This window comes from Cryptomeria japonica, chromosome 1 (genome assembly GCF_030272615.1).
Source record: "Cryptomeria japonica chromosome 1, Sugi_1.0, whole genome shotgun sequence".
NCBI classification, from domain to species: Eukaryota; Viridiplantae; Streptophyta; class Pinopsida; order Cupressales; family Cupressaceae; genus Cryptomeria; species Cryptomeria japonica.
In genome coordinates, this window is record NC_081405.1 from 479541078 (window position 1) to 479685256 (window position 144179).

Below are 144179 nucleotides of genomic sequence, written 5' to 3' on the forward strand. Positions count from 1 at the left end.
CATTGTCAAAGGACTATCAAGAATATTAGGAGAAAAGTGTTAAGTGATTTAATAGATCATTTTGATGATTTTAATGATAATGAAAAGGAGGAAGTTGAATAGGAAGTTATTCAATATCTATGTATTAATGATCGGTCGCCATCAAAAATTAGATTTGTGACACTAGATTCTTTATACAATTCTTTAGATAGAAAATGGCGCATTGCCATATAAAAGGAACAAGAAATAAGAGAAGAAATTTTTGCACAATATTTTCCTGATGTGTCAAATTCAGAGCTCTATGAAATTATGGATAAGTATAAAGGCCTCTTCTTCATGAGAAGAAGAAGACTCTTGTTACTAGAAGCCAAAGTCCTTGAAATGGTGAAAGATACACACTCACATGCCAAAGCTGCTCTAAGATTACACCAAGTGTCTGAAGCCAACAAGAAGGTTGGACAAGAACCGGAAACCAGAAAACTGGATGAGGTATATGACAGTGAAGGAGAATTGGTTACTAAATAGATGGACACAATTGATGTTGATGCTTTGGATGGTGAAAATGTCACTCCATATGCAATGAAGGAAAAGGTTGGTAAAGAGAGAGTGGACAAGGAAAAATAGGACAAAGAAAAGGTTGATAAAGTGCAAGTAGAGAAAGAGAAAAAGAATCAAGAGGAAGAGAAGAGGAAACAAGCAGAAGAGGAGAAAAAGAAATAGGAAGAGGAGAAGAGAAAAGAAGAAGAGAAGAGGAAACAAGCAAAAGAGGAGAAAAGGAAATAGGAAGAGGAGAAGAGAAAAGAAGAAGATAAGAGGAAACAGGTAGAAGAGGAGAAGAGGAAATAGGAAGAGGAGAAGAGAAAAGAAGAAGAGAAAAGGAAATAGGAAGAGGAGAAGAGGAAACAAGAAGAGGAGAAGAAGAAAAAGGAAGAGGAGAAGAGGAAACAGGAAGAGGAGAAGAAGAAAGAAGAAGAGAACCAGAAGGAAGAAGAAAGGAAGAAGGATGAAGAGAAGAAAAAGAAAGAAGTAGAGGAACAAAAGAAGGCAGAAGAGGAAAAGAAAAGAGCCAAAGTGAAGAAGGAAGTGACAAAGAGTACACATGTGGAGACAGCAAAGGAAACCGGTAGTCAAGCCAAACTGGCTGACATTACTAGTCCTTTTTACCTCCAATCTGCAAATGAATCAAAGCTACTCCAAAGCATTAAGCTTGCACAAGAATGACTAGAAGCATTAAGGAGGAAAAAGGAGAAAGATGTTATTCAAAATGCAATTGAAACTCTTACCAGTTTGATTCCTAGTACTAACCTCCCCAATACCGATTCCTCTTTGGCCCAACTAAAACTTCTATGTACAGTTGTGGAAGACTAGGTACAATTCCTGAAAGAGGTGGTTAAAGATAATGCACAGAAGAAGCATCAAAAGGTACTAAACACTGCCTTAGTGAAGAAATTGAATGAGCTCCGGTCCGAACTTCAGAAAGAACAAAAGGACATAAGAGATGCTATGGATGAGGGAAAACTATTGCTCCATAAGATATGCCAACCCCATCTATTTTGTGATGATGTGCTTGCACAGAAAGAAAAACTGCAATCTGATTTACAGGCATTTATAAGCACCTTTAAGATGCCCTATGATTCCTTCACTACATATGGACAAACTATTCACTAGTTTCAGCTCCAGTCCGCTAGAATTGAAGTAGAGCTTTGCAACTGGATGAGAGATTTGTAGGAACTTCAACTGGTTCTACTACCCAGACTACAAATACTTCAGAAATGTTATCTCAATCTAGATGCCTTAACGGTCACTCAAGATATGAGCATAATTGATGTCATGGAAGAACAGGTATCCCAGATGCAAATAGAAAGTGAGGTGGCTACCTCAATACTTGACTCATGGTATTTATCCATGAAGACCTTTATGCAAGATTTTAAATTGGTTTTTGATAAGTTTCACTCATTATTGTCATAAACATTTATTATATTAATGATAACTAGAAACGGGGGTTATTCTGCAATACTTTGTCATTGTTGGCAAAGGGGGAGTAGTATTTTGTATTTAAAATTTTGATGAATGTATACTTTCATGTTATCTCTTCAAGGGAGTAGTATACATTGTATTTTCTACAAAAGGGATAGCGTATATGCTTAGGGCAAGTAATTTTTATTATGGCATATTTATTTTTGTAAAACACTTAGATGTCAAAATTTTCCTGTGTTTCCATCAATGCCAAAGGGAGAGATTGTTGGCATTTTTCATGATGATATTTTCATTGTCATTGATGGACATCACTTTTTGTATGTATGAGTTATGCTCAACTGGTATTTGTTCCAACTAGTATTATGTATTATAGTCTTTAGACTATCTGTGTTTTGAAGAGAATGTTTACCAATCTCAAGTGGTATGAAGATCCAAAGTGGTATGAAGACCTCAAGCGGTTCAAGAATCCCAAAGTGGTATGAAGGAATAAAGTAGTTGTTATCATTTCTCACAGTCTTCATTTTGATAAACCGGTAATTGGTAAAATGTGTGAACTAGTAATAGGTTAAATGTGTGAACTGGTATTACTTTGTGATGAGTTACCAACCGGTATTTTTGTGATGAGTTATCATCCACTGACACTTTGGCGGTGATTTTGTGTCATGTTACCAAATGTGTCTAGATGCACTGAACCTAGGAACTTGCAATGTAATCTTATTGGACTGACATGAAATCAGATTCCTTTATAGGGATATCATGTCTAGGGTTCTAGTTATTGTTAGAGTTTTAGGTGGTTGATGAGGTTTTTGTATGTGTGATCATAGAAGAGAAGATTAGGTCTGTGTGAAGAAATAGAGTGTGGAGATACTAAAGACTAAATTAATGCTAAATGTGCATTAACAATGAGATATCAAGGATCTAACCAAGCATACTATGCTAGTATCTAGATCACTCACTTGTTGATTACTCAAATCTTTGACAAGTCTGAAACCCTTAAATGGGTAGGCCTGGAAAAGCCTTTGTAAATCCTCTTACAAGGTGGTTCACAACTATGGATCTAAAATCCTCTCACAAGGTAGTCTTTAATTGGACTTACCTCCTAACAAAGATTAAAATTCCTAACAGGATCTGTTCTGGTGAAGAACATTGTATGACCTTAACCGGTCTGGTTACTGTTCTGCAGATAGTTACTTGTGAGTTTCATCTCACCGTGGTTTTTCCCATTTGGGTTTCCATGTCAAAGCCTCTTGTGTTATGGTGATTGTGCTCCTATGGGTGAATTCCTTATTTTCTATTTGGTTTGCATTTGTTTTAACTGGTTTGTTAGTAAATTTGTTATACCGGTTTACTACTAAATTGTTTAAGTGTTTGAGTTTAGTATTTATTGGTATACTAATTCACCTCCCCCCCTCTTAGTATTCATCACATACATACTCTTCAAGGAATCAATACCAACACTCTCCATCTTGATTTGGTTGACAGTTAAGACCCTCCTTCTTAAAGCATCTACAACTTTGTTCTTGACCCCCTTCTTGTATTTGATGGTGAAGGTGAAGGCTTAGAGGTTCTCTACCCACTTCATGTGCCAGTGGTTTAGCTTCTCTTGGCTATTTATGAAACTAAGTGCCTAATTATTAGTAAAATCTATGAACTCCTTAGGAAATAAATAGTACCTCCACTTCTTCAAAGACTGTACTAGAGCATACATCTCCAAGTCATAGGATGAGTATCTCTTCTTGGCATCATTTAGCTTTTCATTGAAAAAAGAAATAGACCTTCCTTCCTGACTAAGCACTACCCCAATAGCCATGTGAATTGCATCACATTCCACTTGAAATATCTTGTTGAAGTATAGTAAGGCAAGGACTATTTGTTCTGCAACCTTCTTCTTCAATGTTTCAAATGAATCATCTGCCTCTTTGGTCCAACTGAACATGCACTTTTGTCCTCCCTTTATGGTGTCAAGAATGGGTATACAAACATGACTAAATTCTCTTATGAACTTCCTATAAAAAATTTCTAAACCATGGAAGCTATGGACACCATTCATAGTCTTAGGTGTTGGCCAAGATTGTGTAGCACTCACCTTCTCTTGGTCCATTTTCAGCTCACCTTGTGAGATTACAAAACCCAAGTAGATGATCTCCTCCTACATGAACAAACACTTATCCAAATTGATCATTAGTTTCTCTTCATATAACCTCTTGAAAACTAGATCTATGTGTTTGAGGTGTTCTTCCCTTGTGTGACTGAAGATCAAGATATCATCTAGGTATACTATGACAAATTTTCCTATGAATTCCACCAAGACTTCATTCGTCAACCTCATAAAGGTACTAGGGGCATTGGACAACCCAAATGGCATAAATTTCCACTCATACAACCCCTCATTAGTTTTAAAATTTGTTTTCCATTCATCCCCTGGCCTTATTCTAATCTAATGGTATCCACTTTTTAGATCCATTTTGGTGAAATACTTAGCACTCCCTAAGCAATCAAGTAAATCCTCTATCCTAGGGATTGGGAACCTATACCTTATAGTTATCTTGTTGATGGACCTTGAGTTTGTACAAAGCCTCCAAGTGCCTTCTTTCTTGGGTGCAAGGAAAACAAGTACTACACATGGGCTTAAGCTCTTTCCAGTCAGCTCTGATTCAAGCAACTGTTCAATCTGCCTTGCCATTTCTGCATTATGGTCTGGAGTGAGCTTGTAGGCTACTTTTTTTGGGAGAGTAGATCCAAGGATCAGATCTATACACTGACTAATGTCTATCAATGATGGTGGGGATCTTGGCATTCAATCAAAGATGATGCCTTGATGCTTATCAAAAAACTATCTAACTGCATGGTCCATGTGCTTCTGTCCTCCTTTCTCTTCTGTAAACTGCTCTTTCTTTGTCACCTTGGGGCTAGGCATGAGGGCATACCAAAATACACCCTTCTCTGTAATCTCCTTCATGAATTGTTTACCTTCTACCATTAGCACCTTGGCATCCTTCCCTTTTGATTCCATCTCTTCCTCTATTAGAAGTAAGAGTTCTACCACCTTACCATCCTTGGTGATTGAGTAGGTGTTTCTCAACCCAACATGATGAGCTTTCAAGTCATACTACTATGGTCTAGTAAACAAGAGATGGCATGCATCCATCTTGGCTATATCAAATAGCAATCTATCCTTGTATGATCCAATCTAGAACTCCACCCAAGCCTTCTCTTCTACCACTTCTTACTGACCTTGGGTGAGCCATGAAACCTTGTAGGGGTAAGGATGAGGTGGCCTTCTATGTTTAAGCATTTCTACCATTTCAAGTGATACAAAATTTTTCAGTGGATCTGGAGTCTATCAAGAGCTTGCATACCTTTCCTCATGCCTTGCAAGTGGTTTTGAAAAGAGATTTCCTTTGTGTAGGGTCCGTGTCAGGTGCCTTCATGGTAGTTACTACTCTCCTCATCATCAAAGCCTCTCCTCTTTCAGGATAGCCATAGCTATCAGGAGAATTAACACTTTGATAAATGTTTGCACTTGCCACACTTTGACAATCAGATTCCTGCACCAAATTGCTTCTCCTTTCTCCCATGGAGCTTGAAGCCTTCTCTGGACACCTATTGGCCATGTGCCCTTCTTGGTTGCATTTATAGAACCTAGGAGGTCCTCTACCTTGGGATCTTCTTGTTGAGGGTGATCTTCTACCCCTAAATCTCCCTCTTGGATTGTATCCCCCTCCTTGGTTGTAACTTCTCTCTCCTCTATTGCCTTCTTGGTTAGAGTCACCCTAGTATCCAAAACCATTTCCTCTACCTCTGAAAGGACCTCTTCCCCCTCTCTGTTGTCTCCCTTTACCTCTATCATTTTTTTCTTGCCATCTCTTCAACTTCTCCTACACCTTTAGTGCCAATTGAAAGCACTTTTGGACTATCTCCAGGGTGTGGTGATTCAAATCTTCTTGGATTGTAAATCTCAACCCATTGAGATATCTTTCCTCCTTCTCATCTTCACTACCTTTCACCTTGGTCCTCAGACACAACTTCATGAACTCCTCTATATAGGAACTCATGTCCATCTCCTTCTGCTTCAAATTTTGTCTCCTCCTATGCAATTGGATATTGTAGTCCATTGGGACATAGGCTTCTTTGACCAAAGCCATCATTTTCTTCCATGTAGCCACTCTTCTCTTTCCCTCTTTCACCCTCTCATATTAGATGAAACTCCACCAAGTTAGTGCAGCCCCTTTCATCTTGGATTGGGACATCTTCACCCTCTGGAGGTCTGGTATGTCTTCACTTTCAAAAAAAATTGTCCAAGGAGTCTATCCACTCCATCACTATATCAGGATCCATCTTGCCTAAAAACACTAGTAGATATATCTTAACATCCATTGTTCTTCTATCCATGGACTTGAGGACAATCATCAGGGACCTCTGGTCTGCAAGAACCTCTAGCTCTTCATGCCTAGGGATCTCCCCTTCATCCTCTTCTTCTCCAGAGTCTCGCTCTTCTCTCTCCACTCTGTCCTTCAATCGGTCAATCTCATTCCTCGAGGCCTGATTCTCAACCCTAACTACTCTACTCTCTACCATCTACTTCTTCACTAGGACATTTAACTCAACATTGGTCATTCTTGAAGGTGCCTCTTGGGATCCCTCTTCTTCTCACATCTTGACTTCTCCTTCTACCCAAAGAACACTCCTATGCTCGGATACCACTTGATACAAAGCCCTACCCACACACCTAAGGACAAGCCCAAACAAGGTTATACATCTAACCCCTCAAATCATCACAAGGGTCCTGCAAGGAAGGACTCCACACCTTGAATGAAAATACACACAATTCCATTAGGTTTGGGCCTACTCAAGATGAGTAAATGCCTCAATACCTACCCTACCCCATCCTATGACACGTTTCTCCTAAGGGCTTAAGAATTGGTTCATTTATGGCCATTAGAAACTATTCAAAGCATTGGTTTTGGGGTTAGACCCGAATTCCTTATACCTCCTTTAGAAACCTACCCCTGGGCTTGGAGCCCTATTCGGCAATAAAATGGATCTTAACTCCAAAATATTCCACACACCCATGCAAACAAATTACCATTTCAAACACACTTTTTGTAATTTTTATTGATCCCCAAAATGGTTTGACCAACTCTGTAATTACAAGGTTTGATCCCTTTAGAGGCCAAGAGACCTAATAGGGGCAATTAGGCCTATTTTCAAAAGCAACTACCAACCAATGAACACAAACTAGAAAACCAACTCTATGCACATGTGGGGGATGGTGAGTAACCTTTAATTCAAGGGTTGCACACTTGGAATCCACCACTATGAAATTTTATGATGATTGTCCTAAATCTTGTCCTAGGTAGTCACATAGAGATGCCTACCTAATTTTGCTCCTTTCTCCACACAACCAAGTTTTCCCTGCAACAAACCATGAAAAGTATAAGGTACAAAGGCTTATCCTACATCCCTCCAAAGAATGTTGGTATTTTTTATGTTTATGATGTGATTGTCATTGATGGACACACACTTGCATTGAGATCTTCTTTATATGTATGAGCTTAAGCTCAACCGGAATATGTTGCAACCAGTATGTTGTATTATAGTCGTTAGACTACTGGTGTTTTGTAGAATGTGTTTACCAGTATGAAGTGGCATGTTAACCCTAAGAAGTTCAAGGATCTCAAATAGTACAAAGGATCAAAGTAGCAGAACACATACTTCCCAGTCTTCATTTTGTCAAACCGACAACCGGCATTTTGTGTGAACCAGCAGTTTGTATGAACCGGTAATATTCTATGATGAGTTATGAACCAGAATTTTGTGATGAGTTACCATCCACCAATTGTTTGATGGTGCCGACAAATCAAGCAAAGAAAAAGATAAAGAATGAACCAACATCATTGGCACCAATAAATATTGACATCTCCTCCTACGAACCTTTGACACATTGTCAAAGAACTATCAAAAACATTAGGAGAAAAGTTTTGAATGATTTGATTGATTGTTTTGATGACTTTAATGATGATGAAAAGGAAGTGGTTGAAAAAGAAATAATTCAGTATTTATGTGTTAATGATCGGTCACCTTCAAAAATTAGATCTGAGACACCGGATTTTTTATATAAATCCTTAAACAATAAATGGCGCATTGCCATAGAGAAAGAATAGGAAATGAGAAAAAAAGTTTTTGCTGAACATTTTCTTGATGTATCAAATTCAGAACTATTCGAAGTGATGAACAAATACAAAGGCCTCTTCTTCATGAGAAGAAGAAGACTCCTATTACTTGAAGGGAAGGGTAAAGAAGTGCTCAAGAATACACACACCCTTGCTCTAGAAGCTTTGAAAATGCATCGAGTGGCTTAAGCCAATCGGAAGGCTGAGCAAGAACTGGTAATAACAAAACCAGATGAAGCTTTTGATGATGAAGGAAACCCGATTGTTAAACCTATCGACACTATTGATGTCAATTCTCTAGATGGAGAAGAATCTTCTTAGGTTACACCATCGGAAGTTACAGGATAGGAGAAGCAAGCAAAAAAGGAAGTAAAGCTAAATGAAATAGAGGATAAAAAGGAGAAAGTGAAGAAGCAAGTGGAGGAGAAGAAAGATGAAGAGGAGAAGAAGAAGAAAGATGAAGTGGAGAAGAAGAAGAAAGATGAAGAGGAGAAGAGGAAGATAAGGCAGAGGAGAAGATGAAGGAAGCAGAAAAGAAGAGAGCAGAGGAGGAAAAGGAAGAGGAAAAGAGAAAAGAAGTAGAGAAGAAGAAGGTAGAGGAGAACAAGGAAGCTAAAGTGGCAAAGAGCATGCAGAGGGAGACACCTAAGGCAACCGACAGTCAAGCCAAACTGGTTGACCTTACTAGTCCTATTGATCTCCAGTTCGCAAGCAAAATGGAGCTGCTATAGAGCATCAAGATTGCTCAAGAATGCCTTGAGGTGCTAAGGAAGAAGAAGGAGGAAGATGTGATCCAAGTTGTGGTGGACACTCTTATCGGTTTGTTACCCGGTATAAACCTCCCTAGTACCAACTCATCATTGGCACAACTAAAGCTCCCATGCACAATAGTAGATGATCAAATGCAGAGCTTAGAAGAGGTAGCAGAGGCAAATGCTAAGAAAGAGAATCAAAAGGCTCTAAATATTTCTCTAGTGAAGAAGTTATGGGCTCTAGAATGAACTCCAAAAATCACAAAAGGATATAAGGGATGCTCTGGATGAGGGGAACCTTCTACTCAGCAATATTTGCCAACCCCATTTGTTCTGTGATGATGTGCTTGCACAGAAGCAAAAGCTTCAATCTGACTTGCAATCCTACATGAGCACATTAAAGCCACCTTATGACTCCTTTACAGCCTATGGGAAAACTGTTCACCAGTTTCACATCTAGACAACAAAAATGGAGCATGAGATCAGCACCTTGTCTCAAGATTTGCAGGAGCTACAACTGGTTCTACTCCCACGTCTGCAAATTCTTCTAAAGTGCTATCTAAATCTGGATGCCTTAATAGTGACACAGGAGATGAGCACAATTGACACCATGGAAGAATAGGTCTCCTAGATGCAGATAGAGAAAGAAGTAGCCACCTCCCTACTTGAGTCCTGGTCTTTATCTATGAAGCAATTCTTGTAGGACTTTAAATCTGTTTTTGACAAGTTTTATTCCTTATTGTCATAAAATTTTATTATTTTAATACCAAATGGAAATAGGGGTTGTTTAGCTATACTTTGTCATTGTTGGCAAAGGGGGAGAAGTATTCTAAGAGGGAGAGGTATCTGGTATTTAAAATTTTGATGTATGCTTTGATATCTCTATGTGCAAAATAGTTATACATTGTATTGTTAAAGGGATTGTGTATATGCTTAGGGAGAGCAATTTTGCTAATGGCATGATTTTGTTGTAAAACACTTACATTACAAAATTTTATTTTCCTAAGTGTTGCCATCAATGCCAAAGGGGTAGATTGTTGGCATTTTTGATGTTTATGATGTGATTGTCATTGATGGATACACACTTGCATTGAGATCTTCTTTATATGTATGAGCCTAAATTCAACCAGAATACATTACAACCGGTATGTTGTATTATAGTCATTAGACTATTGGTGTTTTGCAGAATGTGTTTACCAGTCTGAAGCGGTATGAAGGATCAAAGCAGTAGAACACATACTTCCCAGTCTTCATTTTGTCAAACTGGCAACCAGCATTTTGCTTGAACCAACATTTTGTATGAACCGGTAATACTTTGTGATGAGTTACCATCCACCAATTGTTTGATGGTGCCGATACTTTAATGATGCTTTTTGTGTCGTGTTACCGGATATGTCTAGATGCATTGAACCTAGGAAATTGTAATGTAATCCTATTGGACTGACATGAAATCAGATTCCTTTATAAGGATATCATGTCTAGGGTTTTAGGTTGTTGATAATGTTGTTGTTGCAATAGTTGATATTGCAGCTAGGGTTTAAGGTGGTTGAGGAGTTAGAGAGAGAATGAATGTGTAGAAGACTGAAGTAATGCTCGAATGCATTAGGAACGAGCTATCAAGGATCTAACCAAGTAGTCTGTGCTATTAGCTAGATCAATCACTTGTTGATTACTCACATCTTCGACAAGTTTGTAGCCCTTAACCAGGTAGGCCCAAAAGCCTTTTGTAAATCCTCTAATAAGGTGGTTCACATTTGTGGATCTAATATCCTCTAGAAAGGTAGTCTTTAATCGGACTTATCTCCTAACAGAGATTGAGATTCCTAACAGGATCTGTTCTAGTAAAGAACATTGTAAGACCTTAATCGGTCTGGTTCCTATTCTACAGATAGTTACTTGTGAGTTCCATATCACCGTGGCTTTTCCCATTTGGGTTTCCATGTCAAAATCTCTTGTGTTATGGTGTTTGTGCTTCTGTGGGTGAGTGCATTATTAGTTATTTGGTTTGCATGTGTGTTAACCGGTTTGTCTACTAAACTGTTTTACTAGTTTACTGTTAGTCTTGCAACATTTTTAAGTGCAAAGATTTTTGGCATATTAATTCACCACCCCTCTTAGTATTCATCAAAGGAAGAGTCTTCTAATGGACTAGAATTCAAGATAAGGCCATGTTTGTCCAAAACCCTCTACAAACCCTCAATTTTTGGGTTGTAGTCAGAAGAATGGAGGGTTCTCACTACTCCAGAATAATTAGGACCTCAGACCACCACCAAAAAAAATCTATTTCATCCCTCTATCTACTCCATGGATGGTGTGACACCAATCAATCTGTATAGGCACGTGCAACTCCTGCAAACTCAGAATTTCAAGGAAAACTATAGTATTGAGTGTTTTATTGCTTCACAAACTCCAATTACAATAGCAGCAACCTTGGGAATCATGTCCACAAGGATTATGAAACTATCCAATGGTTTCCCACCAAATTTGGAGGTTGGAGTTGTTGAAAGGCTTCTCCCAACCTTATTTCAAAAAGTTGCACTTTTGCACTCAAAAGTTGCAATTTTGCAATTTTGCACAAAATGTTGTCATACTTGCTAAGGTTGGAATCCACATACATGGATCAACTAAACACTCACAAAACATGTCTAAAACCTATCAAACATAATACTAAACCATCTACTACCCCTATTGACCACATTGTCCCAATTGGCTTATCAAATTGCCTAATTGGTTACATGGGCTTACATGGTGGGGTTTATTACATACATGAAACACAAGACACACTAAGACACTCTAATAATCCTAGTCTTCATCCTTAGGGTCATGATTTGAGTGTTGATGAGGTGACCCTACACCAACATTTAACTTAGATTGATTTGCAATTTCATTCATAAATATTAGATCTTTCTTGTGGACTTTTGAATGCATAATGTCTCATTGATTTCAATATCTTTATTGAAAGTACTCTTTTCAACATGAAACTCTGCTCATTGAGGTCTCTTACTAAATACAAGCCAGTTATCCTATCAATTATGATATGTTTTGCATGCATTTTATGGGGAAATCTTATTAATAGCTATGGTTGGGTTGTTCATTATTTTGTGAAAATATATACAAGTAGATTGGGACATTATAGTTATAAATATCATAAATTGTGCTTGAGATCATTGTCCTAATTGTAATAGTCAACCACCATTGGCCCAAGCCCACAAAAACACCGTTGTGACACCAAGGTTTGTGCATACTAGTGTAAGGGCTATTTTTAGGACATTTCATTACCATTACATATCCACACCTAGGGTTTCCAAGCACAACTTGTTTGAGTAGGCAATATCACTGGTAAAATTGTGATTGTCACAATTGGTACCCTTAGGACAGTCATTAATATTTGGTCTATGGCACTATTTTATGGCTTCAAAATTATTCTATGGGGTGTGCAAGGGTCCCACACATCTCTTCCAACATTCCATCCGAGGAACTTCACTCTCACCTATCTTATATTCCACTTTCTCTATGTTGCTATCCCAGAGGTTTGATACATGAAGAATATCAGACCAATCAATCAAATCTAGCATGTGTCTGAAAGGTTTTTGAGAACTACAAGAAAGAGAAATGAAAATACACATTTACAAGAGCCTTTCCAACCAGCAGTGTGAGTTTTTAATGGTGAAAAGACCAAAAATACATTTTTCCCACTCATTGGAAACCCTAGTGAGTGTTTTGATAGTTTTTGGAAAAATAGTGATATCTTCTTCAAATTTCAATGGATCTCAATGATAAAAAAGACTAAATGAAGGTAGTTCACTTCTCTACCATATCCAATCAACTTCTAATGAAAATATGATGTATTTCACAATTAAAAATAATAAGAATCAGACTGAAACGTTTTTGTATGAACAAAAATCTCCAACTTCATTTAGTAAAACTTTCAAAATTCAACAAGACAAACTTGGGTGGAGTGAAAAATGCCTATTTATGCCCATCCAAGTTGGTTACAATCTCAAACCACCAAAAACCAACCTCCCAACAAAATTTTAAAAAGTTATCATGACAATAATGACAACTTTTTACAATTTTTACAATTTTTGCCCAATGGACCTCAAACTTTCCCAATTAGGTCCAAATACATCATAATAGCCTCAAATGGCCTTATTTACATGAAATAACACAAAAAAAAAAAAAAAAATCTCAAATTTTGACCGTTTTGGCCAAACCTAGGTCCCTAGGGTGCTCTTGCACCATCAAACCATGTGAATTAGCAAAAACAAATGTGTTTTGGAAGTTTTATTGAGAGAAGCTATAAATATTTTTACCTTTCAATAAAGAAAAAAATACCACAAATCTCATTATTGATGAGAAAGTGTTCAGTGATTCATAGAGTTCCCCCAAACCCTTCTGTTGTTCTCAAATTCTGATTTCCCTAATCCCCTCTGTAAGAAAATTCAAAGCCTCTCTTAAATATGGAGAGAAGAACAAGAAAGTAGAACTCTAGAATAACATATAACAAGGTTTCTACAAAACCTTCTACACTTTAAGTTGATCCTAAGCTTAGGTGGGTATACCTCTTGTGAATACTTTCACAATTTCAATATAAGATCCAAAGTAAACCAATGTTAGAAACCTATGAACCTCATCACCTCAATAATATTGAAAACTAAAGAGAAAACATGTATTCATTTTTATTCTTGACCCCAAGGAAGATAGAAGAACTCCATAAATGATATCAGTGCCTATTCCGGGCTACAAAGTCACCCAAACTAAACAAGAATTGCAAATCTGAGCATTCACATACATTTCATTGCTTCGGCTTTGTCAACCTAATATATGCCTGACATATATATAGGTCTTTTCTCTATTCTAAACCCAATCATCAAATTGAAGTGGAAAACAACTTATTTACTAACAAAAAGGTCTCACATATATTTAATTCCACTCCTTGAGAGAAAAACCTAAAACATGTCTATAAGATTGCCTTGCAAACCCTATTCAATCAAATAACCGTAGATTATTTAAAAGGAACCAGTAAATCAATAAATGCACACAAGAAGACAACGAAGATTTAGGCTCAAAAATCTTTGATCCGTATATTAATATTCATTTTTTGAAAATCTTACATAACTCAAGGTGATTTCTAAAAGAACCAGAAAACCATAGATATATTTTAGTAGAGTTTCTTTACAATTTCTTGTGATGATCTTTTCTAAAGTCCTGGTATCCATTTATAATGATATGAATACAAACAAGCTTCAGACTTCCTTAGGAAAATTTTCTTACAACCATGATTCCCGTTGAAAAGAAATTACAATCATTTCATTCCTAACGACTTTGAAGTTTGTTAGTCTGCTGCAATATCTTCTAACTATTCTTGAACCTCTACTTCTTCCACTACATACTTGTTTTTCCACTCTTGGAACACATCATCACCAAGCCAGGAGAAGTTAACAATTTTCTTCTTTAGTTTATACAACCTTTTTAGTGTGTTTCTTAGCTGCTTAACCTCTATCTCCAAAAAACCATAATGTGACTTCATTTTCTTAATTTCTTCAATTTATCTATTGGGACAAGTTATGTCCCAGCTAATCAAGCCATACTCTTTCATCTTTCAACTGACTTGAAATAACAAAACCACCATGAAATAATTCAAACTTATGGTTAGCATATTCTTTTTTGCACAAGTTGGCCTTTCTCTCTATACCAGCTCTTCCCTCTGCTAACCTAGTCATGGCTTTTACTAACTCATAGGTGCCTTTAATATTGGCATCATCCTCTTCCTCTTCATAAGATTAACACATAAGTTCCAAATCCACCTCTCTAGGCATCCACTTATTCAAAATTGGCTCCAGAGTAGCCTTGTCTTCTTTTAGATCAGACAACGTGTTCAAAATTCTTTTCATATAAATGTACACAATAGAAGCCCCTATTGTGTCAACAAACTTCAAGATGGTCTTAGTTGATTGAAAACTATAAGTCATAGGAGAAGGGGGAAATTCAATGATTGGACTGGTGGATGGAGGTTTTGCTAGAGAAGAGGAAATCATTAAACCAAAAGATTCACCTCTCTAGTATTGCCCTACTAATTGATTCTTGAATCTAGTAATGGTAGTATCCTTGTGGGCTATTTTCCCTTTGGCCTCATTATAAGCCTTTAGAATCATTTGTAGTTTTACCTAGAGATCAACTTTATCTTTGGCTTCCTTCTCAACTACTGCCACACTAAATTTTTTTGATTCCGAAACTGTGCTAGCAGCCTCTACTACCCCTATGTCCTACACTCCCTTCACCATCATACATCCAAGATAGTTGGACTCTGAGGTGTCCTTCCTCTTTTTGCTCCCATCCCTCCTTAGAGACCACATAATGAAAGTAGCATGGTCCTTGCTAAATGTCACTCCTTCCAAACGTTTTGTTTCTTTCCTTACTACTTCAAGCACTAAAGCATCTACTATATCCCACTCAGGAAGAATTAATACACCAGATTTTGCTACCATTTCTCTCCCCTGCTTAGGAGTAATGACTTTAAATTTTGTCATCATTTCTTGTTTTTTCTCTTCCTCCACTATAGATGTATCTTTGTGGGGATTTTCACTTTTCTTCTTCTCATATTTTGCTTTAAATTGTTCTATATTTTGCCTTGAACAAATTGCATGAAAGATCCTATTGTAATAAAAATATTATCAGCCATAAATTACTCACTAGCTTGTTTCATGACAGGGTCTAACTCTTTGCCTTTAAACTCCTCTGCAGTCAGGTTCATTTCAACATTTGGTGGTTCTTCAAGCATTCCCTCTTGTACTTTTTCATAAGTATAGGCAATCTCCCCAAAACTTCCTAGCTGCAACAATTGCTCAACCACTACATGTTCATCTCCCACATGGATTAGGGATTGGGATGGAGAGTATAAAGGCTCACCTATTTGCACCTATTTTCCCACCCTTTGCCTTTTAGGGGAATCTTGGATTTCAACTACATCTTCTATTTCTCTTTTCCCTTTTGAAGTAGAAGGCTCACCCCTTACTGGCACTAGCACACTGTACTTTGGCCTATTGAGCATCACATATTCACCTGGAGGGATGGCCTTAGCAAAGGCATGCTTGGCTAGAACCAACTTAGCCTTTTCATGATCATTTTTTAATATAAATTCCCTCTTCTCCTTTAAGGTTTGTGTTAGAATATTTAATCTTTACTTAGCTTAGGTTTATTTTTATTTAGTTTAGGATATTCCTTTGGAATTCCTACATGTAATTTGTCCTCTAGTACATGTGTGAGGACATGTCATTTCTTTTATTTTCCTTTATTAAGGAATATTAGATTTCCTCCATAAGAGGATGTGGACACATGGCACACACATTTTATGAATGGTGGCATTCATAGATTTGGGAGTTACTTTGTAACTCCTCTCCTCATCTCTATTTAAGAGATGTCTCCTCTCTCATTTCTTCTTAATGACAATATTGTAAAGAGCTTCTTGCTCTCTCTCTCTCTCTCTCATTTTTAGGCATTGCCTCATTCATAATATCACAAGGGGTTTTTCTTTGCTTTTCCCCTTTCAAAAGTTCTTGTGCCTCCTTCTTCACATTTGGGTATGCTCCAAGGTTTTTGCTTTTCTCTTGGTAACAATTACTTCATCATAAACTTTCTTGGATTAATTTTCCTTTCCTTGCTCTTTTATTTCCTTTCAGTTTGCATTAAATCTTCAAAATAAAGTATGAAGAATTTAGCCTTTTCCCCAAAGGGAGTAAAACTAGACAAAGGATCATAACCAGTATCAAATTGGTAGATAAAATCAAGAGCCCTTTTATATGCTATCCATTTTTCATTCCTCAATTCTTGTTCATCTAGATTGAATTCATTTCTGATCAAATCCTTAGGAAAATGGAACTGGTGTTCTCTTCCTTTGCATACGGATCTCTTCTTGAACATGCCATTAAAGAAATCTTCAGGGTTAGCAAATGTTGCCACTGTAGTCGACAACCTATAGGGCTGAAAGAAATCATCAAAATGTTTCCAACCACCCCCGGTGATTACAAATTGATGTGCAATAGTGACAGTTGGGAAAATTGTTACTTTCCCCCTATTTGTTAACTCTACATCTTGCAAACCTCTGATTTGCCTTAGGACCTCTGCAGTTCCTATCTTCAATGGGACTTGATAGGGGAGGAAATATGGAGTTCCTCTGAAACCATAAACTTTGAACAAAATAGAGAGAGGGTACAAATATATATCACCCCAGTTGTGAACAATCTTGATATGTTCAACAAATTCTTTAGGCCTAAGGAACTCTAAAAGAGCTTTGGGGATCCTAAGGTTTTGTGGGAATAAGAGGATCCTAAGCCTAGATGAAAAACATCTATCAAACTTCAAATAGCTCACATCCTCTCTATCCCAAGACAAAATTATGCTCCACAATTGAATAGGCATCTCGTCATCATCCTTTTCCTTAATCGGGTCCATTTCATTAGCAAAATAATCATCACCTTTGAATAAAAACATGTGCATAAGAAGAGAATACCATCCAAAAGGTCTGTCTACCTTAGCATTTTTTATCCCCATCAACCCTTCATGAATGGCATTAGTGAGATAAGGTGGAAAGTCAAAAGTTACTACCAAAGATGGGTTCAAAATTTGTGGTAACATGAGCATATAGTGGGTTGGCATGGTTGTTTCAACATCTTCTCCAAAAATTTGACATAGGGACCAATACATCCGTTTAGTCCTCAAAGTAAATAGATTTAGAGAGAATGGTTCCATGGTGCTAGGGCCTACAATAGTCAGTCCTATTTTGACAAAAAAATCGTTCAAAGGGTGACTCCTGAGGTGATCTCTCTGCACATTATAGATCTATGCAAGTGTTTCAGAAGTGATGGGTTCTAAATAATTTGACACCTCACTAAGTCTGAACACATTCCTAAACTCATCATCATTTATCTCAATTAAAGATCCCCCATTTACATTTCTAACACACCTAGCAACAAGATCATAGTTATTTGCAATCTGGGTTAACAGTTCCACATCCATGAAAACCCAAGGGACTATGAGATTTCCAACATCTAAATCCCATATACTATTCTTTGGAGCAGGAGAATTTCTCTGGCCAAATCCCACTTTGAAGAGTCCTAGACCTATATCCCTATATGTGAATCCCTTAACCAGTTCCCTTTGTCATACAAACCATCACCAATTCTTAGACGTGGAGCCTTGGGCACCAATTCTTTCATCTTAGTTGCGGCATTAGTAGGCATAGTTAATTGTTCTTAAAAATCATCACAAATGGCTCTCTCCTGATAATTCACCTTCCCTATGAAATCACTTCATGGTGCCATCTTTGAATTACAGTTATTTCAATTAAAACTTAAACAGACTTTTGAGAATTCAAGCACGCAGTGATACCAATTCAAACTATAACTATCAAGCAATATGCAAAAGCTTACTTGTTGCCTGAAGAAATTTGCTCTGTGCAGTGCTTCCTCTACAAGACTTTTTGAAATGATGCCAAGGTTTTAGCTGATGTGAAGCTTATTATAGCAACTGAGCATTGAATAGAAATATTAAGCCGCATGCTTTGGCAGTCAATTTGCAATTGAATTCAAAAAATGGCTCTAACAGACCACAAATAATTTTCTAAGTGTCTTGCTTTATAAAAACCTTGCATCTTTTCATTGTGAAATAATGTCGTCCATCGGATCTTGAAAAACATACATGTTCTTTACCTTACCTGTGTCATCCTACTTAGAAATGTGCCTTGCCTTCCTTTCGCTATTTCATGAAGTATAAATCTCATGCATCTTTTCCATGCAAAATAGCACTGACCGTTGTATCTTCTACCATCGGCTCAACCATTATTCTCCACGGTGACCATTAGTCTATTTAACTAACTACCTAAAACCATCATCGCTAATGGTTTTCACTATTTTGCAAAGGTTAATCAGCTCACATCTTCACCATGCGAAACAATGTGCATCATTGGTTCAATTTTGAGATGCGCAGCTTAGAACTCCTTTAACCTTCAAAGTGGAACCTCTATGTGGAATCCACTTGTCGTACCGATTTCCAACAAATAGCCCCCACATGTTGGCCATTCATTCGCTCAACAACTATGTGGTCCCCACATCTAAACCGCCACGTGTCTTATCTAGTAATGGATTTCATCAATATTGCTGCTTAATCAAATGGGCCCCTCATGATCCATTCAAAGCCACGTGTCCTACTGACAGATCACCTTTTGCCTTAGCCAGACATCTAGCTATATTGCCATCTCATTCACCGCGTAACTGCCAGCTCCTTTTTGCTACTTCATGAAAGGTAAACCTCACACATATCTACCATGCGAAATAGTACCAACTGTCAGATCATGAACAAGATGCATGATCCTTAACTCATTCTTTAGCTTACCTATTGGGCCCATCGATCTTTCACTACTTCACAAAGGATAAACCTCGCCCATCTTTTCATCGTGAAAAAATGCGGACCATTGGATCTATTGGAAGATATTTTTTCTTTAGCCTTCCTTACGACCACTTTACCTAGGCCCACCACCTTTTCGCCACTTTGCAAAAGGAAAATTTGACGCATCTTACCTTTGCGAGATTGCATGCACCGTTGGATCAATTAGAACTTGCACAATCTTTATGAAGCCTGACAAAGAAATAAAAGCTTAGGAAAAGGCGAAAAATTAAAACATTATTAAAGACTCGCCTAAGTCAAAACTAAAAGGGGGAACCTCTCCTCATGATGGACTGACCCGTCCACTTAAGTGGAAAAAGTAACAAGGAAATAGAACACAGGGATAGAAAAGGGTAAACTGCAAAAACCTTAAACCCTTAGACCAATAACCCTCAGAGGAAAAATGAAGTACTAAGCACAATTTTTTAGATTTTAGTGGATTAAAGAACAAAATCACCCAATAGTCAAAATAGTGATAATAGTGGCTCTGATTGGGGATGGTTGATTACAAGATCAACACATGAACATAGAAAACTTTGGAAAACAGACCAAAAGAAACAAGCCCAAATAAAAACCAACAAAAACAAACCTAAATATATACAAACTACAACCTATTGTGCATGGACTTAAGAGAAGTAATGCTTTAGGAATTTTCCATGCACTGGGAATTCCTGTACCTCACCATTCATTGTCTACAAGAAATATGAATCTTTTCCATTAAGATCACAAACAATACAAGGGCCCATCCATAATGACTCAAATTTTTTGTGCTTTCCTTTATCTTGTCCTCTTGCATTTCATTGAAGAACCAAGTCACCAATTTGAAACTTCCTCAATGTGGTTCTTTTGTCAAAGAGATACTTGGACTACAACTGAATCTTCAAATTTCTTTTATGAGCCAAAGTCCTCATTTCTTCCACTTCCACCATTTGAATCATTTTGTCTTCCAAAGGTTCTGACAGCTCCATCTCCTTATCTTGTAGGAACTTGTATATAGGAAGGAGGTTATTGACTAGCACCATAGATTGCGTTCCATAAAACAATTCAAATGGTGATACATCAATTTCTTTCTTAATAGTAATCATATTTGCCCATAGGGCCAATTTTATTTTCTGATCCCAAGACCTTTTGTTCTCCTCAAGGATTTTCTTGATAATATTCAAAAGGCTTTTATTGCTAGATTCTGCTTGTCCATTACCTTATGGATGGTATGGTGAAGAATAAGACATGATTATTCCATGACTAGTACAAAATTCAGTGAACTCCTCTGATCTAAAACTCATAGTGTTATCCATTATCAGTTTCACAGGAACACCAAATCTTGTTATAATATTATCCATCAGAAATTCAATGACAACTTTACTAGTGGCTCTTTTAGTAGGTATAGCCTCAATTCACTCAGTGAAGTAATCAATGGCCACTATGATCCATCTATGACCTCTTCTTGACTTCTCAACTATTTCCCCAATAAAATCAATGCCCCACTGGACAATAGGGGATTCCACTATAACTAGGTTAAGCGGCAAAGCTCCTTCATATTTTAACTTGGAAGAAATTTTTTGGCATGGGTCACACCTCTAGACATACTCATGGGCATCTTTTAACAAAGTAGGCTAATAGTATCTAGCCCAGACTATCTTGTGAGTTGTGGTCTTGGTAGAGTAGTGGCCTCCACATACTCCATTATGCATTTCAGTTAGCATCCTTCTAGCTTGGGATTTATCTAAGTACATCATAAATGCCCCATCTCTATTTCACCAATATAGATCACCCTAAATAAGGAGATACTTTTGAGACTTTAGTTTCAATGTCCTTCTCTAGTTTGGAGTCATTCCCTCTGAGTATGTTGCATCCCTTAAAAAATGTACTATCTCTGAGTACTAGGGTTGTGTCTCAATACTTGTGACCAAGATATTCTCAATTTCAACATTCTTAACTTCAACATCAAGAAGATTTGATTCAGCCATTAGCTTAGCAAGACCTAACCCTCTTACCAATTTAGTGATCTTAATCTCTAGATCAAACTCTTGAATTCTGGTTATCCATCTGCACCTTTTTCCAGTGACCTCAGATTGAGATAAGATGTTCTTGACAGCTGCATGTGGGACATAAACAACTACTTGTGCATTCACAAGATATGGCCTAAATGATTTTATAAATTTAACCAAAGCATATGCTTTCTTCTCCATGATTTCATATTTTAGCTTTGCAACTTGTAGAGATTTACTATAAAAAGAAATAGGGTGTTCATATCCTTCAACATCTTTTTGAAGAAGGAATGCAGCCACTGTATGAAAAGAAGCAAAATAAAACAATGAAAAGGGCTTATTGTAATAAGGGGAATTCAACACTGGTGCCTCCTGAATAGCCTTTTTAATTTCACCAAAATCCTTTACAGCTTCTTCATCCCAATAAAACTTTGTATCTTTCTTAAGCAACCTAACAATAGGCTTGACTATTTCAGCAAAGTTGGCAATGAACCTTTTAACAAAATTCACCTTGCCCAAGAAAGATTGAATGCCTTTGACATTCTTTGGCTCAAGTACATTTTTTATGGCTTCAATCCTTTCAGGGTCTATTCTAACCCCTTCCTTGGAGACAATATGCCCAAGCAACATCCCTTCAGTGACTGCAAAATGACACTTTTTTGGATTTAAAGAAACACCAAACTCTAGAGCTTTGTTGAAAACTTTTTCCAGGTGCCCGCAGTGGTCATCTACCCTTTTGGAGAAATATGTTAAATCATCCTGGTATACAACCATGATAATGTTGATAAATTCCTTTAAAGCTACATCCATTGCTCTCTGAAAAGTAGCTCTAGCATTTTTTAAACCAAAAGGCATCCTTACATATACATACATCCCCCAAGGGGTGGTAAAAGTAGTCTTGAATTGTTCAAACTTTTTCACTAACACCTGATTATATCTTGAGAACCCATCCATCATGGACAATAGGTCACAGCTAGTTACTCATTGCAACATTGCCTCCATATTGGGGGAAGAATAGTTGTCTTTCAAAAAGGCAACATTCAAATTCCTGAAATCAACACAGAGCCTTATGTCCCTATTCTTCTTTCTAACTGGGACTAAATTAGACACCCATGATGAATGTCTTATAGGCTTAATGATACCCCCTTCCCTCAGCTTGGTTAACTCTTGTTGCATTTTGATTTCCAAAAGGGGGTTGATAGGTCTTTTCTTCTATCAAAAAGGCTTAGCATTTGGAAGCAAAGGGACATCATGCTGAAATAGATCTTGTCTATACGCCTTCAGGTCTTCATAAGACCAAGAAAAAACATGTTTATACTTGCTTAATAAATTAATAAGGTTAGCTTTAATGTGAGGAGACAAGTTCTTCCCAATATATACCAACTTAGGGGATGATTTTGTCCCTAAGTTCACTTCCTCCAATTTGTCTAACTTGGTGGTTGACTATTTGTAATACCCACCCTAGCAACTTTTCTTGGCATGGACATTATTTGTTATATTTGGTGATGTTGGATTCTATATTTCCTTGTTAGAGTAGATGATGAGACATATTTAGTTATATTTGCACCTTTATGGTTCAGTATGTTATTTGATGCATTAGTGAGTTAGGGGTTTCATTGGTTTATGTACATGATCTCATTATGATAATCTTTTCATATGGCTGCTATATTTTATATTTATTATCTCGAGCTAACAATGCTAACCCAACCATGCTTGGAATATATTACTATATGAGATATCTATAGGATGAGGGGAGGTAGTCATAGTTACTCTACGAAGACCCACACAATGTCGCACTCCCCCTCCTTGTTTATCATTTGTATATGGATATATATTTCGGTGATGTAGGATTGTAGGTACTAGGCATTGACTCCACCTGGTTACATAGGTCTGAGCGTGCCTCTAAATCCTTGAATGTTGTTGTTGTGGAGATAACACCAAGGTTCCCACAAGTAAACCTATTGGACATAGGTCTCCTATTTAGGAAGATCACCCTATCTTGAGGGTTGGGCAATGTCATGTTTATGATGGGTATTGGGTTGAGTATTTTGATTGGTTCGAATTTAAATTGTTCGTATTTTTTTTATTATTTCTTTGATAGGATACCTACACATTAAATGATTTAAGTGGTTTATTTTATGTTGCATTAAAAAGATGAAACAAAAGTAATATAGATTTATTATGTTATATTGTATGTATGTGTAAAATAAGATTTGTTTTTATTAATTCTATATATAAAAAAAAAGGATAAAATAAAAAGATTGAGGTTTAAAATAATGTTATATTAGTCAATGATTTTTGAACCTATGACTTCTCTTGTATGAGTCTTGATAGTTACCGTTGAGCTATATGTGTTATTTGAGATTTTTGTTAACTATCTAGTATTTAGTATGCTTATTTACGTGGGGTATCTATTAAATTTTAAATAAACTATTATAGTTAGTGTTAATAAATAATACCAACCATAGAGGTTGGAACGGTTGCTTCCCGTAAAACAACCTCTCCAACTATACAAGTTGGTATTATTTATTGAAGTTTGTATTTTTGGAGAAGGGGGTTGGTATTTTCCGGGAAGGTAATCAGAAGGAATTTGAAGGTTTAGGAGTAGAAAGAGAGATTTACACAGGAAGAGGTTGGATTTTTGCTTGTTCTCTCTCAAAATATTTTCTCCACAGGAACCAAGGTAGGCCTCATTCCAGGAAGAATCCATGTGGCTTGCTTGTGCTATGCTTGCATAATTTAAATAAATATTAGATGAAAATTTAAATTTAAAAATCTGAGTGTTATTCTTGAAATACTTTCTTCTGCTTCTTTCTTTGTTTGTGTAAGGGATATGCTTGGCTGGGAAATTCAAACTGGAGAAAATGAGTGTCATGTTGGGAGTAATAACTCTTGTATTTGTTATTAGTTTTATTTTTATAATTTTTAATTGTCCCAGTTTTGTTAGTTCTGATTCTGTTATTCATAACTTTCACTACGGATATTATTTGTCAAATCTCTTCGATGAAAATGTAGAAATCTAGGTGTACTAAAACATATTCAAAATTTAGGAAAATCCAATGGTTAGTTTGAAAGTTATGTTTCGTGTCCTGAGACTAATTTTCTCTCAATCAAAACTAAAAAAAATATTCATTGTTTGTGTCACTAGGGCATCAAATATCTTCCTCAAACTAAAACTGAATGATTATAAAATAAATGGATATGAAATAAAAATCCAAATATTATAATAATCCATCATCTTTTAATGATTTAAAATTAATTTATGAACATACTCTTTTACTCAACTCTATCAAAGAGGGTTTTAAATGGTTTTAAGAAAATTTATTTAAACTTTTATTATAATCTTTGGTTGAGGCTAAAATTAAATATAAATCATTATACTATTTTCTCAAATATATATTTCAGTCTTCACTCAAATCATTTATCAAGATAAATATCTATTAAACAACAAGAAACATGGTTCAATTTTAATAGGTTTTTGAGTTGTTCTTTGGGTTGATTTTCCTTCTTAGGGGTTTGGGTGCTTTCTATAGTAGGTACCTCTATTTTAAAGACTCTAATTCATGTATGTGAGGTGTTCATGATAAAAATAAAATAAAATGTTTTATATATGTTATGTATTGGCCACCTCCTTCTCATGCTTGATTGTGGCTTAGGGATATGGGTCAAACTCATCCTTATGGTTTGGAGTACATGGGAGAGTACTTGAACTTATATGCTTATTGTGTGAGATGAATTATTATTATTTTTATTTGATAAATGTTTTGAGTAGGGTAACTAGATACCCTAGGTGGGTGGCTCACTATAGGTTGCCAGGACCCAAAGTGGTTTCTAGGAGATCCTATGAGTGGGTTTAATTCAAGTGATAACCTTTTTAAAAATGAACTTGGGTTGGGTTGGGATATAACACACTAATACAAGATAAATGATTATTTTAGTCCATATAGGCCTGTTGGAGTACTATGACCATTGTTATAGGCTGGGTGGATCCCAACATTAAGGCTGTATGATGACACCCACCTAGTAGGTGTTCTGGTTCTCTCTCTCTCTCTTGTGATGTTATTTGATGTTGTTATGTGATATGTGGTTCTTGTTTATTGTTTTGGGGAAACATGTCTCATGGCCTTAGTATTGCCCTAGTACTTGCGTGGACCTTGGTTTTATCTCCTAGCATGGGGGAGTGGACCTTTGTGGTTCCACGTGGTTTGGTGGTAAATATTTTTCAAGGTTTGTTCGTGATCTCTTTTGATGATGCTTCTTGATCCTTGATTGAAGATGTTGAAGACCTTTCTTTTGAGCTAGTACATTCAAATATTGTAAATATTATTTGTAAGCCATGAATGGCCTTATAATAAACATGTAATTTAATGAAAAGCATTGTAAAAGGGAGGGTAGTTTATAGGAACTATGATAAGGGATTATTACTTTGTATTTGAAACAATGTTTTTAAAAGTTATGTTAGCCTTCCTAATATATCCCTTTATGATTTTATTGTGTTTTTATGAAAATTGAGTAGAAGGCATTAATAGAAATTGCAATTGCATTATTATATATGTTGTTATCAAATGAAAAGTATTAATTGTATGGATGTTGTAAATAATAATCAAGGGGAAAATGATGCAAAGGATAGTATTCATTCTATAGTGGGAATGGGATTATGGGAAATGGGATTGTTATGTACTTTTACTTTGGTCTCAAGTGAAATGATAAAAGCTTTGTAGCATATTCAATAGATAGTAAAGTTAATGTGTTGTGAATTATTATGTCATGCTCATAATTAAGAAATCATTGTATGTTTATTTTATGTACATTATGTTATGTGTTAAGCGGTTATATCTTTCAATTATGCTGATGAACATTAAAGGGAAATTGTAAGGGCATTAAGTATGTTTACTTTCTAGAGGTGGTAGATGTATGTTATATTAAAAAATAATATTGTAGCATATTTTGGAACTTTTGTTCTTGTCCTACCGGGTTCCTTGGCGGGGCATGACACTATTGATGAAAATGACTGTCACTATGACTGAACATACCTTCCAATTCTACTAATCCTTTGGGGATTTTGTTGGCTTCTAACTGGACCGTGTCATTTCCAAACACTATTTCTCTATCATCCACCACTTCTACTAATGCATTGCAATCAATTTTCTATCCATCATAGTCATCAATGCATTGCAATCAATTTTCTATCCATCGTAGTCATCAATGCATTGCAATCAATTTTCTGTCCATCATAGTCATCAATGCATTGTATGAATCTAAGAATATCTTCATCATCTGCAAACACTTGCCAATTATATATATATTATCAGGTATAGCAGCCCTAGCTTTTATCTCAACTATAGATACACTGGTTAATGTTACATCATCATTTTTTAATGCAACATTATCTAAGAAATCAGCCATGATGTTCTTTGATCTTTCTATCCAGTTAATAGGAAATGCACAAAAATGCTCAATCACATCCCAAACAACATGTTTATATCTTTTCAAATGATCATTTTTGGATGCATACTTAGACCTTACCTGAGAAACAACTAACTCTGAATCCCCCAATACTCTTAACAACTGAATTCCATGCCTTTTAGCAACTTCAAGCCCCAATAACAAGGCTTCATATTCAGCAGTGTTATTTGTACACTGGAAAGCTAACATAAAAGAGTATTTGAAAGTCATACCTAATGGGGACACAAAAAGAACTCTTGCTCCAGACCCTTCCTTAGAGAAATATCCATCAAAGTACATATACCATAAACCTTGTTGCTAAGATTCCAATTCACCAATAATAGGATCAATATTTTTCAACTGAGGTAGAATTGGTTGTACTCTAAAATTATCAAGATCCACATCAATCATACAATTCAGCATATTAGGGTCTATCTTCTCAATTACCCTAGGAGCATGTTGTTCTCTATACAACTTAACATAGCTTCCATTTACTAGGATTGTAGCATATGAAAGATCTAACTGAACATTTCCCCCCACTGCTGCAACCCATTGTCTGGATAATAGCATGCCATAATGAGGTTTTGTATCAGTTACTATGACATCCATCTTATATGTTGCTTCAGGAAATGTTGCTATCTGTACCTCCACATCCTTCATTGTACCTATCATAGGTACTTCTCTATTATCCATAGCATAGCACTTCCCATTAACAATACTTACTGATAATCCCAACTCCTTCATGACACCATATGGCATCACATTTGTAGCAGCACCAAAGTCTATCATATAGTTCTTAATTAATCTATTATTCACTAACAAAGTTACATAGAAAGGATTAACCTATGAAGGTTCTTGTGTAATAGTTGTTTTGACATATACTTTTGGGGTTTGCAGCTCATGATCCTTTTCATCCTTCATCGTACCTGTAGGCAAAGTTGCACTATTATTTGATATATTAGAAAATAAAGAGAGAGTAGCTTCTCTATATTCCTTTATTTTCAAGAGTTCTACCAATGGGAATATAACCTTCTTTTGGGTCAAAGCCTGAGTCATATCAAAAGTAGAACTATTAATTGTCTCAATATTAATTTTTGGCCTTTTCTACTTTAGGCCGACTTGCCCTTTTAGTTGTAGCAGTCCCTTGTAAATCACTAGTAGTATTATTATCTACACTCTTGGCTACATCTTTGGATCGGTCACTTTTTGCATGACCATCTTGAGGTAGGGTGCTATTACTTGCTTTCTTTTTCTAAGTTACTTCTTTCATAAACAAGGAGCCAAGTTCACCCTGATCTCCATCCCTTTTACTACTTCTCAGATTGTAGCTATGCTTGGCTTTGGCTATGGCAGCCTTGGTAAGATATTTTACCTCTTCATCACTGGTTCTTCTGAGATGAAGTTCTTCATCTTCAATGGTTACCATATTTAAAGTGGGATGCCAATCAAGTTTCAGCTACCCTTGACAACATTTATTATAATTTAGCACATCACACTCACTAGATTCACTTTGTGAAGACTCATTATCACTTTCAACAATAGTGTCAAACATGTTGATATCAAGCTCACCCTCCTTTCTCATGGATTCTTCAAGAGATTGAGCTACAACACACTGATGAGGAGAATGTGGGCCATCATAGGCCATGCACTAAGGAGTATTTTCCATATTATGTAAATTTCATCCTTTCAAAGGATTTGGGGTGTCCTGGTTCTTAGTGTTCTTTAACTTATTGTTCTGAGGTTTTCCATCCTTCCAAGTAGTGTTGTACAACATATCATGTAATCTGTGAGGCCTATCTTGCCAATTATAATGAGGTTTACCATTCTTACTTACCTTAGTAGAAAGATCTTTCATAGAAGTCATTAACTTTTCTATTTTGTCTTCCTCCTTGGCAATATTATTAGGCTATTGTTTTGATTCTTGCCACATCCTTCCATCGGTCCTTCTTCCCACCTTTCTAGATGCTTTCCTATTACTTTCCAAATTGATGGAAATTCTAAAAGCATCTCTTAGACTATGTGGGCTTTTATCCCTCAGAATGTAAGCCATTTTAGAATCAAAAGCATTATAATAAGTATTCAAACATATATTATCATCTAGTCTCATCACTTGGTAAATCCTATGCATTGCTTTCTAAAATCTTGCATTGAAATCTTTGACAATTTCATTATCAAACTTCCTAATGTTATTGAACTCATTGAGCATAAAGCTCACATTTGTTTTATCACCATATTTCTCTTGGAAGCAATTCTTAAAGTCCTCCCAAGAACCAATGCTATTTACAGGCAGACCTTTGTACCAATCCCTTGCATCATCCACCAAGGACTGTACAAATAATTTCATGATGACATCTTCATCTACAATCTTATAGTCATTTATCAGGTCACCAAAATATTTTAGGTGCTCTTCTGTACTTATAGCATTATTGCCAGCAAATTTGTGAAACCTATCCCTTAATTTGGTAGGAACATGGTTAGGATACCCTAGGATTCTCTCAAAGAAAAGTTGTATGTATAACTCCAAATTAATGGCTCTTCTTTGAAACTAGTTACCAGTAGGGTTATTACCCATATTCATTCTCATATTAGGACCATGAGTTGGAGTAACCTGGTTACTTTGATTGGTAATAGGGACTTGACTAACTAGAACAGTACTCATAGGCAAGGTTGACTAAATTTTAACTAGAGGGAATGAGGCATGCTAAGGTAAAAGCTTATTTGGGTCTATTGAAGGAAAGATTATGGGAGGAGCCTTTAGATAGTTAATTTTTCTTTTAACCTCTTGATTCACTACTTCTAATTCAACTTTATCCAATTCCCTTTGCAAATATTCCTTCTCTTTCCTCATCCTTTCTATCTCTCTTTCATGTGTAGACAACTGATGAGAGATTTCTGTTGTATTCTTAGACCCAGACCCATTTTCCATGCACTTCTATTTTCCTTTGTCAACATTATTTCTAGCAGGTTGTGGGTCACTAAGGACCTACCTACTAGGTTGCACAAAAAATTTGTGTGCAGGGTTGATCATGGCAGTTAGATTTTCTCTGATGACTGGACCTTCATCCTCACTCTTAGTTTTCTCTTCGATGAAAAATTCAAGATCAAAAATTTGTCTTAAAAGCCTATCTCTCTTAATCAATTTAGCTTTAACTTCCTTTTCTTTATTTGCTTCCTTTTGTGCTCTTAGGGAGATCAATTGATGAACTCTTCTATTAAGAGCCTCAATTTCTTGGGACACCTTATCTTCATCAGGGAACATCTCTTGAGAATCCGATAAATTGACTTGATCGATATCAATCAAACTAATATTTCCATCTACAGTTCTTGGTATAGAATCCATCTTAACATTAGAACTATTCCTATCCTTCCTAGACATGAAAGATCCTCTGATTCAAAACTTGGACATCCTTATTATTACCAAACAAACCAGAATGGAACTTAATCAATTTAGCTTTAACTTCCTTTTCTTTATTTGCTTCCTTTTGTGCTCTTAGGGAGATCAAGTGATGAACACTTCTATTGAGAGCCTCAATTTATTGGGATACTTTATCTTTATCAGGGAAAATCTCTTGAGAATCTGATAAATTGACTTGATCGATATCAATCAAACTAATATTTCCATAAGTTGATGCAGAGTGCACACAACAAGAAGTGTCAAATAGGCTCATAGTCTTTCAGACTCAAAAGGTGACTATTCCAACATAGTCTACCTTACCCACACTTGGTAAGGAAGTGTAAGACCACCCCCACACAACCTTAAGACCTATCCAAGGCCAAACCCAATCCCTTAAGGGTTACTCAACTTTGACACAAAAGTAGCTTCAGGGACTCAATCCCTTAATGAGACTCAATTAGGAAAAATGACTCAAATCTACTCTTTGATGTAAAACAGTAGTAGGGACACCTTCTATGACCCTAACCAACCAAGAAACAACCACTAAGTGGCTGCCCCAAACCTTACTATGCCAACTTTACCTTTTGGGCTTACTCGGCTACTAGGTCTATCAGCAAGGAACTGATCAATACAAGACAAAATTTACAAAGGAAATGGTACTATTTTTGTTGATTTGGAACCTCCAACATATGGTTAAACATTCCCCAAGAGGACAAAGCCTCATCTTACTCCTGCACTATCAAACTCTCACTTGGTTCACAGGCCTAATTGGCCAATTCAGGCTTGGAACACTAGAAAGCACTTGATGATGGGTTCATAAGGCTTGGATAGAGTCTTGGGAAGTTTTTTCAACTTGTTTTCATGCCTCTCAATAGCTTTCACCAGCCCCTTGATCCTTCTACTGATCGGCACAGTTCAAACATCAAAGTGCAGGCTAAATACATGAAGATATTTAACCTATGGCTTGCACAAACACCAAGCAATCTTCTTGACTAGGTCCTGAGTGTTTAGGATGTTATAGTACACCATCATACCTTGCAAATTACAAAGGGACTTGAATTAACATGCCTAGAATTGCAAGATATGTGCCATTTAGCAGTAAAACTCCAAAGCCCTAGGGTTTGCAATAGTTTAGAGAAAAAGTTTGATAACTTCCTCAATTCAACACCAAAATCTATCAAACTAGAAGAAAATGAAAGGTATTTCACATGTTCACATGACCATGGGCCTTTTTTAGACTTTCAAATCCATATAGAACAGTACAGTTATGAGTTTTCTCATAAAACTAGGTTTTTTATAAAAATTTTGTGCAATTTTACATCTCAATCACTTCGAACCCTTTGGAAGTTGAATTCAAAGCCTAAATAGGCTTCCCCTAATAGGATCAACTGAACCAAGGTGTTTGGGAATTTTTGGAGCCTTTGTTTAATGAAATTTCAAAAGTTGCACAAAACTGTCAAAAGTTGTCAACTCCATTTTTGACAGTTTTTAATTTTTTTTCCATTTTCAACATTTATGACCCCTAATCATTCCAAAATGGTTATAACATGACCATATAGACTAAAACACATCAAAATAAACCTCCTAATGCCAAAAATAATCACTACAAGAAAAAATGACTACTAGACCTAATAGGATCCAAGTGGACTAAGGCAACTCCAGGTTTATAGAATGACCTAAGAGTCCCTTGACCACACAAAAAAAATCACCAAGACATGGATGGTCATCACACATCCTTATTACAAGAAAAACACCACAAAGACAAGCCAAGGTGCCCTGTACCATGCTCCACAGGTTCAAAAGAACTCAAGTCCCTTGAGTTGGAATGCTCTCAAGCTGAAACCCTGCCTTTTCAATGGCCTCCTTAGTCATCCATGTGGCTTCCTCTAGGGGTTGGTGTTTCCATTTGACCAAGTATTCATAGTACACCTTCCTCCTTTTTTTTTTAGTCACCCTCTTGTCAAGGATACTTTCAATCTCAAGAGTGGATGGCTGTGATATCTGCTTGAGTGATTCATCATGTTGCAACCTTTGCTCACCTGCAACAAAAACATCATCTATAGATCCTTTATAAGGATAAAGGTCAGCAACATTAAAGATAGGTGATAAAACAATAGATGAAGGTAGATCAACTTGATATGCATTATTCCCACACTTTTTGAGGATCTTACAAGGACCAAGCTTTTTCATCATCAACTTGGTGTACTTCTCCTTGGGCAATCTTTCCTTTTTCAGATGTACCATCACCAAATCACCCACTTTGAATTGCAAATCTCTTCTTTTCTTATCTATTATTTCCTTATACTTTTATGTGGTATGGTGCAGCCGGTTCCTTACTTGATCATGCACATCCTTCATTACCTCTACAAAATCTTCAGCCAAAGCACTCTTCTTCTCCAAATGACTAACATCTCTGAGTTCCATTATCCCTCTAGGGTGTACACCATAAACAACCTGAAAAGGTGTCATACCTGTACTCCTGTTAATGGAATCATTGTAAGAAAATTTAGCTTGTGCCAAGATAGAATCCCAATTTGAAGCATATTCTTGTGTTAGGAATCTCAAGAGGTTTCCAAGTGACCTATTGATAACCTTAGCCTATCGATCTAATTGAGGGTGATATGCTGAAGATAAGGCAACATTGCTGCCAAGCTTTTTCCATAAGGTCCTCCAAAAGTGACCTATAAACTTAGGATACCTATCTGATATGATTGACATAGGTAATCCATGAAGTCTAACTACCTCTTTAAAGAATAAACCTACAACATGTGAAGCATCATGAGTGGTTTTGCAAGGAATAAAGTGAGCCATCTTGGAAAATCTGTCCACAACCACATACACACTATCATAACTAGATTTGGTTCTTGGAAGACCAAGCACAAAGTCCATACTTACTGAATCCCATGGCTTTGAAGGGATAGGTAATGATGTATATAATCCTGCATTAGATGTTTGGCCCTTGGCCCTCTAACAAATAAAACAAGTCTCAACAAACTTTCTTACATTAGTCTGAAGTTTTGGCCAATAATAAAATCTTCTTACCAACTCCAATGTTTTATCTATCCCAAAGTGACCTACTAGACTCCCACAATACTTTTCCTTGATTATATTCTCCCTTATTGATCCTTTAGGTATACAAAGCAAACTACCTTTGAACAAAAATCCATCTTGTATCAGAAACTCAGAAAAATCAGTATGATACCTTGTTGTCCTATCCATGCATACCTTATAGATTTCCATGAAATCATCACCAGTAGCATACATGTCCTTTATTGTGTGTATACCTACACTTTCCAATTGAACTCCTTGGATGGTTAAACTCATCCTTCTTAAAGCATTAGAAACTTTATTAGCAACACCTTTCTTATGTTTTATGGTAAAAGTATAAGATTGCAAGAATTCCATCCATATAACATGTCTATGATGAAGTTTCTCCTACCTATTTAGAAAACTCAAATTATTATTGTTTGTGAACACAATAAATTCCTTAGGGAGTAGGTAGTGCCTCCATTTTCTCAAGGTTTGGACCATAGCATAGAGTTCAAGGTCATAGATAGAGTACTTTTGTTTAGCCTCATTCAACTTTTCACTAAAGAAGGCTACTGGCCTATCTTCTTGGCTTAGGACTCCTCCAATAGCCCTATTGCTTGCATCACATTCTACCACAAAAACTTAATGAAAATCTAGAAGTACAAGGGTGGGAAGTGCTGCAATCTTCCTTTTCAACGTCTCAAATGACCTACTGGCTTCATTGGTCCATACAAACACACATTTCCTATCACCTTTTATGGTATCTATGAGTGCATCACAAATTCCACTAAAGTTTCTAATGAACTTTCTATAGAAACTACACAAGCCATGAAAACTTTTTACCTCAGTTGCATTGGTAGGTGCTAGCCAACTCAGGATGGCTTCAACTTTAGATGGATCCATTTTCAGATTTCCTTTTGAGATGACAAATCCTAGGAAAACCAACTCTTCTTGCATGAATGAACACTTCTCAAGGTTGATTTTTAGTTCCTCCTCATGGAGTATCTTAAGGACCATGTCCATGTGTTTGAGGTGCTCTTCCTTGCTACTGCTAAACACAAAAATATCATCCATATAGACTACAACAAACTTGTTAATGAAAGGTGCTAGGACTTCATTCATCAAGCGCATAAAAGTGCTAGGAGCATTAGATAGACCAAAAGGCATTACAACCCACTCAAACAAACCTTCATTGGTCTTGAAAGTTGTTTTCCATTCATCTCCCTGTCTGATCCTTATCTGATGGTATCTGCTTTTGAGGTCAATCCTTGAGTAGTACCTAGCTCCTCCTAAACAATCCATGAGATCTTCCAATCTAGGCATAGGAAAATAGTATTTGATGGTTATCTTGTTGATTCTCTAGAGTCAACACATAACCTCCAAGTTCCTTCTTTCTTAGGTGCAAGGACTATTGGTATAGCATAGGGACTAACACTTTTCCTTATGAAACCCTTCTCCAACAATTCTTGAATCTACCTTGCTATTTCTGCATTTTGTTCAGGGGTGAGTTTGTAAGTAGCATTATTAGGCAAAGTGGCTCCTAGGATCAGATCTATACAATGACTGATCATCCTTTCAGGGGGTAAGGTATCATTGGTACCTTCTGCAATAATTCCTTTATACTGATCCAACAGATCAACAATCTCCTTGGAGCCTACATTCTTCAACAAATTCTGATTTTTCTCTTGCTTGGGTATGCTATCCTTAGGCTTCACCACAATAGCAAAACACATTGTCTGCTCCTCCTTTAGGCCTTTCATGAACTCCTTCTGTCCAACCAGTATCACACTGCCAGTCAAGTTCTTTTCCCGTCCATCAACAGGTAAAGAAGTCATTGTGAAATTTTCACCATTCTTCTTAATGTGATACACATTCTTCTTACCATCATGTTGTGCACTCGTGTCATACTATCAAGGTCTCCCTAGAAGAATATGGCAGGCATCCATAGTCACTACTTCACACAAAACTTTGTCTTCATAACCATCGATTGAAAAACTGACCCAACATTGCTCATCAACTAGTGTTTGCTGCTCCTTATTCAACCATGATACTTTATAAGGGTTACGATGGGGTATTTTCTTGAATCCTAACTTCTCAATCATCTTAGTAGAAGCCAAGTTCTCAGTAGAACTAGAATCAACTATTACCTTGCATACTTTACCATTCACCAGACATTTGGCTCGGAACAAGGACTTTCTCTATTGTGGCTCCTTGTTGATTGATGCCAAAAGTGTTCTATTGAACATAATACATTCTCCATTTACTGGATCAGCAAGTCTTGATGAGGTGGTGTGATATGATGTGGTACTTTGATGGTCATCATCTTGGGCTAGCTGCACCCTTCTTTCTCCTTGCTGGCTTGAACTACTGCTTGCTTTCTCAGGACACCTAAATGACTGGTGACCTACTTGGTTACATGAGAAACATCTCCCAGTGAATACATTAGGGCCTCTACCTCCAAAGCTGCCCCTTCCATTGCCTCTTCCACCTCTAGGATTGCTTCTATAACTGGAATCTTTCTCAACCTCTTGTTGGCTGCTCTCACCTTGAGGTCTTGATGATGAACTTCTGCCTTGAAATTTGCCTCTGCCCCTAAAGTTCTGATTACCTCTGCCATCCCTGTTGCTTTGCTCACCTCTCTTTCTTTGTTTTTCTTCTATTTTCAATTCCATTTGATGACACCTATGGACTGATTTAGGGTTAAACAGGCTTAATTCATCTTGAATATTGTATTTCAATCTATTCAAGTACCTAGCCAACTTCTAATTTTCAGTTTCAGATATTTTAGTTTTCAAGGTAAGTTTGTGAAATTCCTCTATATAGGTATTGACATCCATATCTTTTTGTTTCAGGTTATGTAGCTTCTTGTGGATGGCAACTTCATAGTCTTTTGGTACAAATTGCTTCTTTATCTCAACCAACATCCTCTTCCACATGGTGATAGGTGCCTTGCTGTTCTCAACCCTCTCATTTTGCAGGAAGTTCCACCAACTCAATGCTAGACCCTTCATCTTTGATTTGTCTATCTTCACCTTTGAACTCTCAGGTGTATCATCACACTCAAACTAGTTTTCAAGGGCTTCCACCCAATCCATGCATTCTTCTAAATTCATCTATCCCATGAACATAGGGACATCTGGTTTTCTATCCTTTCTTCCTACTCTTTCAAGAGCCTCCAAGAAATGTCTTTGGTCTGCTGGTATGTTCAACCTCTAAAACCGAGATACAGGTATCTCTTCTTCTTCTTCCTCATACTCCTCTTCTTCCCTACTTCCTTCTTGTTTCTACTTGAGTCTCTCCAACTCCATCTCCATCTTCTTGCTCTTTGCAAGGTGCTCCTTGACCATTTTGGCTAACTCCTTATTGGTAACATTTTGAGGGAATTCATCCCCATCATTGCCTTCATTTTTTGATATCTTCCACCACCTAGGATCTTAGTAGTGCTCTGATACCACTTGATGCAGAGTGCACACAACAGGAAGTCTCAAATAGGCTCACAGTCTTTCAGACTCAAAAAGTGACTATTCCAACATAGTCTACCTTACCTACACTTGGTAAGGAAGTGTAAGACCACCCTCACACAACCTTAAGGCCTATCTAAGGCCAAACCCAATCCCTTAAGGGTTACTCAACTTTGACACAAAAGTAGCATCAGGGACTCAATCCCTTAATGAGACTCAATTAGCAAAAATGACTCAAATCTACTCTCTGATGTAAAATAGCAGTAGGGACACCTTCTATGACCCTAACCAACCAAGAAACAACCACTAAGTGGCTGCCCCAACCTTACTATGCCAACTTTACCTTTTGGGCTTACTCAGCTATTAAGTCTGTCAGCAAGGAACCGATCAATACAAGACAAAATTTACAAAGGGCATGGTACTATTTTTGTTGATTTGGAACCTCCAACATATGGTTAAACATTCTGCAAGAGGATAGCGCCTCACCTTACTCCTGCACTTTCAAACTCTCACTTGGTTCATAGGCCTAATTGGCCAATTCAGGCTTGGAACACCAACAAGCACTTGATGATGGGTTCATAAGGCTTGGATAGAGTCTTGGGAAGTTTTTTCAACTTTTTTTCTTTCCTCTCAATAGCTTTCACTAGCCCCTTAATCCTTCTACTGATTGGCACACTTCAAACATCAAAGTGCAGGCTAAATACATGAGGATATTTAGCCTATGGCTTGCACAAACACAAAGCAATCTTCTTCACCAGGTCTTGAGTGTTTAGGATGTTATATTACACCATCATACCTTGCAAATTCCAAAGGGACTTGAATTGACACCCCTAGAATTGCAAGATATGTGCCATTTAGTAGTAAAACCCCAAAGTCCTAGGGTTTGCAGTAGTTTAGAGAAAAAATTCGATAACTTCCTCAATTCAACACCAAAATCTATCAAACTAGAACCAAATGAAAGGTATTTCACATTTTCACATGACCATGGGCCTGTTTAAGACTTTCAAATCCATACAAAACTGTATAGTTACGAGTTTGCTCAGAAATCTTGTTTTTTTATCAGAATTTTGTGCAATTTTACATCTCAATCACTTCCAACCCTTTGGAATTCAAATTCAAAGCCTAAATTGGCTTCCCCTAATAGGCTCAACCAATCCAAGGTGGTTGGGAACCATTGGAGCCTTTGTTTAGCTAAATTTCAAAAGTTGCACCAAACTGTCAAAAGTTGTCAACTACATTTTTGATAGTTGTTGCATTTTTTTTTTCAATTTCAACATTTATGACCCCTAACCATTCCAAAATGGTTCTAACATGACCATATGGACTAAAAAACATCAAAATCAACCTCCTAATGCCAAAACTAATCACTACAAGAAAAAAATGACTACTAGACCTAATAGGATCCAAGTGGACTAAGGCCACTCTAGGTTTATAGAATGACCTAAGAGTTCTTTGACTACACAAAAAGGATCACCAAGACATGGATGGTCATCACACATCCTTATTACAAGCAAAACATGAAAAATAAAACAAAATACCACAAAGACAAGTCAAGGTGCCCTGCACCAAGGTGCCTTGCACCATACTAGGTTGCACAACAAATTTGTGTGCAGGGTTGATCATGGCAGTTAGATTTTCTCTGATGACTGGACCTTCATCCTCACTCTTAGTTTTCTCTTCCATGAAAAATTCAAGATCAACAATTTGTCTTAAAACCCTATCTCTCTTAATCAATTTAGCTTTAGCTTCCTTTTCTTTATTTGCTTCCTTTTGTGCTCTTAGGGAGATCAAGTGATGAACTCTTCTATTGAGAGCCTCAATTTCTTGGGATACCTTATCTTCAATAGGGAACATCTCTTGAGAATCCGATAAATTGACTTGATCTATATCAGTCAAACTAATATTTCCATCTATATTTCTTGGTACAAAATCCATCTTAACATTATAACTATTCCTATCCTTCCTAGATAAACTAACATGAGAGATCCTCTGATTCAAAACTTGGACATCCTTATTATTACCAAGCAAACCAGAATGGAAACCAAAAATGTCTTGCTCAGATTCATGAGAAGAAGAATTTAAATTTGCATATATGGGTCTATCAGATGACTTACCCATATGAATGCTTTTTTGTATCCAAGCATCACTAGATGGATCTTGTGCAACTAGTCTTTTTTGGCCTCTTCATGCCTGCTCAAGTAATCCTTCTTGCAACATCTCTTGAGGATTTTTCCTAATGAATGATTAGTTGTTCTTTCCTCTCTACATTATACTTGTTTTCCTTAAAATAAATTATGCTTATTCAAGAGAACTGGTTACTTTATGCTAGAGTTGCCACCCAAAACTATGGGAAAATAAGAAAACAAGCTTGACAAATCACTTGCAGAAGACTATAGAACAAGAAAATATTCGGAGAGAGAAATAACAAAGATCAGAGATAAAATGGCCTTTTATAGGGACAAAACATACACAAATTAAAACAAAATTTTGGGCAATATAAGTACTAGATCCGCAATACAGATTCATACTATGACTATTCCCCAGCAGAGTCGCCACTTTTGTTGTTCTCAAATTCTGATTTCCCAAATCCCCTCTATAAGAAAATTCAAAGTCTTTGTTGCATATGGAGAGAAGAAAAAGAAAATAGAACTCTAGAATAACATATAACAAGGTTTCTACAAAACCTTCTACACTTTAAGTTGATCATAAGCTTTGGTGGGTATACCTCTTGTGAATACTTTCACAATTTCAATATAAGATCCACAGTAAACTAGTGTTAGAAACTTGTGAACATCATCACCTCAATAATACTGAAAACTAAAGAGAAAACATGTATTCATTTTCAGTCTTGACCCCAAGGAAGATAGAAGAACTCCATAAATGATACCAGTGCCTCTTCCAGGCTACAGAGTCACCCAAACTAAACAAGAATTCCAAATATGACCATACACATACATTTCATTGCTTCAGCTTTATCAACATAATATATGCTTGACATAAATATAGGTCATTTCTTTATTCTAAACTCAGTCATAAAATTCAAGCAGAAAACAACTGATTTACTAACAGAAAGGTCTCACATATATTTAACTCCCCTCCTTGAGAGAAAAACCTAAAACATGTTTGTAAGATTGCCTAGTAAACCCTATTCAATCAAATAACCTTGGATTATTTAAAAGGAACCATTAAATCAATAAATGCACACAAGAAGACAATGCAGATTTAGGTGTAGAAAGCTTTCATCTGTATATTAATATCATTTTTTGAAAATCTTACATAACTCAAGGTGATTTCTGAAAGAACCAGAAAAACGTAGATATATTTCAGCACAGTTTCTTTACAATTTCTTGTGATGATCTTTTCTAAAGTCCTGGTATCCATTTATAATGATATGGATACAAACAAGCTTCAGACTTCCTTAGGAAAAGTTTGTTACAACCATGATTCCCGCTGAAAGGAAATTACAATCATTTCATTCCTAACAACTTTGAAGTTTGTTATTTTGTTGTCGCATCTTCTAACTATTCTTGAACCTCTGCTTCTTGTATTGCATACTTGTTTTTCCACTCTTGGAACATGTCATCACTAGGCCAGGAGAAGTTAACAATTTTCTTCTTTAGTTTATTCAACCTTTTCCATGTGTTTCTTAATTTCTTAACCTTTGTCTCCAAAAAACCATAATGTGACTTCATTTTCTCATTTTCTTCAATTGTCCAAATAAATAAAGATGTGTCATTTGAATTGATGACTTCATTTATCCATTGGGACAAGTTGTGTCCTAGCTCATCAAGCCATACTTTTTCATCTTTCAACTGACTTGAACTAACAAAACCCCCAGGAAATAGTTCAAACTTATGGTTAGCATATTTTTTTCTACACAAGTTGGCCTTTCTCTCTATACCAACTCTTCCCTCTGCTAACCTGGTCATGCCTTTTACTAACTCACAGGTGGATTTAATATTGGCATCAACCTCTGCCCCTTCATAAGATGAACACATAAGTTCCAAATCCACCTCTCTAGGCATCCACTTATTCAAAATTGGATCCAGAGTAGCCTTGTCTTCTTTTAGATTAGTCAACATGTTCAAAATTCTTTTCATATAAATTTATACAATAGAAGCCCCTATTGTGTCAGCAAACTTCAAGATTGTACCTCTGACTTTTTGCTCATACTTTCTTGCAAACAAGGCCTGAGCCTGCTTCAACTTTTCCATTTCATATTGTATGGTCTCAGTTGATTGAAAACCAAAAGTCATAGGAGAAGGGGGAGATTCAATGATTGGACTGGTGGATGGAGGTTTCGCTAGAGAAGAGGCAATCATTAAAGCAGAATATTCACCTCTCTAGTATTGCCCTGCTAATTAATTATTGAATCTAGAAATGGTAGTATCCTTGTGGGCTATTTCCCCTTTGGCCTCATTATAAGCCTTTAGAATCATTTCTATTTTTACCTAGAGATCAACTTTTTCTTTGGCTTCCTTCTCGGCTACTGCCACATTGAATTTTGCTGATTCTAAAACTATGCTAGCAGCCTCTACTACCCCTGTGCCCTGCACTCTCTTCACAATCATACCTCCAAGATAGTTGGACTATGAGGTGTCCTTCCATTTTCTTCTCTCATCCCTCCTTAGAGACCACATAACTAAAGCAGCATAGTCCTTGCTAAATGTCACTCCTTCCAAAGGTTTTTTTTCTTTCCTTACTGCTTCAAGCACTAAAGCATCTGCTATATCCCACTCAGGAAGAATTAATACACCAGCTTTTGCTACCATTTCTCTCCCCTTCTCAGGAGTAACGACTTTAAATTTTGTCATCATTTCTTCTTTTACTTCTTCCTCCACTATAGATGTATCTTTGTGGGGATGTTCACTTTTCTTCTTCTCACATTTTGCTTCTAATTATTCTATATTTTATCTCCAAACAAATTGCATGAAAGATCTCATTGTAACAAAATTATTATCAGCTAGAAATTCCTCACTGGCCTGTTTGATGACAGGGTCTAACTCTTTGCCTTTAAACTCCTCTGCAGTCAAGTTCATTTCAACATTTTATGGTTCTTCAGGTATTCCCTCTTGTACTTCTTCATAAGAATAGGCAATCTCACCAAGACTTCCTAGCTGCAACAATTGCTTAGCCATTGCATGTTCATCTCCCACATGGATTGGGGATTGGGATGGAGAGTATAAAGCATCACCTTTTTGCACCTCTTTTCCCACCCTTTGCATTTTAGAGGAATCTTGGATTTCAACTACATCTATTTCTCTTTTCCCTTTTGAAGTAGAAGGCTCACCCCTTTTTGGCACTAGAACATTGTACTTTGGCCTCTTGTGCATCACATATTCACTTGGAGGGATGGACTTAGCAAAGTCAGGCTTGGATAGAGCCAACTTAGCCTTTTCAGGATCATTTTTTAATAATAATTCCCTATTCTCCTTTAAGGTCTGCATTAAATCTTCAAAATAAAGTATCAAGAATTTAGCCTTTTCCTCAGAGGGAGTAATATGAGACAAAGGATCATAACTAGTATCAAATTGATGGATAAAATCAAGAGCCCTTTTATATGCTATCCATTTTTCATTTCCTCAATTCCTATTCATCTAGATTGAATTCATTTCTAATCAAATCCTCAGGAAAATAGAATTGGTGTGGTCTACCTTTGCATATGGCTCTCTTCTTGAACATGTCATTAAAGAAATCTTTAGGGTCAGCAAACCTTGCCACTACAGTAGACAACCTATAGGGCTGAAAGAAATCATCAAAATGTTTCCAACCACCCCTAGTGATTACAAATTGATGTGCAATAGTGATAGTTGGGAAAATTGTTCCTTTCTCCCTATTTGTTAACTCCGCTTCTTGCAAACCTCCAATTTGCCTCGGGACCTCTGTAATTCCTATCTTCAATGGTACTTGATAACGGAGCCAATATGGAGTTCCTCTAAAACCATAAACTCTGAACATAGTAGAGATAAGGTACAAATATATATCACCCCAGTTGTGAACAATCTTGATATCTTCAACAAATTCTTTAGGCCTAAGGAACTCTAAAAGAGCTTTGGGGATCCTAGGGTTTTGTGGGCACAAGAGGATCCCAAGCCTAGATGCAAGACATCTATCAAACTTCAAATAAATCGCGTCCTCTCTAGCCCAAGATAAAGTTGTGCTCCACAATTGAACAAGCATCTCCTCATCATCCTTTTCCTTAATCAGGTCCATTTCATTAGAAAAATTATCAGGACCTTTGAATAAAAACATGTGCATAAGAAGAGAATACCATCCAAAACGTCTATCTACCTTAGCATTTTTTATCCCCATCAACCCTTCATGAATGGCATCAGTGCGATATGGTGCAAAGTCAAAAGTTACTGCTAGAGATGGGTTCAAAATCTGTGCTAACATGAGCATATAGTGGATTGGCATGGTTGTTTCAGCATCTTCCCCAAAAATCTAACGTAGGGACCAATACATCCCTTTAGCCCTCAAAGTAAATAGATTTAGAGAGAAGAGTTTGATGGTGCTAGGGCCTACAACATTCAGTCATCCTATTTTGACAAAAAATTCCTTCAAAGGGCCACTCCTAAGGTGATATCTCTGCACATTATAGACCTATGCAAGTGTTTCAAAATTGATGGGCTCTATATAATTTGACACCTCACTGAGTCTGAACACTTTCCTAAACTCATAATCATTTATCTCAACTAAAGATCCCCCATTTACATTTCTAACACACCTGGCAATAGGATCATAGTTATTTGCAATCTGGGTTAACAGGTCCACATCCATGAAAACCCCAGTGACTATGAGCTTTCCAACATCTAAATCCCATATACTATTCATTGGAGCAAGGGAATTTCTCTAGCCAAATCCCACTTAGAAGAGTCCCAGACTTGATATCCCTATTTGTGAATCCCTTAACCAGTTCCCTTTGTCATACAAACCGTCACCAATTCTCAAACAGGGAACCTTGGGAACCAATTCTTTCATCTTAGTTGCGACATTAGTAGACATAGTTAATTGTTATAAAAAATTGTCACAAATGGCTCTCTCTTGATAATTCACCTTCCTTGTGAAATCTCTTTGTGGTGACATCTTTGAATTATAGTTATTTCAATTAAAACTTACATAGACTTCTAAGAATTCAAGCACCCAGTGATACCAATTCAAACTGTAACTGTCAAGCAATATGCAGAAACTTACTTGTTACCTAAAAAAATTCACTCTGTGCACCAGTTCCTTTGCAAGACTTTTTGAAATGATGCCAAGGTTTTAGCTAATGTGAAACTTATTACAACAATTGAGCATTGAATAGAAACATTAAGCCACATGCTTCGGTAGTCAATTCACAATTAAATTAAAAAATGGATCCAATGGACCACAAAGAATTTTCTAAGTTTCTTGCCTTTTCGCTGTTTCACGCAAGATAAAAACCTCGCATCTTTTCATTGTGAAAAATCGCCGTCCATCGGATCCTAAAAAACATGCATGTACTTTACCTTACCTGGGTCATCCTTCTTAGAAATGGGCCCTGCCTTCCTTTCGCTATTTCGTGAAGCATAAATCTCATGCATCATTTCCATGTGAAACAATGATGACCGTTGGATCTTCTACCATTTGCTCAACCGCTAGTCTACTTAACTAACCACATGAAATTGTCACCACTAATTTTTTTTGCTATTTCGCAAAGGTTAATCACCTCACATCTTCACCATGTGAAACAACGCACATTGTTGGATCAATTTTGAGATGTGCATCTTTTAACTCCTTTAACCTTCAAAGTGGGCCCTCTACGCGGAATCCACTTGCCCTACTGATTTTCTGCAAATAGCCCCCACATGTTGGCCATTCATTTTCTCAAGAACTCTATCAGTCTCCACATATGAATCACCATGTGTCTTATCTAGCCGTGGATTTCATCAATATTGTCACTTAATCAAACGGGCCCCTCGCGATCTATTCAGAGCCACATGTTCTACTAACAGATCACCTTTTGCCTTAGCCAAACATCTAGCTGTATTGTCACATCATCCACCATGTAACCACCAGCTCCTTTTCACTACTTTACGAAAGGTAAACCTCACACATCTCTACCATGTGAAATAGCACCTATTGTCAGATCATGAACAAGATGCACGATCTTTAACTCATTCTTTAGCTTACCTGTCAGGCCCACCAATCTTTCGCTACTTCATGAAGGATAAACCTCACCCAACTTTTCATCACAAAGCAATGTGAACCATTAGATCTATCGGAAGATATTTGTCCTTTAGCCTTCCATGCAACTACTTTACTTGGGCCCGTTACCTTTTTGCCACTTTGCGAAAGGTAAATTTCACGCATCTTCCCTTTGCAAAACAATGAGCAACGTTGGATCAATTAGAACTTGCATAATCTTTACGAAGCCTGACAAAGAAATAAAAACTTAGGAGAAGGCAAAAAATTAAAACATTATTAAAGACCCACCTAAGTCAAAACTAAAAGGAGGAACCTCTCCTCACGATGGACCAACCCTTCCACTAAGTGGAAAAAGTAACAAGGAAATAGAACATAGGAATTTCAAGATAGAAAAGGGTAATTGCAAAAACCTTAAACCCTTAGACCAATGACCCTCAAAGGAAAAATGAAGTACTAAGCACAATTTTATAGATTTTAGCGGATTAAAGAACAAAATCACCCAATAGTCAAAATAGTGAGAACACCTTTAACAAATAAATTTAACAATCTCCCCATTGGCCTATCCTCAAGTGAAAAACATAGTAGACAAGTTGAGAAACCATTCTATACTATGAAAATCAAAATGCATACCTTTTGCATTGGTGAGATGTGAAATTGGGCTTGTAAAATGTTTTACAAAACCATCCCATGTTTTCACCTTTATTTATTTTATGAATTGGAGCTTGGTCTAGGAGGTTAGACAAGTTGTTTTGTAGGTTGTAGCAGTAATAAAGTGCTAGAGGAATTTAGAGAGAAGTATTCTTGTAACCCATTTGAAGGAATAGCACAAGCATTGTGCTCTTTGGTGTGGTTTTTTTTCTCACAAGGGTTTCACCATGCCAATCACATTTTCTTGAAAGATTCTAAAGCCTTTTTAACAAACCCATCCTATGCTTATCTTGCAATCATAATGTTTTATGACATGATAATAGCTATGAGTTTTAATGGATGCTTTCATTAAAGGAGTTGTTGCATATCATTCCTCAATTGTGTAAACTACTTTATGTAAAACTAGATTGGACTTATATCTTAAGATTGAAATCTATACTTAATTATTATTATAATGACATCAAGCAAACAATAAGGTAAAGAAAAATCAAAACCAAGCAAAACCTTAGACAAAAGACCTTTGGTGATCAGAAGTGAAGGTCTTTTGTCTAAGGTTTTTCTTGGCTTCTAGTTTTTTTTACCTTATTGTTTTCTTGATGTCATTATAATGATAATTAAGTTTAGACTTTAGACTTAAGATATAAATCCAGTGGAGTTTTACATAAAGTAGTTTACACAATTGAGGAAGGATATGCAACAACTCCTTGGGAAAACTTCATCACTTTTGTCTAAACATTGATAGAAATCCCTTTCAAGGGTTCCTTAGGGACCAATTCATTCTACATAGATTTATTTTATGTAGAAACCCTATAATTGGCAAGCGATCATGCTTGTCACATGATCCTTGTACTCATGCTAGCATGCTCACCAGTATATATAAATTTAGATAAACTAATAGAGATAACAAATAGAAATTGAAGATAGATGAGAGACATGATAGACAAAGAAAATAACTTTCAAGACATTATTGTAAGTCTATAAGTATGATAGTAGATCTTTATAAATTTAACGTTCTTCCACTATTTTGTTAATTGTTATTTAATTTTAGTCTACCTGTAGTATTGTTGGTGTGTAGATATGTCCCACTCTAATACTTGATCAAGCACAAGCATCTTGTGATTATGAGAACTAACTATAAGATCTTCAATAGGTTCTTTGCATTCACTTTTCTAGGGAGAAGCAAAATAAACAAATATGCTTAAGAAGATATAGAAATTAACTTAATATAAGGAAATGGCCAAAAGGTCATTCACTGGATAACAATAATCAACAAATCCATAACATAAGAGTTCACAAATTAAAAATTCAAAAGTGTTTCAATTCACAATGGTAATGGTTTCATATCCCATCCTTTATGGGTACACTTGGACACACCTATTGGCCACTAGAATTTGATTACCCTTTCAAGGCTTGATCCAACATTACAAGACAATATAAACATCATGGTAAACTAGTCTTGGGATTGTAACATCATAACAAGTGAAAATTAGTGGATCTCAACAATCCCACACATACTATCATTGATGGTTACTAGTCCTTTGCAATTAGGACTGTCAACGTTGATGGCCAAAGACCAAATCAACACATCTATGCCTTTAAAAAAAAACCCTTGAAACTAACTTGCAGAACCTACACAAGAACTAGGACCAGTCTCTTGGACTTCCAACCTCCCAAACCCTCTAACAAGACTTTGTTTTGCAGCAATGACACTAGTAATTTCAATTTGTCACAATCTGTCCTTCTAGGACAATCAATAGTGCTTGTGTTCTTCCTTTACAACATGATCTCTAGCCTTTTTGATCGGATGCACAGGACCCCCACACATCTCTCTATCACCAAACACAAGGTGAATTAATCTCTATTCATTTAACATGGTGTATATTCAATCTTGTTATCCTTAAATGTTTGATACATGGAGATATCAAACCCTCAATCCTTCACCACAAATACAATGTGAGCAAGAGAGAGTGAGCTTAGCATAGAAATTCTTCAAGAGAAGAAACCCCTTCAAAAAGAGAGATAAAACCCAACCCATAAATAATGGAGAAAAAACCACCCAAGTAGAGAGAAATGAAGGGCTAAGTATACCTTAAACTTATTGTAAAGTGTTTTATGAAGGTGTTGACATCTATTTGGAATTTAGGAGGTGTTGGATATGAACAATTGGTCTATGAATAAGCTCTTGATTCTAGTGAATGTGAACCTCTATGTGACTGGTGCTATGAATTTTTTATTGTACTAGAGTTTTTATAGAATATGATAAATGGTCATTCGAGCTAGATACCAAAATTAGGGAGAATATGTTGAAAGCAAATGGATTTTTCATGTAAGATAGAGTTGTACCATTCCCATTAGGTTGATAACCTAAAATGAAAACTTGATGGGGGGAAATGTTGAAAGCATGCAAGGGAGTTAAAGGCTACAAGCTTAACAAAAACATCCAAAGTAGGTTTCAAGTAGATAAAGTCATTGCAAACCAAATGTGACTCATACAACTAACATATGAAGAGAACAAAGAAGAACAAGAACATCTAACTTAGATAAAGTAGATAAAGTCATTTCATCTCCTTGATTGGGTTTCTCTTCTTCCATTGGTGATGTCCCTTCTTTTTCCAGAAAATTGGCTTTAAAGGCTCTTGTATTTGGGTTAGCTAATTCCCTATCAGCACCAGAGTTGCTCCCTTTGATCCGATTTTTAGTAGGTTTACCAGTACTTAGTGGTTCATACAATCCTCTTAGGAGTTGGACCATCTCAACCATGGTGTGCCTCATATTAGCTTGAAACTAGTGCCCCTCATATTAGCTTGAAACCTATGCCCCCTATTGGTAGCTGATGGGGATAGAATACCATTTGTTGTACATATCAATTAGGTGTGCTTTACTTCTAGATAAGGAGAACCAGTCATAGTACAAAATAATCAATTTTTTTTTTTTAACAAAATAAATTGTCATTGGAATTCCAACGGGAACTAAACTTTGCACTGATGGACGAACCATCAAACCAACAACATTCTCATCAATGCAAAGTTTTTGGTATCCATCAAACATCTAACACCAACTAAAGAAACATCTGATGAGGATGTTGTATGTCCAATGACACTTCCTTGTCAGACGGTAGTCGATGCATAGTAGTGGGGGCACGTCAACATTCTAACATCCATTCGATGACATTTTTGGCCAGAGGAGTGATCATGGCTGCCATAGGAAGAGTTCACAGTGTCATCAGAATGTTGACCTTCAATGGCATCATCGAGAAGTCTGACGATGAGTTTTTGATAGCTTCATTTGTTGGTAATCTGACAAAAAGTGGTCGGAATTCCAATGATAGGCTGTCAGAAATTAGCCCCAAATGTACTAGTGTTATCATGCCTTATGTCGACTTACAAAGATAATTACAATATTAAATTACATGTCTTCTAGATAACATAAATGCATGAATATCAAAAACAATTATCGATGTTAGATTCAATAAATGTCGACCTACAATATAGATAACCATATTCTAAACCATGTCGGCATGCATTTCTGATAACCAAAGAAATCCTTTTGTCCTACCAGTGCTGGTGCCGGTGTAGTGTTTGTGAAGTTCCTGTCGGTACACAACTGAACCAAAACTTGAAGCAAAAACAAAATACCATGTTGCCATCAATGACAACATAGTGATACCAGCCAATTGAGTGTCAAATGCCAACGGTCTCCCCCTTTGGCATTGATGGAAAGACTCATGTGAAAAATGCTCAAGGTTTCATTTGTCGGTTTCATCCTACCTTCTCCCCCTAAGTTGAATATTTATTAAAGCAAAATACTCCATACTCCAATATCTCCATATCTCCTCCTAATGTATACAACTCCTTCTATTCTTTTTCACATCTATATCACTCCCCCTTTGACATCAATGGAACCAAAAGTTCTAATAAGAATGTCAAATATCCAAAATAAACTGTACAATGAATATCCCAAAAATATCTTACTAGAGCTTAACAAATTTCAAAATTTTTGGATAAGTCTTCTCCAATAGCTCAAGATAAGTATCCCAACCAGTTTTGAAAGTATCAGAAATAGATACAAGTCCATTTAATATATGTGCAAATGAATATTTCTCATTTACCTCTGTCGGTGTGGGCTTTCCAACCATATCCATACATTCTTTTTTATGTACACTGAGTGAATCCAACCGGGGACTCACCAAGCTTCTCAGACTTCTGACTCTTCTTATAATTTTGTCTCTTTCCTTCTCAAGAACAAAAATTTGGGTTTCCAAAATCAAAATTTGACCATCAATGGATGTAGTCAATGAAGTCAATCCATCAAAAGAATTAGCTATATTTGCAATTTTCTCCTGAAATTCTTTTATTTCTTCTCCACATTAACTGTAAGTATATCTATGTTACAACATACCCTATAAATATTTGTACAATTCTTCAAAGAATTATCTATCAGTTTTAGCTTTTCATCAATATTCTTCTTCTCATATTCAATCACTTAATCAAACATAGCTCTTTTAGCCTGAGTGAATCTCTCCAGTGCTTGTCGGTTTGAAATCTACTGTAAGGATTGAAAATCCTTTGAAATATGATCAGTAATTGTCTTAAGCTTGTCGGATTGGCTTGCTTCATAGTCAATCTTGTGCTCCGAGACTATTCTGTGTAAAATAGTGATTGACTAATCAATAATCCCTTTATTTGTAGATCCTTCCTTCATTAGGTTCTATGCTGCCATCATCATGAGTTTAGTAGGAGTCGTCTCAGTTATGTTTTTCTTTACAACTTGTGAGGTGTAAATTGACAACAATGATGGACCAACTACTAGTTCTCTTTTGGAATCCCCTTTCTTCCCCTCTGATTATTTATCCTTTATAGCTTCCTCACTTGCATCGCTAGCTTTGCCACTTGGCGCAGTCTCTGTAACTGTTGGGTCCTCTATAGGAACTATAACCTCAACTTGTACATTTGTATCTAGAGGAATGTTATCCTCAATATTACTATGCTATATATCATTAAATTTTTCACTCTTTGTATTAGCTGGTATCTCAACATTTGTCTATACATTTGTATCTATTAGGGGCTTGATTTCCACTATCTTAATGTTTTTCAAAACTGAGGGTGAAGTACCCATAATCCCCTTTCCTTTTCCTTCAATGGGGGGGAGGTTTCTGTAGTGTCTGTCTTTGATTCTGCTAAAGTAAAGAAACCTTTGTTCTCTCCAAAGAACTTAACCCATGCCTTTTGAGTCTCCTTTATTATTTCATTTACCCTTCCTATCATCAGATTGGTTATTCTATGTTTTCTATTAAAGACTTTTCTATATGCCACCTCAAGTGTCCTTTCCATTTCCTATGGTGCAATAGTAACACAAACACATAACATCTCTTGAATTATAATATGCTTGTCTTCTTGCATAACTGACAACCTTCTAGCATCTAACATATTATATAATTCTGCTAGTATTTGGTTTTCAATTTCTATTAAGGCTTTCTTATAAATATGCAAATATAATAATAATGCCTCCTCTACCTCTCTTTGTTCATCATCCTCTAAGTGTTCATAATAAAACTATACATTCTTTAACATGTCATCCTTAGTGATTTCATCTACTAACTCTGCACAAGTTTTTGGTGGAATGATAGTCACATTACTAGATTGAATTGCCAGATCTATGTCACTCTTCTTCTTCCTCTTTGCAGTACTGGATGTAGATGAAGGTGTTGCCTTTGGTGCTTTCTTTTGTGTCGGTATTTTGAATGTAACCTTCCTAACCAGTTTATTTTTAGCCTCTACCTTTTTTTCCTCTTTTTTCTTCCTTACAACCCTCTTGAATGCCAAGGGTGTGTCATCCTCAGATTCAGACTCTATTATAACTGGCCCAATGTGTACATCTAGATTATTCCTCTTCCTGCCTTTCTCCAGGACAACATCAATTAATGCTTTAATGTCCTATGAGACCTTCTCAACAAATTTGCTAGCCTTTCCTTCCTACTTCTCTCTCTTCTTATGGTTTAGCTCTGTTTCAACCTCTTGTGAGTTTTGTTTTGCAGTACCATAAGGCTTCTCTACCTCATCAATAGGTGCATCAATCAAAATTTTTGGATAAGCCTCAAGGATTTGTGCATCTACTTCATAGCCCATTTCCTCAATCTAAATAATTTGGGGCTTACCTACTTCCATAAGTGTTTCATCCTTCTTCACTATGAAGCATAAGCCAGTTGAATAGTTTTCAACAATATGCTTAGGAACCCTTTCCCTAGACTTCATAGATTTTTGGAATGCTTTGAAATATCCCCATACCTTATCATCTCTCTGACTGCATAAAGTAGCAATTGACTATTTCAATTGTATCCCTATCGGGATATCAAATGCCCATTGCCTCTTCCCAAAACTAGGTGTGTCATTCATGAAAAATAACATTAAGTAGACAATTAAGTTGCCATACCAGAAATTTCCTTTCTTTTCTCCCTTAATAATTCCTAGGTTTTTTAATAACTCATCTAACATCCAACCGCATAGATCCAATTTCACATTCTCTCTCATCATTTTGTATGCAACAAAAATGCAAGAACTGGAAACAAAGTTCAGATGGTTTGACTGAGTTACCTAATATCCAATGATCATGCTACCGAATCTAATGTCTATGTCGGTAATAGTTCTTATTCTCATAGATCTTCTATTAGATATCGCATCGATGATCCTATTCACGTAATCATTAGAAATCTTCTTATCTAGATGTTGCCCAACTAATGGTAAACTAGTGATTGCGCTGATGACTTCCTTGGTGATCTTGTAAGGTGATCTTCAAATTATGGTTTGTCTAGAATGTCGGTAAACCCTAAGTCATCAATGTTCTTGTATGCCGGTTTGATCTTTCCAGATTCTCCCATCAGCTCACTCATGTGCATGCCCTTTATTTTAGATTTTCCCAAGTCCTCAATGTGACAATGTATGTCTGCCCTAGCATTATCAACATAGGCAACTCCCTCTAGAACATGGGAAAATGCTCCAATCAAATCTTCCAGGGTAGCCACATGCAAATACCACTTGAAAATTGGCCTAGGGTAGTCCTTGAACTCTACTACAGTCACATTTGTAATAAAGATAGGAATAGATGATGATCCTGCTTCCATGTTTAAAGATAAATACCTGTTGATCACGTTTGGTGAAAACCCCTAACAAATTCTTCAAATTGTTGGTGAAATCATTAAAGAAGAAATCTGATTGCTTTGAAATGCCTTTGATCACTCTTAGTCTCTCTTAATCACTTTGAAATCAGTCTAAATGCAAGGTGATCAATAATGAAGTGAATTCAACCTTTTAACCTTCAAGAAAAACCCTAATCTTTCATTGACATAAATGACTGCCAGTGAAAGATACCCGATCTCGAACAAAACATATCCATGCCGCATAAGAATCTCCAATGTCTAAAACATCTTCTAGAACCTCTTCCCAGGGCATATGCAGCATCTTCATGAATTTTTCCTACCCCTAAGGCATCTGCCTCAGTTACCGGATGAGCTACCTATTGGTGCAGGAGCAACCTCCTTTGTCGAATAAGTAACTGGTGCATTTCCATCTGATGATTGTTCTTCAGTCTTTCTAACCCATCTCTGAGTGTGATCTTTCTGGATTTCACTCACCTTCTCTTTCCCTTTCTCATTTGATCCTCTATTACCAACTGGTGGATTTCTTCTTCTACAAAATTTAGCAATATGTCCAACCTCATTACATCCATAACATGTAACATTGTTTCTTTGATTTACTTTGCCAAAAATGGTGAAATTGCTTGATCTGCACTGATTATCCATGTGTCCAAACTTTCCACATGCATAGCATTTAACATTCATTCTGTAATATTTTGTCTTATAACCATACTTCTTGCATTTAGAACATTTACTAGGAGCAGAATCAGGGTTCTAATTTGCCCTTTTTCTAGATTGCCTAGCCATGTGACCAAATTTATTGCAAATAAAATATCTACCATTAAATTTATAAGCATTAAATTTCCTTACCGATGCCTAATGGTTTTGATCTTCATTAGCAGTATCGAAACTCTATCCTTGCTCAAATCCAAGTCCACTGGAATCTTCTGCCTTTGTCTCTTCACCAACTCATCTAGTTGTGCTGAGCTAATCTTGAATTTCTCTTTATACTCACTTGCAGTAGTTAGATCTTCTCTCAAAATTATATTTGTCTCTCAAGATCTTGTTCATTACTCTAGGATTGTACTAAATCAGTTCTTAGCATATCATTCTCATGAACCAACCTACCACATTCTTCATATTTGTTCTTTAGGGATACAACATGATTTTTTTCCTTTTTCTTTTAGTCCTCAATCTCTTTAGGAATTCTCATAGTTATAACTTGCATTTCATTTCTCATAACCATGTTCTCCTGACTCAATTTATGACATTGTTCCTTAAGTGTATCTTTCTCTTCATCATCCCGACTTTGCAAAAGTTCCTTCCTCCTAGCTTGAAAAAATGATAGCCTCTCTTGTAGGACAAGAATGAATTCCTTATCAGAATTCGATTCATCTTGTAGCTTTAAGTTCTTCATCCTTTCAACATCATAATCTTCAAGTGCCATGTCAATTTATTTCTCTAAAGCCATGTCCATGGGTTTTAGATTCAAGATCTTCCTCAAGCTGTTAAACTTCCTCTGAGGCACAAGGCTCTGATACCAATTGTTGGAATTTAATAACACTAAGAGGGGGGGGGAGGTGAATCAGTGTTATACCAAATGAGATAATTGTAGCCTTATTAAAACATGCATATACCAACCGGTATACTGGTAGATACAGAATTGAAAGAAGTAAAGCAACCAATAAGCCAATCACATAAATAAGAATCATAACACACAAAATTATACATGGAAAACCTCATAGAGGAAAAACCATAGTGGGATTCATGACCCACAATATCAATCCACTGGCCATATGAAGAGATATTAAAAAATATAAGGGACCTACACTTGCATGAAGGCTTATAGCCTAGAGCACACTTCACAATCATAAATGGAGCCTCATTGACTACATATAAACCCAGGCTACAATCCAAAGAATTATTGAACTACTAAGATAACATCTTCTATGCCAAAATATAATTCTGGTTTAAGCTTTGTCTATTCCGATCTGAAACCCTAAACCCTTTACCAGAATAACCCTTACACAAATATCATCACATACATAATTGTAGACACCTAAAAATAGTCAACACTTGCGAAGTCATACTTTAACATTTGCGCATTGCCTCATTTTAGGTTTCTGCATCACATTAACATTTCTCCTATGATTCGTACTTGGTTTTTCTCATTTACGAACATCGAGTCATTCTTCTACATTCTTCATTTATCTCGCTCTCGAATTTGGTCTTGTCGACAACACTATCCAGTCATGATTTTAATTGATCTTATCCTATTGCATCAATGTGCGTGCTTATTTGTCATCATTTTGGACATCGTCAATCCTAATTAGGGTTTTTTCCTCCTGTCAATCTTGCGATCGATTTGTCATTGATCATTGTCCTCTTATCAATCTTGTCGATTTATCATCAATCCTTCAATCTTGTCCTCTTAACTATCGATTTGTCATTGGTCGTTGTCATGTTCGATCTTGTCATTTTGCGATTGATTTGTCATCGATCATGTTCATTTTTCAATCTTGTTGTCTTGCAATCTATTTTGTCATAGATCCTTGTCCTCTTGTCAATCTTGTCATTTTGCGATTGATTTGTCATCGATCGTTGTCTGTCTCAATTATGTCAATTTGGATCAATTTGTCATTGTTCCTCGTCAATTGGCATATTTATCAATCAAATCATTTAATCAAAATCATGATCGAATCAATTATCTTCAATCAAGACCTAATTGTCATTCTCGCATTGCTAATTCATCTTCTAGGGTTTCATGATTTAATCATTTAACCTTGTGTGTCATTTCTTCCTCTAGGATTAATAAATTATTTATTTATCCTAAGTCTTCTTGTCACAATTAAATATTCATTTAATTGGCTAATTATTCCTCTTTGTGAATTAATTAATAAATGAAAGATTATTAATTAATTTACCTAATTCCTAATTTCATCATTTATTAATTCCTAATTTTCCTAATTCCTCCTATTTTCTAGTTTTTCTAATTTCTTAATTTTCTAATTTCAATTTCCTCCTATTTCTCTCCTAAATTCATGGGAATGACATAGAAATTTGTCATAATTTGTCATAATTGACAATTAATCAATTCTTGACATAGAAATTTGTCATAAATTGTCATAAATTCTTGACATAGAATTTGTCATAAATTGTCATAAACCCTTGCATAGCAATTTGTCATAGACATGTCATAATTTTGCTATTCTTGATTTGAATTTCCATTCGAATCACTATCATTCTAATCTTGTCATCTCCCCAATTCTTCTATAAATTGGATGAATTTCTTCAATCAAATCCCTTAATTAATAATCCTTAATCAAACTATCGAATTTATGCTTCTAGTACTCTTGATCAAAAATCCCGTCTGCTTGCTTTCAATTGTGTGTGAACTTGTAGGTGAGATCCAAAACTATTTGGAGAGGAAAGAAGAACAATGGAGCCGCATGAAGGATCATTCAAATCTTACCTATGGTTTGCATAATCTTTGCTTTTGAATGCTTTTGTTTCATGTCTCTATTGAGTGTGTCTTAGGATACATCATTGCAATGAATGCATTTGTGATTAAGCTATTACATTTATATGTTTTTGTGATGATTTCCTATTTCCTATGCTACATTAATTGGTGAACCCGACGTGAAAAACTAACCTTCTAACCTCTTTATGGTGTTTTGAGTGCTCTCAAGTTGATTTGCAGGCCAAAAAAAACCAAAAACAGGGTCGTGCAGGGTTTTCTGGAGACTTCTGTGCCTGTGTCCTGCATCCTGCGCCTGTGTTGAGCATTTTGTGCCTGTGTAGAAGATATTCTGTGCTTGTGTCTTGCATTTTGTGCCTGTGTCATGGGTTCTGTGCTTGTGTAAAGTCCAGAATAGAGGTAAAAAAATCCAGTGTTTACTTGAAATTTGTTGTGTTTTTGCATTCTGTTTTTTGTGCTTTGGATTTTGGTACTAATTATCTGTGCAAAATCTTGGCATACGCATGGCAAAGACAATAAATAAAACTACTAACATGCTTTGTGCAGATTTGAAAGTCAAAGAATAAGCGTATCAAACTTCTAACTTGGGTTTTTTGCAGGTTGCCTTGGAGAAACAACCAAACTTTGTGTTTGTGATTTTTAATTAGGCACCTAGTAATTTCTAAATAGGTTGCAATGAATATTTGTTTTCTTTGATTGTTGAGTATGACATTGGAGTAGGAGAGTATGCTCTCATCCTTCTTAGGGTGATCAGAAATCCAGGTCTTCGATACCATGCTTGTGTTGTTGATTGTGTGTCTCCTTTAGAGGGCCTGCCTTCCTGACCACTTTGCTTTTGCAAACAAGTGATAATCGTGAGAAGGGAACAACCCAAAGTGAGTATGGCTAGAATTCCTTGGCATTCTAACTCACTATAAAAAAATACCTGATGAGCGAAAGCTTTGAAGGAAGTATTACGTGGGAATTGCAGTTACTTGGGAAGTGATGACCCTTGGACTCTTTCTCATATCAACATCTAAGTAGGGCCTCTTTGTCTAAATCGTGCTTGTGCGACTACATTTGTTTGGTATCTTGATGGGCTTAATGTCTCAATCACTCTTGCATGACATCAAGGAGTAATGCTTAACAAAAATCCTTACTAAACACCTTGTTTTTAGAGGCCAAAAACCCTTCTAGTTGCTTGAGAAGGACAAATTCGGATACTTGGAAGAGATACTAAGTTCGCCATGGGGAGATTTCCATGGGGACTGATGCTTGGCTGCCCTGAGAAGTGAGTGCCGTGGAGGGGAGCCCGTGGGGTCAAGCATCTATGTATTCTCCTTGAATCCCATAATTAGTCTACCTCTCAAGTACCTAATGTCCTTGCCTACCATAAGAAATGTGGGAATGAGCATGATTGTATTGAGTCTAAGTTGCAATATCTTGTATTCTTTGCTTGTCAAAAGTTGAATTGCATCTCATTTCAAAGAAGCAAAACAAATTGATCCAACATAAGATTAAACACAAGAGACATTCATCCAACAAAAGTTTATCAAGATTCAGAATTCATCTTCAAACATGGTTGTCAAATATTGTTCAAAATCTTGTCTCAACATTTATGTCACTTACATTTAAGTTCATCCTAGGTTGCATTTTGCAAAAGTCATTGTCAAGTACCAAGGTTAGGTTTCACCTAAGTCATATTCCTTTGCATATCAATAAGAGTCATCCATTTGCATATGTCCTCTTGCATCAAAGTCATATCATTGTCATTCATTCATATTTGCATACCCTAGGTCTCTTCATTAAGCTTAGGTCATTATCATATCATATTAGGTCATTTGCATAGTAATTGTCCCCTTTGCATATAATGCCAAAATTAGGTTTTTTTTCATACTTGAGTAATCCAAATCTTTGATAAACCCTAAGTCATTGTTAGGAAGTCTAAACCTTATCAAACTTTTGTCTTTTTGTCATCAATATCATTTGGTCAAACCTAGCTTAGTATCAAAGCATATCAGGGGAGACATTGTCATTTTGTCCTTTTGTCACTTGGTCCTTTTGTCCTTTGAGGTCTAGACATCATTTCAATTTCCTAAGGGTCTCATTCTTAGAATTGCATTCAAAAGTTTGTCAAAATCTCAAAAAACAACCAAAAACATAGGTTGCATTCTTGCCATAGATTGCATTCTCATCTATTTTAGTTTGCATTTAGTTGCATATCATATACTATCCTTGAAAAATTCCAAAAAATATTGCATTGCATAGTGACATGTCTATTGAAACAAGGTTCCAAGCACCAATGATGCAACAAAGTTTGACATATCAACCGACAATGCAATCACAATTCTATCCAACCCAACAACAAAGAAACATTGATCAAACTCTTTATGATGAAACAAGTCTCCAAGTACAAAAACTAGAGAAGAAACTAGCTCAAGAAGAGGAGATATTGGAACAAAGAGTGAAAAACATTGAGAAGAATAGATCACAAATGTCCAAAATGTTTCAAAAATTGCCAGGTCGAAATCCAAAGATTGAGCCAATTGATGTAAGATCTCTTCTTGAACAATCAGACATACCAGCTCTCCTCTCCCAAATAGAGATGATGAAACAATTTCAAGAAAGGAGACAACATCAATTTCAACATTATGTGCCTCCACAACAAGAACAAGAAGGTGTTTACTATCAATCCAATTTTCAACCAATACAACCAATGGCTCAACCAATTGTCCAACATATGCAACCAATACAACCAATGGTTCAGTTTCAACAATATGTCCAACCAACTATACAATGCCAACAAATGGTGCAACCAATGGTGGAATATCAATGTCAACAACAACAACCAAAAATTCAAAAACAAAGCTTGCAACATGCACCAAGCCAAATTTTGAACATGTCAAACCAATTTGATCAACATCTAGTTCAAAATCAAAACATGACATCAAACCAAAAACAAGTTCAAATTCTAGATCCAATCATGTCAAAACCTTGAAAGAAAGGTGGCTTTATTGCAATGCTCTTAAGGAAACTACCAAGTGAGTTCTTTGAGGAAGATCACAATAATAATATTCTATCTAGCAATGCCTCATCCCCCTGCAAGCAAATTGACTCTCCAGTGGCATCTATCCCTGCACCTTTAGAAGTTTCACAAGAACCTTCCATATTGTCCTCATCAAACAATACACCCAAGGATGCAATTACCCAAGGGCTATCCATAATTGATTGCCATGATAATCCAATTCATGATGCACATCCTTGTCATGTTTCAGAAATACAAAACCCAATGCCACCATGCACTTTATTGCCATTACCTGTTTTAGAGGACCCCATTCGAAGTCCCTCTTCCTCATGTTCAAGCATTGATTTTTTGCCAAAATCCATCATAAATGTTCAAAGTGCATTTCCTTCATCCCAAAACATTGAGCCCTTGTCAGAATCTGCCATGCATATCAAAAGTCCAACCTCATGTCAAGAGGATAATTTAGAGCATGAAGAAACGCATGTTAAAACAAATCAAGATCAAGATCCTGAAACCTTCTCATCCCATCCAATTGTTGACCAAGATCCCATTTCCCCAGACACTCATGATGATTCCCCTATTCTTGTCCATCATATCCAAAGTCCTATTGACACTCCATTCCTTGAGCGAGATCATGATATCCCAGTCCATCCAATCCCAAATGATCCCCTTCCATTTCATGAACATAATGTCCTTTCAAATCCCATTGACATTCCACTTCCTAAGAAAGATCAAGATATCCCTTCCATCCTTTCTGATGATCCCATTAAAATTCAAGAGCAAAGCAACTTTAAAGAGGATTCCAATGATCTTCCTCCTTGTCAAGATCAAACTATTACTTTAAATCCTCCACAAGATCTGCTTGTTCTTTCATCTCCTTGTCATAATGCTCCATATACACTCCAAGATTGCATTTCTTTTGATGATCCCATTATTTCTCCCATTCCATCTCTTGAAGAGCCTGTCATTGAACCATGTCCACTCCACAATCCTATTCCCCCTCATGATCCTAGTCCCACTCATGATTCTAACGTGTCAGTGCAAGATGTTCATGAACCCTCGACATGCATAATGGGTTTTTCCACTTTGGTCCAATCCGATCCATTTCAAGATCTCATTATTTCTCTCATATCATATCCACCTCATAATGGACTCACGTCTTCTTCCCAAAGAAAAGAGTATCCTACAAGTCAATATATTCATAAAGGCAAAGGAGTAGATCTCCATAAGCAAGAATCCCTTCATATCAAAGAAGATCTTTAGGGTCTTGCCTACACAACTCACTCTCAAGATGTTGGTATCCCTCCGTCAAAATCCAAACATATCCCTTCCCCATCATACTTTCCATCCATCTTAGGTCCTTATATCCCTTCATCCTCTATGCAAGGTCAGAAAAGGCACACATCCTTGAGTAAATTTCATCAATCCAAAAGAAGTCCATTTCATTCCTATCCATCCATACATTCCTTTCCCCCTCCAAGTAATTTGGATGCCAAATATAAAAGTCATAAGTCTAAAAATCCACATGTATTCAAGGATCAACATGTCCAATATAATCGACATGTCAAAACAAAGAAAAATATGATCTATAAAGAAAAAGAAATATCGAAAAAGCCACAAAGGCCCATTGAGAAAAATAAAAAAAAGTCAGAATCTATATGGGTTCCTAAATCCCTTGTGCAAGCAATGCACTCCAAGGAACCACAAAAGCATGAAAAATCAAAAACCATGTGGATCCCTAAGCGGCTCCTTGAAGCACAAAAGCCTAAAGAAACATCAAAATTGGCATCCAAAATTGCTATTCCTCCATCCAAACCTTCCAAGTCTGCTCCTCCATCACCTTCTTCATCCATTTTGGGCCCTTATGTCCCAAAATCCCAAGCTATTCCTCCATCCAAATCTCAATATCCAAAATACGTCTTTCCTCCATCAGTCCATCACCCCTCAAGGTGTGTGCCAATGTCAATCTTGCCAACATTTCCATCCACTGAAGCACAATTCTTCCAATACCCTATCCATTATCCAATGCATATGTTTCATCCTTCGATCCCTTTGATCCAATCCTATGCATAAATCCTTGCCTTAGTTACATGTTATTTTCCATGTCCTTATCCTACCAACGTCGCATACTTTTAAAAGGTCATGGTCCATTTTTTTTTCAAGGCTACTATTTAAAAAAAAAAAAAAAAGACACTTGAGTCCTTCTTCCATCCCCTATCATGTGTCCATCTTCTATTGAAAAAGCTCAAAAAAAAAAGTCAAAATCAAAAAAAAAAAATTGAAAAAAAAAAAACGACAAAAAAGACAAAAGAAAAAAGTAAAGCAAAAATAATCCGTCCACTGGTGAAAACCTGGCAAACAGGCGCCTTGGGAAAGTACCGTGATGAAAACCTCGCAAACAGGCGTCATGCGTAATTTATGAACTTCTTGCACAATCACACTTGGGGGCAGTTTTCCTCCTTCATATCCTATTGCCCTTCCTTGTCCTATCATCCCTCATGTTCATTTTCCCTTTCCACATTTGATCTTGATAAGGCTGACGATCTTCATGAGCATCATGCATCTTGTTTGCAGCTTTAAGTCCATCATAGCTTTTGGTCATTTACCCATTTGCTTATTACATCCTTTCATCCATAATCCCTATCTTATTGAAACTTTCTGTCACTATCCCTTAGCCTATCTCGACTTTCAGTCCATGTCCCTTATCCATTCTTGGTCTTGCTTATCCTATCCATATCTTATCACTATCCATACACTCTTTTTCATTCCTTGATCTTGATCTGACATAAGGACGCGAAATGCAAAACATGGTTTCAAAAACCTCTTGACATGTCCCTCATGCCATGTCACTGCTTTACATTGTCATATCTAGTCTCTTGTCCCATCACGCCATAACCCTTGAAAATTGCATCCGCATTGTCTCCATGATAAAAGGCCTTTGTCTCTCCTCTATCCACCAACATTTTGGCAATCCTATTTATTCACCTATCATATTCCTTTGCTTGCTAGACACTAGGGGCAAAAATCATAAAAAATCTTCCAAAAACATTTAAAAATGTCCTGAAAAAATCTACTAAAAATTTTAAAATGTCCTGAAAAAATCTCCTAAAAATACAAAAATGTCCTGAAAAAATCTCCTAAAAAAATGAAAAAATCTAAAAAAATCATATAATGTCCTGAAAAAACTCCCTAAAAAATTGAAAAAAGTCCTGAAAAAAAGTATCTAAAAACTAAAAAAATGAAAATCCCTAAAAATCATAAAAAGTCCTGAAAAAATGAACAAAAACATTTCAAAACATTAAAATCCAAAAACACGCATTTCGCAATAAAGGATCTCTTTTTGTGCATAGACAAATCACCGAGCATCCATCCAACGACACTCGCAATTAAACACTCGTGCTTTAATGAAATCACGCTTAAACAGATGAGCTTTTTATTCAAACCAGACATTCAAACTGATCCGAGTTGTCATATCAATCAACCTCAAAATCATTCGTCCTTGGCACATTATCATGGGTCTTATACAAGGTGTGGTATACTCAAAACCAGACTGTGTCCTATCTTAGACGGGGTACCGCATTCCCTGAAACCAGATAGCATGATCATCCTATCCGCACTATCAACTTTTGACAACAAAGATCAAGATGTTTGTTTGATTTGTTGGAATTTGTGCATCTTATCTTTTTACTGATTTATCTTTGGCTTTGGTCATGTTCCTATGTTGCTCGATGATGTCACTAAGTGATTTAGAGTGACCGGGATGGATCATGGTCCTTTTCTTTTTGATTGTGATTGTTTGTCTGTGATGTGTCTGTCTTTTGCAAAAAGGGTTGCATTTCAGCTCTGGCCTTCAATGCCATGATGCTACGCATCCATTTTGCTACATAAAAATAAAGGTTCTCACCTACAAAGTGCATTACTGAAAGCAAGTTTTTCTTCATCTCTAACTGTCCTTTGTCTCATTTTCTTCTTACTAACATTTCTTTCATCAATTCGGATTGTCAGTTCGGTCTAGTGCTCCGATTTCCAAACATACATGTTGCACCCTGCATCCATTTGGTTAGTACATTTGCATCACATCAAGCCTCTTATCCATTTCATATTATAAATGCACCAAAAACGCATAAGCAAAAAAATATATGCATCCATACATATTCCACAATGGTGCATAAAATAGTGCATAAGCCATCCATACATGGAAAATAACATTAGTCATAACATATTGCATCTCATCATATCGATGCATATCATATCATATATCATCATAATATCGGAGTACAAAATCGGACTGTCTGTCCTAAGTATGGCCCGCAGGCTGACTACAAAATGTCACACTACATAATGTCCACTGTCTGTCTAAGGAGCACGTGCCTCTATCATTGGGTGCTCCCTCGGTCCTCCTCATCCTTGCATGGTCTTGCGGATGATGTCCCTCCTGGTCCTGGCTGTGGTGCTCTCATTGGTCCACTCACCCCCATGCTGCTCAATGACCTCCGAGAGTGTGCCCTGCTCTCTGTCCTCGATCGTGCCCGACATGAAGGTGCTCTCTGCTCTAGTGGAACTGCACTCTCATATAGTGACCTCCAATGGCGTATCTCCTCTCCAGTCTCTACCAGCATCTATCCTAGCTCCCGTACGCTGGCATCCCGAATCGACCCAATATACTCAGTGACTCTCTATTCCTCTCGCTGTGCCTAAGCAATCGATGCATCTTGAGCTGCTGTGAGTCTGGCTATCTCTGCTTTGAACTGATCCTGCTCTCTCTCTAAAGTCTCAATGTGATCTTGCTGACTCGCTATGGTAGCCCTGAATATCTCCATCTCCTCTGTCCTAGCTGTCTCTAGCTCTATGGGTATGTCCTGTAATGCCTCCTGCTCCCCATCCTCATCTCTATCCTCATCATCCCCACCTCCATCATCCTCATCCCCATCCTCATCCTCCTTGTCCTCATCATCTCCCTCCTCCTCTCCTATGAGTGGGAAGTCCTCCTGTCACCTTGGTACTAGAATATCCAGATCTGTCAATGGCACTAGCTGTCATCGTGCAAACCATCTCTCATACTCATCTATCATCTCAGCGTCTACCACATCTGCTCTCCAATCCCACTGTCTCTGCTGTAGCTGTGAGAAGTCCGCATATGCTGTGTGTGGCTGAATCATACTCCCCCACTGACTCGTCTCTTTGTGAGATCGGGCAAAGTGTGCAGTCCTCCTAGGTACATCCTACCTCTCTCCAAACTATCGTCTGACTCTTGCAGGTACAACTCAATCACTCTCTGGTGATTCACTGGTCGCCCAATCAAGTACCTCTCCTGTCTACAATATGGTAACTCCTCACTATCATCTGACCATCCCGGACAATCACGATATGGCCTCCATATGAACTCTCTCAATCTGTCTAGCTCATGTCGCCAATATAGTATGTATCCAAAAGGACCCTGTTTTAGTGCTCCCCCATAGCAATACACATATGGTCGATGTGCTACTACCCGTCTATCTGTGATTGGTTGACATATGGCTATGTGCTCAAATGCCCATACCTGTAGCAGTGTGACTCCACAGCTCAAAGTCTGAACTCCCTGATATGCTATCTGATGCAACTGAAAATAGAGCATAGCCAGTACACATGGTCCCCATGCGTACACTGTCCCCTCTATCACCATCCACTCTAGCACTCTTCGCCATCCAATAGGGAATCCATGTCCTCATCTGTCTCCTGCTAGTAGACATGCTATCACCACGGCTATCACCACGTATCATCGATCATACTCTGATGCCATAGTCTCCCAGCCAATCTCCCTCTCGACAATATCCAGCTCATCAGCGTCGCACTCAAACAATCTGCACAATGTGTCTCTCCCTATCACTAGGTCATACTCTATCATCTCTCCATGAATCAGAATGTAGAGGATATGCCATACATCCTCTAGTGTCACCGTCGCCTCTCCAGTCGCCAGATGGAAGGAGGAAGTCTCTGAATGCCATCACTCTGCCAATGCGGTAAGCAGTCCTGTGTTTGCTCTAATTTTGGGCATGAATGTGACATAGTATTTCCCAAGTCCTGCTAAGGTATCTCTCTCTGTGCTCCTGAGTCTATGTCGTAGCATAAAGCAATCTGGTCGGTTTTCCCATGTGATCAACGGATACTGTCGACTCTGCATCACAATTGGGGCAAATTTTGTCAGTTTTAGGGTTTGCTCCTATGGGTTGCATTTCTTCATTTTCATGTCTAATCAGGGTGTTTTTCATCTCATTTGACCTATCCTATCCTTGTCCCCCCTTTCCAAAGCATTTGCATGCCATTTTGACCAAAATTAGGGTTTCCAATGCACACTTGCACCTGTGTCCAGGAACCTACGCCTGTGTAAGGTAACCTGTGCCTGTGTCTCCCTACACAAGCGCAGAAGACCCTACACAAGTGCAGGATTTGCCCTACACAAGCGCATAAGTCCTTTTCTGCATCCCCTGTGGGCCCCGCAATGTCCCGCAAGCAATCAAAATTCATGAAATTGAAAACATGGGTATTTGAGATCCATACCGCTGCTCCTATGTCGTCTGGTCGTATGAATGTGCATATGCATTCCCTGAGGTGATCCGCCATTGGAATGTTCGCCATCTATCTGCAAGTGTCCTTGTCCAGAGCAACAAATTCTCTTCCTTGGCTAGTGCAAATGAGCACTTTTTCAGTCTCTTGGCCTCATTTATAGATCTTTGTTAGTCCATAGATGGACGTGCATCCTCTCCATCTTATGTTGGTCACGGTCTTTTGCATCTTCAATCTCTTGTCCTTCATACATCCGGTATCTGATTGTCCATCCATTCGAACCTATCATCTTCTGTCATTCTTATCGATCAATTGGCCTCTTTTCTAGATCTTTTCGGCCAATTCCTCGAGGGGGCATGCATATGTCATTGTCATTGTCTGGGAAATTTTCATTACTGTTCTTTGAAACAACGCTTAAAATCGCATTGTCTCAAAGAGGGGCAAAAAGTAGACACCTAAAAATGGTCAACGCTTGCGGAGTCATACTTTAACATTTACGCATTGCCTCATTTTAGGTTTTTGCATCGCATTAACATTTCTCCTATGATTCGTACTTGGTTTTTATCATTTGCGAACATTGAGTCATTCTTCTACATTCTTCATTTATCTCGCTCTCGAATTTGGTCTTGTCGACAACACTATCCAGTCATGATTTTAATTGATCTTATCCTATTGCATCAATGTGTGTGCTTATTTGTCATCATTTTGGACATCGTCAATCCTAATTAGGGTTTTTTCCTCCTGTCAATCTTGCGATCGATTTGTCATTGATCATTGTCCTCTTATCAATCTTGTCGATTTATCATCAATCCTTCAATCTTGTCCTCTTAACGATTGATTTGTCATTGGTCATTGTCATGATCGATCTTGTCATTTTGCGATCGATTTGTCATCGATCATGTTCATTTTTCAATCTTGTTGTCTTGCAATCTATTTTGTCATAGATCCTTGTCCTCTTGTCAATCTTGTCATTTTGCGATTGATTTGTCATCGATTGTTGTCTGTCTCAATTATGTCAATTTGGATCAATTTGTCATTGTTCCTCGTCAATTGGCATATTTATCAATCAAATCATTTAATCAAAATCATGATTGAATCAATTATCTTCAATCAAGACCTAATTGTCATTCTCGCATTGCTAATTCATCTTCTAGGGTTTCATGATTTAATCATTTAACCTTGTGTGTCATTTCTTCCTCTAGGATTAATAAATTATTTATTTATCCTAAGTCTTCTTGTCACAATTAAATATTCATTAATTGGCTAATTATTCCTCTTTGTGAATTAATTAATAAATGAAAGATTATTAATTAATTTACCTAATTCCTAATTTCATCATTTATTAATTCCTAATTTTCCTAATTCCTCCTATTTTCTAGTTTTTCTAATTTCTTAATTTTCTAATTTCAATTTCCTCCTATTTCTCTCCTAAATTCATGGGAATGACATAGAAATTTGTCATAATTTGTCATAATTGACAATTAATCAATTCTTGACATAGAAATTTGTCATAAATTGTCATAAATTCTTGACATAGAATTCATCATAAATTGTCATAAACCCTTGCATAGCAATTTGTCATAGACATGTCATAATTTTGCTATTCTTGATTTGAATTTCCATTCAAATCACTATCATGCTAATCTTGTCATCTCCCCAATTCTTCTATAAATTGGATGAATTTCTTCAATCAAATCCCTTAATTAATAATCCTTAATCAGACTATCGAATTTATGCTTCTAGTACTCTTGATCAAAAATCCCGTCTGATTGCTTTCAATTGTGTGTGAACTTGTAGGTGAGATCCAAAACTATTTGGAGAGGAAAGAAGAACAATGGAGCCGCATGAAGGAGCATTCAAATCTTGCCTATGGTTTGCATAATCTTTTCTTTTGAATGCTTTTGTTTCATGTCTCTATTGAGTGTGTGTTAGGATAGATCATTGCAATGAATGCATTTGTGATTAAGCTATTACGTTTATATGTTTTTGTGATGATTTCCTATTTCCTATGCTACATTAATCTCTCTAATATATTTCACATTATATCACATTCACATATCCATCATTATCTTATATTAAAAATGATCTAATCCAACTTACCTATATATCCTATATAACTTATCATGCCTTATGTCAGCTTACAAAGATAATTTTAACATTAAATTACATGTCGGCTAGATAACATAAATGCATAAATATAAAAAACAATTGTCGATGTCATATCCAAGAGATATTGGCCTCCAATACCAATAACCATATTCTAAACCATGTTGGTCTGTATTGCCTATAACCAAAGAAATACTTTTGTCCTATCGGTGCTAGTGCCAGTGTAGTGTCTGTGAAGTGCCTGGCGATACACAACTAAACCAAAACATGAAGCCAGAATAAAATACCATGTTTCCATCAATGACAACATAGTGAAACCAACCAATTGAGTGTTAATTTCCAACATTCTTTAGATTCTTTCTTATGTCTAATTTTTCTATTTTCTCCTCATATTGAAGGGTTCCAACCCTGAGTTTTGCTATGGTAGACATATGTATTGCAAAGGATATTGTAAAGGGTTTTAGTTAGGCTCAGATATCTCAAAGTTGATCCTAGTTGTGAAGTTCTCTTTGTTTTGAAATTTTCTTAATAGCTTTATTTTATCAAATGTTTGTCTCCAGCTAAGAATGTAGACTTCTTTGAATGAAATAATCAAGTATTATTGTCATTATTCAAGCACATTTTATACTCTGATTTGTGTTTTCTAATTGCCTTCTATTCAAGGAATGGAGTAAATGATTTCATGGATGCAATGGGATTTTGTATGTTTTCAGATGGATCATTAAGTATGATTGTTTGATATTGTTTTAGTAGTCTTGATATTACAAGTTAATAGCATTCAAAAGACTTTCAAGTCATGATAGGATTAACCACACTAGTAATATTTTATGTGACTTTGTTGCCCTGTCTTTGGCACTAGTCAATGCTTTGCAAGTTCTGGTTCAGTTGGTTCTATATCTTATCAAAACCTTTTCATTCCTGCTTATATTTTTATTTAAGGAGTAGAGTTAGTTTAGTCATGTTCTTAGTACTTTAAGGAGTAAATGGGATTATTCTCAAGTAATGGTGCAATATCAAGAACCCATTATCATGCATCTAAGAAACATCAACCTTTCTTAAATAGGTTTGATGGTTAGTTTGTATAAGTTTATCATTTTTAGACCCGCAATAGGAACACCATCCCGAGTCTAGTGGAGCTTGAAGCCTAGAAGGCTGGTATAGCCTTGTTCAGTTACATTTTCTTGTCTTTAGTTTGTAGATAGAATTGATTTTATGTCCTAGATTACTAATCCCATAGTCTGGAGTTGTGTATCTCCTTAGGACTAAAGGTAGCAAGAAAAAATTGCTAACATGCACTTCCTAATGAGAACTAAGATGCATAGATTTGCATCAGTCAAGTGAACTTCACAAAGATATTTTGTGATCCAGATTGATGAGTGAGGATGCTACTCAGGGGGACTAGTCAATGTTGATGTTTAGTATTTCAGATGTACAAATTTATGAAGCTAATTCAAAAGGGGAGAGAATCCTGATTCTTGAGCCTTTGTCATTAATGTCAAAGGGGCAGAGAAGTGCATATGAAAAACCCTGAAGCATTTTGAGACTTTTGATTTGAGTTTTTTGTCAAAGGGGGAGTTCTTCCTTGTGATTTTGAGGAAGATTGTCATGAGTTGATTTATTTCTTTACATTGATTGTTTTTCACATTCATATGTTGCCATCAATTCCAAAGGGGGAGATTGTTGAGAAGTTTGCTGGAATAGTGTATTGTCATTGAGGTCAACATATTCTTTTTTCTATTCTAGTATTGTAGTTAGGTTGGATGAGTTGGTTTAGCCTATGTGTTGCAGATGAGATCATGTAGTTTAATGGGTTTTGAGAGACTTATCTCTAGTTGATTCGGCAAAAGTTTCAGATGTCTACATATTGATTTGATTGAGTTATGAGGTATGGTATTGAGAATGTCATTCAATTGTTCATGTTATTCAATATTATATTTTGTACTTCGTATTGCTCCGGAATTGTAATATCTTTAGTTGCAGATGTGTGGGATGTATTTTGGATACTGATGTGTGTCCTCGGTTCGATTGGTTCATGATTTGGAAATCCACAAGAGAAGCTTTCAGGTTGATAGTCAGTTATGTTGGTATTCTTGAGCTTCGGTAGAGAGATGATGATGATTCTAGTAATTTGAGTTGTTGTGGTTGTTCTGGTGCAATTCACATTTCTTGTGAATGTTTCTACATCATTTTCTATATGTATTGATAGTCCGTATTGATTATTGTGTGTGTTATTGAAGACTTTTCTTGTTTGGTGATGTTCTTTATGTTATACAACATTCATGATGTTGTAGCATGTTGCAGATGATTGAGGCATAATTGTTGGAGGTGTTGTGTGTTTGTGATGGTTGTTTTGGTCTAGACTATGTCTTAGCCAACATTATTTCGGTCTACATGTATTCTTGTAGCATATGTAATTATAATTTTTTTATATGTAGCATGTGTTGAGCAAATCACTATTTCATAGGTTGATGACTTGTATAAATAAATACAATAATAATTAAGTGGTATCGTGCTATACATAAATATTGTATCAATCATTCAGTAGCAAGGAAGTTGTGTGAAGTTATGTGAAGAAGTGTGTTGTAGAGAAGATTTTATAGTGAGCTTAATTGGAACTATACTTAGGCATGTGGAGATGCTATTTCATCAGTTTATGATTCTCCAGATGTAATCCAATTTATTTTGTAAGTTAGCAAGACTCCCTGTAAGGCAATGAGCCTTCCCTAAGGGTTGTAGCCCTTCTGGGTTTCTTGTTTGAGCAGTGAGCTCTAGGCAGTGTGTCTGAATGCATGTGCATTCCCCATTGTAATATTTTATTTACACCTAACAGGGTATTATCTCATTGTGGGTAGGTTCCCATTGTGGTTTTTCCCTTAACTCAGTTTTACACATAAAAAATATTGGTGTTATGTGTGTTATTGATATGGTGTTGTTTCATTCTTTAAACTATTTCAATGTGTTGATGTCTTGGGAGTGATCCCTGAAGAATTTTTTGATGAGAGGAGATATCACTAATGTAGATAGAGTTGTTATTGCATCTTCCAGGCTATCAAACCTTTTGTTTATACCCAAGTATAGAATATACAAAGGCTTACTAACTACTTTAGTTGAGAGGTGGCATAGCGACCACAACACTTTCCACTTGCCTACTAGAGAGATGACTATTACCCCTGAGGATGTGTATAGGATTCTTTGCATCCCCTTGACTGGAGAGTTGGTTCAGTATGATCATCTTGAAATGGGAGTGATAGATTCTTTGAGGATAATATTTTGAAGATGAGGAGATTGAGGGGCCCAATATTATTTTGGAGTACATGGTGGACTTTTACTAGCCTTTTCCATCTATCTTGGCTAGTTTGGTACAAGGATTCTTATGTCTAGATTGGAGATCTCATGGATTGGTAGTGGGATAGGGTTGGATTCTGGAGAGCATGGTGAAACAGGGTACCCATTATGCATGGGGGGTCTATTTGTTGGCACACCTTTATCATGATTTGCATTAGGTGGTGTATGACAGGGAAACTAGTCTATTAGGAGGAGTTGCATTATTACAGATATGGGCCTAGGAGCATATAGCAATGACACATCTAGTTGCAATTCGATCACGAGCAACCAGACAAGTTTGTATTCATGCATATAGTGGTGTGGTTTCCCAACCAATTCTAGGGAAAGTAGAGTATTAGAGATAAGCTTTGGATGATCTGGACAAGATGACATGGAGACCTTATCTGGATTGTGAGGTCTGGTAGGAGGATGTTATAGAGGTACCATATCTTTTTCATTCATGGTATCTGATTAGTCGAACACCCTATATTGTTGAGAGATTCATTTTGACACATGTGTGGAGGCAATATAGGAAAACCTAGGGTATGCCTTAGGGTTCTACCTTGTATGCCCAAACAAAAAAAGGATAGAGAAGATTGGGGGGCTTCCTTGTCTTTTGAGGCAACTAGAATAGAATTTCATGTACTTCTTTATTCAGCTTCGGATATGAGACTTGATATCTCAGATGGGGGCATGACACCACAATATTCTTAGTATCTAGCAAATAATTTGTTTCCTATATTGATAGGTCTTGGAGAGCCTATACCTCAATTAAAGGAGGTTGATGATGAGAGTGGACCTCGATGGAGAATACAGAGACAAAGATCGGGAGATGGAGGTTATCAAGCCAGGGGAGAGGTGGTGAAGTTTGGATGGGTAGAGGAGATGTTGGGAGAGTGGAGGCAGGAAGAGGGAGGGGAGATGGGGGTGTTGGTAGTGGTGAGGAGGCTTAGGAAGAGGCTGAGGAGAAGTCATTGTTTCAGAGGAGGTGGTTAGCTATGCCTCCAACATCGGTTCTTCTACAGGATGTTCTAGTATAGGTTGCATAGGATCCATAGTCATCTCAACAACATGTAGTTTAGATTATAATGTCACCTCATCAACAGTAGGCACATATAGCTATATTGTAGAGCATAGTTCAGTGGTTGCAGAGACAGGTGGGGAATTTACAAGGATAGGTCACTCAACTACTAGCTAAAAGAGATTGAATGATTTAGCACAATGGACATGTTGAGGCCCTTGTTGATAAATTAGAGAAGACCACTGTTGGGGTCATAATAGGGGATTGTATTAGAGAGATCTTGTACTCAACCAAGGAGGCTAAGTATTACCAAAAGTTATATGAGGATATCATTCTAGTTGGTCAATGTGCTCCTAGCTACGTAGTGGTTTCAGGGAATAGATCTAGATGGAGCCTATCTCATACAAAGAGCAAGTGTGTTACTATTGCAAGGTGTGTGCCCTTGGTCTCCTTATGTTGTGTAGTGCAACAATCAGGTTTTGTGACATGGCTTAACCACCTCATGTGGATTCTATAAGTCTAGCGGTTGTATCAGGCATTAGCAGGTCAATCTTTTGGGGCAACAGAAACCACACTTGTAACAAGTAGGAAGAGAGTTTGGTCACAACTTCAAACCCCTCACTTGCACTAGGGGTATTTTTGTAAGGTGTGGACCCTTGGTCTCCTTGTGTTGTGCAACGTAAGGCTTAGGTTTTGTGACATGGCTTAATTGCCTCCCATGGATTCTAAAATTCTATTGGTTGTATCGAGCTTTAACAGGTCAATCTTTTGGTGCAATGGAAACCAAACCTATAATAGTTACCGGTCCATCTTATAGGGATCCAATATGAAGAGATGTAGATTTTGGTCCAGCTAGGGGAGTCGTAGGAGATTATTCTAGGCACATATTATCTAGATAATGAATACAAATTAACCACTAAGAGGTGGTGAATCGGTGGTAATCACAAAAATTTGAACTAACTGAATGATTAAAAAATTAGTCACAGAAGTCATGCAACTATTATAAACAATCAAATCTCTAACAATAAACATTGAGAAACTTATGGGAAGAGATGCTCAACACAATTGCACACACACATAGAATGTAAACTCATAACACCAAAGATACAAGGAAAACCCATGGTGGGGAAAAACATTGATGAGAAATATTGTTGGAGTCTACTACTCTAATCCAATCTTACAATAAAAAATAAATTACAACATTTATGGGCACCAACCCAAAGGACCACCAAGCCTTGAAGTTTATGGGCACCAACCCAAAGGAGCACCAACCCCTGATCTAAGCACCCATTCAGATGATTACAATGACTCAATAAACAATTTGATGCAATGAAAAACCTTGTTACAAATGAGTTTTGTAACACCTTATTGTTGCCCTGAAATGATAACTCACTCATCCTTTTATCTTTACCTTCTTGTCTTTGCAAATCCGTCTTCTTTTTCTACCCCCCTCTATGTGGCTAACCCATTGTGTTATCTGCCACAACTCACTTCTCTTTGGTCTCTGATCTTTTATCTCCACCCCTATTCTCTTCTCTTTGTCTTCTTCTTGTCTCTAAAAATAGGTCTTTGGTTTTTTCTCTAACCAATCATCCTTTTTTTGTCTCTCACAGTGTATATAACCCACTACATTATCTACCTTAACTCTGCACTATCTGGTTTTTCTAAAACTCTTTTGCACTGTTCTTTTGCGCTCTACAACTATCTTAATTGTATTTTAGCAACATTGTTGCCTACTATTTTTCTTCTAGTTCACCATCTCATTCTTTCAATTTAGCATCCACCTCATCACTTCTCTAGATTTGCACACCCACCTCTATCACGTCAAGACTGCACTCTTTCAGTCATCTTTGTACCTGCATGATTTCTTTCGAAGAATAGATATTCAAAAGTCATCTTTTCAAGCTCCTAACAAATTTGTCATGCAAGATGATTAGCTATCATCATTCAATGCACCATCTTCCATCCTTTGAATAATCTATGAGTTCAAATTACTATCTATAGTAATCTTCACCTAACTACCACCGTGATGTCTTGTCAACTGGAGGTTTTTTAGATCTTTTCATTTTGGTGATATCTTCTTTCTAAGATTCTCGTCCTAATGATCCTCTAAAGTCTAACACTAGTCCACAAAATATTCACCATTAATGCATTTTCCATCCTCCTACACTAATTGGATTGAAAAGTGCCTCCTTTAAATGCACTATCTATATAATCAATGACTTTGACATATCAACTTTCATATTTGACCACCTTGAAGCCACTTGTCTTCACTTTCGACAACGAAGTCATTGTGTTTGCCTCGATCAACCCATCCACATGGATAATACATCCATCCACATGCATTGGAGTCATTTAATTCTTCTCATTTGATGTCCAAAAAATTTGTTCAAACTTGGTCAATAGCCACATGGACTATCTTGTCTATCGACAGTCATCCGTGGCATCAAAAACTCCATATATGTCTTCAAGTCAACCTTATTCAACCATCTGTGTGGATAGTCCATCTATCGGGCCACATACATGGCTTTAAAAATATCCCAGATGGTTGAAAATTCAATTAGGGTTTTCAAAACCCTATTGCTATGTTGCTGATAGTTAAAAACCTTTTGGCCATCTTCTTCGTGAAATGGCAAAAAAACAATGTAGTCAATAACCTATGTATTATGTGCTTCCATGCCGACCTAAAAAAAACCCTTCATTGAATCTTTGGCAGTTAAGGCCCTTCGACGGTCTATTCTATGAAATGGCAAAAATCCATAAGCTTTTCTTAGTTTCCCTAGTGGTCATCCTTCTTGGGAGTTCACCATTGAGAAATGGTGTAAATCACCATCTAACCCTGACTACTACATAACATATTACCATCTTCACATTTTGCAGTTATGTTTTTTGTTTTTTCTATGTTGCAAACCACATGGTTTGCCCTTGAGGGAATCCCATTAAATGGTGATAACACTTCCTCATGGGTCCCACTACTTAACCTCTGTAGTCACTATGACATTTCTCAGTTTTTAGGGCAGTCAAAACTCTTTGATAGTCAACTCAATAAAATGGCAAATGTCCCCAACAATAGTCAATAACGCATGCATTATGCACATTTTTTAATTTCTTAGAGCTCTCAATCAAAGTTGAAAGTTCACCCACAAAAATGGTGAAAATCCATGAAACTCTCTGTGGACCCTAGCGACAACCCCAAAAAACTAGATGATCAATAACATGCATGTTATGCACTTTCACTTTTTCTCGGCTCCCTTGATTGGCACAAAGTGTTTCCCTGCAAAATAATAAAGAATCCAAAACCTTCATGTTATATGCCTTCCTTGTTTTGTGCCTATCTTAGTCAACATGAAGTGATGCCTAGTGAAATAGCGATGGCCATAACTTGGTGTGTTATGCACATATCCTTGTTGGACATTGGCTGATATGTTGTCATTCATGTCAGCATATAGGGAGATTGTTGATGAGGAGATTGTTGGAAATTTTTGTTCTTCTGTGTATCCCAATATTACAATTCGATGGAATGAGTTGGTTTAGCCTGTGTGTTGCAATTTAAAGGGTTTCTAGTATGTTGTCTATAGGTGGTTCATTCCGATTTGCAGAGGTTTGCATGATGTTTTGATCAAGTTATGAGATTTGGTATTAAGTATTTTATTTAGTTTGTGTTATTTGGTATTTTGGTTTATGCTTTGTATTGATCCGAAATTACTATATCTTTAGTTGTGGATGTGTGGGATGTGTTCTGGACATTAATGTGTGTCCTCGGTTTGATTAGTTCATGATTTAGGAATCCAAAAGAGAATCTTTGAGGTTGATAGTCAGTTATGTTGATGTTCTTTTACTCTAGTAATGAGATAATGATGATTCTAGTGATCCGAGTTGTTACAGTTGTTGTGGTCCAATTAACATTGCTTGTGAATATCTCTAGATCGTATTCTATGCATATTGGTGGTCCTTATTGATTATTGTGCACATTATTGAATATTTTCTTTGTTTGGTGGCATTCTTCATGTTATGTGACATTCTTGGTGGTTGTACCATGTTGTGGATGATCAAGGCATAATTGTTGGAGGTGTTGTGTATTTGCAGTATTTATTTGGGTCTAGACTATGTCTTAGCCGACATTGTTTTGGTCTGCATGTATTGTTCTAGTGTGTGAGGTTATTATTTTATAATTTGTATTGAGGGTTTAGCCGACCTGTATTTCATGGGTTAAGGGTTTGTATAAATAGATGTAATAATCATGTAAGATGTATGTTTGTGAGTGTCTGCAATCTTTAAGACTGTGTATGATTGAGTTGTATGTGCGAACAAGTGATATGATCTTTTGGAAGTGTGAAGAAGAGAAGTGTTGTAGAGCAGACAATGTGCTTAATCAAAATTGTAATCAGGCATATGAAGAAGCTATCTTCATAGTTCATGTGATCTGGATTATAGTCTGAATGTCTTTGTAAGTCAAGGTTGTATCCTTTCTAGGTTTCTTATTTTGAGTAGTGAGCTCTAGGTAGTGTTCCTGAATGCATGTGCATTCCCTATTGTAATATTCACATTTATTCCTAACAGGGCAATATCTCACTATGGGCAGGTTCCCATCATGGTTTTTCCCTTCACTAGGTTTTTCATGTCAAAAATCCTAGTGTTATGTGTGTTATTGATGTGGTATTGTTTCATGCTTTACTTGTTGATTATCAAATCTATTTTATTGTTTAAGTTGTAGTAAGTTTTTGTGCTAACTGATTCACCCCCCCTCAGTTTGCTACATTGTTGCCAATAATTGGTATCAGAGTTAGATCTTTCAGAAGAATCTTGACTACTTGAGGATATCCATGATGGCAACCTTTTCTTTCAAGAAGGATAGTTTGAGATTTGAGGGAATGAATTACACTCTCTAGAAAAGTGGGATGCAATGTCATTTGAGATGGATTGGTGAAGAGTACTGCAAGATTACTAAGAATGTATATAATGTTCCTCAAAATGATCCTACTACTTTGGATGAGATAAAGAAATAAATATTCAATATTAGAGACAAGGAAGCATTATTGAGTGCCTTGTTAGATTCTAAGATGACTAATGTGATGGACTTAGAGACTACTCATGAGATCTGGGTAAAGTTGGAGACCTTGCATGAAGGTCATAGTCATGTGAAGATTGCTAAGTTGCAGAGCTTGAAGGGTAAATATGAGAACCTAAAGATGAGTGAATATGAGAACATTACTTCTTTTATGAAAAAAGTGAATGAGCTTGTATGTGGAACTAGATGTTCTAGTGGTGTTTTAGAGGAATCTGAGATTGTTTCTAAAGTGTTGAGATCCTTGCCTCCTTACAAACATATTGATGCTTCTATTGATGAGATTTGGATTGTGACAAATGTGACAAGAGACATGTTGATTTATAAACTTGCTACTTTTGAGCTGAGTGATTTTGGAGACTCTCTTCCTAAGACTGAATCTACATTCAAAGCTACTATTTCCAGGAAGTAGGGATATAATCTAGGAGAAATTTCTACAAGAGTATCTAGATATGAGAAAGACATGAAAGAGGTGGAAGATGAAGAAAGAGAGCTTGAGGAGATTGAAGCACTTATTGCTAGAATATTGCCTAAAGGTGTCGATAAGTATGAAGGGAAGTTACCTCTTAAATTATTTTCATGTAATAAGATAGGACATTTTGCATCAAGGTGTCCAGAAAGATAGAGAAATCATAAGAAGCCATTTAAGGTATATAAGCCTAAATATCAAAAGAAGTGTTATTATATTGTTGATGAAGGTGTGACAGATGATGAGTTGGATAAGGGCAATTTAGGAGATGAATTTGTGTTCATTTCTATCAAGTAAGATGATCCTGTAACTACAGATTCTACAAGCTACATTAAAGAGGAGAAAGCTTTAGCTGGAAAAGTTGAGGAGAAAGATGAATGGGTAATTGGCAGTGGTTTCTCTCATCATATGACAGGTGATAATAGTAAATTTGTAAACTTTGAAAGGTATGATGGTGGTATAGCAATATTTGGTGAGAATAAAGCTGGTGTAATCCATGGTAGAGGTTCTATATCTCTTGATAGTAAGAATAATTGATGATGTGTTGTATGTTGAAGGTTTAAAGAATAATATTTTGAGTTTTGATTAGATGGTTGATAAGGGATATAACTTGGAATTCAAGAATGGCAAATGTGAGATCTTGAATAACTCCAAAACTAAGATTACATCAGGTACAAAGACTAAATGTAATATCTTTTACTTTAATGTTGGTGGTAAAAGTTGTGTGATTTCTCATATTGATGAAAGTTGGTTATGACATAAAAGGATGTGTCATGTAAATTTTTATTGCTTGGTTAATATAAGTTCTACTCAAGCAGTGAGAGATCTATCAAAGTTAATAAAGCCTTCTAACTCACTATGTAAGGAATGTCAATTAGGGAAGCAAACAAGAGTTACTTATAAGAGAGAACAATATAATTCTAATGGATTGGTGGATCTTGTGCATACTGATCTGTGTAGTCCTTCTAGAATGAGAAGCTTGCAGGGTGATAGGTATTTCATGTTGTTGATTGATTATTATTCAAGAATGATGCAAGTTATCTTCTAAAGGGAGAAGTCTTAAGAATTGGAACAGTACAAGATTTTCATGGTTAGAGTTGGAACTAAGACTAGATTGAAGCTTAAGTGTCTGAGATCTGACAGAGGTGGAGAATTCACATCCGGTGAGTCTAATGCATATTGTAAAGAGAATGGAGTTAAGAGATAGTTATCTTCTCCTAAGATAGCACAACAAAATGGTGTTGTAGAGAGGAAGAATAGAATAGTTCAAGAAGTTTCTAGAACCATGATGATTGAAGGAAATGTTCCCCATGTATTTTGGAGAGAAGCTGTGAGTACTGCATTATACACTCTTAACCTAGTAAATGTCAAAGGTGATACTAGTAAGACTCCTTATGAGTTATGGTTTCGTCATGCTCCTACTATTAGATACTTCATAATATTGTGTAGTAAATGCTATATCAAAAGATATGAAGATCTTGGAAAGTTTTATGCTAGATGTGATGAAGGAATCTTTCTTGGTTACTCTACTAAAAGTAAGGCCTACTGATGTTTTATTAAAAAGATTGAGAAAGATGGTTGAAAGTGCTAATGAGAAGGTTGATGAAGGTAATGTGAGATAGATTAGATCTTATGGATAAGATTCTGATGATTAGAATGCCAGTTTAGATAAAGGAAAGCAAGTGCAAACCCAAAGTCAAGTTCAAATTGCTCCAAAAAAGCCTAAGAATAAGGTGCAGATGCTAATGCAGAAGAAAGAGTTCAAGAACCTGAAATTCAAGAAAAACCTAAAACTCCCAGGCATGTAAGGTTGCATCATTCAAAAAAATTTATTATTGGTGATAAGAATAAAGGTGTGATGACTAGGAGAAGACTTGCTGAAGAAATTTGTTTGATTTCTAAGATTGAACCTAAGAATGTTGATGAAGCATGAAAAGATGAAAATTGGATTAAATCTATGGAAGAAGAATTGAATCAGATTGAGAAAAATAATACATGGATTCTTGTTGCTAGACCTAAGGATAAAAATGTAATTGTAACTAAATGGGTATTTAAGAATAACTTGAATGAACAAGGTGAAGTTGTCCGAAATAAAGCTAAACTTATTTGTAAAGGTTATTCACAGATGGAAGGAATTGACTATGATGAGACTTTTTCTTCGGTAGTTAGAATTGAAGCTATTAGAATATTTCTTGCCTATGTTGTTCACAAAGATTTCAAAGTTTATCAGATGGATGTCAAAACATCCTTTCTTAATGATGAATTGGAAGAAGAAGTCTACATTAAGTAAACAGATGGATTTCAACTGAGAGATGAAAAGGATATGGTTTGCTGGTTAAAGAAAGTATTGTATGGATTCAAGCAAGCCCCTAGAGCATGGTATGACAAATTAGATAAGTATTTGATGAAGCTTGGATTAAATAAAGGTATTGTTGATAGTAATTTTTATTTCATGATTGATCAGAATAACATTTTGATTGTTGAAGTTTTTGTTGATGATATTATCTTTGGCGGAAATGACTGCCTATGTAAGAAATTTGTTGAAGAAATGCATAATGAGTTTGAGATGTCTATGATTGGTGAAATCAAATTATTTTTGGTATTGCAAAATACTCATTTAGATAAAGGTATTGTCATATCTTAGTCTAAGTATCTGAAGGAATTGTTGAAGAAGTTTGGTCTTGAAGATTCTAAACCTGTTGGTACACCTATGGTGATAGGAAGTAAGTTGACAAAAGATGATGATTCTCTAAATGCTAACCAGGCCAGATATTGATCTATGATTGGTGGTTTGTTGTATTTGACTCAGAATAGTTCTAATATAATGAATGTTGTATGTCATGTTTCTATATTTCAAGTTGATCCTAAGGAATCTCATGTCACTGCTATAAAAAGGATATTCAGATATTTGAAAGCAATAGTTGATTTTGGTTTGTGGTATTCTAAGAATGATGACTTTACTTTGAGTTATTTTATAGATATTGAATGGGAGGTGATGTTGATGACAAGAAAAGTACTACAGGTGGTGCATTCTTTTTGGGAAAGAAGTTGGTCTCTTGGGCAAGTAAGAAGCAAAGTATTATTTTTTTATCTATTGCAGAAGTTGAATACATTGCTTCTGCTAGCAATTGTACTCCAAAAATGGTCCAATACTCTGAAATTCCAAAAACTCTATAACTCCCCCTGATGTATGCAACCCTTCATTCTTTTTCAAATGTATACTACTCCCCCTTTGACATATGAGTTATTTATGATGAGCCTATTGCTATATACTATGACAATTCAAGTGCTATCAATATTTTGAAAATCCCATGTTGCATAAAAAAACAAAGCATATATCAATCAAGTTTCATTTCTTGAGAGAAAATGTGAATGAGAAAGAAGTTAGATTGGAGTATGTATCTACAAAGGAGCAGGTTGCAGATATCTTTACGAAGTCTTTGCCTAAAGATACTTTTGAGTCTCTTAGAGAGAAGTTAGGGGTAACTGCTCATCCTAATGAGAACTAAGATACATGGATTTGCATCAGTCTCATGAACTTCACATAGATATTTTATGCTCCATATTGATGAGTGAGGTTTCTACTTAGGAGTAGTCAGTGTCAGTATTGGTGGTTCAGATGTTCATATTTGTGAAGCTAATTCAAAGGGAGAGAAAATTGTGATTCTTGAGCCTTTTTCATTGATGTCAAAGGGGGAGAGAAGCATGTGAAGAACTCTATGAGAGAGTAGCAAATTTTGATATTTGAGTTGAGGAAGTTGATCCTTGTGATTTTGAGGGAAATTGTTGAGAGTTGATTTTTTTCTTTGCATTGATTGTTTTTCACATTCATATGTTGCCATTAATGCAAAAGGGGGAGATTGTTGTACATTGCCTAATATGTTCTCATTAATGTCAACATATGGGCAGATTATTAATGAGGACGTTTGCAGAAATTTTCATCCTTCTGTGTATTCCAGTATTGTAGTTTGATGGAATGAGTTGGTTTACCCTGTGTGTTGCAAGTGAGATGATGTGGTTTAAAGGGTTTCTTGTATATTGTATGTACATGGTTCATTCCCATGTGAGGTCTGCATGATGTTTTGATTGAGTTTTTTAGGATTAATGATAGTCCCAAAGATACTGAGAGGGGGGGGTGAATCAGTATCTAACCGATTAATAGAATACTTAACCTTATTAAGTATTTTGTATTCCAAAATAGTGTATCGGTAAATAAGAATTAATGTAGTAAATAGGAACAATAAAGACAACATAGAAAACACACCACAACACAAGATGTTTAACGAGGAAACTCGATGTGAGAAAAACCTCGGTGGGATTTGTGACCCATAATATTTACTCATTAGCGAATGAATAAATATTAGTTACAATAAGGGGCCTGTACATGTAGGAAGGCCAACTGCCTAGAGCTCACTGCTCAATTTACAAGATAGAAGTCTCACTAACTTACAAAAATGGATTATCAAAATCCAATACAATGTACTACTTCAAAGTAGCATTAACTATCCCTGGTTCAGTACTGATTTAAGCTTATTCTATAACCAAGACCTTTGCTATCAACTTATATCTCCTTATACAAAAATATCATTCATTCATGCTATCCTTCTACCATACTTACACAAAATAACCTATAAGATCTCATACATATATATGAGTCTTTTACAATATGCCATGTTAGCTTTACAAAATATATTTACATTAAATACAATAAACAAAAGTTTATTCCTTGTTGGCTGGGGTGCCAGTATGCATTGTAGCCGCTGTCGATGAAGTGCCTGCTAGTGTATGTAGATGTCTATGCCAGTGCTGGTGGCTTTACTAGATGGATGCTAGAAGGTTGCCATAAGGTTTCCATCAATGACAACACCATCATTTCTCAATAGAGTGTAGAATGCCAACAATTTCCCCCTTTGGCATTGACGGTAACACTCATGAGAAAAATCCAAAAACTGTTCCAAAAAGTGAAGTCCAAAAATTTACCAAAAATATGTGCTCCCCCTGAGCAGATGATCTCCTTTGAATGATCATTTTTCATTGTCTACTACTCTCCCTTTGACATCAATGACAAAGGTTGTCAAAAATTGTCAAACGAGTTCAAAAATTTCACCTCAAAGTTTGTAACTGGTTGGTTACAATTTGAAATATGTCTGTCAAAACCAAATTTAAACTACATGAATTGGTTGTTGTCATTTAAGGTTGTCTCATTTTGTTGGATTGTGTTGGTGAGATGATGCATATGGTCCTCTGGTGATCTTTCCCCTTGAAGTAATGCCTTAGATATCTCATTTCTCAGAGAGATAAGATTATCCAACTTAGGACTAAGTTTATACTTAAGCTCTTTGGCATTTGCCTTGATCCTTGCTTTTTCTTTCTCAAATTTCTCCAACTTTTCCTCAAATCATGTTATTTCTTTCTCAATAACTGATATAGGTTCGGATGAACCAATTAAGTTATCAGCTATATTATCTATCTCCTTCTATACTCTGCTTATTTCCTTTTCAATGTCCTCTGTCAATAGATGTGGCTTACATGTTTCTCTGTATAGCTCATTATATTCCAAAATTGTAGTATTAAGTGCCAGTAAAAGTGTGTTAATGTGTTTCGTGCACTTCTTTATTCTGTCCTCGAAGAATTTTTCCTTTTCTTTTTCAATTTTCTTTTTGAATGTGTCCTCATTTACCTTGTCAACTATTATTATATTTCTAGCAATAAATTTAGACAATGTGTCCAACTAACCTAAATAATCCTTTACATGATCTATATTACATTTTGGTGCAATCATCTTAAGAATTGGTATTGTATCATCAATTTCCTTGTAGGCCAATGCATTACAGTTAGTTATATTTTTGATAGAGTCCAGGAGTACCTCTGTGACATTGGTAGGCTTGAATTCACTTAATGAAGTACCAGATGTCAGACCAACTGCCTTAATTACCTCAGTGCTTCCAACATTTGTTACCAATTTTCTTTAATTATCCTCCAATAGATCAGTCTGAGTTTCTGTTTCAGCTTGTAATGGTTTGGGTTTCTCAGTGATTACTGGTTTCACTATCTCAATATGTACCTATACCTCTGTCGGTTTCTCTATTGGTTTCTTTGTGTGCTCACCTACCAGTATCTCTGTCTTAGTAGGTTTCTTAGTGCCAGTCCCTGTACCTTCAGTATTCATACCAGTGTCCAATGGTTGTTTTATTTGTAGTTATGCTCTGTTTGTGTCTCAACCTCAACATTCTCTGCCAGTTGCTTAGCAATGCTTCCACTATTAGCAATGTTATTCATATCCTCTATATTGTCCTTATCCACAACAATGTTCACTTCCTGAGTATCCAAATTCATGGTGAATAGAATTTTAGAATCAGGATTAGTGTCATCATGTGTTACACCTATACTGTCAGTAACCGGTGGATCAATAGAATGTACTGGTGTAGTATCCAAGGGTGGTGGTAAGTTGTCAGTTATTTTGATGTTTGGTATTCCACCAACTTTACCTTTCCCTTTGTCCTTATCCTTCTGATAAACTTTGAATGTTTTCTTCGACCTGTTCAATTCATCTTGTTTTTCCTTTTTCACAAAAAAATATCCCATTTATTAGTCATTTCCTTAGCAATCTCATTAACTCTACCAGCCATCAAACTCACTTGTCGGTGACCACTAGCAAAAACTGATCTATTAGCTTCATAGATTAGGTCATTAATTTCCTCTTTAGAGTTAACTGGATGTACAACTAGAAGTTTTTCAATTTTAAGTTTCTTGTCTAACTCCATTACTGCAATCCTCTTTGCATCTAACCTCCTATATAGTTCATTTGGCAAGTCATCTACAACTTCAATTAACACCTTCTTTTATATGTCCAGATGTAGAATTATACTATTTTCAATACTTTCCTTTTTTGAATTAGTGAACATGTTATACAATTTGCTCACGTTTGCCAAGTTACCATCATTAGTTATTTCATTCAGAAAATTATCCAATGGTGGTATAACCTATTTATGTTTCTTCTTGGGTGTAAGTTTCTTTGCCAGTTGCGTTACTGCTTTTTGTTTCTTTCTCAAGGTTCTTGTTTTCTTGGGTGAAGGAGAGGGTACCGGTGAGGATTTTCTCTTCCTATCAACTCTCTTGAATTCCATAGGTATCTCAGTGTTAGATGATGTGCCAATTGGTGAGATGTGTGCCTCCGGTTGTAGTCCTTCTAGCTCACTAGCCTTTATACCAGTAATGTTCATAACATTTTCTTTTATTTCCTTTACATGCTTAGAAGCATCTCTTATATACTTTTCTCTTCTCTTCCTTTGTTTCATTGTTTATACACCACTTTCAATTGTTTTATCATTACCAAAAACTTCTTCTGATGGTTCTCTAGGTGCATCTAATAAGGCTTTTGCATAAGTTTTAGCAATGTTCAGATCTACCTCCTAACCTATTTCGGTTACCCATATAGTCCTACATAATATGGCTTCCATCCATGTTTCATCTTTCTTAATTACAAAATAGATTTCCTTATCATATTTATCTACTACACTCTATGGTAGTCTCTCTCTAGTTTTCATCTTGGTCTGGAAAGCTTTGAAATACTCAATTATATTGTTTTCCTTAGCAGTACCCATGTCGGTGAGATATTCTTGCAATTGTTTGCCTACCGGTATGTCATATCCAAAGTCTTTCTATCCAATACCGGGAATTTCCTTCGTGAAATACAACATAAGGCATACCAAGAGATTACCAAAATGAAATGTCCCTTTCTTATTACCTTTTATCTTCTTCAAGTTATCAATTAGTTCATCCTTCAGCCATTCGCATACATCAATCATTGCATTATTGTTTACCATTTCATAAGCACTATTAATGCAAAGACTAGAAAATGAATTGAGTATGTTTGCATGTGTACTCTTATAGCCTAAAATCATACTTATGAATCTCACATTGATGTCCTTGATGTCATTCACTCTCAGAGATCTACTATCAGATGTTGCTCTGGTTAAGGTCATGACTTTGTTATTAGGAACCTTCTTAGTTTTGTTTGGTCTACTGTTGGTTGAGGGTAAACCTGTTATTGCCCTAATTGCTTATCGGGTGAATTTGTAGACTGAATCTAGCCAAAGAAATTCTCCATGTGCCCTACTTAGGACAATTCTCACAACTTCCTCTGAAAATTCAGGGATGTTCAAAATTTCCACAAAGCCTAAGGTCTCAATAATCTTGTGCTCTGGTTTGACAATGCCATTTTCATCACAAATTACGGTTCTAAACATATTTAACACTTCCTCATAACCTAATTCTTCAATATTGCAGTGAATATAAATCCTAGGGTCTTCAGCATAAGCTACACCTTTAGGAATCTTTGAAAATGCACCTATGGAATCATCTTGCTTAGATATCTCAGGGATAATTTTGAATACAGGCCTAGGACATTTTATGTTTTCCATGATAGTAGGGTTTGCAATAAATTCAAGAGCAGAAGAAGAAGCCATTTGAAAAATACCTTTAGCTACCTGATAATGTTTGAATTATTGAAATAAATCACTTCACACCTTCGCCTTGAATGCCTTCACTCAGATTTTGCACTCTGTGTTTGATTTGAATGCTTGATGAATCAAAAATGAGGGAAAACTGATGATATTTAATGACTTATCCTTCAACAACAGCATTAAATGCTCACTGGTTAAGTGAAAACTTAACATATCTATCGGTAAAGAAGAAATATATCTTCTCGCTGTCAACTGAGGGTAATCTGCATGATATTAAACTTGTTGCAATACCCCCAAAGGGTTACATCTCAGTTGGATAAAGAATTTCCTACCGGTGGAGTAATACTTTGATCTACAAGTGAAGAAATAGTCTCATCAACATTCCGATCTGTCTTCCTAATCTATTGTTTTGAAAATTCTTTCTTTACCTCTTCATCCTTCTCTTTGCCTTTTAAACTGGGTTCTTTATTACTTGTCGGTGAAGTCTTGCTTCTATAAAATTTTGCAATATGTCCAATTTTGTTACAAGCATAACAAGTCACATTATTCTTCTAAATAGCCTTTCCATATCCTATGCTAGTTTGTGTTCTACATTGATTAGATAGGTGCCGAAATCTTCCACAAACATAACATCTTACATTCATTCTGCAGTTCTCTGAATTATGACCAACTTTGTTGCATTTGGAACATTGACCGGTGGGTGCATTAATGTTCTAATTATTTCTAGATCTACATTGATTTTCTCTATGACCATACTTGTTACAATTAAAGCATTTTCCATTAAATTTGTAAGCATTAGATTGTCTTACTGGTTTACTATGATCATGATTGTTTGCAGTACCGAAACTTTCACCAACTTCAAATCCAGGTCCATTAGGTTTTTGACTTTTTCAGCATATCATCAAGTTCCTCTGAACTTTTCTTGAATTTCTCTTTGTGTTGATTTGTCGTAGCCAACTCATTTTCCAGAATTCCCATTTGTCTCATAAGTTCAATTTTATCATGTTGCATGTGAATCAAATTTGTCTTTAACATATCATTTTCATGATTGAGTCTTAGATTTTCATTTCCAGCATCATTGAGTCTCCTAGTCAAGTCATCTTCATTCTTCTTCTTGTCTTCAATGTCTTTACAAAATATCATAGTCATATCTTGCATTTCATTCCTCATAGTATTGTTTTCTTGTCTCAACTTGTTCACAAGTTCATTAAGAGTTTCCTTTTCATCATTATCATTATGCATCTTCTCATGAAGTTCTTTTCTTTTATTTTTGGCTATAGTAAGATTCTCCTGAAGTCCTTGAATGAATTCTTGTGCAGTCCTTAGATCATCTTCAAGTTTGATATTCTTCAACTTCTCTAAATCATAGTCAACAAGAGATCCTTCCAATTGCTATCTTAAGTTCTCCATCTATACCAGTGTCAGAATCTTCCTCAAGCTGTTAAGCTTTTGAAAATAGAGGACTAGGCTTTGATACCAATTGTTAGGATTAATAATAGTCCCAAAGATACTGAGGGCGGGGGGGTGGTGAATTAGTATCTAACTGGTTAACAAAATATTTAACCTTATTAAGTATTTTGCATTCCAAAATAGTGTACAGGTAAATAAGAATTAATGCAGTAAATAGGAACAATAAAGACAACATAGAAAAAACACCATAACACAAGATGTTTAATGAGGAAACCCGATATGGGAAAAACCTTGGTGGGATTTGTGACCCACAATATTACTCATTGGCTAATGAATAAATATTACTTACAATAAGGGGCCTGCACATGCAAGAAGGCCAACTACCTAGAGCTCACTGCTTAATTTACAAGATATAAGTCTCACTGACTTACAAAAATGGATTATCAAAATCCAATACAATGTACTGATTCAAAGTAGCATCAACTATGCCAGGTTCAGTACCGTTTTAAGCTCATTCTATAATCAAGACCTTCGCTATCAACTTATATCTTCTTATACAAAAATATCATTCATTCATGCTATCCTTCTACCATATTTACACAAAATGACCTATACGATCTCATATATATATGAGTCTTTTACAATATTCCATGTCGGCTTTACAAAAGATAATTATATTAAATAGAATAAACAAAAGTTTATTCCCTATTGGCTAGGGTGCGGGTATGCATTGTAGCCACTGTCGGTGAAGTGCCTACCAATGTATGTAGATGTCTATATCGGCACTGGTGCCTGCTAGTGGCTTTACTAGATGAATGCCAGAAGGTTGCTAGAAGGTTGCCATCAATGACAACACCATCATTTGTCATTAGAGTGTAGAATGCCAACAGAGTTATAAGATTCAATATTGAGGATGCTATTCAGTTTGTGTTATTCAGTATTCTAGTTTATGCTCCCAAATTGCTATATCTTTAGTTGTGGATGTGTGGGATGTATTCTAGATGTTGATGTATGCCTTTAGTTTGATTGGTTCATAATTTGGAAATCCACAAATGAATATTTCAGGTTGACAGTCAGTTATGTTGATGTTCTTGTGGTCCGATAATGAGATGATAATGATTTTGTTTATCTAAGTTGTTGCGGTTGTTGTGGTGCAATTAACGTTGCTTGTGAATATCTCTAGATCATGTTATGTGCATATTGGTGGTCTGCATTGATTATTGTGCATGTTATTGAAGATTTTCTTTGTCCAATGTCACTCTTCATGTTATGCAACATTCTTGGTGGTTGTACCATGTTGTGGATGACCGAGGTGTAATTGTTGGAGGTGTTCAGTATTTGTGGTATTGATTTGGGTTTAGACTATGTCTTATCTGACATTGTTTTGGTCTGCATGTATTGTTGTAGCTAGTGAGGTTATTATTTTGTAATTTGTATTGAGCGTTTAGCCAACCTATATTTCATGGGTTGAGGGTTTGTATAAATAGATGTAATAATCATGTAATATGTATGTCTGTGAGTGTCTGCAATCTTTGAGAGTGTGTATGATCAAGTTGTATGTGATAACAAGTGATATGATCTTTTGGAAATGTGAAGAGAATTGTTGCAGAGTAGACTGTGTACTTAACTGAAATTGTACTCAGGCATATGAAGATATTATCTTCATAGTTCATGTGATCCAAATTGTAGTTTGAAGGTATTTGTAAGTGAGTGAGACTTCCTATAAGGAAGTGAGCCTTCCCTAAAGGTTGTAGCCTTTTTGGGTTTCTTATTTTGAGCAGTGAGTTCTAGGTAGTGTACTTGAATGCATGTGCATTTCCCATTGTAATATTCACATTTACTCCTAATAGGATATTATCTCATTATGTGTAGGTTCCCATCATGGTTTTTCCCTTAACCGATTTTTCCATGTAAAAAACCCTAGTTTTATGTGTGTTATTGATCTAGTATTGTTTCATGATTTAACTATTAATTATTAGATCTATTTTGTGGTTAAAGTTGCAATTTTTTTTATGCAAATTGATTCAACCCCCTTAGTTTGTTGCATTGTTGACAATACTCCTGTCTCCAATCACTAATTTGCAATGGCCTTTGGTCAATGTAGAAAGTTGACAGCAAGATATCTATAGCAATAACAATATGTGTTATGTGCACAACCCTCCAATAGAGTGCGACTAGCATGACATGTTAGTCAAACTACAACCATTATTTTCTTAATCAAACCAACTCTCCCAATGCATTTCCAACTTAATGGCCTATGTTTTCCTTATCTAATTACAAGTCCTAATGAAATACTGCATGCTTTCCTTATGTATTTCCTTATGTGACTAACATGGTGTGGTGCCTAACATTGCTTGTAACTGAGTGCGACTAACATGACATGTTATGCATTTCTGCACCCACACTTTTTCTAATTCAAAACTATTTTCTCACTCCCTATAGAACTTTATGACTTATTTCTTCTCTATCCAATTGTGCAACCAAACAAACTTCCAATTGTCATCTCTTTCTTTTCTATGGCTATTGACTCCATGCAATCTCCATGCATATTCATTCAACCTGCACAACTCTGCTAACTTGATGCAACACCATATCAACCAATCTGAACTTTACTCTGGGATATTCATCACTACTTCATCTTCTTCTTCATCTTCCTCTGGGGAACTCATCCTCCCTCATCTTCACCAATACTGCAACTATTGACATCTATGTCATCTCTACATGCCTTTGTATCTCTGACCAGTGAGTGTGAAACATCACTCTATCCAACTGCACTTGCTCTTTGTGACACTTATCATCTCTTTTGTCTATATGTATGCTCTTAAATTCATGCGCTTTGTTTATTTTGATGTATGTATGCTCTTATAGACACTCAATGATTCATTTTAGCTTGAGATATATCTTTTATATATATTTGACATTATTGTACACTTGGACATTAATTATTGCTTTATGATATGATATGTAGTAGATAGTTGGATGCATACTATATGTTACATGATTTATGCTTTATTTGCATGATGGATGGATGCATGTCACCTATATTCTATATGCTTAGATGCTCGTATAATTTATGTACATGATGAATGGATGACTTCTATGTGTTTATATGCTTATATGCTTTATATTTGATGATCATATGGGACATGTGATGATGATGATGATGATGATGATATAATTTATACATGGTTATTATTATGCATTGGTACTTATGTATCGATCATGATGATGCTTCTTTACTTATGATGCTTATGCTTATATGATGATGTGATATCTCTACATGATGATGCATGAAAGTTACCTACATGTGATTTATGATATTACACTGATGGTAATTATTGAATGCAATTAAAATGAAATCCAATGTGCTCTATGACTTATAATGAATGCAATTAATTGAAATGCAAATAAATGTAATGATATGATAGAAAAAAAAATGTTAATACCAAGTGTACTCAGTCATCAATAAGAAAGATAAGGACATCAAGAATAGAGGGAAAACAAATCCCAAGGTAAGGCAACAGGAGGACTCTAGAATAGTGGGCTCCTAGTAACCACACTTTGAATGGTAATGGGCCATTTGAAGGGCATTCATATGACCGGGATCAGCTCATAGCTTACTTCTCTTCTCTTCTCTTCTCTTCTCTTTTCTTCTCTCTAGTTCGAAGGCAAGGACCGAATTGTGCCGACAAGTCATGGATCTCCCCCGCCAGACTTCCATTGGCTTCAAGGCTCAAGGCAAGGTCAATTTTTATAGCAAGTCATGGTGGTCCCGAGTGAGTCACTTTCTCAAGAATGAAATGACTATACTTGTACGCGATCTAGTCATGCAGCTGCAATACTGAGACAATGTCAACACTAAGTGGTGTAAGGCAACGACTACAAAAAATAATTCTCATCATTAAATAAAGCTTTTAGTTGGTATATACATTACTATGAACAAATGATTGAATCAAACAAGTTTAATTCACTTAGCACTAAAAGCTAGTGATCCATTTCAGTTCATAGCCAAATTTACAGTCATCCCATTGTGCTTTTTATCATCATTGAGCTTCAAAAATGTTGGAAGATAGTACAAACATCAAGGTATAATTGAACCATGATGACCTGAGTACTTCTTACATGGATTTTTATTTTTCAAGAGTTACAGTAATCTAGGTATATGACACCAAGATGACCTAAGCATTGCTTGCGTTAAACAAACAAGAGTCAACCCTTTTCATATGTGAAGTGGAAAGGTCCTCGATGATCTCTTTGTCAATTTTGTCCTTAGACCCATTCACATATATCTAAATATCAACTCACAAACAATAGAAAAAGAAAATATCACGCCCCATCCTTTCTCCTCTAGTCCATGATATCCTTGAGCTACTTAGGAAACATGATAACAAAAATTAGGATACCACAAATGAACATTCATGCTTATTCATGTCATTTATCAAAAAACATCATCTTGTTAGTTGATTTGAATTTTGATTTTGTCTTTCTTTTACACATGTGTTCAAGGTTTGTTTTAATGTTCATCATTGGTTTTCATGATCTTTTCTTTGCAACGTTAGTCTTATTGTTTGGTTGTCTATGAAGGAACACAAATGGACCACTGAGAGCGGGGGGCGAATCAGTGGTAATCAAAAACTTGAACTCTTCTAAATAATCTAAAATTTAATAATAAAAATCAATAATTCATATTTAGAGATATTAAACTCATTTCCACACACATAGGGAAAACCCATAACACAAGATATACAAGGAAAAACCCACAGTGGGAAAAAACCCTAGTGAGAAATGTTGCTAGAGTCTACTGCTCTAATCTTGCCTCATAAGTAAAAGTCTAATTAAAATGTTTATGGCCACCAACCCAAAGGAGAACCAACCCCTAAAATTTATGGGAACCAACCCAAAGGAGCACCAACCCCTAGCTTTATGGGCACCAACCCAAAGGAGCACCAACCCCTGATCTGAGCACCCAATCAAATGATTACAATAAAATAAAAGGATTATAAATTTATTACCTTGTTACAAATGAGATTTTGTAACTCATAGTTTATTCTCAGCACTTGAGTTTTACTTAACTCCTCTTTTCCCTCAATCTCAATCCTCTACTCTTTGATTTCTACTATCAGTCTCAACTCTCTACCTTCAACTCTCTTCTTTATTCTGTACACAACATCTCTGATCTCTAGTCTCTGGTCTCTACTCTTCACATCAACTCTCTTCTCTCAGTTTCATAGCTCTCTACTCTTTTCTCTCCTTTTTTTTCTTCACCTCATGCGCTACACTACTCAAACTCTTCACCACTGACTTTTTCATACATACTATTATCTCTACATTGAGCATGACAACAATAAAAACTTTCTTGCCATAAGATTAATTTGAATGATGTATAGGCTGATTTGATCTATTACATCTACCCTCTAGACTGATTGGCTGTCATCATTAATTGCATCTTCTTTGTCTTTAGATTTGCACTCTGATTTTAGATTACTAAATTTAGTAATCTTCACCTACCCATATTTTTTACATCTTATCTTTTGAAGATCATCCGATCTTCTCGATCCTCACGCTTGATTTTCTACTGGTTCTCTATTAAATGTGACTATCATCCTCAATTATTCCATCCTTAGGTAGTTTGATTTAAACAAGTGGGCAACAACCAATCCCTATCACCAACATCTGATTTGCCTTGTATATGCCACATCCTCAGCATCTCCCATTATGTCATCAACTCAAAATCAGTCAAACATCCATGTGGACCCCTTTTGTGTCAGCATTGGGTGAAATACCCATCACATTCTCAACATCACAAACCATACCTATGGGATGGTGGGACAATGCACCATCTTCCTCTTAAACACCCCACAAGATCATTTTTCATCTGACTTCTGGGCTACAGGATGGCAGGGTGCTCAAATTAGTTCACTTTTATTTTCTAAACGAGGTCATCTCCCTTTGGTTTTTCTCAGTGTGATATAGCGGGGGCCTCAACTTGCCTTGCTATTTGTTTCCATGTTGTGATTATTACTTGTTACAAATAGTTGCCATGTCAAAAGATTCTCCATCTTCCATACCACTCAATAGTCGCCATCTTGATTGAGGTGGTCCATCCACTTGATTCTTTCTTACCACACAATTGTTGCCAATTTGGTCAAAGTGTGGTCAACCCTCCTAATCAATGGCTATCATTGCATCTCACATTCCTTAGTTCCAAAATTGCCTGATCAGTCGATCAACCTTATTTTAGACACCAAGTCTCACATATATCTAAAGTGGGCTCTACCTTTTTCTTTATATGTCTATTAACATTTGATGGAAGTGTCGCTCATTTAGTCTTCATTATCATCAAGTCGTGTGCCATCCTATCTCTAATCCTTGATAGTGTTGGTCAGTAGACCCCTCACAAGTCTTGTCATGCCCAAACTTTTGGGAATGAACGGGATAATATTTGTTTTATAAATCACAACTTAAAACACTAAATTTGCTAACATGTAACACACTAGCAAGTTTGTCTCAACTATGTGTGAGTTAATCCTAACCACTAACTCAAGTAGGTGATATTAATTTAAATCAAATGCTGAACACTAAAAGAACTATTTATTATCTCATTGTTTTAAGTCAATAAATTAATTTAGTCAATTAATTGACGTAGATAAAATTAATCTCCAATAACCATTATTTGTATTTTTTTTTTCGAACTAATTAAATCAGTCCTAGCTCTTAGTTTATAAATGTCTATATTTTATTTTAACAATAATTAAAATAAGATTAAACTAAATCGCCTAAAGGGTCAATTATACTCATAATGAAAATAAGTTCTATAAAGTTTAATCTCATCAAATGCCTATATTTAGGTGGACCTATAATATTTCAACTTATTATAAAAATTTTAAAAGATTAAACTTCATAAGTATTTTAATCATCTTATATAAATTTACCCATATGTTTATTATAAACATATATAGATTAAAAACACTTAATAAAATATTTAATCTAAAACTTGCCCTATCCCTTCATATTTTTAAACTATATATATATATATATATATATATATATATATATATATATATATATATATCTGTGTGTGTGTGTGTGTGTTTCCACATTGTTATAAATTATCCATGCAAACCCTAACTTTATTATTATAAAAATAAAGTCATTTTTATCTCTTTCATTCCTTATTTCTTTCTTTACTTTTCAAATACCGTAACCCAAACTAGGTTAGGGTTTCGAATTATCTTTTTTTTTATGTAGGCGGGCCGAGTGTATATAGTGGAGGTCGAGCGACAGATTGTGGAGAAGGCAGAGGTGGCTGAAGTTTTTTTTTGGTTGTTGAGAGGGAGGCAGCGGAGGCCATGGGGTGGGCTCCCCACAGGGGGCAACCACTATCAAGCATGCGGGTCGCGGCCCATAGCCTGACAGCGCTGCCACTATGGGGCACCACCCACAGAGGTGGCCGGAGCCTCCCACTATGGGTTGCGGCCCACAGTGGCAGCTGCGACCGCTGCTGGGGGGTTGCTGCCGACTGTGTGCAGGGGGGAGAGCCCTTACCAATTCTTTTTTTTTTCTTCTTTTTATGATATATATTTTTAAAAAATATACAATTTTATTTCATGTTAAATTTTTTTTGTTTAAATTAATTAATATATATTATATATATATAAATATAAATATATATATTTATATATATATTACATATATAAATGCATGTTAAAAATAGGTGTAGTGTATATATATATATATATATTAGATGTTTTTGATACCCAGGCTAACTCTGTTATGCAAAAATACAAATATCATATTTTTTTTGATAAAACAAAAATCTTTTTTTTTAAAAATAGATTGATTTAAATATGCTGATTTAAATCAATGTATTTTTCTTTTTAAAATCAAATATCATAAAACAGAGATAAACTATTTGATTTTAGATTTATTTTCTGCAATTAAATGATTGACAGAATTCCATAAAAAAATTAAACAAGAACTATATAAATAGGATATTATTTAAATTAAAATAGACTATTTAACTCTAGGTTTTGTTTTTCTGCAAATAAGCATGTGACAGAATTTAATAATTCTAAACAACAACTTTATTTATCTAGATTCATTAGAATTTAACCTTAGAGATATGCAATAAGGAAATAGACTTAACATTTATTTTTAGAATTAACATGCAAAATAAATTTTCATTTTCAAAACTAACATGCATACCACAATATACTTTCAGTAACTATAGGGAACTTAATCCAAGATAAACATATTTCTTTTGCAACAAAATAATACTTAACAAAAATAATGAATTTCTTTAGAGTACATTTAAAATACATTATAGCCATCAATACAATGGAATCTCTCATTTCTATTAAATAAGGACCTTTAATTAAAATAAATATATTTTCTTTACAAAGTATCTACAACATATAGTTTTACATTCACACTGCTACAACTTTAAAATATAAACTATTCTATTTCTAACTCTTTTCCTGCAACACATAAGTCCAACAACTTCTACTTGTCTATTTCTTTTCTTTCAACAACCTACAAATAAAATCATAGGCTATGACCATGGAGTGCTCACCTTCCAGCCTAGGCTAACTAGTGGCCACCCCTGAACTTGGAGAACCAAGCCCTAGATAGGTTACACACATGCAAACACAACAAACAAGAGAAAACAATCACAAACATATTCCCAACCAAGGCTACACTGCACCACACAATGTGATGTATTTTCAAGGGTGGTAGTGGACCAAGTACCCTAAGGAGACTGCAAGTATGGCAAAACACAAAGCCACCTCATGGAAAACAAAGATTTATCATAAGTAAAATAACCCCACATCCTTATGCCCCCCAAGGCATTCATCCCTTATTTCCCTCCTTATGACCCCCAAATACATAAACAAGCCATGCAGCAAGGGTCACATAAATATCCCTTGAGATCACTCTCACAATGAGAGCCTCTCACTTGAGGGTTGTTAAACTTCTACCACCCACAAGACCATCCTCTCTCCCAAGAGTAGGAGGTCTTGGTTACTCCCAAAACACAGAATGCATACAAGAAATAAAGACATAATGCGTAATAATTTTCACAAAAGAAAAATGCAAGAACTAGACTTTTCTTACAAGCAACTCTTTTCAACATAACATGCAACATGAAAACTATACAAAGAGAAGTTAAACCAACCTTCAAACTACCCAAAGGTATGCTAGATTAGTTGAGGATGAGCAGCTCAATTCCACAATCCTTGTTTATCTACACTTAGCCCAATTCCTATACCAATTCCTTCCCTTTCAAAATTTCCTTGTCTCCAAAAATGGAGAGTGGGTGATTACCCACAAAATCTCTCATTCTTGCCTAAGAAGACCTCAGTGAGAGTTCTCACAGGTTTCTAAAATTGAAAAAGGAAAAGTCAGAAAAAGATCAAAAGGGATCTCTCATCAAAAAATAAAGTTAACTAACCTAGATGATGCCTTCTAAATTCAATTTTCGCACATCTTAGAAAAATCACTTTTTGGGATGATTAAATAGTCACATGGGAGTTGTCACATGCTTAAAATTACTCCTAACCTTTAGGTATACCTTATGGGCTTTAGGAAACACCTTTAAACTACCCCTAGGAGTCCATTTAACCCTTATTAAACCCATCTGAAGTTAATTTTCGGGTCAAACCTAAGTTGACAACCCCAAAGATTCTCTACCCAAGGAAAATATAGAACCACATTAAATTATTTGAAAAAGCTATGGTTAAAACAACTCCCTCCAAGAGACAATTCAAAAATCAAGACATAAATCAACACATGTGTCAAGTGACACAATAAAAATACTTTTACAAAATAACACATGCAATTTTGTCTCTTGTTGGATTTACACAATTTAATAAATTCAATTTAACACACATGCCACATTCACTTTCACAAATAAAATACGATACAAACGGGGTGTTGTCTCTCCAAATAGACAAACCCTAGTTTTACGAACGTACATAGGTCTAGGTTTGGTTCTCCATAATGTTTCCATGGTCACATGGATAATTTTCCTGCGCATCTCAATTACACATTAGTAATTCCAAATAACCCCATATAATATAAAACGCATGAATTTAAGAATACACATCAAACACTCTACATACAATTGACATTAACAAATCAATATCTCATATATCCCAATTTATCCACATAAGCCATTATCATAATCCTCATAATTTCATTCATTCATAAGATACACATCATATTTCCAGCACCAAAATAAAGTTTTGTAAATCCAGATATAGCTGACATATGTTAGATCAAGATTATCCAATCAGTGGATCTTTTAGGATTTCAAATTCATAACACATCAAAATGTACACCACAAGGTGAAATGATTCTATAACTTGGTTCAATTAATTTTCTCACCAATCTATCTATCTAACATAGCCCATCCTATTGAATTATAGCATTTATTAATAGGGTCAAACATGGTCAACTAAGTTAATCAAAGTTTGGTTGGGGAGGGCCTTACAAGTCTCATATCAGTTGATAGCACTTTGATGGAAGTTTCACACACATGTTTGGTTGTTCCAAGGTTCTTAAAGAGCACGATAGCTTGATGCTTCAATAGTTCTTTTTGCCAATCATCTTTGGTCAATCCAAACATGTTGACCTACAAAACATCGATAACTCTTTTTTGTCTTCCTTCACTATGGTGATAAACATATTGAGTTTGTCATAGCATATTTTCTGAAGCTTTATCGAGAAGACTCTATTGATCTCCAAGGCAGTCAAGAAGAGTTGACATGCAGAGTTGCGGAAACACTTTCCTTCTTTGGAAAATCCATAGATGACCTATAAGTGATGGAAATTTTCCTTGCAGATGTGTGGACACCATAGCAATAGACATGATGTGTTCTCCCTTTCCTCCTACAGAACCAAAAAATACTTGTCATGATTTTGTAACTACCTTGGTAGCAATTAATGTCTCACCTATGAAATTGCAAAACAGATTTATCTATCTTCACTGTTATGTGTGATGATAAACATAGTGTAATCTAAAATCATTGTTACACATTTTCTGAGTCATACCATTTCACCCACTGCACCCTTCATACTTATCCAACTTGCTTGTATTGTTCTTTTCTCAACCTATGCCAACCAGAGACAACACCAATTCTAACATTCTAGCCTTTATCTAGGGCATTCACCATCATGCATATATGTCACATGCATTACTTCAATTATTGACATCAATGATAATCTAATGCCAACAATCTTCCCCTTTGGCATTGATGTCAACCATGCTCAATTTCTCCTCCTTTGACAACAATGGCAAAGGGCGGGACAACCATCAATCTTTCTCATCTTCTCCCTGTTTGGCCTTCTTCACTTAGTTGGAAACCCATGTCACTCCCCCTTTGACAACTACAATGTACCTATGGTAGATACACATTACTTTGTACACTAATTAGACTTCTCCTCATGTGCCTACACATTTGCAACACCTAGTATCATTTTGATGACCCCTTTTTGACAAATAGTCTACCCTTGATAACCACACCAATAAATTGTGGATGCAAACTGCTTTTTATTTTCTTTGGAGAGCTAAAAAATTTCATGATTATCATGTAGAGACCACTTATATCTTCTCCCTATTCACTACACATTTGCAACACTAGTTATCATTCTACAAACTAAACTAAATCCCCCTAAAAAATATAATCTTTATGCTCCACTTTCCTTGGAGCACACAAACAATTCAAGGATATATAGCTTAAAGCTATGAGCTCCCCCTAAACTAAGCCCTTTGCATTATCATGCACTGATCTGTCACATATTTCATTTTCACTTTCTTCATAAGAATTCCTTTGTGCCTTTGTTATCTTGCTTGGTATTATTTCTTTTGTCTGCTACAAAATTTTTTATTAGATTTATTTTTGATTCCATGTCTACTGCAATTCTTCTTTCATTCCTTGAACCAATCACTCTTGTTGGTTTGTCCTCTATTCTCTTCTATTTTCTCTTCTACATAACACATCATGGTATACACGTACTCTCATCTTATTTTCTTTATTCTTCTTCTTTCTATTTTTTGCTCTACTTTATCTCTTTTGTACCTTCAAATGTCTTTTCTTTTCATCATTCTATGTGCAATCTTCCTTTGTGTTCATACACTCACTATTGTTCTATTGAACTGTAATTAGTTGCTCCTCTTACACATAACATTTAATTACTTAAGGTTTACTCAACCATACTCACTTTATGTGCATCTATACACTCATTTGTGCTTTCAACATAATTTCATACTGTCATGAAATTAAAATTCACTTCTTTTTTCTTGCTCATGTATGAATACATTGTAAGGGAATTATCTTGATTATCTTGCTTCACAATTTTGATCTTCTCAAGTCACTGATTATTACATTACCTTGCCACTTCAATATAACTACCTATAGTCCCTAAACTTGCAAACAAATGGTGCATGATAAATTGCTTCATACAGGCTACTATTGCTTCCATGAGCATTGACCTTTTAGCTTTAACACTATTTTGAATATCCAATTCTCTCTAATACATTCAACTCCCCTTATGCTCTTGTTATATAATTGCTCATTATCCTCATATTGTTACATCAGTCATTTCATGTTATGTTGCATCATACTTATCATTCAACTAATCCAATTATGTATATTCTTCCTTGTTGAAAAAAAGTATCATCACTAAAGTCTATGTGACACAAACAATGTGCTCAACTTTTCAAATCTGAATTCTAAATTGTGACATGGATCAGTCCTATTATAAAGAGCTCTGCTATAGCATAATTGTCTTCAACCACTCAACCATTTTCATAGTGTGGACTGACTACAAATTATCTTCAACACTTACAACAATATTCAACCTTATATATTTCAAGTATGCAACCACAATCAAAGACCATTTTATAGTGACCTTTATGTCAATAATGTCAAACCTTGATATGCTGCCAAGATATAAACTTCAGTAACTCAAGTGACTACAACAAGATATACAAATATCTTCTATAGAGTAAACATCGACTAAAATATGCATAAACAATTATTATTATTATGAGCTCCCTATCACTAGTTCTTGTCCTCTGAAACATCCTTGTACTTAATCCTTTTAGAAATTGGGGGTGAAATATTTGATCATGTTTAGCTCCCCCTAAGGTTCAACATCTCCTTAAGATCTAGGGGAAATTGTTTGTTTGTGCACTAGTACAAAAACAACAATATATGACTAAAAATCTACCAAAAATTGCATATAAATGACTAAATTTGATCACGTGATCATTAGTAGTTTATTGCCATTCATTAATTTCGCGACCAAATTTATGACTAAACTATTTTAGTCCTTTATTGGTTGTTTTGATTGATCAATTTGGTCATCAATTTGGTCATTAATTTAGTCATTGATTTAGTCACTAATTTAGTCACTAATTTACTCATAAACTTAGTCATTGATTGTTGTTATCTGGTCATTTATTTAGTCATGATAGTCACTAATTTAGTCATATATTTAGTCACTAATTTAGTCATATATTTAATTATTAATTTAGTCATTGATTGTTGTTATCTGGTCATTTATTTAGTCATGGTAATCACTAATTTAGTCATATATTTAGTCACTAATTAAGTGATATATTTAATCATTAATTTAGTCATTGATTGTTGTTATCTGGTAATTTATTTAGTCATATATTTAGTCACTAATTTAGTCATATATCGAGTCATTAATTTAATCATTGATTGTTGTTAAATTGTCATTTATTTAGTCATCATAATCATATATTTAGTCCTTATTTTTATTTACCAGTTTCCATTAATTGGTAGTATAGTCATGATATGAACAATTTATTAAATATCATAAATTTTATAATGCAAAAATAACATAATATTAAACTTGAACTAAAACATAAAAGCAGATAAAAATATTACATATACAAACAAGCTACAACATGCTATAATTAAAAGATTGATTCAAAATCATGATAAATAAAGATAATCTACAATAAAAATATAATGCTAACGAAAAAATTATGCTCTTTGCTCTTTAGAAACAATACTAGGCCATCACCAAATTATAGATCGTAAATATGTTATCTTAGCTTCTCTGTCCTATCTAACTTGTTGGCAACTAATACAAGTGGAATTACACTCAAGATGCCACAATTTAGCATTTGACTGGCATACTATGGCAATGCGCTCATATGAAGTAGGTATTGGAATTGGAGAAGCAACCATGGAGTTTACTACAATGGTCTTAGAGTTGCTAATGCTACCAACCCATTGAGTTTTCAACCCGCAACTGCTAGCAACTCTTGCTTCAAGCAACATGTTGCCACCATAAAGCTCATTCTCCATCAAAAAGTGTTGGCATTGTGTTGTCATTGATGTCAACCAGTATGGGATGACTACCAATATGTGAGATGTATGTGCAACACTGTCACGGAGGAGTATAGGTTGAGATATCTTTGATATCACCTTGTGTTGTAGAACACCAGTAAGGTAAGGAAGAGAATGTCATTCAGAGGAATGGTCACTGAGTCACCAGTACACAAGTTAGTGCCTAACTTGTGTGGATAAAATGGTAAGGTTATCGGTACTGGTATAGTTTGTTTGGGTTCCCATAGATACTGAGAGGGGGGGGTGAATCAGTATCTAACCAATAATAAGAATTTCTTAAGTTGAAACATGCAGAACATAATATAATAGTGTGCTGGTATGCAAGAACTAATGCAATAAATAGAATCAAGAATATCCACATGAAAAGTACACCATAACACAAGATGTTTAATGAGGAAACCCGGTGTCAGAAAAACCTTAGTGGGATTTGTGACCCACAATATTCACTCACTGGCCAATAAGAGAATATTACTTACAATAGGGGCCTGCACATGCAGGAAGGCCAACTGCCTAGAGATCACTGCTCAATGGGAAGTCACACTGACTTACAATAAGGATTATATTAATCCAATGACTTTTACTACTTTATAATAGCATCTTCAATGCTAGATTTAGTACTGGTTCTTTCTCTGTTCTTTACATATACCCTTGACCTATAATTCGCACATTAGGTCTGCCTAATAATTTCCTTTATGCTTCTTACATTATTTTTTTAAATGTCTACAATGATCTCCTTTATATACAAGAGTCATTTTACAATTTTCTAAGTCGGCTTACAATAATAAACAAAATATTACATACCAAAAATCCTATCGGCCTCTGTGCTGGTGTCCTTGTTGATGTGAGTGCACTATCTTGCCTATGTAATACTTGCCGGTATGATGTCTTGTCGGTGCCATAGGACTGCAAGGTTGCCATCAATGACAAAACCTTCAATCACATACAATGTCTCATTGGAGTGTTCATATGCCAACAATCTCCCCCTTTGGCATTGATGGCAACACTCATGAGAAATTTCAAAAAAGTATCCAAAAATGTGTAGTCCAAAAATGTTTACCAAAAATGTGAGAGCTCCCCCTGAGCATATGATTCTTGTGTTTTGAACTTTCTCATCCCACTACTCCCCCTTTGGCATCAATGACAAAGGTTGTCAAGATGTCAGTAGAGTTTGTAGTTTCATCTATCCATATCCTCAACCCTGTAGCTGGGTAGTTATTATCTGAAAAAGATCTCCCAAAATTAAGTTTAAACTATCCATAAATTTCTTACTATCTTTTATTGTTGTCTCGGTTCTTTTTACTGTATCGGCGAGATGCTGCAAATGCTTTGCCAATGTTTTGTTGCCTTGTGTTAATGCCTCTAAGATTTGCTTCCACAGAGATGCTAAATAGTGCAATCTTGGACTCAGTTTAGATCTCAAATGCTTTGCCTTGTTTATTATTCTCTCTTTCTCTCTTTCCAATTTGAGTAATTCTTCCTCAAAATTTGCTATCTTCTCTTCAAAAACTGATAATGAATCCGGTGAGTTGAAAAAATTGTCTACAAGTTTATTTATCTCATCATATGCCTTGCTTATTTTCTTGTCAATATCTATAGTCAAAAATTTTGTTTTACATGTATCTTTATACAAATTTTTGTATTCTTTCAACAAACTACATAGTTCTAGTAGAAGTGTGTCAAAATCTCTGTTACACTTCTTTATTTCCTCATCAAAGAATTTATGTTTCTCTTTCTCTACCTTATCCTTTACTGATTCTTCCTTTATTTTCTCAATGTTTTTAGAAATATATTTACACAATGTATCCAATTGTCCTAAAGAATCTTTATTATCTATGTTACAGTTTGGAGCTATTACCTTCAAAATTAGTATAGAATCATCTATTGCTTTATAAGCCTATGAACTGCAGTCAGTTATTTTCTTAATGGAGTCAAGTAGTACCTCAGTCACATTTGTTGACTTAAATGTTGATGATGATCCAATAATCTGAGTACCAATGGAAGTAACCATGCTTGTATTGACCTTTGGCAGGTCAGTTTGTGTCTACATTTCTTTTAGCACTAGTTTTCCCACTTCACTACTTACCAGTGGCACTATTTCCTTATGAACTTGTTCTAGAGCCTTTAGCTCTATTTGTTTCTTTGTATGTTGTGTTTTCTCTGTCTGTGCCTCAGTCTTTGCCTTTTTCTCTGTGTCCTCTGTCGGTTTCTCTGTTTTCCCTACTACTAGAGGCTCTTTAGCTATATCTGACTTGTTAGTTGTATCTTTATCAACTATTATGCTGATCTTTTGGGTATCAACATTTATAGTATATAGGACTTCAGAATTAGGATTGCTATCCTCTGCATCCATACTTTTTGCTGCTGGTTGATCCTCAGTAGTTGTAATTTTCACAGGTGGGGGTAGGTTGTCTTTAAATTTTATGCTTGGTGGTCCACCAACTTTGCCTTTCCCCTTGTCCCTATCCTTCTGATATACCTTTATAGGCTTAGGTTTCCTATATTCTTCTTGTTTTTCCTTGTCAACCAGGAATATATCCCAACCATCTTCTATTTCCTTTGTTACTTCAGTAACTCTTCCTGCCATCAGTGAAATATGCTGGTGTACAGTAGAGAATACTAACCGGTTTGCCTGAGCAATCAAATCATCAATTTCCTTGGGAGAGTTTATTGGATATACAACAAGTAGTTTCTCTATTTTTATTTTCTTATCTAATTCTATCACTGCTTGTCTTCTGGCCTCAAGTCTTTTGAACAAATCATCAGGAATTTCATTTGCTACTTCCATCAAAAATTTCTTGTACATGTCCATATGCAATATCACACTTTCCTCAACTTGCTCTTTCTCATCAGCAGATAAAGTGTCATAAATTTTTCTTATGTTTTTCAGTTTTCCTTCCTTTGTGATTTCATTTAACAATATATCTAGAGGTGCCAAGTCACTGTTTGTCCTTTTCTTTTTCTTTGGTGTCAGCTTCTTCTTGGGTGTGACCTTTCTAACTAGAGATCTCATTGCTTGTTGCTTTTGCCTTGTCCTTCTAGGTGAAGGAGTGGTTGCCGGTGAGGGATCTCTTTTTCTAACAACTCTTTTAAAAGTTGTTGGCATGTCACCTTCCGAAGAAGTACCTATCGGTGATAGATGAGCTTCAGGTTGTACAGCTGCCAACTCATCTTTTGTTATGTCAGTTTTGTTTAGTACATCTTCCTTAAGTTGTTAGTCTTTTGAAAGTAGAGGACCAAGCTCTCATACCAATTGTTAGGGTTCCCACAGATACTAAGAGGGGGGTTGAATCAGTATCTAACCGGTAATAAGAATTTCTTAAGTTGAAACATGAAGAACAAAATATAATAGTGTACCAGTATGCAAGAAATAAAGCAATAAATAGAATCAAGAATATCCATATAAAAAGTAAACCATAACACAAGATGTTTAACGAGGAAACCTGGTGTGGGAAAAACCTCAGTGGAATTTGTGACCCACAATATTCACTCATTGGCCAATAAGAGAATACTACTTACAATAAGGGCCTGCACATGCAAGAAGGCCAACTGCCTAGAGCTCACTGCTCAATGGGAAGTCACACTGACTTACAATAAGGATTATATTAACCCAATGACTTGTACTTCTTTATAATAGCATCTTCAATGCTAGATTCAGTACTAGTTCTTGCTTTTTTCTTTACATATAACCTTGACCTATAATTCGCACATTAGGTCTACCTAATAATTTCCTTTATGCTTCTTACATTCTTTTTTAAAATGTCTACACTGATCTCCTTTATATACAACAGTCATTTTACAATTTGCCAAGTTGGCTTACAATAATAAACAAAATAATACATAACAAAAATCCTATCGGCCTCTATGCTGGGATACATCTTTTCTTCTGTGCTGGTGCTAGTGTCCTTGTTGATGCCGGTGCACTATCTTGCCTGTGTAATACTTGCCAGTATGATGTCTTTCCGGTGCCATGGGATTGCAAGGTTGCCATCAATGAGAAAACCTTCAGTCACATACAATGTCTCATTGGAGTGTCCATATGCCAACACAGTGTATCATCGGCAAGGAAAGGATGTCAACTAATAAGTGATGTGTTGAAATGGGGAAGATAGTTCAACCAAGTGAGTAGCTGCCAACCAGAAAATGTCATGACCAATGTACAAATAGGATGGGCAAGGTGCTTGAGTTGTTGTTTGTGATGAAGAGGTAGAATGATACCTAAATCACATCAACAGAGGAGAAGGATGAAAAGGTCATCAGTATACTATGAGGTTGCAAAACAACAAGACTTCCATCAAGTGAAGATGCAGTCATCGTGAGAAGCAATGACTGACAGTGAATGTGCCTACACCAGATTGCATGTGCATGTTTGAATATGTGTTGCACAAACAGGGAAGCCACATGAGTGCACTATAGGATGTAGATGAAAAGGAATCACTCTCATCCGTAAGTGGAACTTATCTCCTATTATGCATGGTGTGCATCATAGTTCAATGAGATAAGAAATATGAGATAAACACAGGTGTTTGAAGGCTCACACCAGATCTACTAGTGAAACAAAGGAATGCCTAGATTTCATGAAATCAGGGATATACACTGGACTAAGTGAGAAGCCATGTTGAGATGCCGATACAGTTGAAGTATGATGGGTTTGTCACTTTGAAAAACCAGTTGAGATATGTTGGTATTATGAATGAATTTGTCATGTGTTACATTAGTTTTGTCATTGATGTCAACACTTATCTTCTTGGAAGTCTACATTCTTGATTTGGCACTATGGTTATATTGGTTTATTGTTGAACAGGCACATTGTGGTCCCAACATGGTTAGTGGCTTATGCACAGTCACTAGTATATGCTTCACCGGGAGGTTATATGGTTCACTGGCAGTGATGATAACTTGTTATCATCTGGAGATCATTTGGTTATGTCAAAGACGTGGATTGGATGTTTGGATTTGGTGTTTTTCTTATTGGTCTAATCGAGTTCACATATTTGCCTTTACCGACAGATAAATCTAGGTTATGGACCGGTACATGATATCTATTCCAGATCAACACGACATGTTTTGGAAATGGTTTATTGATTGGATAATGTGTAAATGTATTGAGGTTACATATTCTATCCCATCAAGACTTATTGGTAATTGATTTAATTCCAATATCTTTAGTGAGCCAATCTTAACATAAGGTCTTAGGTTTTGTATAAATGATTGTAAGATCTTATTGAAGATCATCATTATGAGTGTGTGCAAATAAGAAGATCCTTGTGCGAATCATGCAAACATTATCTAAAGTTTGAAAGAAAGATTATGAAGGTATTTGGCACTCATGGTCAAAGCTTAAATCAATACTGAATCTAGCATTGCAAATGATATTGTGAAGTAGTACATTGTTATTAGATTTAACCATCCAATTGTAGTCAGTGTGCCTCCTATTTTGTGATTGAGTGGTGAGCTCTACGTGGTTGGCCTTTCTGCATGTGCAGACCCCATTTATATACACTTACTATCTGCAGTAGTATCATCTAATTGTGGGTAAGGTTTCCCATCATGGTTTTTCCCCTTACAGGGTTTCCACGTCAAAATATTTGTGTCATGTGTTGTGGATGTTGTTTCTCTTTCTATTTCATGCATTAAGTTAAACCGGTACTGCTATAATAGTTAATCTATTTTACAAGCATTTAAGTTTATTTTACCAACACTAATTTTCAAGTTGGATTAATTGGTTTTGGGTTATAATTTATTGACAACTTGTTCACAACTGATTAACCCCCCCCCCCTCTCAGTTGTCCTTCCCAGTTCCTAACAATTGGTATTAGAGGTAAGTCCTATTTTTCCATAAGCCTAATAGCTTGAGGAGATCCTATGGCAACAAATATTTTCAGGAAGGATAGTCTAAAACTTGATGGAACTAACTATGGTATATGGAAGATCAGAATGGAAACACATCTGAACTGCATTTGAAGAGATAAATGGGATGTTAATAAGAGTGGCTATGTTGGTCCTACTCCCAATCAACCTCATCCACCAACATTGGCTAAAGACTTGGAGAATGATTGCAAAGCAAGAGAAGAACTTCTGGGCACATTATCAGATCAACAAGTCATGCGATTATCAGACTGGTCTACTGCTAAAGCTATTTGGGATACATTGGAAACATTGAATGAAGGAGATACCACTATCAAGATTGCAAAACTAGAATGTTACTAGGTCAGGTATGAAAATTTAAAAATGGAAGAAGATGAAAGAATTTCTACATTTATGGAAAGAGTTAATGAAATTGTTTTAGGAATACAATATTGTGGAGGATCCTTAAGTGAAGATGAAATTGTGTCTAAAGTTTTAAGATCTTTGCCACTGGCTTACAAAATGAAAGTAACTGCTATTAATGAGTTGAGAACAATGCCTAATACATCAGTTTCTAGAGATACTTTGGTTGGAAAACTTTCTGCATTTGAGCTTGAAGAGTTTGGTCTTATTGCTATAGTCAAAAATGATATAGCTTTCAAAGCATCATCATCAACATCATTACCATCATCATCTAATAAAATTGATTGGAAAGCACTTTAAGCAAAAGAACTTGAAGAACTTGAAGCACTATTTACATGGAAGATGCCTAAAGGTCCAACAGGAAGTAAGTATGAAGGTAAAGCAACTTTCAAATGTTTTAATTGCAATAAAGTTGGTCATATGGCTTCTAGGTGTCCTGACAGACATGCAAAACTAAGGGAGGAAGCAAAAAGAACATATAATCCTAACCCTGAATATCAAAGATACAGATTTAAGAAAAACAAAGATAAGTCATGTTACTATATAGTTGAAGGTGTTGCAAATGATTCAGATGAAGATCTAGCAGATAATGGATGGGCTTTTGTTGTAATAAAAGAAGATCAACTGACACCTATTATCAAACCGACAGAGCAGGCACTGGCAGCAAAAATTGAAGAAAAGGATGAATTGATTATAGATAGTGGATGTTTGCATCATATGATTGATGATAAAACCAAATTCTTATCATTACACGAAATTCATGGAGGTCTAGTAAGATTTGGAGATGACAAAGCTTGTTTAATCAAAGGAAGAGGCACTGTATCTTTGGATGGTAAGCATAATACTGACAATGTTTATTATGTAAAAGGTTTAAAGCATAATCTTTTGAGTGTTGGTCAGTTAGTGGAAAAAGGATTTCAATTACAATTCAAGAATGGAAAATGAAAAATTATGAATAGAACTAGATTGGAGATTGCAACTGGTTATCAGACTAAAGGTAATATCTTTCACTTGAATACCAGTGACAAGACATGTTTAATTGCACACATTGATGAAAGTTGGTTATGGCATAAAAGACTCTGTCATGTAAATTTTGATTGCATTGTAAAGATCAGTTCAACTAAGGCAGTAAGGGATTTACCTAAGATTGTGAAACCTCATAATCTATTATGTAAGGAATGTCAAATGGGAAAACAAGTTAGAACAACATTTAAGAGCATTTCTGAGAAATCCAATAATATTCTTAATTTAAGTCATACTAATTTATGTGGTCCAACAAGAACAAGAAGTCTTTAGGGAGATAGATACTTTATGCTAATAATTGATGATTATTCTAGAATGTGTTGGGTTACTTTTCTCAGGGAGAAATTAGAAGCTTTTGGAAGATTCAAGATATATAGGGCAATGGTAGAGAATGAAACCAGCAAGAAAATCAAATGTTTAAGATCAAATCAAGGAGGACAATTTACATCTAGAGAATTCAATTCATTCTATGTGGAAAATGGAATCAAAAGACAACTATCAGCACCCTAGACACCCTAGCAGAATGGAGTTCTGGAAAGGAAGAACAAAACTATTATGGATGCAGCAAGAACCATGATGATAGAAGCAAATCTACCTCATGTGTACTGGAGAGAAGCAATGAATACAACGGTTTATACTTTCAACAGAGTTCACATCAAAAGTGAAACCGGTAAGACCCCTTATGAACTATGGTTTGGTCATACTCCTACTCTTAAATACTTTAGAGTATTTGGAAGCAAATTTTATATTAGAAGAGATGAGTATATTGGCAAATTTGATCCTAGAAGTGATGAAAGAATATTTCTTGTTTATTCAACAAGAAGCAAGGCATATAGATGTTATAATAAAAGATTGCAGAAAATCATTGAGAGTACTAATGTGAAGATAGATGAATATTTTAGAGGAGATTCAAGATCTATACAACCGAAAGTTGAAATGATTATAAATGAACTGACACAGATTGCACCGGTACAGAGTGAAGAACCAGTCACACCGACATCATCAAAGAAGTCAACTATGACTGAAGAACAACAACATGTGAATGCAAATCATAATAAATCTAGGTATGTAAGATTGAATCCTTCAGAGAATTAGATAATTGGAAATAAGAATCAAGGTGTTATGACTAGAGGAGGATTGGCAAATGAAGAGGTATGTTTAATTTCTCAAGTTGAACCAGCATCATTTGTTGAAACATGTCAAGATAAGCATTGGATAAAAGCAATGGAAGATGAATTAGAATAGATTGAAAACAATAATACTTGGACATTAGTTCCCTGACCTAAAGACAAAAATGTAATTGGAAATAAATGGGTATATAGAAATAAACTTAATGAAAATGGTGAAATAATCAGAAACAAAAAAGGAATTGATTATAAGGAAACCTTTGCACTGGTAGCTAGAATTGAGGCAGTTAGACCATTTCTTACATTTGCAACTCATAAAAACTATAAAGTTTATCAGATGGATGTAAAATATGCATTTTTGAATGGAGACCTTGAGGAGGAAGTTTATGTTGAACAACCTAATCGATTTTCATTGATAGATGATAAGGATATGGTTTAAAGGTTAAGGAAAGCTTTATATGGATTGAAGCAAGCTCCCAAAGCTTGGTATGCTAGACTTGATAAATATCTTTTAAAGCTTGGATACACAAAAGGTAATGCTGACACTAATTTATATTACAAAGTTACCAATGATGATATTTTAGTTATTGAAGTATTTGTGGATGATATCATTTTTGGAGGTGAAGAAGAGTTATGTAAAGACTTTGCTAACAAGATGCAGGAAGAATTTGAAATGTCTATGATTGGAGAGATACAAAAATTTATAGGTTTGCAGATTTCACAAATAGATAAAGGTATATTCATATGTCAAACAAAGTACTTGAAGGAACTTTAGAATAAATTTGGTATGGAAAAATACAAACCGGTAAGTACTCCTATGACTACAACTGATAAATTGAAATTAAAAGATGATTGAGCTCCTATAAATACGACAAGGTACAATCTATGATTGGAGGATTACTGTATTTAACACAAACCAAAACTGATAATGAATGCAGTGTGTATTGTATCTAGATTTCAAAGCAATCCTAAAGAAAATCATGAATCGGTAGTTAAACCCTACAAGGCACAACAAATCTTGGTTTATGGTATCCTAAGGATGAAAATTTTGAGTTATGTTAATATAAAAATGCAAATTGGATAGGAGATGTAGATGTTAGAAAGAGTACCACTGGCAGTGCATTGTTTCTTGGCAGAAGATTGATTTCATTGATAAGCAAGAAGCAGACTTGTACATCACTATCTATAGCAGAATCAAAATATCTTGCAACAACAACTAATTGTACTCAGGTATTATGGATTAAGCAAATGTTGAACGATATAAAGGTAGAATGCAAAGAACCGATAATTATTTATTGTGATAATTCAGCAATAATTGATATATCAAAGAATCCGGTATTTCGCTCTAAAACAAAGAATGTTTCTATTAAGTACAATTTTCTGAAAGAGAAAGTTGAAGCAAATGAAGTGAGATTGGTTTATGTGAATAATAAAGAGAAAATTTCAGATATCTTTACAAAGCCTTTGCCTAAGGAAACATTTGAATATCTCAAAGAATAGCTTGGGGTAATTTCCCCACTGATAGAGACTTGAATGATGAAGATTGGCATCAAATCCACAGGGACTAACAGAAAAGAAATAAATTTCTGGCTTTGATGATGGAGAGCTACTCCTTAGGGGGAGTAGTTAGCTCTATGTTATGTTTTGATTCTTACCTTCTTTGGCATTTGATGTCAAAGGGGGAGAGATATCTATGGAAAAACATTGTACTTTGGGGAGAGATGTATTTTTGGTACAGCACTTTGTATTGATCTATTTTGGGAGATTGTTGGTTTTTGGAACTTAGATGTTTTCCCATCTAGAGTTGCCATCAATGCCAAAGGGGGAGATTGTTGGTATTCTGAATGACTTCGTCATGTATTGCACTGGTTTTGTCATTTATGTCACACTTATCTTCTTGGAGGTCTACAATGTTTATTTGGCACTATGGTTATATTGGTTAATTGTTGAACTAGAACATTGTGGTCCCAAAATGGTTAGTGGCTTATGCACAATCACCAACACATGCTTCACCAACAAGTTATATGGTTTACCAACAGTGATGATAACCTGTTATCATCTCAAGATCATTTGTTTATGTCGAAGACATGGATTGGATGTTTGGATTTTATGTTTTTCTTATTGGTCTAATCAAGTTCACATATTTGCCTTTATTGGTAGATAAGTCTAAGTTATGGACCAGTACATGATATCTATTCCAGATTAGCACAACACATTTTGGAAATGGTTATTGATTGGATAATGTGTAAATGTATTGAGCTCACATATTGTATCACATCAAAACTTATTTGTAAATGATTTAATTGTAATATCTTTAGTGAGCTGACCTTAACATAAGGTCTTAGGTTTTATATAAATGATTGTAAGATCTTATTGAAGATCATCATTATGAGTTTGTGCGAATATTGAAGAGAGAAAATAAGCAGATTCTTGTACGAATCATGTAGACATTATCTAAAGGTTGAAAGAAAGGTTTTGAAGGTGTTTGGAACTAATGGTCAGAGCTTAAATCAGTACTGAATCTAGTATTACAGATGCTATTTTGAAGTAGTACATTGTTAATGGATTTAACCATCCAATTTTAGTTAGTGTGAGTCCTATTTTGTGATAGAGAAGTGAGCTCTAGGCAATTGGCCTTTTGGCATGTGCAGATCCCATTTGTATACACTTACTATCTGTAGTAGTATCATCTAATTGTGGGTAAGGTTTCCCACCATGGTTTTTGCCCTTAGAGGGTTTCCATGTCAAAATATTTGTGTCATGTGTTGTGGTTGTTGTTTCTCTTTCTGTTTCATGTATTTAGTTATATTGGTATTGCTATAACAATCCATCTATTTTACCAACATTTAAATTTGTTTTACCAACACTAAGCTTCAAGTTCAATTAATTGGTTTTGGGTTATAATTTATTGACAAATGGGTCACAAATGATTCACCCCCCCACCCTCTCAGTTGTCCTTCCCGGTTCCTAACAAGATATGGTTTGAGCGGATCAGGGAGAAGGCAAGGTTGAGTAGATGCAGATAGAGAAAAATGGCATGATCGAAGATAGAGTCTATTGAGGGATGATGACATGGTGTCATCAAGAGGTTTTACCAGTATGAATGTTCATCAGGAATATGGACAAGGTGTAGGTGAAGAAGACTCCTCATCTGAAGAAGTTGTGCATAAGGTAGGTTAGAAAGAGTGCTGACCAATTGAGTAGTCCACTAGAAGAGAAGAAGAGTACAAGGTTGATGACAGACCAGGTTGAAGGTTTAACCGGCTGTAGCGTCGTAAATTGTACGCACTTGCTAGGGTGGTACAATTTCACACCTAATTTAGCACCCGCCTTGGTGCATTTTACATTTTGCATTGCATTTCTCCTTTAGCACTTAATTAATCAAATTAATTAGGTCTAAGGTCCTATTTCATCATCCTTCACATCATAAAGTCGGGCCCTTTCATTAAAGTGTGCCCCTTTTCATGTTATTCCTCCAATACATCATCTAATCAAAAACCCTAATTAAATCCTATTTTGAACTTGGGGGCTTGATTTCGGGGGTCAAAACATCTCAAAATCACCTGTAACTTCAGGATTCTCTCTAAAATCATCATATCCGATGGCCCTAAAAATTTGGTGAAAAGTTGTTGGGATCGTGGCGCCCGGAGTGCACACGGTCCTGGACATTTTTCCCGAAATTTTAGGAGCACGATCCAATCATAAAATAAATCTTAACCCCAAGAAATTGGTGGGATATTCAATCTCTAGGTCAGCCAAAAGATGAAATTATGACCTAGGGTTTCATACATAAGAGCTCTCTTTCTTCATTTGAAGGGATCAGAATTTTGTTTTCAGGACCTTCTATGTAGCGAAAGAGTAGATCTTTGAAGACTTCAACAACAGTCAACATCCCTCTATCAAGCATTTATCAATTCCATTCATCCATTTAGGGCTTGGAAGACATTGAAGAACAATAGGAGATTACCAACTGAAGATTGGCTTGTACCCCTCCCTTGGGGGTTGGGTATGATTTCATGTTATTTTCATGTCTTTGCATAAGCTTCAATATATCATTTATTCATGCTTTAGATCACTTTGCATCTTGATTTAGAGCATTTACATTATCATTTACAAGCAATTAGGGTTTACTTTCTAGGTTGCTCTAGTTTGCTTACTTGCATTTTAGATCTTGCACACACACAAGGTCTGCACACACATTACTTTTACAATACAACTTGGCTATTCGTGGAGGTGGAAATCACCGAAGTGGGGGTTTGACAAAGGCAAAACCCTATACAGCCGCCCAAACACCTTTTTCAGATACAAGTGCAGGTTTTGGGACTTGGACGACGCCGCAGGTTACAGATCCGGGAAAAGTAGGTCGAGACAACACTCCACACCAAATTGTAGAGCAAAAGACTAGGACAGGGGTGTGGGGCACCCTGGTCCTGCCAGGACAGGGGCACTAGGTGCCCTGGTCCCTGGGACAGAGGCGCTGGGCGCCCTGGTCCTCCTGACAGACAACATTTCTGACAGTTTTCCAGAGTGCAAAACAGCAGTTTCAGGTGCAGTTTCTGGGACAGAATCAGGACAGTGGCATCCATGCCCCCATCCCGAACATTTTCAATCAAATTTTGACTCCAGGTACACATCTGCATTCTTGTCTTGTCCTTGTGTTTGCAGCTTTCCATTGTTTAAGTTCAATTCTGCAATCTTGTTATTAGTTCATACTTGCATTTTAGGGTTAGGAATTGAACTTTCATAATCTTACCTTTTAATTACAACAAAGGAATAGAAATCCTAATAGGTAGCCCATGGCTCTCTCTTTCACAAAAAGAAGTAGCCAATTGTGTGATACCTCTAGGCTCTTTCGTATTCCGTAATGTGTGTCAAAAGGTAGGATTAGGGCATGATAACCTAGTCTCGCTTTTTCTCCCACACATTTTGGTGAACCCGACGTGAATCTATCATTGCTTCCTCTTGCATTACATTTGTTAGATCTAGATCTAGATTTAGTGTGTTTTTATTTCATTTTCATTAAAAAGAAGAAAAAAAAGAGTGTGTTTCTTTGCATTGTGTGTTTAAATTTCATGCCACTTTCATTTCAAAATGTCAGACTTTTATTTGCAAAATGTTCATGCTTATGATGATTATTATGAGTATAGCCAAGATGAATTAGATGAAGCTTTAGATGAGTTTTTGAACCCTAAAGATACCAAACCTTCATTTTACCAAAAACTCATAAACCTTGTTACTATGCCATTTCGTTGTGATGAGAAAGATAAGTTGAATGATTCCTCTCAAGGGTACATTCCTATCAAATCTTCCACTAAATCTAATAACATGGTTGTTTTCAACAATCCCCTCTATGAAGAGATATCTCCTTTTGAACCACAAGATAAACCTTTTGATAGCTATGATCATACTTTGTTGGATGATGCTCTTGATGACTTTATGGATTTATCAAAATCTTTAAACAAGAACAAAACTTCTAAATTAGTTAACATGATAAACCTGAATGAGCATAATAAGCCTCTCTTTGAAGTCCAAGGTGCTTGTCCTTCTCCCACCTTTCAAGTTCTTAAATCACCTCTCCTTACTGTCCAAGGAGGGTGTGATCATGATTCCTTTCGTACTCTGAATAAACCAATCATCACTGTGCAAGGAAGAAAACCTATAAGTCCTTATAGTTATGCCAAGCAAATAACTAGAGAGAGTTATCATGCAGTTGCCCATACTTATCATACCAGAAATAATAGGCAGCCTAGTCCTCCTCCTGTTATTCCAGTTTCTCTTCCGAATCCTCAACCAATTCTTTTGCAAGCTCCATGTATTTCACAAGTTCTTAGTAAGGAATATGATCTCATAGAACAACTTAAAGTTACCCCTGCTAAGATATCCCTTTGGGATTTGATTCAAACTTCTTCCGCTCATCATGGAATGTTACAAGATGCCTTGAAAGATTTGAATGTTCCTCCACCACATACATCTAGTAATATAGCATTTTTGGTTAACTTTGTGATGAATCCTAAAGCTCAAATTGTGTTTACCCAAGATGAGTTGCCTACTAGTGAAATTCAACATCAATATGATCCCTTGATGATTGTGGTTATCATGAATGACACTGCTATAAGACGAACACTAGTAGATAATGGCTCTGGTCTTAATGTGTGTAGCATTAATCTTTTGCATAAGATGAATGTGGATACATCCCTAATTGAGCCAGACTCTTGTCCTATTCGAGGCTTTGATAATGTGGCTAAAACTTCATTAGGTACTATCACCTTACCCATCACAGTGGGGCCTGTTACTTTACCTACTCCTATCCATGTTATGTCAGGAAATCTAACATACAACTTGTTATTAGGGAGACCTTGGATTCATAGTATGCAAGTTGTCCCCTCTACATTGCACAGACAAGTAAAATTTATCTATAACAAAAAGACATATACCTTGATAGGTGATACTAATTTCCAAGCTTGTTTACAAACATCTACTTCCAAAGGGGGTTCTTCTAAGCCGTCCTCGTCTAGTGATGACTCTTTAAACAAGATACCTATCGATGAATCCATGCTCTCTGATGATCAAAATTCTTTGGATGAGTCTGGAGCCCCTGAAGAAGACTCTTCTCGACTTGAAACTACACATAAGAAGGATTTTGATCCTAAGAAGGTTCTCGCAGACGACGATTGGGGATCCCTTGATTTTAATCCCACCTTTGTAGGTGAATATAAGGTTCCTTCTAGAGAGCTTAAAGTTGAAAAGAAGGAAGAAGCTAAAAATCAATCAACATTATCTGAGCCTGTGAGCAATAATTTTTTGGCCGCTTCTCAAACTTCTTCTCCTCACACCTCTAATTCTGAAGAGTTTGACTCTTTGTCTTATGAAAAACCGCCTTCTCTTTCTGAAATGGTTGATCATTATGGTCGTGGTTTTCGCATTTTTGCTAAGCATGGGTATCATGGAAATGGTTGTGGTGCTCACGAACAAGGGATAAAAGTTCCTCTAGAGAATAATCTTCACAATTATGCCTTTGGACTTGGCTATAATCCCTGCAAGCGCACTAAAGCTTCTAAGAGACCATGTATTAGTGTTAATGCTATTTCTACATCTTTATCAATGCAACACCCCGAGTACATTGATGAGGATCCTTCGTGTGCCTGTGCTTTGGATGTTTTTCCTACTGATGATGCTTTAGCTGAGTTTTTAGGAGCATATGATACTCTTCCTCGTTATCATCACAATAGGGGACTCCCTTATTGTTTGAACACTGAAGCCTATTTTGGAAAAGAGATTGATAATGATGAGATTGTGAAAGAATTCCCTCAGTTAAAGGATACTCCTCAACAAAGTAATCTTCTCATAAGTGACACCACTGATGTTAAGATGGATCCTTGCAATGAAGAAAAAGTTAATAAAATTGGAAAATGTTTGGATGAAGAGGAACAAAAACAATATGAAGATTTATTGCGTGAATTCCCCGAGATCTTTGCTTGGACATACTCTGACATGCCTGGTATAGATCCTAAGATTTTTACTCATAATATTGTCTTAGTTCCTGATGCTAAGCCCGTGAAACAAAAGATTCGAAAAATGAATCCTAAGGTGGCTCTGCTTGTTAAGGCTGAGATTGAAAAGTTATTGGAGGCTGGATTTATCCGCCCTATTGATTATTCCCTGTGGATTTCAAATATTGTCGCTGTGGCTAAACCAGATAATAAAATAAGAATGTGTACCAATTTTTGAGGTTTAAATAAGGCTTCTTTAAAAGATGATTTCCCTCTTCCAAACATTGACATGATAGTCGATTCTATGGCAGGACATGCCTTGTTATCCTTCATGGATGGTTTTTTAGGATACAATCAAATTTGCATTAACCCTCAAGATCAATTCAAAACTGCTTTCACCACTCCTTAGGGTACGTTTTGTTGGATAATGATGCCTTTTGGACTTAAAAATGCCGGTGCAACTTATCAATGAGCGATGACCCTTATCTTTCATGATTATATGAATAAGATTTTAGAGGATTATGTTGATGATATTTTGGCCAAATCCATTCTTCGCATAGATCATATTAAAATCCTTCGTCAAATCTTTGAAAGAATTCGTAAATATCACATGCGCTTGAATCCCCGAAAATGTGTTTTTGATGTGGATAGTGGAAAACTATTAGGATTCATAGTTTCACATCGTGGGATTGAGGTGGACACTAAGAAAATAGATGCTATTGTCAACATGCCACCTCCTAGAAATGTGTCTCAACTTAAAAGCTTACAAGGAAAGATTCAAGCTATTCATAGGTTTGTATCTCAACTTGCAGATTGTACTTTTCCTTTTACTCAACTTCTGAAAAAGAATATCACTTTTCAATGGAATGAGGATTGTCAGCAAGCATTTGAAGATTTAAAAGTGTATTTGGCTAATCCTCCTATTCTTCAACCTGCCGAACCTTCTAAACCCTTCCTTCTTTATACAGCTGCTTCCTCTCATGCTCTTGCAGCATTATTGGCACAACATGATAAAGACGGTAAGGAGTGTCCGATTTATTATATAAGTCATACCTTACTCAATTATGAGACCCAATATTCTATGATAGAAAGACAATGCTTGGCCTTGGTGTTTACGACTCAGAAATTGAGACATTATCTCTTAAATTCAGAAGTCCACGTCATGGTAAAGTTTGATCCTTTGAAGCATCTTTTCTCTAAAACTGATTTATCAGGACGCCTAGCTAAGTGGGTTATGATGTTAACTGAATTTGACCTTAAATTTGTTTCACAAAGAGCAATTAAAGGGCAAGCGTTGACCGATCACCTAGTTGAGGCCCCTTCACCTTTCTCCTTCCCTAACCTTGAGTCTTTTCCTGACGACTTCATTTTTTGTACAGAGAAAGATGAAACTTGGGAGTTATACTTTGATGGCTCTAAGTGTCGTACAGGATCAGGGGCAGGGGTTGTTTTGATTTCTCCTACAAAGAAGTCCATTCCCTTATCTTATCATCTCAATTTCCTATGTACCAATAACATTGCTAAGTATGAGGCTCTTAAAGCAGGAATAAAGGCAACCTTAGCTTTGAATATAAAACACATACATATTTTTGGAGATTCTCAATTGATTATAAGACAAGTAACAGGACTATATCAAGCGAAACAAGACAAATTATCACAATATAAAGACCTTGCTATCTCTTTGTTACAAAAATTTGATTCTTACACCATGGAACCTGTTCGTCGAAAAGATAATCGACATGTGGACGCAATGGCATGTGTGGCTTCTTTGATATCTTTAGAGGACCCTATGGTTGATCTTAAATTTGTTATTCACAACCTTATTTCTCTAGCTATCGTAGATGATTCTAGCTTGGTGACATGTTGTGACTTTATAGACTCAGATGAATGGTATTCACATATTGTAAGATACTTGACTGATGGTACCTTTCTTGATTCCACTAATAGGAACACTAGGGCTAGAGTTCACAAGCTGTCCGCTAGATATATCATTTTTTCTAATGTTCTTTACCGAAGGGGTTATAATAGTCTTCTCTTTCGTTGTCTTAACAAATTGAAAATCCCTATTGCCCTTGAAGAGGCCCATTCAGGTGCCTATGGGGGGCATTTTGGAGGCAAATCCTTGGTTCAAAGATTGCTTCGCATGGGATATTATTGGCAAACTATGCAGCAGGATTCTTTTTCATTTGTTAAGAAATGTCATCAATGTCAACAACACAATAATTTGATTCATGCTCCTGCCCAAGAACTTCGTTCTCATGTAGCTTCTTGGCCTTTCTCTGCATGGGGGCTGGATCTTATCGGTAAAATCTCCCCTCCTTCATCTCAAGGACATACTTTCATTATAACCGCAATAGATTACTTTACAAAGTGGGTAGAAGCCGTTCCCTTTCGCTCTACTACTGCTGAAGTGATTTGTCGATTTCTTCTAGAAAACATTATTTCTCGATTTGGGATACCTTCCACTATAATCTTTGATAATGGGACATCATTTAAGAACAAGGATGTGAAGAAATTCCTCGAGAAGTATCATCGATTTTCTACACCTTATAATCTTGTTTATGGTGCTGATGCTATTATGCCTTTAGAATTAGAGATTCCATCACTTAGAGTTTCTCTCAAAGGTATAGTAGATGATGACGCTTATAGAGAACAAAGACTTCAACAACTTGAGATGCTTGATGAACAGCGTATAAATGCTCTTGAGCATGTTCAAGCGTATCACAAAACTCTACAACGAAGCTATAATGATAAGGTTATTCAACATTCCTTCTCAGTGGGTGACTTAGTGCTCTATGAGAATCAGTGCAATGTGAATGCCTTACCTAAAGAAAAGGGAAAATTTAGTCCTAATTGGCTTGGACCGTATATCGTTATTGAAGATTATGGATCAGGTGCTTATAAAATAGCGGGTGTAGACGGTACATCTCTTAAAGACCCTATAAACGCTATGCACTTGTGTAGATACTATGCTTAATTCCTCATTCCTTATCATTCATCTATTTCCTTTCTCACTTCTTCAAAATTGGATAATATGTTAGCATATCTTTGTTAGAGTAAATGGAATTAAATGATGTTTTGTTTAATCTATATTGCTTCATTCCTGACAAGTGTGTTTCGTTACTTTATGGTTTATCTTGAATTCATTTATGTAAATTGCAAAAGATTTACATTTTTCATCATGTTGGCATATTATACAATATCTTTATGTGTTAAGTTGAAGCGTGTCATGTTGTGTTTAAATTCAAATTAAATCACATTAGTTATATGATTCTTAGGCTTAACACATATTTTTCTTCCCTATCATCAATGTAGTACTTGATTAAATATTTTAATTAAGTCACACATGTATCAATTTAATCATGGAGCATTGAGAAATCAATCACATGGAAATTAAATTCGGAACATACATGTGCATCTACCAAATGTATTAACTTTAATCAAAATACCCATTGTTTTTAGACATTAAAGATAACACGTTTGAGACAAAGAAGCATGTATATATATATATGTGTGTGGATCAATATACAAAGGTAGGTCACTACACATCCAAAATGTGACCTACCCTACATCATAAGATCATCTCCTATCCCTAGGGTTGGTGGCTGGAGAGTGACGACTAGATGCTCCCTCCTGATCCGGCCGTGCAGGTGGAACCATAGGGGTATACCATGATATAGATCGTGAATGGCTCCGAGAGGAACTCCTATGATCCCTATCCATAAGGATCGCATGATACGAGGTAGCCTCGGCCTAAGCTGCTGCTAGATCATGCTGTGCCCGCTCAAGGTCCTCTGATAGAGCTCACTCTCTCTCCCTCCATATCTCTACCTATACTCAAAATGGGGAAAACAAATCATCATGCCGACCTGCATTCCCTTGAGGTCTATAAGAAACTTGTGAGGAACTAGGGATTTGTGCCGTCATGGAGATATTTGTCACTGCTTGCTGGATCAGAGAATGCCACTCCTGCACATTAGCTGGAGCAGTAGAACAGATCATGTATTAGTACCATTTTATATCATTAAAACATCAATCAGTCAATTTAAACCTACTATACCTGGATCTCCCTCATGCCAGTAGGGATCGTGATATGGTAGCATCTGTGACTGGGAACTACTAGGCTCCCCACGCTCAAATAATCTGTGCACGATGGGTGTAGGCTGGCCTGTACTAGAAACAGGTCTCCGTATCGCCTCATGTTCCCCCTTTTGGGGAATAAGAGTAGGATCTAGGGCTATATTATCATCTCCTGAATGGTGGGGAGTGGCATCTGACCCCTCCTCATCATCTCTATCCTCATCCTCATCCTCATCCTCATCCGCATCCTCACCTGCATCCTCATTCTCCTCATCTATATCTGTGTCATCATCCTCCTCTTCCTCGGCACTAGGCTGATCCCCTATGGGTGGATCAAGATCTCCTGCCTCCTCATGACCCTCTCCTTCCTTTGACCTAGATCCCTGATCCTCATCTCGGTCTTCATGTCTCCATGGGTCTGGATGGCCTATCGGGTGATCTGGTGGAAAGATAGGCCCTGGGTAGGATCTCATAAACCATGAGAGATACCTGCGCTGTGCCCCAGGATCTGCAGCATAATCAGTGACCACATCTTGGTCGGACCCCTCTATATCTATGATCTCGATATCATCTATCATAGGCCTCACTACTGCTCTGGGTCTGGGAAGGACTCGTGAGTGTCGAGTGTAGATGGGCACATCGGCTGGAACACACTGCTCTAGCCCAAACTGCCTCTGTACTCGGTCAAAGTAGAATGGGACTATGATGTGTGGATATCGCCCTCTCAGTAGGCGTTTCCTCTGTAAGCATGCTAACTATCTCTCCATCCCATCCCATCTGTGCATCCATAGATATGGTCTCCATATAGTCACCTCAGCTGTCAACCTATCAAATGTCACTCTCCAATACAGTAGATCTCCAAATCTCCACTCGCTAGTAAGTGGATAAGAAAATACCCTAGGTCGCTCACTAGCCACACTCATCAGATAGCCGACAGGCCTGGTGCATGTAAAGTGCTCAAATATCCACACCTGTAGAAGTGGGCATGTCATCAAGTTGCAACCTTGTCTGAAAACATACTCCTCGAGGTCGTGATAGAGATGTGCAAGCATACTCCGACCCCAAGCATACACTCTCCTGTGTCTCTCCATAGCCCTGATGCACCATGTGAGACCCCCATGCATGTGCATACCTCGCCCATTAGGACAGACGGCTAGTGCAATGATGGCTATCATAAGATGTCTCATGAGGGGCACCTCTCCTGTAGGATGTAAGAGCCAGCTGACCATGATACAACCTCTCGTCTCACTCAGCATGACTCTCCCTATGCAATATACCTACTCCCTCTGATGATCCTCTACTGACCGATCGGTCGCATATGTCACGGTAGCTCCTCTGATCTGTAGGTGAAGAATGCGGTACACATCCTCAAGTGTCACCGTCATCTCCCCTACTGGAAGCTGGAATGTGCATGTGTCAGGATCCCATCGCTCCATGGGTGCCATCAGCATCATGGGATGAAATTGAATGGCCAACATAAGAATCATAGACCATAAACCCACGATCGACAATGTGTCTCTCTCTGCCTGAGTAAGCTGGGGAATCTGATCTCGCAAACTGCGAAGAATCTGCCCCGCCGTATGCTCTCTCATGTATGGGAGACCCTGCAACACAAAAACATAACTATAATCAGTACTCAATCATCAAAATCATTCATGCAAACTGTCAAACATCGTATGCTAACCCTGACATCTCTCGCCAAGTCTTGATTGGGACCATGGCGCCCTGTTAGGGACCATGGCGCCCTGAAGGGACCATGGCGCCCTGTCAGGGACCATGGCGCCCCACAGGGACCAAGGTGCCCTGAAGGGACCATGGCACCCTGTGTGGGACCCACGATCAGATTCCAGGGTCCGCAAACGATCACAGAAAGTCAAATGCAGAAAATCAAAAGTCAACGTTCAGTCAACTCACCTCATCCAGTGGCTCGTCATCAATCACGGCCTGTCGCAGGATCTCAATCCTCATGGGATGCTCTGGTCATCATGAAGGCATGATGATGGCTATGTGGGCTCCGCTGCAATAAACAATATTCTGAAATCAACAAAGTGACAAATGCAAATGTCACTTTCAGGGTATATACTTTCATTCCTTTACCTTTACTTTCAAAACCCTAATTTTCCTCTATCACTCATTTCATCATAACTTGAGTCTGGGAGATGTGATTTTCGAACCGTTTGTTGCGTAGGAATTGTATTTTCATTCTCCTACTCTCGGGATGTTTCAAAAAGTGCTCTGATGAAGCCTTTGTAGTGAACATCCCTCATCAATTCTCTCTTACACAATTTGTCGTAAGTAAACATGCTACCTTGTTTCACCTCCCTAATAAACAAGTCGAAACAGGGGGGGCATATAGCTACTCACAAATTTCATCACTTTCCTTAGTAAGCATTAGGTGATTTTGTGATCTAACGTGTGTTTTGTAGGGTGCGGTTCCTAACTGTGTACTATAGATACCGCTGGGGGCTTTGTTGGACGAACTTATGGATATATCCTTTTTCAAATGATGTTTACTTTCTATACTTTAGCTTGCATATGCACGTAGTACTCATATGACCGCTAAAGTGGGGGCTAAATGTAGCATCATAAATTGTACGCACTTGCTAGGGTGGTACAATTTCACACCTAGTTTAGCACCCACCTTGGTGCATTTTACATTTTGCATTGCATTTCTCCTTTAGCACTAAATTAATCAAATTAATTAGGTCTAAGGTCCTATTTCATCATCCTTCACATCATAAAGTCGGGCCCTTTCATTAAAGTGTGCTCCTTTTCATGTTATTCCTCCAATACATCATCTAATCAAAAACCCTAATTAAGTCCTATTTTGCACTTGGGGGCTTGATTTTGGGGGTCAAAACATCTTGAAATCACCTGTAACTTCGGGATTCTCTCTAAAATCATCATATCCGACGGCCCTGAAAATTTGGTGAAAAGTTGTCAGGACCGTGGCACTCGGAGTGCACACGGTCCTGGACATTTTTCCCGAAATTTTAGGAGCACGATCCAATCATAAAATAAAGCTTAACCCCAAGAAATTGGTGGGATATTCAATCTCTAGGTCAGCCAAAAGATGAAATTATGACCTAGGGTTTCATACATAAGAGCTCTCTTTCTTCATTTGAAGGGATCAGAATTTTGTTTTCAGGACCTTCTATGCAGTGAAAGAGCAGATCTTTGAAGACTTCAACAACATTCAACATCCCTCTATCAAGCATTTATCAATTCCATTCATCCATTTAGGGCTTGGAAGACATTGAAGAACAATAGGAGATTACTGACTGAAGATTGGCTTGTACCCCTCCCTTGGGGGTTGGGTATGATTTCATGTTGTTTTCATGTCTTTGCATAAGCTTCAATATATCATTTATTCATGCTTTAGATCACTTTGCATCTTGATTTAGAGCATTTACATTATCATTTACAAGCAATTAGGGTTTACTTTCTAGGTTGCTCTAGTTTGCTTACTTGCATTTTAGATCTTGCACACACACAAGGTCTGCACACACATTACTTTTACAATACAACTTGGCTATTCATGGAGGTGGAAATCACCAAAGTGGGGGTTTGACTAAGGTAAAACCCTATATAGCTGCCCAAACACCTTTTTCAGATACAAGTGCAGGTTTCGGGACTCAGACGACGCCGCAGGTTATAGATCTGGGAAAAGCAAGTCGAGACAACACTCCACACCAAATTGTAGAGCAAAAGACCAGGACAGGGGCGTGGGGTGCCCTAGTCCTACCAGGACAGGGGCGCTGGGCGCCCTGGTCCCTGGGACAGAGGCGCTGGGTGCCTTGGTCCTCCTAATAGACAACATTTCCGACAGTTTTCCAGAGTGCAAAACAGTAGTTTCAGGTGCAGTTTCCGGGACAGAATCAGGACAGTGGCGCCCGTGCCCCCGTCCCAAACATTTTCAATCAAATTTTGACTCTGGGTATGCATCTGCATTCTTGTCTTGTCCTTGTGTTTGCAGCTTTCCATTATTTAAGTTCAATTCTGCAATCTTGTTATTAGTTCATACTTGCATTTTAGGGTTAGGAATTGAACTTGCATAATCTTACCTTTCAATTATAACAAAGGAATATAAATCCTAATAGGTAGCCCGTGGCTCTCTCTTTCACAAAAAGAAGTAGCCAATTGTGTGATACCTCTAGGCTCTTTCATATTCTGTAATGTGTGTCAAAAGGTAGGATTAGGGCATGATAACCTAGTCCGGCAGTGTTAGTATATTGGTAGATAAACCTAGTAATGGAATTGGTCGATGATCCAATCCATATCGACATAGTGGCTCAAGAAGAGGTGGATGCTGATGTGGATGCCACAAAGCAATGAGGCAGCAAGCATGCAGAGGTCGGTGGAGTGCCATGTAGAGATAGGTGTCTCTACTGTTGTGTATTTAATAGGGATCATGTGATTTAAGAATTGGATCAAAAGAGTGTGGCTAGAGGAAGAATGAGCGATAGAGACAAATCAAGGAGTAGTTGGCACCTGGATCTAAGCAAGAAGATCAGATTATGACGATACCTCAAGAAGGAAACAAAAGAAACATTAATGGTGTCTTGATAGAGGCTATTTAAGAGATGAGGTCATGGATGCCAAGATTAGAAGACGTGTATTGGAAGGCGCATTAATGGCAGAGATGTACAATTGGCTATCTGGGAGATCATATCAGACAACATCTAATTAGATTTGGGTTTCCTCAAGGTTGATGAGGAAACCCTAACTGCCTAAGATTTGAATTGGCTTTTGGCAAGAAAACCAGGTTATAAATAGGGAAGCCAAAATCATTGAAGGTTGCTACTGTGAAGTGATTGAGTGTTACTTCTGCATGTGAGAGAAAAATCAGCAAGTGCTCAATGAGTATCTAAGAAGAGACTGAGAGTGAGGGACAACCAGGTTGAAGTGTTCTACCAATAGCATTACAGAAATGGTAGTGTTCATACCGATAGAGCAGAAGTGAAGGAAGCTACAGAGAAGGTAGGCATAAAACTGGCAGAGTATAGTACCAGTAAAGAGAAGAGTAGTGAGGAGGAGTTTCAACAGAGAAGAGGAAGAGTAGAGGTGAACCAGTAGAGTTTACCAACAAGCAAACCTACATATGAGATCAGCAGAAAGGGTGGTGTATCGTTGTAGCAGAGAAGGTGTCTCACCGACAGAGTAAGGTATATGAAATGGTTACAAGATTCACTTGTAACAATATGACTACTTTGGTATTTGATTCTATCATTGTGATCACTGAGTTGTAGCTCAGTGTAGGGGTTTTAGCTCCTTTGGGTTGTAGCCCATAAATCTGTTAGGAGTTGGTGCTCCTTGGGTCAGTGCCCTAAATCAAGGGTTGTAGCTCCTTGGGTTGTAGCCCTAAACATTGTTACAGATTTGATTGTGAGGCTATATTGGAGCAGTAGACTCCAGTAACATTTCTCATCGAGGTTTTTCCCATCTTGGGTTTTCCTTGTACATACTGGTGTTATGTGATGTCCCTTTGTGTGAATGACTTTTTGATTAGTCTCCCCACTAACGAGTAAGTGTGCATTGTGTTAGATCCCATAACCGATATGCTCACATAAGTCAGTTAAAGGGAAAAAGTTTGAGAACCACTGATTCACCCCCTCTTAGTGGTGCATTGTGTCTAACAATTGGTATCAGAGCCTGCGTACCTTGTTTATCAAGCTTTCTCTCACTTGGGTAGATTCTAGCTTATGGATATAATGGTATGTTTAGTGTCAATCCCAGCTCTACTATTTAACGGGTCTGACTATTCCTTTTGGAGTTGTAGAATGGAATTTCACTTATCCTCTCTAGGGTATGATGTCTGGATGTCTGTTGTAAATGGTTTTCCTAGTGAAGTCTATTCTCTCACCGATTCAAATGCAAAAAGAAGAAACCAATGCAATGAAATAGCTATGAAGGCTATTCTCTGTGGGTTAACATATGATGTCTCCTCATAGGTGGATAGATGTAAATTGGCAAAGAGTCTATGGGATAGACTAAAGAGGCTCTATAGAAATGAACCCTACACCATTGGATCAGTTTGTGGAATTAAGAAGAACAATGCAGTAGATACATGTGCAGATGATGAGGACAGATCCACTAGCACCTACAACATTGATGAAGAAGGAACTCACCTCTTCATGGATCAAGAATCTAAAGAGGAGGAGCACACATATAAAAATAATAAGGCAAATAGATCGCACTAGAAAGATGTGTTCGACAGTGATGATGAGGAAGAAGGAGACAAGGAAAATAGATCTAGCCATCAAGATCTATTTGATAGTGAAGGTGAAGAAGAAGATGAAGCAGAAGTTGATCTTGAAGATGAGCTTGTAAATGCACTTGAAGAACTCAGTAGAGTAAGAAAGGAATACAAGCTATTCAAGAAAGTTGCTATAGTGGAGTAGAAACCATTGAATAAATGCATCTCAGAGTTGAAGTGTCAAGATGACACCAAGGTGTGCTAGTGTAATGATCTAGCATTTGTCCTAGAAGTTAAAGATAAAGAATATCTGCAGCTGGTTGGAGAAATTGAGATTATTCGAAATGACCTTAAGAAATGTCAGGATGAACTCAAGGTAAGAATCTAGTTTGATGGCAACAGTGATGCCTTGGACAAAATGTTAAAGAAACAAAAGCATGCCAAGGACACTGAAGGTTTAGGATGTGGTGCTAGTGAATGCTCCACTAGCAAGAATGTCCCCCACAATGACATTCAGTTTGTCTCCTCAAATGGATAAAATAAAGGTCAAACCTTTATAGTTAGAAATGCTCCCTGGAAGAAGGTTGATCTAAATATAATTGGTGAAGACTTGCAGACAAGAATGAAAACCGGTGCTACAAGAAGGAGGAACAATGCAGATCCCAAAGGTAAAGGGAAGATATGAGATGATAGCTTCACTAGAAGTAGGAATATGGGAAGACAACAAAGAGGACCTCCTACTAGCAGAGCTCAAAGGAATGGTACTACCCACAGGACAAAGCTAGTGTGGGAGAAGAAGAGATCAGATGGAAGAGCTGCACAAAATGGACAACTCAGGATCCATCCTCAAAGAAGGAGAAATGGAGATGCTAGACTAGTAAAATCTCCCCATGCATGGCAAAATAAATTTGTAAGTCATATGCCATCCTTTACCAGTTACTGCTTTGTATGTAATTCTTATGGCCATAGGACATAGGAATGTAGAAAGAGACCTAGAATGAATAATATAGGATCTCCTAGACATCATGCATATGAGAAAAATGTATCTAGGAGCAGATACATGCATATCCCATCTCCTGGTTATGCTAGGAAGAATCCATTTGTTGTCCCTAATAATGCAAATATTGTATGTTATTACTGCAATGGATTTGGCCATAGAGAGTTAGAATGTAGGAAGAGGAACCTATAGTCACATGGAGGCCAGTACAGAAACTATGGTTTGCATAAAAGTGGGTATAGAGCATATGGAAGTTAGAGACCTACATGGAACTAAAGGAGACATGTCCCTGCAGGGGCAAGAGGTCGACCAATTTCAGCTACTAGACACAACATGGCCAAAAGAAGATTGCAAACTGGTATATTAAGAGATTCCCTAATCATGAAGCTGGGATAAATGTTGTGTGCTACTATAACACTACTTTTGTGTGTGATACAAAATCTGGAAATGAAAGGACCCATCAGCAGAAGAAGAAAAGACCTTCTCCCAAGCGTGTAAATGGGAAGTAGATTGAGACCAAGCAGGTATGGAGGAAGAAGACCATGGACTGCCACTGTGCATTCAATGCACAAGTGATATCTCCTAAGGCCTAAAGGAGATGCAGGACCTTAGGGGGAGTAGTATATTGAACTAGATCATTCACACCCTCAATGAAGAAGGACACTTGGAAGAACAAGGTGTTGCTAGTATGAAAGAAGAAAATGAGATGATAAAGTGTGTAGAGGTTTCCTTGACTACACACCTATAGATGAAAGTTGGATCACTACTGCTTGTGTCAATCAATGGAGATTAACAATTGGTATCAAAAATAGAGTGACACAAAATGTCATGAGTCACAAGGAGGTGCTCTGGTAGTGATGGTGGACCGGTATAGGAAACCAGTATGTGCAGGATGTTATGGGCATCAATACTAATAGATACTTGCAGGTTATGTAAGACAATAAGGTTAGAGATCATTACAATAGCTCTGGTAACATGAAATGTGAATATTATGTCTTAGATGGTATTGGAAAATACCTTAATGACATATGTTGGCTTGAAGTTTGATGATGTAGGCATGCATGTTTATGGGCTAACTAGTTAGATTTATAACTTGATGATGATATTGTATGGCATTGTGTTCATCTAGGATCATGTCATAGGCTATGGTGGATATAATGGAGCTGAAAGATCATCAAATGATCACATTTGTATAGCTTAACCAATACATGGAGATGATTGGAGCCCCAGTATTGGACCCGATCGAAGATAAGGACCTGAGATGTATGACTTAGGGGAAGTTCAAGTGGTTATGATGCAAGGCCGACAAGCTTGAACTTGTAAGTATAAGAGTACTAACTGCCCAAACTACAGATGTTGCAAATTACAGTTGGTTTACCCAGGAGAATTTCATGGTTATGGGTATCTGGTTGTCATTTTGGTTGGTTGTATTCATAGTACAATCACATTTGATTCTAATGAAATTTAGGATCAAATGGGAAGTGATGCAGTTTGACCAGCAGGTGAGTAGTATTCACTGATGCATCACTTTGCAATTGAGTATTTTAACAAATGGTATAAAATTTGCATGCTCAATTGGTGTCAATTGATGGTTGAGTCCTCCATCTCAAGTGTTGTGACTTGAGAAGATGTAATAATTTGTAACAATTGGTATCAAAGGATGAGATACATCTGATAAATAAAAGAGGGAGAATGAATTATGTCAGTGCCTAGAAAATACAAGGAGGAATGATACCCTGAGAGTGCCCTTTGCCATTGTTGTCAAAGAGGGAGAAGGATTCTATAGCATACAACATACTACATATGTTGAGAAAACATGGATTATAAAAAGAGGGAGAAAGATTATGTATTATGCCATATACTACATGAGTTGACATCAATGCCAAAGGGGGAGATTGTTGGCATTGTGTTGTCATTGATGTCAATCGGTATGGGATGACTATCGGTGTGCAAGATGTATGTGCAACACTATCATAGAGGAGTATAAGTTGAGATATCTTTAATGTCACCTTGTGTTGCAGAACACCGATAAGGTAAGGAAGAGAAAGACATTTAGAGTAATGATCATTGGAGTCACCGATACATAGGTTAGTGCCTGACTTAAGTGGATTAAATGGTAAGGTTATAGGTACCGGTATAGTGTATCAATGGTAAAGAAAGGATGTCAATTGATAAGTGATGTGTTGACATGGGGAAGATAGTTCAACCAAGTGAGTAGCTGCCAACTGGCAAAGCTCATGACCAGTGTACAAGAAGGATGGGCAAGGTGCTTGAGGTGTTTTTGGTGGTGACGAGGCAGAATGCTACCAAAATCACATCAATGCAGGAGGAGAAGGATGAACAGGTTATCAGTATACTATGAGGTTGTAGAACAACATGACTCCCACTAGATGAAAATGCATTCACCATGAGAAGCAATGACTGATAGTGAATGTGCACACACTGGATCTCATGTGCTTGTTTGAAGATGTGCTACACAAATAGGGAAGCCACATGAGTGCATTGCAGGATGTAGATGACAAGGACTCACTCTCATTGGTAAGTGGAACTTATCTCCTATTATGCATGGTGTGCATCATAGTTCCATGAGATAAGAAAGATGAGGTAAAGGTAGGTGTTTGAAGGCTCACACTGGATCTACTGGTAAAACAAAGGAATGTCTAGAGTGCATGAAATCAGGGATATGCACTAGACTAACTAAGAAAACATGTTGAGATGCTGGTATAGTTGAAGTATGATGAGTTTATCACTTTGACAAACCAGTTGAGATATGGTCTGAGCTGATCAGGGAGAAGGCAAGGTTGAGCAGATGCAGATAGAGGAAAATGGCCTAATTGATTATAGAGTCTTTTGAGGGATGATGACATGGTGTCATCAAGAGGTTTTACTGGTATGAATGTTCACTAGTAATATGGACAAGGTGCAGATAAAGAAGACTCCTCATCTAAAGAAGTTGTTCATAAGGCAAGTTAGAGAGTGCTGACTGATTGAGTAGTCCACCGAAAGAGAAGCAGAGTGTAAGGTTGATGATAGATTGGTTTGAGGGTTTAATCAACAGATTTAGTATACCGGTAGATAAACCTAGTAATGGAATTGGTTGGTGATCCAATCCATACTAACATAGTGGCTCAAGGAGATGTAGATGCCAATGAAGAGATGAGGTGGAAAGCATGCAGAGGTTGGTAGAGTGCCATGTAGAGATAGGTGTCTCTACTATTGTGCATTTAATAGGGATCCTGTGATTTTTGGATCAAATCAAAAGACTGCATCTTGAGGAAGAATGAGTGATAGAGACAAATCAGGGAGTTGTTGGCACCTGGACCTAAGCAAGAAGATTAGATTGTGAGAAGACCTTGAGAAGGAAACAACAAAAACATTAATGGTGTCTTGACAGAGGTAGGTCGAGAGACAAGGTTGTGGTTGCCAAGATTAGAAGACATGTATTGGAAGATGTGTTAATGACAAAGAGGTACAGTTGGCTATCTGGGAGATCAGGAAACCCTAACCACTTGAGATTTGAATTGGTTTTTGGTAGGAAAACTAGGTTATAAATAGGGAAGCCAAAATCATTGAAGGTTGCTTTTGAATAGAAGAAGATAGTGCTATTTCAAAGTGATTGAGTGTTATTTTTGCATGTGAGAGAGAAATTAGTCAAGTGCTCAATGAGTATCTAAGAAGAGACTGAGAGTGAGGGAGAACCAAGTTGAAGTGTTCAACTGGTAGTGTTCATTTTGACAAAGAAGAATTGAAGGAAGTTGTAGAGAAGGCAGACATAAAACTGACAAAGTATAGTAATGATAAAGAGAAAAGTAGTGAGGAGGAGTTTGAGAAGAGTAGAGGAAGAGTAGAGGTGAACTAGTAGAGTTTACTAGTAAGCAAAGAAGTAGATGACATCAACAGAAAGAATGGTGTACTAGTGTAGCAGAGAAGGTGTCTCACCGATAGAGTAAGGTATATGAAATGGTTACAAGACTCAATTATAACAATATGACTACTTTTGTATTTGATGCTATCATTGTGGTCACTAAGTTGTATCTTAGTGCAAGGGTTGTAGCCCATAAATCAGTCAGGGTTGGTGCTCCTTGGGTTGGTGTTCCTTGGGTTGGTGCCCTAAATTAGAGGTTGTAGCTCCTTGGGTTGTAGCCCTAAACATTGTAACAAATTTGATTGTGAGGCTAGATTAGAGCAGTAGACTCTAGCAGTATTGCTCACCGAGGTTTTTCCCATCTTGTTTTTTCCTTGTACATACTAGTGTTATGTGATGTCCCTTTGTGTGAATGCTTTTGTGATTAGTCTCCCCACTAACTGGTAAGTGTGCATTGTGTTAGATCCCATAACCGGTATACTCACATAAGTCAGTTAAAGGGAAAAAGTTTGAGAACCACTGATTCACCCCCCTCTTAGTGGTGCATTGTGTCTACCAAAAAGAACACAATTGGGGTGTTATTATTGGCTATAAATATATCAGGCCAATATGCAAAAACTAGGATTTTCTGAATGCACATAAGAATACCTATAGATTTGCAATGTTTTACAATATTCCATATTTGCACACATTACATCCTCCCACTAAATCACTGAGACTATCCAACTGTTACCACATGTTTAGAATGGGTCTCATCTTCTTCTACTGACAAAATCTCTAAAGGGATCTCAAGGGAAACATCTTTGAGGAGCATTACCAGACAAGTAATTCCATACAAATACTTTCCTTCCAGAGAACATCTAGCATATCCCTATCCTCTTGTCCATACAACTAGAGAACCTTGAAGCATTTGAAAAATATTGTGGTGTTAGCATGTATCCATAGTTAGAAAGAATAAAAGTAAGAAAACAAAGATACAAAAGAATACCTTACCTATTTATAAAATTTATTAGTACCTATTGTGCCTGACGCAAGATTTTTCAGCCATTCTACTTGTGCATTTCAAACCTGCTAAGGAAACTCACGTACAAACACAGGTTGAATATGATTTGTCCTAGAATCCTTACATTTTTTCTTCATTGATGGAGTTTTGAAATTCAAAACAATTCCTCATTGGTAAGTTTTCAGGACAACCAAAAGATACATTTTTAACAACACACAGAAAGCAAAAAGAGCTTCAAAAGTAGTACTCTTATTACAATTTAAGTTATGCCCTAGTCATAACAAATGTAACATCATAGGAATACCTTGAACATTGACATAAATAAATATTGGTTTGAGCAAGGAATGTATAAATAAATAAAAGAAAAGACAGCAACAGATCAGACAAATTGACATAATTTTTGAAACAAACACAAACAAAAATGAAAATGCATAGTTCAATATAACTTATAGATTCATTTCTAGGGCTTTGGTTGTGTTGAAGGTCGAGTTAGAAGTAGAAGAAAATAAGTACCAAATAATATGTGAATAGGCAATGAGAGAGATCATTGACAAAACATAAAGATAGAGGTTTGTTGGCAACTGACACTCATCTAGTTTAGTTGTGTTGCCATTGATGGCAATACACATCATTTTGGGTTGGAAACTTAACTGGTAATCACTGGTATTCATGATTCAGCAACCGACATTCAGGGAAACTGACAAACTAGGAACCGGTATATGAGGTCGACATAGGAGATTGAACCAACAGGTTTACACAGCAACAATCAGCAACATTAGTCACGAAGTTTAATGTATTTATTTTTGTCTAGGCTGACATGTAAATAAATTGCAATATCTTTGTAAGCCAACATAAGGCATTTATGTTTGTGATTGGGAAGGATATTTAAGTCAGTTTGGTTAGGTTATTTTGGATACACACAAATAGATGTGATTTATAGTAATATGATATTGTACGAGTGATGTTGATCAACTGAATGCAAATATAATACTCTGCAATTAGCCTTGATTATTGGTTTAGAGGTTTGGCATGAGAAGTAAGTTATTGGTAAGGGAGGACACAATGAAAACCAATATAGATAGTGTTTGAACTGGAACTCATCCAACATAGTAGATGCATTCTTTGAGTTAAGAATTTTGTTTGCAACTCCATATTTGGTGTTTGTAGTTAGTGAGGCTCGTTTTATGATGAGAAGTGCGCTCTAGGTTGTTGGCCTTCCTGCATGTGCAGGCCCCTATTGTAATATTTATTCATTTTTCTAGTGGATAGATATTGTGGGTCACCAATCCCATTCCTCTTTGAGGTTGTCCATGTATGAATATTTGTGTTATGGTGTATGTTCTTGTGGTTGCTTCATTTCTACATACTGTTATATTTTTTTATGGTTATTGGTTACTGAAATACTTTGTTAATAAGGTTAAAATTGATCTCACCATTAGAATATTGATTCACCCCCCCTCTCAATGTTCTTATATTCCAATAATTGGTATCAGAGGCTGGTGCCTTGGAGTAAGTCTAACAACTTAGGGAAGATCCTGAATCTAGAATCCATGGAGATGAGTATGGAAAAACAACTTGAAGTAGCACTTGAAGACTATGATGTTGAAAGGATGAAGAACTTGAAGTTGCAAGATGAGTTGAACTCTGCAAAGGAATTCATTCTTATCCTACAGGAGAGGTTGTCATCTACTCAAGCTAGAAGGAAGGAACTTTTACAAAATTAGGATGATAAAGAAATGAATGTACTTAAAGAACAATGTCAGAAGATGAGTTAGGAGAATTGTGTCATGAAGAATGAAATGCAAGCCCTAACTATGAGGATTTCCAAGGAGATTGAAGGCCGGAAGAAGAATGAAGAAAAACTTGGCAAATCTCTAAAAGATAGATCTGAGGAATGCATTAGGCTAGCACATGAGAATGATATGTTGAGAACTGAGCTGGTGCAATCCCAAAATAATGAGCAGGAGTTGGAAAGATTGATAATAGTCCTAAGGGGATATCTAGATACTATAAATGAATACAAAGACAAGTTTAAGGATAATTTTGCAAAGCTTGATGAGATATTAAAGGATCAAAGGTGCAAGGGAGACACTAGAGGTCTTGGTTTTGAGCATGAAGAAAGCTCTGGTACTACAAATAAAGTTAAAGAAACCGATAAGAAAGAGAATCCACCTATCAATCAAAACTAGAAATCACAAGTAAGGAAACCCAATCCACATAAATTCAATGGTAGATGTTTTGTTTGCAATAAATTTGGTCATATGGCAAGACATTGCAGAAATAGAGAAAATCAGGATAATAATGCAGTTGTCGATCAGTGTTCAAACTATAAGAAGTATGGTCATAGGATAGAAGATTGTAGAATGAATGTGAAATTTCATACATGTGGAAAGTTTGGACATATGAATAATCAATGTAGGTCAAGGAATGATCAAGGATGCAATAAAGCAATTCAGAAAAATAATGTCACTTGCTATGCATGCAACAAAATAGGACATATTACTAAGTTTTGCAGAAGTAAGAACAATCCAATAGGAAATGATGAGAAAGGAAAACAAAAGGTTGATGATATCTGGAAGGATCATGAGAAGAAATGGGTTAGGAAATTTGTAGATCAACTAGCAGAGACAAACAACCTGGTTACTCAATAGATAGAGCAGAATGTTCCTACATCAACAAGAAACTCATTTGGTAACTAAGGCATTAGCCTTAGGGGGAGGCCAATTAATGATAGATCTTGCATTACCCTTGGTAATGGTTTGAAATCTTTTTTCAGATATTGGAGAAGTCAGTGTGAAGGTTTTCCAGTACTGAGATTATGGATTTTGAATCCAGTATGATAGGTCAGCACACATTTATGTCAATGTGAAATTAGGGTTTTTGACAGATAAAAGAGAAATATTGGTTCATTTCTAATTACACAACATTTAGAGCGAAGTAGAGAAAAGTAGAGTGAAGAAGAGCAAAGCAGAGCAAGTGTAAGGAAATTCAAGTTGATATGGATAATTTTCAAGCAAATTCTAGTGCATTTAGTGTGGATTTTAAAGAGCTTTCACCAATGAAGGTTGTGAGATATTTTATCAATTTTCCTGTTATCTTTTATTTGCAGTGACTTTTGGATCAACTCTCACTCTTTTAGGTGTGGTTACCCCTGTTATTGTGACATCAAGGATTTTCCATGCCGATTTTCAAGCAATGCCCTCAGATTAAGAAGGTCGATGATTCAATCGGTGTGCTTTCTAGGGTTCTAGATAGAGTTATGTCTATTGAAGATGTGAATGCATATATCCACTACACTCTGGAGGATTTAGATTCTGTTGAAATGAAAACAATGTACATGACAAATCTTCTTGACACAAAGGGATTGATGAAACTAGAATTCCAAATTCTAAAGGTCTAGGGTTTCACAAACATTCTGGAGATGCCATAATTCGAAGATGAAATGATCTGGTATGTGTTGAGTCATGTCCACGAGGAATTCATGTGGCTAGACTAACCTTACAAAATTTCCAAGGAGGCTATTTGCACAATCACCGGTTTGCCCCATACTAGTCAGACCCCCGGAAAGAAGAAAATATCTAACAATGAGGTGGATAAGTTAACTAGTGCAACATTTGACAACTGGTCAATGAGCATAAGAACTATCAAAGACAAAGTTGTTCAATTTGCAAGCATGATCATCGGTTACAAGGTAACCCAATCAAATTGATTGAACTCTATTTCCACTTCATGCATTTATTGTGCTCATAAGATGGTCAAAGAAAATGATAGGTATGATCTCTACCAATGGATGTGTGAAGAGATAATTTTAAACCTAGGGAAGATTAAGGGTAAGAAGAAAGGTGTATTTTGATATGGAAACCTTGTTGTTTACTTGTTGCTTTCCTTTTTGAATGAGTTACTGGGATCCGATAAAACACAATAGGCATTTCATATGCTAGTAGGGAAACAAATTAAAAATGCTATAAGAGAGGTTTGGGACAAGACAAGGAGAGAGACTCCATTTTATAGGGTTATTTCAAATCATTTCAGAAGACAATGAAGAAGAGAGAAAGAGTGCCTAAACATATTGTTGATAAATACTCTACATAAATATGCTTTATGGTGAAGAAGGATGAAACATTGATGGAGGTAGTGCAACCATGAAAGGTCTAGATCACTTAGATGGGCTATGAGGTTGATGCTTAGATATTGGAATTATATGCCAAGACTCTTATTCATGCCTTGATTGATGAAGCTGAGAAAACCTCTGGGATAACAAAGAAAAAGGAATTCAAAGTTCAGATAGGTTTTAGCAAGAAGAGAAGGGAAGGAAAAATCAAGAAAGTTGGGGAAGGTGTGGAGAAAATATCCACTGAAATCAAGGAGATCATTGGAATAGTAGAAGGGTCATCTCCGACATCAATTCAGACTCCATTGGTAGAAACAACTGGCAAGGGTGTATTGAAGAGAAAGAATCCTAAAACTTATATTGCCCTTGTTGAATTTGGTTCTGATACTGATATTGTACCTCCAAAGATTCCCCAGACTTACATCAGGATACAAAGGAAGAAGCTCAAGGAAGGAAAGAAACAAAAAGTAAAGGTCACCCCTCTGGTAGCCCCAAAGAAAATATTGAAGGAGAGGAAACCCATAGAGAAGAGGAAATTGATTAAGGAGTCTACTTCTACTCCTCACAAGAAGAAGAAATTAGATATAGATATAGCTCTCAAATCCGGTAAGAGTATTGAGTCATCCCTCTATTAGGATTCCCAAAGATGTTGAGAGGGGGGGGTGAATCAACATCTAACTGATTAATTGTTTTTCTTAACTTATTAAATGAAAAGCATTCCAAAACTGTGTACCAGTAAACCAAAATTAATGTAGTAAATAAGAACAACAACCACAACATGAAAGAAACATCATAACATAATATTTTTAATGAGGAAACCCGGTGTGGGAAAAACCTCGGTGCGATTTGTGACCCACAATATTTTCTTACTGGACAATAAGAGAATATTACTGTTAAAATAGGGGCCTACACATGCAGGAAGGCCAACTGCCTAAAGCTCACTGCTTAAATACAAAAAGGAAAGTCTCACTGACTTACAAAAGTGGATTATGAAAATCCAATGTCATGTACTATTACAAAAGGGCATCTGCTATGCCAGATCTGGTATGAGTTTAAGCTCTACAACTTCCAAAACCTTATTCCAAAACTCTGCCTTAATGTTTGAACATAATATCCATCATATATCCTACATACAAATTTTCTCTAAGATCTCATACTTATATATGAGCCTTATTACAATATGCCTTGTCGGCTTTCAAAAATATATTACGATTAATTACATTTTGCAATAAATAAAATCCTATCAGCCAGGGTGCTAGTAATCAATCTTTTCGGTGCCGGTGAACGTATGCTAGTGTAAAGTCTATCGCTGTCAGTGTCTGCCGGTATCATATGATTGTAAGGTTTCCATCAATGACAATACTTTCAATCACCAACAATTTCTCATTTGAGTGTGAATTTTACATCAATCTCCCCCTTTGGCTTTGATGGCAACACTCATGAGAAAAATCCAAAAAGTGTTGTCCAAAAATAGTTTTACCAAAACTGTCAAAACTGTGTGCTCCCCCTAAGCTGATGATGTCTTCTGCTGATCATTTTTCTCATCTCCACTACTCTCCCTTTGGAATCAATGAAAAAGGTTGTCATTCAATGTCAATTGAGTGTGGTTCCTATCTAGTTCCTTGTAATCTATTTATTACAATCTGATAAATTTATGTTAAGGCAACATTCAGACTATAGTAAAATCTCTCATCGTCTTTCAATGTTGCTTCAGTTATCTAAATTGTACCAGTGAGAAAGTGCATTTTCTCTTCTGGTGTCTTAAGTCCTAGAACAAGAGCCTTAGAAATCTCTTTTCTCAAAGAGACGAGGATATCTAGTTTAGGACTTAGTTTGCATTTAAGTTCTTTTGCCTTAAACTTTATCCTTTCCTTGTCTTTCTCAAGCTTTTCTATTTTCTTTTCAAATCCTACAATTTCCTGTTCGATTACTAATATTGAGTCTGATGAACCTATCAAGTTGTCAGCAATATCATTTATCTCCTTATGGGCTATGCCGATATCTTTATCTATGTCTTTTGTCAAAATGTTTGTTTTACATGCATCTCTATACAATTTCTTGAAGTCGAAAATTGCTTTTCCTAATACTGGTAATAAGGTTTCCATATGTTCCTTATTATTCTTTACTGTCTCCTGAAAGAATTTTCCTTCTCATTATTCATTTTCTCTCTAAGGGTGTCTTCATTTATCTGATCCAGTGTTATTAGGTTGCCGGTTATATACTTAGACAATGCGTCTAATTGGCTCAAGGAATCTTTATTTTCTATGTTACACTTTGGAGTTATCATCTTCAAAATTGGTAAAGTGACATCTATAGCCTTATAAGCTGGTGCATTACACTCTATTATTTTCTTTATTGAATCTAATAGTACCTATGTTACATTTGTAGGTCTAACATCTGTCATAGATGTTTCAGATGACTATCCAACTGTCTTTACAGTCTATAAACCACTGGTGGTTGTGATAGCTTTGCTTTCCTCTTTTTCTAGAGGATCTGTTTGTGTTTGTATTTCCACTACCAAAGGCTTGGGCTTGTCAGATGAAGCCGGTGGTACTGTCTGTGAAGGAGCCTATTGCTCTATCAGTTTCTCAGTGTTTTCCTTAGTATGAACCTATTGCTCTATCAGTTTCTTAGTGTTCTCTCCTGATGGTGTCTCTAATTGTACCTCTAAAGATTTCACTAAAGTGTCCACTGTCAGTTTTTCTTTGTTTACCTATATGTTGTCTACTATCAGTGACTCAGTAGGTTTTTCAGTTTCAGTAGTTGTTGGTGGCTCTATAGTTACATCAGTATGCACATCTGTGGTCTTTCCCTTTCTAGTGTCCAGGGGTTCATTTGTTCTTTCAGTTTGTTGTTCCCCAATTCCAATGTTTTCAACTCCAATATTTCCTGTTGGTGGCTCAGTTGCCACATCTCTTTTGTCAGTTGTTTCCTTATCCACCACAATATTGACTTCATGTGTGTCAATGTTCATTGTTTATAGCACCTCAGAATCAGGATTCGTATCATCATGTGGTGTTTCCATACTCTCTATTGCTAGTTGTGTGTCAACAGTTTGTACCAGTGGAGTATCAAAAGGAGGTGGGGGTAAGTTATCTATCACCTTTATGCTTGGAGGTCCACCTACTTTGCCTTTCCCCTTATCCTTGTCCTTTTCTTTTTCATAGACTTTAAAGGTCTTTGGTCTCTTAAGCTCTTCTTGTTTCTCTTTTTTAACAAAAAATATATACCACTGATTTACAGTCTCTTCTATTATTTCATTTACTCTGCCTACCATTAGTGCAACATGCTGGTGACTAGTTGAAAATACTATCCAATTAGCCTCACTGATTAATTCATATATCTCTTGAATGGAATTCACTGCATGAACTATAAGTAGTTTCTCTATTTTTATTTTTTTATCCAATTCTACAATAGCTACCCTTCTAGCTTCTAATCTTCTGTACAAATCATTTGGTATATCAACAACCACTTCCCTCAAAAATTTCTTGTAAACATCAAGATGTAAAATAACACTATTTTCTTTACTTTCTTTTTCATCATCTAATAGTGTATTATACAACTTGTTGATGTTAGTGAATTTCCCATCTTCAGTTATCTCATCCAGAAGTTTGTCCAAAGGTGGAATAACCTGTCTTTCTTTTCTTTTCTTTGGTGTTAATTTATTAGCTAGAGGCCTAACTACCTATTTCTTTTGTCTTGTCCTTCTTGCTATAGGGGCAGGTGCCAGTGAAGGTTTTCTTTTCCTGACTATCCTTTTAAATTCTGTTGGTATTTCACTGTCAGAGGAAGTAGCAATCGGTGAAAGATGTGCTTCTGGTTGTATTCCTTCCGATTCACTATCCTTAATACCAATTTTGTTTAATACATCTTCTTTTATTGCTTTTTCCTGCCTTGAACCTCTCCTAACTATCTGCTCAGTTTTCTTAACTCTTTTCTAACATTGAATGCTACTTTCAATTGTTTTAGCATTGCCAAATACTTTTTCTGTTGATTCCTTAGGGGCTTCTAAGAGGGATTTTGCATAAGTTTCAACTATGTTGTCATCTGCCTCATATCCCATCTCTGTAACCCAGACAGTCCTAGGGATAACTACCTCCATCCAAATTTCATCTTTCTTGATCGCAAAGCATATCTCCTTTTGATACTTATCAACAATTGCTTGAGATAGCCTTATTCTTTTATTCATCTTTTCTTTCAAGGTTTGAAAATGTTTGTTTATATTTTTCTCTCTATCATCTCCCATTTTGTTCAATATATCAAGTAGTTGTTTTCCTACCAATACCGAGAACTTGCTTGGTAATGTACAACATTAAACACACAAACAAGTTGCCAAATCTGAAAGTTCCTTTCTTATCACCTTTAATTTTCTTCAAGTTGTCTATCAGTTCATCTTTTAGCCACTCACATACATCAATCATAACATTGTTATTCACCATGTCATATGCACTTTTAATACATAAGCTAGAGACTGAGTTTAGTCTGTTTGCATGTGTATCCTTATAACCAAGAATCATACTGATAAATCTAACATTGATGTCCTTCACATCATTGACTCTCAGGGATCTTTTATCAAAAGTTGTGCCGGTTAGGGTCATTACTATGTCATTTGGAATATTTTTAGTTTTATCAGGCCTGCTACCAGTGGAAGGTAAGCTTGTCATTGCTCTAACTGCTTCTTTGGTAATCTTATGGATGGACTCCAACCAAAATAACTCTCCATGAACTCTGCTCAAGACTATCCTTATCACATCCTTGGGAAAATCAGGGATACTAAGAATGTCCACAAAGCCTAGGGTTTCCACTATCTTGTGTTCTGGTTTAACATTTCCTTGTTCATCACAAATAATAGTCCTATACATGTTCATTATTTCTTCAGCTCCTAGTTCCTCAATATGACAATGTATATACATTCTAGGATCTTCTGCATAAACTAATCCCTTAGGTATTTTTTAGAATGCTCCTTGGGTATCATGTTTCTTTGCAATTTTGAGAATAAGTTTGAACAGGGGTCTAGGGTGCTTAATAACTTCAATCACAGTAGGGTTTGCAATGAATTCAAGTGTGAAAGAAGAAGCTATAGTTATAAATACCTTAATCTACTTTTAGGATGATTTGCTTGGATGATTTGCTTCAATTTTCGCTATGGATGCCTTTGCTCAAGAATTTTGCACTCTCAAGAGATTTAAATGCTCAGTGAATGAAAAAGAGCCAAAACATTTTCTTTATAATGTTATTTATTTCAACTACCACATTTAATGCCAACCGGTTAAGTTAAAACTTAACTCATCTACTGAAAAAGAAGTAATTCAACTTCTCACCATCAACTAAGGGGTAAACTAGTATGTTTTTCAATTTGTTGCTATACCCCTAGAGGATTATTTCTTAGTTAGATGAAGAATCTCCTACTGGTGGAGTGATACTCTATTCTACCGATGAAGGAATAGCTTCACTAACATTCATGTCAGACTTTTTAATCCATTGTTTTGAAAATTCTTGCTTTACCTCTTCAACCTTCTCTTTACCTTTCAAACTGGGTCCTTTGTTATTTGTCGATGATGTCTTACTTCTACAAAATTTTGCAATATGTCCAATCTTGTTACAAGCATAACAAGTCACATTGTTTTTCTAGATAGCTTTCCCATATCCTATGCCGATATGTGTTCTGCATTGATTAGATAAGTGTCCAAATCTTCCACAAATATAACATCTTACATTCATTCTGCAATTTTCTAAATTATGACCAACTTTATTACATCTGGAGCATTGACCGATGGTTGCATTATTATTATGATACTTTCTATATCTACACTGATTTTCTCTATGATCGTACTTGTTACAGTTAAAGCATTTGTTGGCATTACATTAAGTTTGTTTGTATGATGATATTGAGAAGGTTGTTGGAGATTGTTGATATAATTGATAAAGGATGATTATTGTCTTAATAATATTGTTTTTCCATTGATGTCAAGCAATTGATTTTCTGGTTCAATATGATGTTGCCATATCTTAAAACGTATGTTTTGATGAGTATAAAGATGTCGGTAAGTGGCATAGTAAGAATGTGAAAATGAAGGAGAGTAATAAGTTATTCAATGGGCAACTATTATCGAGTTAGATAGTGATGAGATTATGTTATTTTGATTGTTTTGATATCCTATAT